A 108,818-nucleotide genomic window follows, 5' to 3' on the forward strand; every position below is an offset into this window, starting at 1 on the left:
TTCCCTGAAGATGAGTGATGCTGAGGATCTTTTAATGTGTACTTCTTCTTTGAAAAAATGTCTATTCAGGTCTCTCCCCATTTTTTAATCAGGTTATTTGATTTTTTTTTTTTTTTGGTGTGAAGTTGTACAAGTTCTTTATGTATTTTGGGTATTACCCCCTATCAGATATATGATTTGCAAATATATTCTCCCACTAACTAGGCTACCTTTTTGTTTTGCTGATGGTTTCCTTCACTGTGAAAAAGCTTTTTATTTTGGTGTGGTCCCAATAGTCTGTTTTTGCTTTGTTTCCCTTGCCTGAAAAGACATATCTAGAAAAGTATTGCTAAGGTTGATGTCCAAGAAATTACCGCCTATGTTTTTTTAGGAGTCTTGTCGTTTCAGTTCTCATATTTAGGTCTTTAATCCATTTTTGAGTTTATTTTTGTGTATCATGTAAGAAAGTGACCCAGTTTAAAAAAAGAAAGAAAGAAAGAAAGAAAAAAAGTGGCCTGGTTATATCCTTTTTGTATGCTGCTGTCCAGTTTTCCCAACACCATTTATTGAAAAGACTGTCTTTTCCTTGTTGTACATTCTTGTCTCCTTTATTGTAGAACAATTGGCCATATAGACATAGGTTTACTTTTAGGATCTCAATTCTGTTTTATTGATCTATGAGTCTATTTTAAAATTTTTTTTAACGTTTATTTATTTTTGAGACAGAGAGAGACAGAGCATGAACAGGGGAGGGTCAGAGAGAGAGGGAGACACAGAATCTGAAGCAGGCTCCAGGCTCTGAGCTGTCAGCACAGAGCCCGATGCGAGGCTCGAACCCACGGACCTGAGATCATGACCTGAGCCGAAGTCGGATGTTTAACCAACTGAGCCACCCAGGCGCCCCTATGAGTCTATTTTATACCAGTGCCATAATGTTTTGACTCCTATAGCTTTGTAGTGTATCTTGAAATCTGGGATTGTGATAACTTCTCATTTTGTTCTTCTTTCTCAAGCTTTCTTTTCTTTTCTTTCTTTTTTTTTTTTTTGTAACGTTTATTTATTTTTGAGACAGAGAGAGACAGAACATGAACGGGGGAGGTTCAGAGAGAGGGAGACACAGAATCCGAAACAGGCTCCAGGCTCTGAGCTGTCAGCACAGAGCCCATCACGGGGCTCGAACTCAGGGACTGCGAGATCATGACCTGTGCTGAAGTTGGCAGCTTAACCGACTGAGCCACCCAGGCACCCCTCTCAAGCTTTCTTAGGCTATGTTTCAATGAACATGTAGGCAATGAAATTTAAAATACAGCACCACTTACAACTGCTCAACAAGAGAGAAATACTGTGAAATAAATCTCTCAAAACAGGTACAGACCTTATCTTCTATATAAGATTTGTTTTGGCATTCTTGAAATATCAATATTACAGTAATGGAGAACATTTTAGTGGTTGCCAGTTGCGAGGGGCGTGAGGGTCAGTGGGGAGGTGTGTGTAGCTTAAAAAGGGCAACAGGAGGAATCCTTGTGATGATAGAACTATTCTGTGCTTTCCCTATATCAGTGTTAATAACCCAGTTGTGATATTGTACTTGGATTGAGTACAATCACTCCAAAATGTGACTGAGGCCTTTCTCATTTAACACACCCTCTGAAGCTTCTGCACTTAAGAAAGGCATTCTCCTTCATCATTACCAGATTGGAATGACCTGAACTATGCAGCCTCCCTCAGCTGATGTGACACAGTCCAAGTTTTGCAAGATGTTACCATTGGGTTAAACAGATAAAGTGTATATGAGATATTGCTGCATTATGTTTTGCAACTACATATTAATCCACAATTGTCTCAAAATAAAAATATTTTTAATACAAATTTTAAAAAATACATACGCATGTAAACACCATGTCTCCACCTTTTTATTCCACTATCATGTTTAGGGTCTTGAGAATGCCTCGGGATACAGCAACAAGCTGTTTCAGAAACTAATATCACTGCACTTCACAGAAATGGAATAGGAGTCTTGATCTTGGCTGCAAATTTATTCTCACACTTTTTACAGGATGTTTTGATGGATTGCATTTGGGGTAAGAGAGAAAGAGAGGAGTTCATGTTTGTAGCCTGAGCAACTGGTTCAACAGTAGTACTGTTTACTGAAGACTTGGGGGAAGCAAATAGACAAACATCTGATGTGATGTCAGGTGTTGATATGTGCTAAAGAGAAACTAAAGCAGAGTCCTAGTCTGGGTTGTGGCACAGTGGGATTGAGGAGGTGGTTTTAGATAAGAAACCCACCAAGGTAAAGAGATATTAATAAGTGCCCCATGCAAAAGAGGTTTCCATGGGGGAAAATTGGAAAAGAGTTAAATAAAATTACAATTACTGCAGGATTCTCAGAGCCATGACTAGTCTAATGACACAGTGAATCTGAGTGGGGGTACAGAACCAGTAAAGGCCATGCTCCTGTGGTTGTATGTCCCTTCTGGGAATAGGAAGACCAGTGTAGATTGAAGAATGTGGTTGTTGGGAGGTTGGAAAACTGAAGGGAGTCCATTTTTAGAAAGGCTGTCTCTTTGCTGTTTCTATGTGAGGTTCTATTTACTCGTGTTCTATATTTTACCTTGCATCTGAATAAACCAAAGAAGCTATGTTCCTACTCCAAGGGGAAAGCAAGAAAACTAACATTCTTTGAGTTTCATCCTAGCCCCCAAGCACCTGATAACATCTAAGAACTGTATCCCAAATATGTTCCGGGACATTAGCTTTCAGCAAACCTCAGCTGACAACGCCATCAGCACCCCTACCTTCGCTGATTTATAAAGTAACACCTGTTGTTCACCTGTCTATTTGCCCTTGATTGGAACCTACTCTAGATTCCTGAAAGAACACGTACCCTGGACTCCTTTCCAATATAAACCCCAAGTGACAGAGAGACTTATTCTCCTTTCCTTTCTGAGTCTTCCAGACACTCCGCCAGCTATACTCTATCACTTATGCTGTTCAGTAAACTCTGCTTTCACTTCTTCCTGGCTTAAGTTTGATTTATATCCTAAGCGAAAACAAAGACCCTCTTTGCTAGTCCTGTGTGACCCACTCTGTGTCCTCAGACCAGTCCTGCCTGCATCAGTTATTCTAAGCTCTCTGCACCAGAGACATGGGACTCTGCTCTGAGAACCCCTGTGGCACCTCAAGCCATTCATCACCTCTTGGAGTTTTCCATCTTGCATATATGTGGCACCATCTGCCAGCTGAAACCCTGAGAGTGATAAAGGAAATTTTCAAATTTTAATGTTTGTGGGCCCTGCTCCTGGGCTCCCAGGGAAGCTCTACTTTTAACAAGATTAGAATGACTTCACCAAACTTCAAAGCATGGGCTCTATTTCTTCCCTGAGCACACATTGTCCATCTGCTTCATTAGCCAATAACCTAAAAGAAACATTTCAAACTAATAAGAGTAAAAATCTTTGTAAGTTCTGTTCCATACCTCAGAAGCGTACAACTTGCATATACTAAAAGCATAAAATAAAGTTTGTACTTTTCTAAAATGTCCTTCATCATGATGATTTGTAATTCTTGATGTAACAAAAACATACATAACCCTGTATTAAACATTACTTCTCTGGAGCACTTTCTTCTTTGTTAAGATTGTGGATCCTCTACAGGAGTGCTGACGCATGGGGGCATATGTACCCCAATGTTTATAGCAGTGCTTTCAACAATAGCCAAATTATGGAAAGAGCCTAAATGTCCATCAACTGATGAATGGATAAAGTAGATGTGGTTTATATATTTAATGGAATACTACTTGGCAATGAGAAAGAATGAAATCATGTCATTTGCAGCAACTGGAAGAAAGAATCATGCCATTTGCAGTGGATGAAACTGGAAGAGATTATATTGAGTGAAATAAATCAGTCAGAGAAGGAGAGTTATCATATGTTTTCACTCATTTGTGGATCTTGAGAAACTGAATAGAAGACCATGGGAGAAGGGAAGGGGAAAAAAATAGTTACAAACAGAGAAGGAGGGAGGCAAACCACAAGAGACTCTTAAATACAAAGAACAAACTAAGGGTGGATGGGAGGGGGGAGAGGAAAAATGGGTGATGGGCATTGCAGAGGGCACTTGTTGGGATGAGCACTGGGTGTTGTATGTAAGCCAATTTGACAATAAATTATATTCATAAAAAAGATTATGTATCTTTGGCACCTAGCATCACTTGGGCTGGAATAAAACTCTCTTTCTTTCTTTCTTTCTCTCTTTTTTCTGTAGAAATTCTAAAAGGTTTATTCATTTTGCATCAGCAAGAGTACCCCTTGCTGTGAACTTGAAAAGGGCTGTGAAAGCAGAGGCCCAGAGGCCTACCCTGGAGGATGAAGCTTCAGGGTCCATCTGTGAACCCACCAAATACTTTCATTTCATTTCTTTCTCCCCTTTCCAAAATGTGATTGAGGCCTTTCTCATTTAACACACCCTCTGAAGCTCCTGCACTTAAGAAAGGCCTTCTCCTTCATCATTACCAGATTGGAATGACCTGAACTATGCAGCCTCCCTCACCTTATGTGACACAGTCCAAGTGTGTGTTCCTTCCCTAACCACACCTTCCCTCAGCTTCTGTTTAACTTTCAATTTGGAAATGTTAGAACATATGCAAAGTAAAGTATAATGAACCCCAATGTATTTATCCATCACTAGCTTCAAAAAATTACCAACTCCTGGGCATCTCCTGTCATCTAAATTCCCATCTATTTTCCCTCAACCCTCCATGTAATTTGAAGCAAATTTCAGACATTATTTTACTTATAAATATTTTAGTGCATATCTCTAAAAGATGATGCTGTTGCAGGATTATTTACCTCAAAACCCGGGGTTCATTGTCTCTCCACTCTCAACAATGAAGAGATGGACACAGAATAAAATGAGCAGCAGGCAAAAGTTTATTAGAGTATAAGATGGGATCAGAAAGAAAGAATAGTATGAAAGCTCTCTTTACAGAGACGGGACATTTGAAAGTGAATGTCAGAAACTATAGGCAAGGGTCCTTGTTTTTAAGGTTCTCGCTGCCCCTCCCCCCAATCCCTTCCTCCTCATTCCTTCTCAAGTCTAACCTTATTGGCTGGATAGCTCTAGGTGCTGGGTTGTCCATTCCTGATTGGCTCCATTCCATTGTGTGAGGAGTCACACTAGTCATACTGTCCCTCATGTAACATAAGTTTTATGGTTTACTTATTTCAGTTAAATATTTTGATTGTCAAATTTTTGAGGGGACCTGAAGAGGAGTAGGTGGTGTCTGTTACATTGTTAAGAGGACCTTAACGCCTGAGGGAGTCTGCTCGAGGTCAGATGTTCCCAGAAGAAATGTTTTAAAGTATGTTTTTTTCCCCACCAGGGACCTTCAAGTCTTAGCCTCTCCCTTTCTGCCTATCTTTTCCTATCATAATACTCTTTTAGAGTATCCTCTTTTAGAGATATAATGTGATAGTAATCATAACTGTTATCATCCCTTGAAAAATTAATAATACCTACTTTTTTTAAGCTTACTTATTTTTTTTTGAGAGAGAGAGCAAGTGGGGGAGGGGTAGAAAGAGAAGAGAAAGAACCAGATGCAGGTCTCCAACCCATGAAATGTGAGATCATGACCTGAGCTGAAAACCAAGAGTCAGTCGCTTAACCTATTTAGCCACCCAGTTGTCCCTATAATACCTACTTTGTATCATCAAATATCCAGTTATTAGGAACCCATGGGGGAGGGGAAGGAAGAAAGAAAAAAAAGAGGTTAGAGTGGGAGAGAGCCAAAGCATAAGAGACTCTTAAAAACTGAGAACAAACTGAGGGCTGATGGGGGGTGGGAGGGAGGGGAGGGTGGCTGATGGGTATTAAGGAGGGCACTAGTTGGGATGAGCACTGGGTGTTGTATGGAAACCAATTTGACAACAAATTTCATATATTTTTAAAAAACTCCAGGTGGCTAGGGAAGATGGCAGCGTAGGAAGACACTGGGCTCACCGTGTCCTGCTGGTCACTAAGATTCCACCTACACCTGCCTGAATAACCCAGAAAGCCGCCAGAAGACTAGCAGAACTGAGTCTCCAGAGCCAAGTGCAGATGAGAGGCCCACGGAAGAGAGTAAGAAGGGCGGAGAGGCGGTACGCGCTCCACGGACTGGCCGGAGGGATTCGGGTCGGAGGGGCAGCCCGCCGGCCAAGCAGAGCCCCCGAGTCTGGCTTGCAAAAGCAGAGGGGCCGGACAGAGTGTGTTCCTACAACAAGAGGCACTTGACATCTGGAAGGTTATAAGCTAACAGCTCTGCTCAGAGAACGGGAGGGCTGGAGGACAACGGAAGGGAGAGGTGCTGAGCCCCGGGACAACAGAGCTCAGTTTTGCGGGAACAAAGGCCCACGCCAGCGCCATCTCTCTGGCCCATCCCCCAGCCAAAATCCCAAAGGGAGCCAGTTCCTGCCAGGGAACTTGCTTGCTCTGCGCAAACACCCAACGCTGTGCTTCTGTGGAGCCACCCTTCTGGCAGCGGGTCTGACTCCCTCCTGCTGCCACAGGGCCCCTCCTGAAGTGGATCATGGAAGGAGAAGCAAGCTAAGCCTGCCGCTCCTGCCCCCGTGCACCTTGCCTACCCATCCCAGCTAATATGCCAGATCCCCAGCACCACAAGCCTGGCAGTGTGCAAGTAGCCCAGACAGGCCACACCACCCCACAGTGAATCCTGCCCCTAGGAGAGGGGAAGAGAAGGCACACACCAGTCTGACTGTGGCCCCAGCGGTGGGCAGGAGGCAGACATCAGGTCGGACTGGGGCCCCGCCCACCAACTCCAGTTATACACCACAGCACAGGGGAAGTGCCCTGCAAGTCTGCACCACTCCAGGGACTATCCAAAATGACCAAATGGAAGAATTCCCCTCAAAAAAATCTCCAGGAAATAACAACAGCCGACAAACTGATCAAAAAGGATTTAAATAATATAACAGAAAGTGAATTTAGAATAATAGTCATACAATTAATCGCTGGGCTTGAAAACAGTATAGAGGACAGCAGAGAATCTATTGCTACAGAGATCAAGGGACTAAGGAATAGTCAGGAGGAGCTGAAAAACGCTTTAAACGAGATGCAAAATAAAATGGAAATGACCATGGCTCAGATTGAAGAGACAGAGGAGAGAATAGGTGAACTAGAAGATAAAATTATGGAAAAAGAGGAAGCTGAGAAAAAGAGAGATAAAAAAACCCAGGAGTATGAGGGAAAAATTAGAGAACTAAGTGATGCACTAAAAAGAAATAATATACGCATAATTGGTATTCCAGAGGAGGAAGAGAGAGGAAAGGTGGTGAAGGGGTACTTGAAGAAATTATAGCTGAGAACTTCCCTGAACTGGGGAAGGAAAAAGGCATTGAAATCCAAGAGGCACAGAGAACTTCCTTCAGACGTAACTTGAATCGATCTTCTGCACGACATATCATAGTAAAACTGACAAAATACGAGGATAAAAAGAAAATTCTGAAAGCAGCGAGGGACAAACATGCCCTAACATATAAAGGGAGACCTATAAGACTCGTGACTGATCTCTCTTCTGAAACTTGGCAGGCCAGAACGGATTGGCAGGATATCTTCAATGTGATGAACAGAAAAAATAGGCAGCCAAGAATCCTTTATCCAGCAAGTCTGTCATTTAGAATAGAAGGAGAGATAAAGGTCTTCCCAAACAAAAAAAAACCTGAAGGAATTTGTCACCACTAAACCAGTCCTACAAGAGATCCCAAGGGGGATCCTGTGAGACAAAGTACCAGAGACATCGCTACAAGCATAAAACATACAAACATCACAATGACTCTAAACCCATATCTTTCTATAATAACACTGAATGTAAATGGACTAAATGCGCCAACGAAAAGACATAGGGTATCAGAATGGATAAAAAAAACAAGACCCGTCTATTTGCTGTCTACAAGAGACTCATTTTAGACCTGAGGACACCTTCAGATTGAGAGTGAGGGGATGGAGAACTATCTATCATGCTACTGGAAGTCACAAGAGAGCCGGGGTAGCTAGCCATACTTATATCAGACAAACTAGACTTTAAATTAAAGGCTGTAACAAGAGATGAAGAAGGGCATTATATAATAATTACAGAGTCTATCCATCAGGAAGAGCTAACAATTATAAATGTCTATGCCCCGAATACGGAGACCCCCAAATATATAAAACAATTACTTACAAACACAAGAAACCTTATTGATAAGAATGTGGTAATTGCAGGGGACTTTAACACTCCACTTACAACAATGGATAGATCTTCTAGACACACGGTCAATAAAGAAACAAGGGCCCTGAATGAGACATTGGATCAGATGGACTAGACAGATATATTTAGAACTCTGCATCCCAAAGCAACAGAATATACTTTCTTCTCGAGTGCACATGGAACATTCTCCAAGATAGATCACATACTGGGTCACAAAACAGCCCTACATAAGTATACACGAATTGAAATCATACCATGCATACTTTCAGACCACAATGCTAGGAAGCTTGAAATCAACCACAGGAAAAAGTCTGGAAAACCTCCAAAAGCATGGAGGTTAAAGAACACCTTACTAAAGAATGAGTGGGTCAACCAGGCAATTAGAGAAGAAATTAAAAAATATATGGAAACAAATGAAAATGAAAATACAACAATCCAAACGCTTTGGGACGCAGCGAAGGCAGTCCTGAGAGGAAAATACATTGCAATCCAGGCCTATCTCTAGAAACAAGAAAAATCCCAAATACAGAATCTAACAGCACACCTAAAGGAAATAGAAGCAGAACAGCAAAGGCAGCCTAAACCCAGCAGAAGAAGAGAAATAAAAAAATCAGAGCAGAAATAAACAACATAGAATCTAAAAAACTGTAGAGCAGATCAACGAAACCAAGACCTGGTTTTTTGAAAAAAATAAACAAAATTGACAAACCTCTAGCCAGGCTTCCCCCCAAAAAAAGAGAGATGACTCAAATAGATAAAATCATGAATGAAAATGGAATTATTACAACCAATCCCTCAGAGATACAAACAATTATCAGGGAATACTATGGAAAATTATATGCCAACAAATTGGACAACCTGGAAGAAATGGACAAATTCCTAAACACCCACACTCTTCCAAAACTCAAACAGGAGGAAATAGAAAGCTTAAACAGACCCATAACCAGAGAAGAAATTGAATCAGTCATCAAAAATCTCCCAAAAAATAGGAGTCCAGGACCAGATGGCTTCCCAGGGGAGTTCTACCAGACGTTTAAAGCAGAGATAATACCTATCCTTCTCAAGCTATTCCAAGAAATAGAAAGGGAAGGAAAACTTCCAGACTCATTCTATGAAGCCAGTATTACTTTGATTCCTAAACCAGACAGAGACCCAGTAAAAAAAGAGAACTACCAGCCAATATCCCTGATGAATATGGATGCAACAATTCTCAATAAGATACTATCAAATCGAACTGAACAGCATATAAAAAGAATTATTCACCATGATCAAGTGGGATTCATCCCTGGGATGCAGGGCTGGTTCAACATTCACAAATCAATCAACATGATACATCACATTAATAAAAGAAAAGATAAGAACCATATGGTCCTGTCAATCAATGCAGAAAAGGCCTTGGACAAAATCCAGCACCCTTTCTTAATAAAAACCCTTGAGAAAGTCGGGACAGAAGGAACATACTTAAACATCATAAAAGCCATTTATGAAAAGCCCACAGCTAACATCATCCTCAATGGAGAAAAACTGAGAGCTTTTTCCCTGAGATCAGGAACACGACAGGGATGCCCACTCTCACCGCTGTTGTTTAACATAGTGCTGGAAGTTCTAGCATCAGCAATCAGACAACAAAAGGAAATCAAAGGCATCAAAATTGGAAAAGATGAAGTCAAGCTTTCACTTTTTGCAGGTGACATGATATTATACATGGAAAATCCGATAGACTCCACCAAAAGTCTGCTGGAACTGATACATGAATTTAGCAAAGTTGCAGGATACTAAATCAATGTACAGAAATCAGTTGCATTCTTATACACTAACAATGATGCAACAGAAAGACAAATAAAGAAACTGATCCCATTCACAATTGCACCAAGAAGCATAAAATACCTAAGAATAAATCTAACCAAAGATGTAAAAGATCTGCATGCTGAAAACTATAGAAAGCTTATGAAGGAAATTGAAGAGGATATGAAGAAATGGAAAAATATTCAGTGCTCATGGATTGGAAGAATAAATATTGTCAAAATGTCAATACTACCCAAAGCTATCTACACATTCAATGCAATCCCAATCAAAATTGCACCAGCATTCTTCTCGAAACTAGAACAAGCAATCCTAAAATTCATATGGAACCACAAAAGGCCCCGAACAGCCAAAGGAATTTTGAAGAAGAAGCCCAAAGCAGGAGGCATCACAATCCCAGACTTTAGCCTCTCCTACAAAGCTGTAGCCAGAATGGTATTGGCTCAAAAACAGACACATCGACCAATGGAATAGAATAGAAACCCCAGAACTAGACTCACAAACGTATGGCCAACTCATCTTTGACAAAGCAGGAAAGAACATCCAATGGAAAAAAGACAACCTCTTTAACAAATGGTGCTGGGAGAACTGGACAGCAACATGCAGAAAGTTGAAACTAGACCACTTTCTCACACCATTCACAAAAATAAACTCAAAATGGATAAAGGACCTGAATGTGAGACAGGAAACCATCAAAACCTTAGAGGAGAAAGCAGGAAAAGACCTCTCTGACCTCAGCCATAGCAATCTCTTACTCGACACATCCCCAAAGGCAAGGGAATTAAAAGCAAAAGTGAATTACTGGGACCTTATGAAGATTAAAAGCTTCTGCACAGCAAAGGAAACAACCAACAAAACTAAAAGGCAACCAACGGAATGGGAAAAGATATTTGCAAACGACATATCAGACAAAGGGCTAGTATCCAAAATCTATAAAGAGCTCACCAAACTCCACACCCGAAAAGCAAATAACCCAGTGAAGAAATGGGCAGAAAACATGAATAGACACTTCTCTAAAGAAGACATCCGGATGGCCAACAGGCACATGAAAAGATGCTCAATGGCGCTCCTCATCAGGGAAATACAAATCAAAACCACACTCAGATACCACCTCACGCCAATTGTGGCCAAAATGAACAAATCAGGAGACTATAGATGCTGGAGAGGATGTGGAGAAACGGGAACCCTCTTGCACTGTTGGTGGGAATGCAAACAGAAAAAACAGTATGGAGGTTCCTCAGAAAATTAAAAATAGACCTACGCTGTGACCCATCAATAGCTCTGCTAGGAATTTACCCAAGGGATACAGGAGTACTGATGCATAGGGGCACTTGTACCCCAATGTATATAGCAGCACTCTCAACAATAGCCAAATTGTGGAAAGAGCCTAAATGTCCATCAACTGATGAATGGATAAAGAAATTGTGGTTTATATACACAATGGAGTACTACATGGCAATGAGAAAGAACGAAATATGGCCCTTTGTAGCAATGTGGATGGAAATGGAGAGTGTGATGCTAAGTGAAATAAGCCGTACAGAGAAAGACAGATACCATATGTTTCCACTCTTATGTGGATCCTGAGAAACTTAACAGAAACCCATGGGGGAGGGGAAGGAAAAAAAAAAGAGGTTAGAGTGGGAGAGAGCCAAAGCAGAAGACACTCTTAAAAACTGAGAACAAACAGGGTTGATGGGGGGTGGGAGGGAGGGGAGAGTGGGTGATGGGTATTGAGGAGGGCACGTTTTGGGATGAGCACTGGGTGTTGTATGGAAACCTATTTGACAATAAATTTCATATATTGAAAAATAAATAAATAAATAAATAAATAAATAAATAAATAAATACAAATCCAGTTATTATTCTCATTTCCCCCAACTGTCTTACACAGACAACATATAGATATATTTGGTCTATGTGTTTAATCAGCAGGCAAATAAATTCCAAATATTATAATTAGTTGATATATCTCTGGAGTATCTTTTAATCTGTTCATTCTCTTTCCTTTTATTTTTTCCTTGCAATTTTTTGTGAAAGAAAATGACATTTTTTTGGTAGTCTCCTAGTCTGTATGTTACTGGCTGAATCTCTGTCTGTTTTTTAACGTTTTATTATTTATTTTTGAGAGAGAGTGAGTGTGAGCAGGGGAGGTGCAGAAAAGAGGGAGACAGAGGATCCAAAGAGGTTTCCGTGCTGACAGCACAGACTGGCTGAATCTCTTTTAACATGCTTCTCTGTTTCCATATTTCTTGAAAATTGGTAACTGGGACTAGTGGGTTGACAAGATTCAGGGTTTTTCTGTTTGGTTAGTCGTTTTTTTGTTGGTTTGGTGTTTTTTTTTTGTTTGTTTGTTTTGTTTTTACTTTGCCTACATCCATCCGTTTATTAGCAGGGCAATGACATCCTGTTAGCTAGGATACAATGGGGGGTTACTCAGATCAGAGGGCTGTAAGATATCTGCAGAGGGGATGAGGGGGAAGATACAGAAACAGGTAAAGAATGTCTCTGTTTTGCAGAACAAATAGCTGCTACCAAGGTTGGCCAGGTTTTCCAACCCATACATTTTTGGAGCTAGTTTCAGCCAGATTGGAGCTGAGAAGCTGCATAGAAGGCCCCTTTAACTCATTATAATACTAAAGTCTCCTCCTATGGGTAGGATTTTCTGCTATTTTTTGAACATACAATATATGCACTAGCATGTTGACATGCTAGCATGCACAGTTGAACCACAGTGGCTAAGCAACAAAATACTTATTAATTTCCTAATGAATCAAACACTCTGCCCCTGCACTCTCGCACGTTGGATAAAAGCTTCAGTGTTTTGAGAACTATCTCCCTGTCTCCTTACTTACTGCAAGTAATAAAAAAGTTTCTGCCCCAAACTTGGGCTGGTCTATTGGCTGATGCACCCTAAGCAGCAGATCCTTTGTGTTCAATGGCAAACCTAACCCCATCCTTACCCCACTGATTATCAGTTAAGTATTATAAAGGAAACTTCTCGTTAAGTATTTGAGTATACTCATATACAGAACATATGTTGATTTTCTCTGCCTTTATTTACCAGCTTTCAAAACAATGACGTGGGTCCCTAGCACCAAATGAAGTTTTGCGTATTTTTTAGTGCCCTTATCAATTGGTAGATTTAGTATTTCAGTCCATTGCACTTATAATTGTCACCGAAGCTCAAATCAGTTCCCCCAAAAAGAGTTGCTTCAGGTTGACCCTAATTCCTCTTGTTGGGCCAGGCGTGTGAGGCTCACTCTCTCCCAAATCAGTCATTTCTCCAGTTTGTGCGCAGAATGGCATTTGTATAGTCATTCTTAACTACAAACATTTTATTTCTCCATTCCTACTTAATACATTACCATTCCTAACAGTATTACAGCCGGCCTACGTTTTAGGTTTAACTCTAAGACATCCTAAACTAAGAGCTCCAACCAAGAACCTAATTTCTCTGTGTCAAAGGGCAGCAGGGCCGCCAGAACCAGTGAGATGCGGTCCGCCCGGCCTCCTAGAGCGGAATCGGAACTGCGCTGGAGGGCCTTGCGAGCGCTGCTCCTTAGCATCCCCTCTGCCTTGGTTCCGGGGGCGCAAAGCCAGGCCGAGGGACCACGGGTCGTCCGAGGCGCAGGCAAGGGCTACGTGGCTGCAGGGGGAAAAGGACGGGCACATGCCTGCGGGGGCGCCTACAAGTTCTGCAGGTTGCGGACCCACGCGCAGAACGCGAGGTGGCTGGCCCGCCTAACCCTAAGGGGGAGTAGAGAGAGGGGAAGTGGCGGGAGTTTGGCCGGAAGACTGACTGCCCTGTCCTCTCTGCGGCTCCCTGGCTGGGATCCGAGAAGTTGAACCTACAGTGTGAGCTCCGCGGCGTCCTTTTCGGAGAAGAAAACTTTCCATGGTGGCAGGGTGGAATTTTGCTTTATTTTACCCTTTGGAAAGTTGAAGGGTTGTTTAAATGGGGGAAGGAGGTAAAAAGAAGAGATTATTGAATTTTGCATTCTTCATGTGGCCATTTCAGCCTCTGAGGGGAACCAGAATGTGCCACCCTTAAATATGGCACTTTGGCATAAGGATTGTTTTGAACTGAAGTCACTTGAGAATCACCAGGTGGAGAAAGAGTTCTGTGCCCACATGCACCTAAGAGCAGGGCATAAATTTCCTCCCATGAAGGTGTGCCTCTGTATCAGGAAGAGTGCCTCTTACCAGAGGTGGAGTAGGAACCTCAGATAAGTGCATAAGCAAGCCTGGCCCTTATCTTCATCAGTTCCTCCTTATATTTCCTAGTTATATCCCTTGAAAGCGAAAACATCTTTCCTGTAAGAAAGTTACATAAGCTCCCGAATCTAACATTGCAATTGAACTTTTCCCTGTACTCCTCTGTGAAATTTGAATAAAATTATATGCCGTCTTCTCCTGTTAATTTGTCTTTTGTGAGTTAACTTCACATGCTACTAGTCGCTAAATAGACAACAGAGGAAAGGTTTTTCTCCTTGGCACCTTTGATGCATAGTTACCAATTCAAAGTGAGTCATAAAGTCCTTTTAAGCTCGCAAATCCATCCCTTTTAGAATGCTAGAGACCCCCCTACTATCTGCAAAGTCTGAGTAGTGTTACCATGGAAAACCTGGGTCTGTTCTCCCAACACTTTATATTTCTGTAGCTTTAATATTTCTATGTACATTTTATCTTTGCATCAATGGAGAATCAGGCTTACCCCACGTAGTAGAGTTCTCCAGAGGAACAGAAACAAGAGGAGAGAGAGACAGATAAGAAATTGGCTCATGCAGTTATGGAGGCCAGGAGGTCTCAAGATCTGCAGCACAAGTTAGCACCCTTGAGACCCAGAAAAAGCCACTGTTTCAGTTCCAATCCAAAGATAAAGGAAAAGGCTAATGTTCTAGTTTGAAGGCCACCAGGCAGGAAGAATTCTCTCTTATTTGCAGGAGGGTCAGCCGTTTTGTTCTGTTCAGGCCCTCAATTAATTAGATGAGTGCCAGCCAAATCAGGAAGGGTAATCTGCTTTACTCGGGCTACCAATTGAAATGTGACTCTCATCCAGAAACACCCTCACAGACATGTGAGTAATGTTTGACCAAATATCTGTGCACCCCATGGCCTAGTCAAGTTGCCACAAAACTAACCATCACGCCCCAATTTTCTGCTCTGCCATCACCAGCCAGTTGCCTTTAGATCCTCCTATGTGCTGCTTCATGGTAACAGCAAGACAGGAGGAGCTCTAGTCATCATATGGACCTTGAAGCAGGAAGAAGAGGGAACAGGCAATATCAACCAGCTCCTGTGCTGGTTTCCTTTTTTTTTTTTATTTTAAGAAAAATCTTTCCTGAATCCACAGCAGACTTCCCCCCAACCACCTCCATGGCCCACAATGCTCACCTTGACCTTTGGCTGCAAGAAGGTGGGGAGGTGGTGGGGGTTGGTTGGGAAATTAAATATCAAGAAAAGCAGAATAAGAATCCTTGCGCTTGGGGCGCCTGGGTGGCGCAGTCGGTTAAGCATCCGACTTCAGCCAGGTCACGATCTCGCGGTCTGTGAGTTCGAGCCCCACGTCAGGCTCTGGGCTGATGGCTCAGAGCCTGGAGCCTGTTTCCGATTCTGTGTCTCCCTCCCTCTCTGCCCCTCCCCCATTCATGCTCTGTCTCTCTCTGTCCCAAAAATAAATAAACGTTGAAAAAAAAAAAAAAGAATCCTTGTGCTTGGCTATCTTACATGAATCATAATTGATCTGAGCTAATAATCTGGGGGCTCTTTTAGCCAAGAAGGGAGATGGAATGCCTAAGGGATACAACAGTATCAGGCATAGTTCACAAAATCCCCATCTAGCCCTGCCTCTCTCAGACTGCACCCTTTGCATCTTTGGGGTTTGGGATGGTTACAAACTCAATCACATTTGTGTACACAATTTATTGGCTTATCTTTTAAAACTTGATTCTCTTTATTATGCCTGAACTTTAATACTTACATTCCCAGATGACAGACTTTCTTCTCCCATTTCTGTGTCTCTTGGGGTTGGGGGGAGGATGCATTGCCATGGACTCTTTGCATGGTTGAATCGAAACTTCTCAAGGTGGGGGATGGTGGTCCTGGCACTGACATCAGTCTTGGTGGCTATGTGGATATGCCCAGATCCTGGGGGGAAACCACTCATTTCAAGAGGAGGTCCCCTCCCTGTTGCAATCAGAGGACTCACCTTACCCTCCTACACTGGTTCTGGCCAATGTCCTGGATGTGCTCACAGATGATGCCTGTGCCACCCCCGGCCCTCTACCAGCCCATCTTCTGACCTAGTGTTCAATGCAGTGCCCTTAGACTGGACCAAGGGCCATTTCTGTGGGACGCAGATGAGACGTTGCTGTTTTCATGATTCACATGTTTTATGATTCCCCACGCCTGAAGAATGAAGTCCCAGGACCTGAAGTTTAGGATTTCTAACCAAAGACGGGATCCAATTGCAATTTTTCCTGCCGCCTCCCCACAGTCTGATCTATCACTAAGTCCTGTATGTGGAACTCTTCCTTCAAAACACAGGCACATGCACAACACACACACATATACACACACACCTGGTTTATGTCATCCTGGGCATGATTACTGCCTGCCCTGCTCTAGTTGCTACTCCCACAAGGATAGATGGCATTAACTTTCTCTCTTCGGGATGCTTTCCTATCCACCTCCCCCCTTTTCCCATGCTACCACTTTGCTTTTGCACTGAATACTGTGTCTAAAGCAATCACTTATATGTCTAAATCTTAGAATACTAAGAATTCATGGTCTGGGTTAGTTGTAGGACTGCTGCAATAATTAATGCTACTTTGACATGAGAATGGTAGGCAGGACAATGCCCATAACAGAACCTTTTCTAAATCATAATTTATATGGTAAAATAAAGTATTGCAAATCAGTAGAGGATATAAACAATGAGTAAGTAGTAATTGGGCAATCAGCTCTTTGAAGGGGAGGGAAATTCATGTTCTAAAATGAATTCTAGGAAAACTGTTGTGGTTTTGAAATATGTTCATAACTTATTTTATATTCGTCCTTTCAAGATATGGAACTTAATTCCCCTCTCCTTGTGTGTGGGCTGGACTTAGTGATTTGCTTCTAACAAATAGCATAGGGCAGCTTCGGAGACTAGGGCATAAAAAGCACCATGGCTTCTTCCTGGCTCTCTCTCTGATCACTTTCTGCCATGCCAGGGGGACACTCAAACAGGGCTGTGGAGAGAGACCCGTGGTGAGGAACTGAGGTCACTTGCAAACAGCCATGTGGGGAGCCATCTTGGAAACATCCTTCAACCCCAGGCACACCTTCAAACTGATGCAGCCTAGCCAACATCTTGACCGCAGTCTCATAAGACACCTAAAGTCAGAGCCACTCAGTTAAGATGTTTTCAAATTCTGGGGCACCTGGGTGGTTCAGTCAGTTGAGGATCCAACTTTTGATTTCAGTTCAGGTCATGATCCCAGTGTGGTGGGATACAGCCCTGCATCACAGGCTCTGCCCTGAACATGGAGCCCTCTTGGGATTTTCTCTCTCTCCCTCTGCCCTTCACCCAAGCATGCATGTGCTTGCTCACTCCTCTATCTCTCAAAAAAAGATGTTTTCAAATTCTGACCCAAAGAAACTGTGAGATAATAAATGCTTGTTGTTTTAAGCCACTAAGTTTTGAGAAGTAGTATGTTAAACAGCAACAGATAACTAATACAAAGATTAAACAGTAAAATATAAAGAAAATAAATTAAAAGACAACATAAGTGGGTCTTGGAGGGGAAAGGACTCTCTAAAGTTTAATGAAAGATTCCTGAGCTACCTGAATATAAATGTCACCAGTCCATGTAATAGATGAGGCCTCACTGGCCACCCCATTTGGTGATGACAGCTTGTGGTGCAAGAGTACAGTGTGGCCATAGGGCCTCTCTCTTTCCCACTTTTTGGGATTACCTGTGGCAAGATTATTAGTGTTCACCAAATACCCACAAGCTCCTCCACTTCCCAGCCACCTTTGCAGTTAGAATGGAGCTTTGTGACTTGGTTCTGGCCAAAGAGACATGGGCCTCAGTGATATAAGGCACTTCTAGGCCTGCCCCTTAAAAATATCCCATAGTTTCTTCAAGTTTTCTATTCCCCTATACTGACAATAGTGAAGTCCACATATTCTAGATGTTATGGCTGGAGGATGGAGGAGGACAGTCTGGTCTGCATAGAACTTTACATGAGCAACAAATAAACATTCTTGTGTTCAGTCACTGAGATGGAGGGTTTATGTGTTACTGCCACCTAGTCTAGCCCATCCTGACTAAATCATTGCCTCTTTGTAGTTCCTGTCTCTGGGTCATTGAGGTATTCCATATATTTCCCAGGAGCAGTCCAGGTTGTGTGCATTTCTACACTTCTGTCCCCTTCAGCTTAGTTACAGTGCTTTGTATAGACAGATTATCACCAGAGTTTTAGGGACTGTGATGCCCACCATACAGGTACAAAAATGGACCTGAGCCTTTCCCACAATTTTCTATGGCCCAGCCAAGACCAAGCTATCACATTTCACAAGACTTCAGTATTGAGAGAACAACCTACCACTGGTTACAGACCCTGGGCCCCTACTGGGTACCTCCAGCTAGCTCCTGGCCTGCTCCCCAAGTGCTTCTCTGGGCTACAAAAGAGCCAGATCCAGGGAGAGGAAGAAGTCAACCTATGACCCAGCATAAAGCCTCACTTCCAAAGTCCTCGGGTCCTGCCTCTTCCCCAGCGAATGAAGGGAGATGATCCACTCCCTTCAGGTCCCAAAGTCTGCAGGAGTATGACCACAGTAACAATGCTAGTTAATACTGATATAGTGTTTAGTGTATGGCAGGCCTTAGGGTATGTTCTAAGTGCTTTACATATAATAATTTAATTTTCACAACAACCCTATAAAGTAGGTACTCTTACTACCTATTTTCCTCATGAGAAAGCTGAGAAGTTAAGTACCAGTGCAGATTTACATAGCTACCTAGTTCCATAAGAAACCCAGAGCCCAATACTGATTGGAAGAGAAGCACCTTAGAGCAGGATGTCATTTTCCAAGAGCTCACCCTCCAAATTAGAAAAACGAAGCACAGTTCCTCTGGTTTTCAACTTCCCCAAGGTCTCATATAACTAAGTTAGTCCATGTGCACAACATGGAGTTGAATTCTGTCTCTTTTTAAAAAACATTTCCTTCCTCCTACCAAGTTGGCATAGGCCTGGGTGGCATCTCAGTGACCTCTTACTTGGTCTTGGTGCCCTCCAGTCTGTGAGTGACAATGGGAGAAGAATGGCATCTCCAAGAGGAGACCAGGAAGTTGGGCTTGGACCAGAAAGTGCCAAAGACATTCTCAGGACAGAGCATTTCAAAGATGTTAAAGATCCCAGCTTCAAGACTGCCCAGTTGTGTGTCCTTGGGCAATCACTTACCTTCTCTGTTTCCTTACCTGTAGAACAGTGTTATATATACAGTGCCTGCCATATATATAGTTGTTAAGAAGCAGTATATTGTTGTAGGTTGCAATCACTTATGAACTCTGGACAGCAAAAACAGGATCAAAACAAATTTATTATGGCCGGGCCAGACAGGAAAATACAACAGGTCCCGAAAGTCTGGCCCCGAACAAGCTTTGGGAATGTCTTATATAGGCTGTATTGACCACTCGGGTTGCAAAGGGTGGCAATTTGAAAGGGCAGGCACCAATCGCACAATCCTGAAGAATTGTAAAATATAACTTGTTGACTCTAGCTAGTTGAAAGCTGAATCATGTTGCTTACAATATTAGTCTTTTATCTAGTTTGAACAGAATGCGGGGCCCGAGAATGGGGAAGGGTGTTTACGCCAAGCAGGTTTACAGAAACTCAAACAAGCAGTTAAGAGTGAGTTTTATCTCTCGGTAACTCAGCAAATGTGGTTTTAAGCAGAACTAATATTTAGGGAACAGGAGCAGCACTTCTATGAGAGCCCAAAACAAACACTGGTTCAGCATCTCATACTCTGGGGTCCTTCTAAGCTTACATAGGTCATAGTTTACTCTTGGGCTACAGGAGGCTAGCTATGTTTGCCCTTTACAATATCAATATATGCAGACTACTTAGAACAGAACCTGCCACAAAATAAGCACCATAAAAGTGCTCACTATTGTTAATTATCATTATAGATAATATTATCATTGTAGTTTCAGTCAGGACTTCTGGAACAAAGACACACCCCCTTTTGCACAGGACTCAAAAATGAGAATGGTAGTTGGGCTACTATTACTTCTAGATCTTTTTCAGGGACTGTGAGTAATCCCTAAGAACCTCTGATAATTCAGGTATCTCCAGGTTCATTCCTATCTCTCTGGCAGCTCAGCAGTGTACCTGCACACACACATTTTGTGCATCCATTTAAATCTTCCATATGTGAAAGGAACTCACTGACATTAAAACATTAGCATTATTTATGGCAAGTTCAAAAGGTGAATTTCTTTGATACAGAATATGTTCCTATGGTAAGCAAAATTTCCACAAAAGATTTTAAGATGACACTAGATCTAAGGAGGGGAGGTGGTCTCTGGATATCACTGAAAGGATAAGCAAATTCAACCACCAAATATGATTTTTTGTTTTGCCTGCAAATTTAGGAACAAACAAACCTCCTAAAACCTAATTCTGAGGAGGCAAGTGTGTAAAGAGCTCTGTATTTATGGTTGTGGGCTTCACACTCTCAAAAAATGAATAAACATTAAAAAAAAAAAGACTCAGACACTTAACTGAGCCATCCAGACACCCCTACAATAATTTATTTTATAACTTCCTTACTTTGGCCTTCAGGTTTTTGTTTTTCAATCTTTTACTTTTAAAAATGGTGCAGTGAATGACATTTTCATACAGCATTTCATGGGTGTGTAATTTCTAGAGTAGAACTGATGCAGCAAAGTACCACACTGCCAAGTACCTCTTTGGAGGTTGAGAGGGTCTGCACTCCCAACAGCAGGGCAAAGTGAGGGCTTTCCCCCCTGTTCTTATGCTCACAATCTGTTATCAAAGTTTTTGATACTTGCTATTATGATAAGACAAAAATGGTATATCTGTGTTTTTAGGGTTTGCATTTTTTTTTAATTTTTTTTTCAACGTTTTTATTTTTATTTTTGGGACAGAGAGAGACAGAGCATGAACGGGGGAGGGGCAGAGAGAGAGGGAGACACAGAATCGGAAACAGGCTCCAGGCTCTGAGCCATCAGCCCAGAGCCTGACACGGGGGTTGAACTCATGGACCGTGAGATCGTGACCTGGCTGAAGTCGGACGCTTAACCGACTGCGCCACCCAGGCGCCCCTAGGGTTTGCATTTTTAAAATATTTTTTTAATGTTTATTTTTGAGAGATAAAGAGAGACAGAACTTGAGTGGGGGAGAGGCAGAGAGAGAGAGAGACACACGTAATCTGAAGCAGGCTCCAGGCTCTGAGAAGTCAGCACAGAGCCTGACAAGGGGCTGAAACCCACGAACTGCAAGATCATAACCTGAGCTGAAATCAGACGCTTAACCAACTGGGCCACCCAAGTAACCCTCGTGTATAGCACTTTTAATATATCATGCCACTCCCTTCTAGCTTGCCAAGTTCCTGTTGAAAAATCTCCTGTAGGTTTATGGGTTTTCTGTTGGTAGTTGCTGATTTTTTTGTCCTGTGGCTTTTTAATTTTTTTCCTTATCACCATATTTTGCAAATTTAATTACAAATATTTTGGTGTGGGTCTGTTTTTGTTCATTCTGATGGGAGTTCTCTGTGCCTTCTGGATCTGGATATCTGGATCTATTTCCTTCCCTGGATTAAGGAAGTTTTCAGCTATCATTTGTTCAAATAAATTTCCTGCCCCCCTTTCTCTCTCTTCTTCATCTGGGGCTCTTATAATATGTATATTATTAGGTTTGATGCAGTCACTGAGTTCCCTAGGTCTATTCTTGTTTTTGCACAATTCCTTTTTCTCTCTTTCATTCAGCTTCATAACTTTCCACTATCCTGTCTTCTTAGTCATTAATTTGTTTCTCTGCTTCTTAGCCTGTTGTTCATTCCATCAAGCATGTTTTCATTTATTATGCCCTTTATCTCTATGTTATTCCTATCTCTGTATTAAAGGGTCCCACTCACGTCTTCCACTTTTTCCTCAAGTCCAGTGAGTTTTCTTATGATCATTGCTTTAAATTCTCTATCAGGCATGTTACTTATATCTCTTTCACTCAGATCTCTGGCCATGCCCTTGTCCTGTTCTTTAATTTAGGATAAATTGCTCTTTCTCCTCATTTATGTGTCTGTTTATGTAGATTAAGAAAGTCAGCTATGTTTTCTGCTCTTGAAAGTAGTGACTTTATGAAGAGGTCCTGGAGTGCCTGCCCTGTAGTATAGTGTCTTCTGTTCACCAGAACCTGGCACTTCAAGTGAATATCCTATGTGTAATGCTTATTGCCCTACTGGGTCTCAGTCACTTTTCCTTCAGTGCAGTTGTTCTTTGCTGACAGTCTTCCTGTTGTGGGATATGCTTAGTCTCTATAGTGTTAGTAGGACCCAGGCAGACCAGCTCTGAGGGGGTGTGTCTGCTGTGGAATTTGGGAGTGGGGCAGAAATGTAAGCAAAATTTGAATTGGGCCACTAGTCCTATGACAGATCCCTGGAAGTGCTGCAGTGGCTGGAGGCTAAGTGCCAGGGCAGCCATGTGCACAAGGCTGGGTATGGCGCATATCAATGGTCAGGCATGGCGTGGGACAGTGGCTGGAGAGGCTCAGCTGGGCGTAGCATGGAGGCTGGGCAGGATGTGCTGTGGCATCTGTGCACCAGGTGACTGGGTGGGATGCTGGCATGGCTTTAATAAAATTTACCCCAAGCCCAGGGCCGAGGCTAGCAGGCTTGGAGTGGGCTAGTCTTTAGGAGAACTTGTGGGCTTGGCACACTGCTGGAAAGTTAGGTAGCAAGTGTTTGTGCAGCCCTGTCTCCCACAGGTGACTCTGTGTTTATGTTTGGGCTGGGGAAGAAAAATGACACCTGCCAGCTCCCCTGTTTTTGGAGAAATCTCCTAACACACTCTGAAAGCAGTGTGAACATATCTGTCTCCCATTTGCGCCTGGTGTTGCGATAACTGTTGTTTTCATGTTGCCTCTCCACACAGGCTGCTGTCTCTTTAAGGGTGGCAACCCAGCTATCACTCACCCTCCCAGCCTGCCCAGTGTTGAGAGAGCTGACTTAAAGTTCCAGGCCCCAAGTCCCACTGTTTTCACAAACTCAAGCAATTCTGCCTCTCTGTGTTTGTTTTTTGTTTTTTTTATTTAAATTTTAGTTTACAGTGCAGTATTGGTTTCAAGAGAATTCAGTGATTCATGACTTTACATACAACACCCAGTGCTAATCACAAGTGCCCTCCTTAATACCAATCACCCGTGTAGCCCATCCCCCACACACCTCCCCCATCAACTCTCAGTTCACTGTCGTTAAGAGCCTCTTGTTTGTTTCCCTCTCTTCTCTTTCCCCCCCTTCTCCTATGTTCATCTGTTGTTTATTAAATTCCACATATGAGTAAAATCATATGGTATTTGTCTTTCTCTGCTGACTTATTTCACTTAGCATAATACACTCTAGTGTGCCCCATGTGAGCTCCTGCTGTGAGGGTCCATTTCTCTGCCTTTTCCATGCACATAGCTCCCTCACTAAGGGCAGCCTCCCTCTACTTTTCTGAATTTCCTAACCTTTCAGCTGCAGTTTCTTCTCCATATTTGGTTGTGGAGTATGTTCTTCCAGTCTTCAGATTGCTCTCTGGTTTATTGACTTGGATGTGGATGGTACCTGGTTATAAGCATGGGGTGGGGTGAGCTCAGGGTCCTCCTAGTCCACCATCTTTCCACGCTCCTCCAATTTACCCTTTTTGATATAAAAAACAAATATTTTTTCCATTAGTCATTCTTTTTTTTTTTTTTACCTATGGTTTTGCCATACAAAAAATATTTTATTTCTATGTATATGAATTACTCTTTATTTTTATGATTTCTAGATTTTGTGTTATGGTAGAAAAGAATACAAAACAAAACCTTCTCCACTCCAATATGATCAAAGAAATCTCCTGTGTATGGGTGTGTAGTGTGGCCTTGTTTTGTTTTGTTTTTCCTAATACTTTTATGGAGGTGGGGAAGAAGCAGTATTTTTTCTATTACTTTTATGGATTGTTAGTGAGAGCACATTTTACATCTTGGATACATCTGGCGTTTACTCTGGTATAAAGACTTGTGTTTTAAATCCAACCTTATTTTTCCTTAATGCTTCATAGTTGTCCTTATACCACCTTTTTCCCACTGATTTGAAATGCTACCTTTATCAGATACTAAACACTTATTTAGGTTTATTTTTAGGCTTTGTGTCCTAGAATTACACCAGTTTGTTAATATGCTGTAATAGTACCCCACCGCCCCCCTCCTCGTAGTCACTTGTATTTTTTTTCCTAGGCATTTCCTAGCTAGAAACAATCAATCTTCATTTTTCCACATGAACTTTAAAATCAATTGTGTGTTGCTTAAGAAGATTTTGTTACTATTGTTTATTGGGATCATAGTTAAATATTGATCTAGAGAGAACTGACATCATTCTGATACCGAATCTTTCCACTCATGCAAATAGTGCATCCAAGAATCTTTCCATAAGTTTAGTTCATTGTTTGCTTTTTTTCATTTTCCAGCTGCATTAGGAAATAATGATAGTGATGGGTTACATCCTTGTCTGATTCTTTATTCTTCTTGCCAACTATTCCAAGACTTGCATACAACACCCAGTGCTCATTACAACTGTCCTCCTTAATACCAATCACCCATGTACCCCACCCCCCATCCACCTCCCCCATCAACTCTCATTTTGTTTTCTGTAGTTAAGAGCCTATTGTTGTTTCCCTCTCAAAAAGCTTTTGCACACTATTTTTAGAGCACTGAATCGTATTTTTTAAAGAGACTCAGTTGGAAAGAACCTCTTTCCAACAGAAAGATTGGTTAACAACAGAAGAGTTAAGGAGATCATAGTTCAGTGGAATATCACAAAGAGTTGTTACATGGAAAATTGTATGGTATAATATTTGTAAAAACACTATATAAAAATTGCATCTATAGTGCTATTACAACCATTTGAAAAAGATCTGCAAATTGGCAATAGAAAAGGAAGTTAGACATTAATAGTGGTTGTCACTAGGTAGCAGGATTAAAAGTAGTTAGTTTTCCTAATTTTTCTTTCTTTTCCAAATTATAGTGAGCTCGGTACATATGTTAAAATGGGAGGAGAACTTTTATTTTAATAATTTGTGACCCAATTCAATGACTAAAAATGGAGTTGGAAGTAAGCCCCTGTGGGCATAGCTTAACATTAATCTGTACTTGAACTACTTCAAAGGAGACAGATGAGCTGGAAAGCAAGAGCAACCTCAGGAGGTCATAGCTGTACCTATTGGGTTCTTAGAGCCGCGTTGTCAAATAGAACGTAATGTGAGTCTTGTGACTTCCAATTTTTTGGTATACACATTTAAAATAAAAAGAAACAGGTGGAATTCATTTTAATTATATATTTGTTTTACTTAACCCAAATAAAACCAAAATATTATTTCAGCATCTAATTAACATTAAAAATATCATTTTACATTCTCTTTTTCTACTAAATCTTAGATATCAGATGTGGATTTTATATTTACAGCACATCTTAATTTAGATTAGCCACATTTCATGTGCTTAATAGTCATATATAAATGATGGCTTCCACATTGATCAGTGCAGATCTACACACTCTGCTCTGATTTGTAGATATCCATAAAACACAGGTACTGGAAAAGGGTAGTGTGTGTGTGTAGACACAAGGCCAAACAAAAGGTGTCTAAAGTGTGACAAAGCTCATGGAGGAAAAACCGTTAGTTAAAGTAAAAATCACCTTAATTAAGATGATTTATGTGGCTTCCCAATGATCCCCCCCACCCCCCACCTCCACCCCCCACTACCTTTCATTGGGCAAAACCTCCCAACCTGGACATAAACATTAGGCACCTTGCTGCCTAAAGAGAAAAATCCAGTCTTCCCTGCCATGGGTGGCAGGTTAACTAACACCAACAACCTTTAATCTGGTTATGTGAATTCTTCTGGCGGCACTGCCTGCATCAACTTCTACAGCAATGCTGTCCAATACAGAGGACATTAGCTACGTGTGGCTATTGAAGTTAAATGTGATTAAAAATTCAGATCTTCAACGGCACTAGTCACATTTCAAATGCTCTGTATGTTGGCCAGGCTATACCGATTGGGGTAGATGTAGGGGAATCGACTCTCAATTCTTAACTCCAGCAAGTGCTTTTCCCTAAACCTGTGCTGCGTTCAGAAGGGCCTGGGGCCCTGCTCCTTCCTATGGTCTCCCTTCTTCTCTAACAGAACACACCTCGCACTGGCCCAGACTCACCCTGAGTTGCGCCTTCTTGCATGGAGCCAAAGCAGATCAAGAACCCATTGCTACAAGGAAGCACCTTCTATTCCCTCCATTTACCTTGCACCTACATCTATAAAGAATAAAAACTGGACACAGAATTGATGCTGAATACCGGCTCACTACAGCGATAAGTGAAATTCACCCAAGTACTTTGCATAACTTGAACTGTTTTCAAAAATCGATCTTATTAAAAGTTTGCTTCCAAAACATTTTATCTTTAGTCTAAGAACTGATCATTGAAATTTAGCAATACATATAATTTTGCTAATAATCCAGAAAACAATTAACACTTGAGTGAGAAAAATACGTAAACTTCTGATTCCGTTACGAAGATGGATGCTAGAGAAAACAATACAATTTAAAGCATTTAACTTTTTTACATTAGGCTAACAGTGAGACTGAAAATATTTCAGGTGAGAATAAAAATCTCATGAGGGACATAAAATATAGGTTCAAGGAAAAATCTGAAATGATGTAAATTTTCCGTTAAAAGCGAATGATATTAAATTGTGGGTTCAGAGTCCATTGTATTCGTCTAAAATAAGAGGTTTTTTTTTTTAAATGTCAGCACAGTGTGCCAAAAATTTTTCTTTGCAATTACGTAAACCTAAGATGAAAAATATGCAGATGTTACTTAAAAAAAAAAAAAGGGATCTCTTTCAAAAGTCCTTCCAGGCCGGGGTTCCAGCCCGGTCCTGGGGCGCTTCCGACGCGCCCAGCGTTCCCATAGCCCAGGCGCTTCGCAGGACGCTCTTCCGGGCCGCCGCGTCTGCCCCGGCCTACCTCTCGGAGTGGGCGGTCGGAGCCCACCGACTCGACGCTCAGCTCCGCCTCCTCCCGGGGGCGGCCCCGCGCCTCACTCGGTAAAGTGTTCCGTGTTCAGGTAGAGTCGTTAGGTGTTTATTCTACCTAGCCCCTCATTTGCCTTACTGTCATCCCTACCCTGGAATATTAAGTCCACAAAACCTGGAAGCGTCTCCTCCTGTCTCCCGGCTGCGGCCCCAAACCGGCTACAAAGCAGTACAGAAACTAGCTTCGCCCCGCGCCCACGCCCTCCGAACGCACCACGGGTCACGTGCCCGAACGGAGAAATATCATCGAGTCCGTCCTCCAGCCTCCCAGAGAGGACTCGGAAGTGCCTTAGAGCCAGCGCGGGCCCTTCCGGCCGGGCCGTCCGCGCTTTTGTCCCGCCGGCGGCCGGGCTCCCGCGGAGCAGCCACACAGCTAGTACGTGAGTTCGCGGCTGCCGGCGCTTCCGCCCCGGGCCCTCGCCTGCCACGCCCTTCCCTTAGTGGCCAAGTCTTGGCTGCCCCTTGGGTCTTGGGCGGGATATGGAGGGAAGCGTTCCCCCTTCCTATACACACCTCAGGAGGCACGTTCCGGGGGGAGTGGAGCGGAGGGAAGACCTCAGGCCAGCCGAGGGGTGTGGGGAGTGCCCCTGGAACAGGCTGGTCTCTCTCTGGGCCCCAACTCCGGCCGTCCGAGCGGCCAGGGCCGGGTTGGGGTTGCCCAGCGTCCGGAGAAAGACTGGGGCCTGGCTCTTGTCTTTCTGTACTATTCGCTGCTTTCTCGGGCCGGAGGGGAGTCCTGGACATGAGCCCGTTAAAATAATTCCCCTGGTGTGACTCCCCCTTGCAGTTAAGTTTGGCCCTAGGACGTGAGAGTGATTATGAGCGTTAGAGGGACCCCTAGGGGTGATCTGCTTCAGTACTCCCCGCTCCCCCCCCCCCCCCCCCCCCCCGTTTCTTTCCTTGGTTGGGAAGTTGAGCGGTTGCAGCCACAGGTGCAGATCCAGCCCCGGGGAGGAGCTTCCAGACACTTGCTCTGGGGAAGCTCACCCGTGTACCGACTGGGGTACGACCAGAGGAGGCGGCTTGCCGTGGACTCTGAAAGTTGAGGAGTTGACTAGGTAGGGGGAATATGGAAGAGGCTTCTAGACTCAGAGACGACCGGGATGTGAAAGATGAACGGGAAGTGCCAGGGCTGGGTGTGCTGCTCTAAAAACGTTTAGACCAGGTGGCCACTAGGTTGTTTTCTATTTGAAAGCCCTAGGGTTTTGTTTTGTTAATAATTTTCTAAATATGTTTACTAATATATTTAATACTCCTATGGTTTAGATGTTTAATATAAGCAGTTATCAGTGACAAGGTTTGCTCCCGCTCAGTCATCTTCTCATGCCCAAACCCCTAGACAGTTACATTTGTTAGAGTGTAACCATCCAGTTTGTTTATGCAAATACTGGGCAAATGTGAATGTAGTTAGTTCCCCTTTTTTCCCAGAGGTGATAGGGTCTGCTCCAAAGTTCTGTCCCCTTGCTTTTTTCCTTCTACTGTATTTTAGGCATCATCAGAATACAAAGAGCTTTGAAAACAACAACAAAACAGCACTGTGGTAACAGATTGACTATTGTTTGAGTGTTTTTAATATTCCATATTTCTTTAGATCTGTTTGGAGCCATTTGGGTTGTTTTCAATTTTTTGTTACTTCATCAATGATGCGCTCAATGAGGTTCTACTAGGACATACTTTAGCAAGGGTTTTTAAAGAAGGGATCAGTCAAAATAATTTTTGTGTTACATTAACTCAGCCAGTTACTGGTAAATTGTTAAACATGCCAAATCATTATTATAACAGTTCGTGTAGAGTGCTTAAAGAACAAATAAGACCAAGTAGGTTTTCTCTCCTGATATTGTGTTTATGATGCTTATTAGCTTTATGCTAGCCTAATAATCTAATTCTGTTAATGACTCCCTTCCAGCCAGTCTCTGCCCATTTAGCTTCAGAAAATCTCTCAGTCTCCCTTTCAGAATCTCCTCTGCTTACCTTTTTCCTCAGGATGACTAGAAATCTCTTCACCACTACCAGGTATGAGAATGTTCTATTTCATTTTTTACTTTAAGGAAAAATCACCTCTCATCATTATTTCTACTTTTAAGCAATAGAACCAACTCATGTTAACCATTTACAATGCTGATATTCATAAACTAAATGCAATAATAACTAAAGCACACATATTCTCTCTATTCATCTGTATTCCTTGATTCCATCTTTCATGTGTCTCATTCTCCAATTTCCTAGGTATTCTTTCTTCTGAATTGGTAAGAATTTTGTGCTCACATGTCTTGTTTTTTTGGTCATTTCCAAGCCAAATATATAAAAAGAACTTAAGGTACAGAATCCTGATGTGACACTTGATGGCAAATAGACTTGTGGAATGTTTGGTATTCTGGAAATCTAGAGTAGCTGCTGATGCATTGCTCATTACAGCCTGTTAATAGGCAGGACTTTTTGGCCAGAGTAAGCCACGATTCTTTTGTGAGTTGTCCAGTATCTTTAAGAAGGGGCGTCTGACTCTTTTGTGCAGGGACAGCAAGAATTAAGGGCAGGTTCTTATTATGTGCAGAGGCTTTTTTGGGCATTGATAGAACATGAATGACAAGTACCAAGGAGTTCAGAGGTGGTAGGATGTGTAATTTGGACGGAGCAGATGGCATTCTAAAGCTAGCACTTTTGACCGATGTTACCAGACTGTTGGGTCATGCTTCCTGCTGACAACTAGAGAGGAGTTAGAGAGGAATTTAAATTCCATTTAGTTAACGTACAGTGTAATATTAGTTTCAGGTATACAGTTTAGTGATTCAGCACTTCCATACATCACCCTGTGCTCATCATGACAGGTGCACTCTTTAAGCCCCGTCATCCCTCCATTGCCCCCATCCCTCATCCCTCTCCCTTCTGGTAACCACCAGTTTGTTTTCTTTAATTAAGAGTCTGTTTCTTGAACTTTTCTTTTCTTTCATCTCCCCCTCTCTCTCTTTCTCTCTCTCTTGCTCCTTTGCCCATTTATTTTGTTTCTTAAATTCCACAGAGGAATGAAATCATATGCTATTTATCTTTCTCTGACTGACTTATTTCACTTAGTGTAATACTCTCTAGCTCCATCCATGTCATTGCAAATGGCAAGATTTCATTCTTTTTTATGGCTGAGTAGTATTCCGTTTTATATGTATACCACATTTTCTTTATCCATTCATCAGTGGACAGACACTTGGGCTGTTTCCATAATTTGGCTATTGTAGATAATGCTGCTGTAAACATGGGGGTGTATGTATCCCTTTGAATTAGTATTTTTGTATTCTTTGGGTAAATACCTAGTACTGCAATTGCTGGATCATAGGGCAGTTCTATTTGTAACTTTTTGAGGAACCTCAATACTATTTTCCATAGTGGCTGCACTAGTTTGCATTCCCACCAACAGTACAAAAGTGATCCCCTTACTCTGCATCCTCCCCAACACCTGTTGTTTCCTGAGTTGTTAATTTTAGCCATTCTGGATGATGAGTGATATTGAGCATCCTTTCATGTGTCTGTTGGCCATCTGTGTGTCTTTGGGAAAATGTCTATGCCTGTCTTCTGCACATTTTTTAATTTGATTGTTCATGTTTTGGATGTTAAGTTTCTGTATATGTTTTGGATACTAACTCTTTATCCATACATAGGTAATTTGCAAATACTTTCTTCCATTCTGTAGGTTGCCATTTAGTTTTGTTGATTGTTTCCTTTGCTGTGCAGAAGCTTTTTATCTTGATGAATTCCCAATAGTTTATTTTTGCTTTTGTTTTTCTTGCCTCAGGAGACATATCTGAAAATAAGTTGCTATGGCCAATGTCAAAGAAGTTACTACTTGTGTTCTTCCTTAGGATTTTTATGGTTTCCAGTCTCACATTTAGGCCTTTCAAATCCATTTGAATTTATTTTTGTGTATGGTGTAAGAAAGTGGTCTACTTTCACACGTTGCTGTCCAGTTTTCTAACACCATTTTTCGAAAAGATTGTCTTTTCCCCCTTTGGATATTCTTTCCTGCTTTGGCAAAGATTAATTGACCATATAATTGTGCGTTCATTTCTGGGTTTTGTATTCTGTTCTGCTGATCTGTGTGTCTGTTTTTGTGCCAGCACCATAACTGTTCTGTTCCCTGGAGCTTTTTAATATTCCTTGAAGTCCAGAATTGTGCTGCCTCCAGCTTTGCTTTTCTTTTTCAAAGTTATTTTGGCTATTCAGGGTCTTTTGTAGTTCCATACAAATTTCGGGTTTGTTTGTTCTAGCTCTGTGTAAAATGCTATATTTTGATAGGGCACATGAGTCTTCTTGATTGGCTTTAGTAACCTCCTCCCAGACTTCAGGACTCGGTTCTCTCTAATTCATTTACCCACTGAAACTAGTATGAGTGATCTTTTTTCTTTTAATTTTTTATTATGAAAAAATTTAAACATACAGAAAAGTAAAATAGTACAATGAATTTCATACACCCATAGATCAGCTTCAATAATTATTTTAATTCTGCTACATTTGTTTCACCTTTCCCTTTGTATTTTTCCTGTATTAAAGTTTTTTAAAGGAAACTTCAGACATAATGCCATTACATTCTAACATACTTTCAGTCTACAAACAAAAATGACACTTCTAACAGCCACAGTGCCATTATCATACCATCCTAAATTCTGATTCCTTGATATTATCCAACAAAGGTTGGCAAACTGCTCGGTGCTGCATTCTTGTAGGTGATGTGTCGTCAGGATGTCACTTCGGGAAGCACATAATGTCAATCTGCCTCCATTGGTGATATTAATTTACCACAGTTGGCCAAGACATTGTCTAATTTCTCTACTGTATAATTACTATTTTTCCCTTTCAGTCTGGGGTGAATATTTTAAGATTGTGCATATGTACTGCACCTTCTCAAAATTTCCCCTAGATTTAGAATCCAGTGATAATTCTGCCCTGATCCAGTCTTTGCTCTGATAGTTGCAGAATACTAATTTATTTTCAACTCTACTGTTTTCTTCACGTATACTAACTGGCCCTGGCATTCTCCTGTAAGTAAGCAGCTTCTCTTTCTCTCCTGTTTATGTATGGACTCATGAAATCCCATTTTCAATGGTGTGAAGTTCATTACTGTACATAATTATTATGGAGCCTAAAATGTGTGGCCAGGCTGGCTTGTGGTCTTATGACATGTCCTGTCATTTTTAAGCATCTCCTTACTTGTTGGCATAACAAGATGCCCCAGCTCACCTTGTGTGTATCCTGCCCTAGCCTAGAATCTGCCATTTCTCTGAGGAGCTGTAGTTCCTTTTAGTAGGTAATGATCGTAGAGACTAAGAACAGGGTGCTGGATGTGCTTATTACCACTAAGATATTTTTTGCTTCTTGGCTTTTCAGCAGAGAGCTAGGGAATATGTGTGCATACCTGTGAATACACAGACATGTGCACACACACATATATATGTTTAGAAATCATGAATTCACACTGATCTCTGATTCATCCCTACAGGTTCTTTCTTGTCTTCCCCTATTCCATATTTTTAGGTCTCCTCTTCCTCCAGGAGAGCCTTGGCTTGCAACTAAATCAACATATTTACTCAATCCCCCACCACATCTAAAATTGTTTCAAAATTACTTTGCCAACAGGGCACCTTGGGTGGCTCAGTCAGTTAAGCTTCTGACTTCAGTGCAGATCATGTTTGTGAGTTCGAGCCCTTCATTGGGCTCTCTGCTGTCAGCACAGAGCATGCTTTGGATCCTCTGTCCCCCTTTCTCTCTGCCCCTCCCCTGCTTGTGCTCTCTCTCAAAAATAAACATTAAAAAATTATAATAATTTTAAAAAATTACTTTGCCCATATCTTGGCAGAAAACAAACCTGCTTAAAAAGTGTTCAGTTGTTGACAATAAATTTCATATATTAAAAAAAAAAAAAAGTGTTCAGTTGTTTTCAGTGCTTCCCCACCACTCCCTCCTTCCCAAGACTGAAAAGTAGATAGTCACATATTATGTAATAATTGTGTGCCTAAGTTACATGGGTTAGTTGTTTGTTTCTTTTTGTTCCCTTCCTCAGGTTACAGTTTGTTTTTGTTCCCTTCCTGTGGTTACAGTATTCATGTCAAACACAAATGAGTTCATTTGTTTCCGTTTGCTTTCTGGTTTAGCTGCTTTTCCTTTTTGTAATTCTCACTGATTTAATTTTATTCTTTGAATATGCAGCGTATTATCATGCTTCCATAAGTAAAAACTGTGCAAAAAGCTGTTCTTAGAGTGTCTGTCTTCCCTATCATTTTGCACTGTCCTCCCCACTCCTCCATTTACAGGTAATGGGGCTTTACTGATTTCTGGCTTCTCATTACTATGAAGATAAGCAGATATATGCTCATTTTCTTATTTTTCTTCCTTATATATAAAATGTAGCATGTATGCTTTTTTTCCTCTTTACATCCTGAAAATTGCTCCCTCTCAATCAATTTATAGAGATGTTCCTAATTTTTTTTAGTACTCCATTGCGATTATGTGCCATAGTTTATTTAATAGATCTTCTATGCTTGGACGTTTAGGTAGTTTTCCAAATTCTGTAGTTACAAATAATGCTACCATGAATAGCTTTGTGCACATATGCTTTTTTGTATTGTTGGAAGTGGATCTTCGGTATAAATTCCTAAATGGGATTTCTGGATTGAAGTGTAAATGCACACAGTTGTGTTAGATATTGGCAAATGCCCCTCAACGGGGCTGATGCCAATTTGCATTCCCATTAACATATGAGAGTGCCTGTTTCCCCAGCAGCCTCACCAACAGAGTGTATTGTCAAGCTTTTAATACAACAGATGAGAAATGGTATCTTAGTGTAGTTCTCATTTGCATTTCTCTTATGAGTGACATTGAAAACATGTTTGCAGGACATTTTAATATTTCTTTTTGTGAATTGTTCATTCTTGCAAATTTTTCTTTTGAACATTTTTCTGTAGGAATTTTAGTCTATATTTTTCAACTTTTGAAAATTTTTTGTATGAGAGATATTAGCCCCTCTATATGATGCACATGGTAAATATTTTCTTTCATTTTTGCCATTTCTCAGTTTTGCTTATAGCATTTTTGACATGTAATTTGTATTTATACAAATTTATCAATCTTCTCTTATTGCATATGAGTCATAGTTTGAAAACTTTTTCTGTAATCAGATTATAGAAACATTCACTCATGTTTCCTTCTAGTACTTGTATGGCATCACATTTTTATAATTAGAGATCTGCTGCACTTGGAGTTTATTCTTGAGTATGGTGTAAAGAATGAATCTGATTTTATCTTTTTCCAATGGTTTTATAGTTGTTCCAACACGATTCTAAATACCATCTTTGCCTCAATAATTTGATCTGACATCTTTATCATATGCTTGATTTCTGTGTGTAATTAGGACTATTTTTGGACTTTCTATTCTATTCCATTTGGCCATACACCAGTACCATGCTGCTTTATTTATAGAGGCTTTTTGGTATATTTTAATACCTAATATGGCTAGTCCCCCCTTATAGCCCTTCCTTTTTTGTTTTTCTCTATCAAGTTTTGTGTATTTATTTATTTTTTTAACTTTAAGTAGGCTCCGTGCCCAATGTGGGGCTTGAACTCATGACCCCAAGACCAAGAATTGCATGCTCTACCAGCCAGGTGCCCCTTTTATGTTTATTTTAGAGGATTTGGCTTTATGGCTATAGGAACTTGAACATCTTTCTTTCCTGAGGGCTGAAGATGAATAGAGGTGGATGGGCCAAGGCCAAAGGGAATGATGGAGCATGGTCCCTGATAAAAGATGTGCTGCAGCTGATGATTATGGGATTCCACTGCCTGTCCTCACATTTCAGCAACATGAACTACTCTGCCCAAAGTAGTAGAGACAAGTAGAGTACTTTCAAGAGGAACAAAGAAGCCCTGCTTGAGCCCTAAAATCTGTTCTAGGAAGGAATTTACCTTTCCTGAGTCCTGTGCTTTATACCCAGGTTCCAACTCCAATCAAATAACCCGACCTCAGTAAGTAGTAATAATTATGCATATAGTACTCACCAAGTAGTTGGCATTGTTCACAACACTTTATATATGTTATCTCACTTAATATTCATGTCAGCCCCATTGCCCTCATTTTACAGATGAGGAAACTGGCACAAAGAGGGTAAATCACTTTCTTGAGATCATGCGGTTAAGTATTTGAATCCAGGTAGTAGTATTTCCTTTGCTTGGTGGTTTGCATTTTAGCTTCTAATCTTTGATATGCTCTGACTGCTGTTAGTCTGTTCATAAAGTAAAAATGATGCATCTTTGCCTGGCAGGCTGGATGGAGCATGCTCTTCCATGTAGAATTCCTCCCTGACTACCCACTTTCCAGGGTCAGGTTTTCCTTGGAGGGAAAGTCCAACAGGCCAAACCAACTCCACAAAGCTGTAGTTTGCTTTCTTTCTCATGTCTCTCATGACTATCTTCATGTTTTCATTACCGTCTCCCCAGTACCTCCACCTAGGTGCTAATTTCTTCTCTTTTTTTTAGCTTTATCTGTTTAGTTCTGCTGATTATGTCTTCTTACCTTTTGTCTTATTAATCTTTCTGTTTCCTCTTATTCAGAGATTTGTTCTACCCTCTGTTTTTTCATGACTAGGTGATGATCGTCTGTGGTCCTGTGCATCATTTCAACCCATTTCATTTGCCCTCCTACTAAACTGTCATGCAAGAATAGAAAAACTCTTTGTTCCATTGAAAATCCAAGGCTCTAACATTTTAACATCAGCTCCACAGGGGTAGAAATCTTGGCATGTCCCTTTTTGTTCCCTGCAGTTAAAAATGGTACCTGTCACACAGCATGCAGTCAGTAAATATTTGTCAAGTGAATGAGTGAATTTGGATGTAATTTTTCCAGTGTCTTCTAAACAAAGTGAACAGGTATCATTTTCGTTTTCTTGATTTAGTGTCACATTTGAAGACGAGGGGCACTGAGAATGAGGAATCAACTGAAAAGTATGGAAATGATGGAAATGCAGAATCTGTGTGGCCAAAAGTGGAAAGTTTTCACAAGGATCATATACAGGAATCTAAGGTTGGTGAAACTTGTGATTGGGATAGCAAGGTAGAAAGTCGATTGGAAAATCCGGAGGGAAAAAGGAGGATGGAAGACAAAAGTGGCACCAGGGAAAAGATTGGCAAAGCCAAGAACACAGCAAATATAAAGATGGAACAGGAAGATGAGGCATCTGAGAAAAGCTTGTATCCAAGCTCAAAACATATTACACACCAGACTGTCCCTATAGAACAGATAAGCAGTGAACAAGACAAATGTGTGGAGAACCTTAATGGAAACTCTCATCCTGGTCTACAGCAGAAAACCAGTGCTGCTAAGAAATCACACAGATGTGAGGAGTGTGGGAAATCGTTCAAATACAATTCACGCCTTGTTCAACATAAAATTATGCATACTGGGGAAAAACGCTATGAGTGTGATGACTGTGGAGGGGCTTTCCGGAGTAGCTCAAGCCTTCGAGTCCACAAACGGATCCATACTGGGGAGAAACCGTACAAGTGTGAGGAATGTGGGAAAGCCTACATGTCATACTCCAGCCTTATAAACCATAAAAGCACCCACTCTGGGGAGAAGAACTGTAAATGTGATGAGTGTGGGAAATCCTTCAATTATAGCTCTGTGTTGGACCAGCATAAGAGGATCCACACAGGGGAGAAGCCCTACGAATGTGGTGAGTGTGGGAAGGCTTTCAGGAACAGCTCTGGTCTCAGAGTCCACAAAAGGATCCACACAGGGGAGAAGCCCTACGAATGTGACATCTGTGGGAAAACTTTCAGTAATAGCTCCGGCCTTAGGGTCCACAAAAGGATACACACAGGCGAGAAACCTTATGAATGCGATGAGTGTGGGAAGGCCTTCATTACTTGCAGAACACTTCTAAACCATAAAAGCATCCACTTTGGAGATAAACCTTATAAATGTGATGAGTGTGAGAAATCATTTAATTATAGCTCTCTCCTCATTCAGCATAAAGTCATCCACACTGGAGAGAAACCTTATGAATGTGATGAATGCGGGAAGGCCTTCAGGAACAGCTCAGGCCTTATAGTGCACAAAAGGATCCACACGGGAGAGAAACCTTACAAGTGTGAGGTCTGTGGCAAAGCGTTCAGCTATAGCTCAGGCCTCGCAGTTCATAAAAGCATTCACCCTGGGAAGAAAGCTCATGAATGTAAGGATTGTGGAAAATCCTTCAGCTATAACTCACTTCTCCTTCAGCATAAAACCATCCACACTGGAGAGAGACCTTATGTTTGTGACTTGTGTGGGAAAACATTTAGGAACAATTCAGGCCTCAAAGTCCATAGGAGGCTCCATACTGGGGAAAAACCATATAAGTGTGATGTTTGTGGGAAAGCCTATATCTCACGCTCTAGCCTTAAAAACCACAAAGGAATCCATCTTGGGGAGAAGCCCTATAAATGTAGTTATTGTGAGAAGTCTTTCAATTACAGCTCTGCCCTTGAACAACATAAAAGGATTCATACAAGGGAAAAACCTTTTGGATGTGATGAGTGTGGAAAAGCCTTCAGAAATAATTCAGGCCTTAAAGTACATAAACGGATCCACACTGGGGAGAGACCTTACAAATGTGAAGAATGTGGGAAAGCCTACATCTCACTCTCAAGCCTTATAAATCATAAAAGTGTACACCCTGGGGAAAAGCCCTATAAGTGTGATGAGTGTGAAAAAGCTTTCATCACATACCGAACCCTTATAAACCACAAAAAAATCCATCTTGGGGAGAAGCCCTACAAATGTGATGTATGTGAGAAATCTTTTAATTACACTTCACTCCTTTCTCAACACAAAAGGGTCCACACTAGAGAGAAACCTTATGAGTGTGACAGGTGTGAGAAGGTCTTCAGAAACAACTCAAGCCTTAAAGTGCATAAAAGAATCCACACGGGGGAGAAGCCCTATGAATGTGACGTGTGTGGAAAAGCCTACATCTCACACTCAAGCCTTATTAACCATAAAAGTACCCACCCTGGCAAGACTCCCTACACATGTGATGAATGTGGAAAAGCTTTTTTCTCAAGCAGAACTCTATTAAGCCATAAAAGAGTCCATCTTGGGGAGAAACCCTTCAAATGTGTTGACTGTGGGAAGTCTTTCAATTACAGTTCACTCCTTTCTCAACACAAGAGGATTCACACAGGGGAAAAACCTTATATATGCGATAGGTGTGGAAAGGCATTCAGGAACAGCTCAGGCCTGACAGTGCATAAAAGGATTCATACGGGCGAGAAACCCTATGAATGTGATGAGTGTGGGAAGGCATACATCTCACACTCAAGTCTTATTAACCATAAAAGTGTCCACCGTGGGCAGCAGCCCTATAATTGTGAATGTGGGAAATCCTTCAATTACAGATCAGTTCTTGACCAACACAAAAGGATCCACACTGGAAAGAAGCCATACCGATGTAATGAGTGTGGGAAGGCTTTTAATATCAGATCAAATCTCACCAAGCATAAAAGAACCCATACTGGAGAGGAATCTTTAAATGTGATAAATGTGGGAAGTCACAGTGACACATCACAGAAGAGAACTCATGAGGGAGGGAATGCTCTGGAAGGGACCAAGATGAGCATATCTGTAGGAGGCAGAGCTTACCAAGTCTCAACTCAAATGGAAGAAAAACCTTATGAATGTATGAATATCATATGAATATGAGGTATTTGTTCATGGCTTATAATTTACATAGTATAAATGAAACTGAGTACTCTTCATTATGATCTTCAGTCATAGCCAGCAAGGAAGCCTGCAATGTCAAGGTAGTTGAGCCTTTATGGAACACAAAATAGTTGATACTGGGGATAAAACCTATCAAAGTGACAGAGTATTTGAAAAGCCTTCAAAGTAAGCAGACATTTCTGGACATAAAGCACATGGATAAGGAAAGGACTTCACTTAGAAGTCATATAGTCACCATCAGAAAGTTCATATTTGGTTAAATTGTGTGAATAGAAATGGGGGAAATTCAGCTATAGCTTTGAATCCCAATTATACATTGGTCAGTGGAAAAAATACAAGAATGGCCTCCAACAGGCAAATTCAGGGAGAGATAGGCTTCAGGGAATATATATTTAAGAGGAGTGATCGTGAAGTATAAGCTTGATATAACTGAATAATTTATGAGGGGTGATGACATTTTGAAACAAAATTGGGTTTTGTTGTAGGAAGAGTGGAAAATGTAGACGTGAATCTAACAGGAAATAGAGTCATTAAAAATGCAAGCTGATTGGATTATACTGTTGTAATGTTGTGATACATCAGTTGAATGGACAAAACTTTTTAAAAATTTCAAATGAGCCCCCTCAATGAATGATGAAGTGTGAGGAGTGAAAACCTCACACATTGTGCTACAAATGAAAGGTTCTACCATAGAGAGAAATTCAGCACATTACATAACTAATGGAACAGGTCTTCATGAATTTGCACCTGCACAAAAATCATTGACTCAGGGATTCCTATGAGTAGGAATGCTGAGAAGGTCATTGTATTGTAAGAGCTAAAAAGCTGAGTAGCTGTTGATAATAGAGGGATCAGAGGAAATTCATGCTTAATAATCCTGTTAAATGTTTGATTGTTTTGGAATGTGTTATTGTAAAGATTTCATGCACTACATGTGTGTCTTGTCTGTTGTAAAATGTTATGAATACTATGTTCAGGGCTCACTCTTTCTTGGCCATGAAGAGCCAGATGGTTGTGGTGAGGTAAGATGGAACTCCAATAAAGAAATTCCTCAAAAGTAAACAGACTGTGACTGACTTCAGATGGAGCAGTATGGCAGAGAAAGCCATTTGTCATATCTTTGTGGGGTAAGTTAGACCAGATCCAATGCAGGGAGGGCAGCAGGAGACTTATACCACGGGTCTAGTAGCTCAGGTTTCACAAGAAATTAGGTGGTGTCTTCACCAGGAGAAGTGCAAAATGGATTGATCCTCATACTGGGGCTGGATCATAGCTCCTAAGAATGGGCAGGCTGTGGGACTGATCTGTCACCACACAGAAATAGTTATCTTGGGGAAAGATAGAAATTAACAAAATATTTATTAACCAGGTAACTCAAAGGGTAAAAGGAGAGTCTTTTGAAAGTTAAGTACGCTGTTGAAGAATACTCCAGGTGGGGCCTGTCTATAGAGGCTGAATTCTAGTCCTGTCTCTCTGGCCCCAGAATCCACTCTCTTTACAAAAGCACAATCTCTAGCTAGTTTCCTGGCTTTCTAGGATTTGTCTCTAGCCCTGCTCTACCTTCACATATTTTTCCATGCTTCACTCTAAGAGTACAGTTCTTTCATTTTGTCTCCAGGCCTCCACCAGTAAGTTTTGATGGAAGGAGGGGGGATGGGTCTAGGAAAAGGAAGGAAAGACCATTTCCGCCACTCAACTCCACTTTGGAATGTCACAACCACACATGTTCTCAGTCCTTCTCTACATGGAACACTGGCAATTTATCCAGCAAATGCTCATTGAATATCTGCCAGTTATAATCCCGTCCTAGGAACTAGGCAGCAGCAGTAAATAAAGGTAAGGGAAAAAGTCCACAAGCAAAAATCACACTAATGGATGCTGAACTAAACTGCATTGCTCAGAGGAAGGTGACCACCACCAATGGGCAAGAAGGAGGTGGTGGTGATATTTGGGTGGGACAACTGAATTGGGTTTATAAAGAGGGAGGAACGGGATGGGGTGCCTGGATGGCTCAGTTGGGTAAGCATTTGATTCTTGATTTTGGCTCAGGTCATGATCTCATGGTTCGTAAGTTTGAGCCTCACGTGGGGCTCTGCACTAATAGTGTGGAGCCTGCTTGGAATTCTCTGTCTCCCTCTTTCTCTGCCCCTCCCCCCCAAAAAAAATATTTACCAAAAAGAGGGAGGAGTGATTAAAATCATCAGAAAAGCTCACACATCCTCCAAAGTGGCTGGTGGCTCCAGGGTTGGTACATAGTGGGAGGAAAGGGAGGCCATAGAATATCAATTCCAAGGAGTCACCAGGTATCCATCTTTCACTCCCCTGAGGCCACCAGTGGCTTGAGCCCCTGCCCCCCACAGACACCGACCTATTTGAGCTCCACTTGGACCTAACGTACCACCTACTATTGGGAGAGAAGTGCAATAAGGGGGAGGATGGTTACCATTCAGATGGGGATTCTGAGTGCCCCAGCCCACTAAGCACTGGGATACGCTCCTACTGAGGCCTGCACTGACTGACCCACAGGAAATGGGCTTCAGGGCCTCCTGGCCTAGGCCTTCATTCCATCTACGGCCAGATAACATGCTGCTCAAGCTCATCTCAGATGAGGAAGGGTCTTTTGAGTTTCCAGTTGTCGCAGGTGGACTTTGTGTTGCAACTGTGCCAGTTCAGTCTCACTTCAGGACTTGAGTTCATTCAGGGAACACCATCCCCCACCTCTTTCCAAAGAAAATACCTGATGTGCAAGAAGGAAATTAAACTTGCCAACATAGAGGTATATCAAAAGACTCATTTTTAAGTCAATGTCTAATTCAAAGGGCTAAAGATAGAATTGAAATGTTGGACAATAGTAGGTAAAGCTGGAAGATATGCCTAAAAGTGGCCTAAAGTGCTTATATTATTTCTGAGGAGGTCAAGATTCTTTTTAACTCTGGATTTTTTTTTTAATTTTTTTTTCAACGTTTATTTATTTTTGGGACAGAGAGAGACAGAGCATGAACGGGGGAGGGGCAGAGAGAGAGGGAGACACAGAATCGGAAACAGGCTCCAGGCTCTGAGTCCTCAGCCCAGAGCCTGACGCGGGGCTCGAACTCACGGACCGCGAGATCGTGACCTGGCTGAAGTCAGACGCTTAACCGACTACGCCACCCAGGCGCCCCTTAACTCTGGATTTTAAGTTAACTGTGTGGTAAAATGTCATGGGCAAACACTAGAAGGATAGAAATAAAGTTTATAAATCTAAAGATCTGGACTGGAAAACCTCAAAGTCTGTAAGAGAAAAACTAACACTGAAAAGGCAGGGTAGTACCTTCTGGCAAAGGTAGGCTACGTTGTCTGGGTCAATTTCATACCAAAAACAGTGAAAAAGTGCATTTTTAAAAGTTTACTTAGAGTGTACATGCAGGTGTAAGTGGGGGAGGTGTAGAGAGAGAATCACAAGGTGGCTTTGCACCCAGTGTGGCAACCCACATGGGGCTCAGTCTCGCTAACCATGAGATCATGACCTGAGCTGAAATCAAGACAGTCACTTGACTGGCTGAGCCACCCAGGTGCCCCCCAAAAGTGCATTTTTAAAAATGTAGGTGGCATGCTCTCCCCTTCCCCTGAAGAAAGCATTGAGGATGAAAAGTGTAGTTTCAACAGATGGTGATTTAAAAATGAGATCTTGTCATCAGTGAAGGGAACACCAAAGCAACTTATGTCCTAAACTGTTTGCAAACGCAGCACAGCTGGATCCCGCTTACCTGGTCACATGGAGTGAGTGAGACAAGGTCAGGCCCAGACCTACCCGTGGTGGTGAATCTTAGAACTTTCCGAAGGTAACTTGGGTTCCCAATGTGCTACATCCTCAAGATAAACCCATCTCTCAGTCCCAGGAGACTATAGAGAAAGTGGCCTTGTAACTGAGCAGAGCGATAGCAAAGAAAGGGAAAGAATATATCCCTAACACCTTGTGGTCAATGACCAGCCCTTTTGCCAGCAAAAGCAAACACAAGGCATCTTTGGAAGAGGAATTGCTCAATCTAGACCTCAGGGAAACTTTTAAAGATAATTTTTTGGGAGCAATTAATAAGCAAGCAGGGATAATCGGGTGTCCTAGACTCTGGGTCTGGAGTTCTCTCTTGTCCAGCAAGAAAACAGACACAAGATTAAAATGTGAGAGGGGCTAATGTCCAGGAGGAGACAAGAGCTTGGAGTAAGGGGCCTTGCTCTGTTTTTATTAGGATCAGAAGGCTTACAAGCATAATGGACGTGCACAAAGAGACAATGAAACCGTGAACATTAGCTCATGGGTGTGAGGGAAAGGGGGGTTTGAAGATATATGGTGTTAGGGGTTTGGGTCAATACAAAACAAAATCCTGGTGCTGGGCAGAAGGTTGTTTACCAGAGGCAAGAGACCACATCTGTTTATCTTAGCTGGTTCTGAAGACTAGACAGCCTGTTACCTCAGGGTCAACAAGGCACCTTTCTTTTGCTAATTAGCTCTGCTCCAAGCAACCTCACCCTGCTGTGGTTTATAGCCCTGTTTACTTGTTTACCTATTTTGGTCCTTAACTGTGAAAGCAGCTTTTTGCTATTGTACTAAATTGGGGGCTTGTACTAAATTTCCACCCTGAATACCTAATCTCCTTTTGCTAATCTTGGATGCTTTCATCCTGAGGTTTCCTATTCCTATACCTTTGTTCTATACTGGGGGTGCTTTGCCTTGTTTACCTAATCTTGTTTACCTAATCTTGGATGCTTTCATCCTGTGGCTTCCTATTTCTTTATGCCTTATTAACCCATCGGTGCAAGCTCAGGGAATTCCTAAGCTTTTCCCCCACAATCAGGAACAAGGAAAAAAAGGCAACATGACAAAACCAGCAAAAAGATCCACATAGACTTCACATATTATCAAGTATATATGTGGAAAAAAAAACTTTAAAATATTTAAAGATGCCTTTGGCTACAGATTGTGACAAAGTTAAAAATAGAATTAGTGAACTGAAAGATAAAGGTGAAGAAATTATCCAAAATCCAGCATGGGGTTAGAAAAAATATGTAAAAACACGGAGAAGGGAAGGTTTCATTGGGAAGTTTTATATATATTTAATAGTAGTCTCAGAAGGCAAGGACAGAAGGGACAAAGAAAGGGACTGAAGCTGAGAATCTTCCAGAGCTGATGAAAAATACAAGTCTACAGATTTAAAAGCCCAAAGAATGCATTTACAGAAGTCATACCTACATACATCATAGTGTAACTGCAGGAAAAGAAAAAACATTTTTTTTTTCAGCTAAAGAAAAAATATTCCCTTTAAACGACAGACTTCCCAGAAACAATGGAAGACAGAGTGGAATGAAAACATGAGTATAAAGACAGAAAATAGCTGTCAGCCCAGGCTTTTATACCCACTGAAAATATCTTTTAAGAGCGAGGACAAAATAAACACATTTCAGGGCTCCTGGGTGGCTCGGTCAGTTAAGTGTCCTACTTCAGCTCAGGTCATGATCGCACAGCTTGTGAATTCGAGCCCCACATCAGGCTCTGTGCTGACAGCTCAGAGCCTGGAGTCTGCTTCCTGTGTCTTCTCTCTGCATGCCCCCTCCTCCGCTCGTGCTCTGTCTCTCAAAAATAAATTTAAATGTTTTTTTAAAAAGAGTGAGGACAAAATAAACACATTTTAAGACAAAACTCGTTTCATTTTCCCCTGCTGACCATCACTAAAGGCAATTCTAAAGAACGCATTTTAATACAGAAAGAAAGTGATCCCAGATGAAGTTCTGAGATGCAAAAAGAAATGAAGAGCAAAGAGAGTAATAAGAGATATGTAGGCAAATGTAAATAAACATTTTATACAAAAACAATAAAGATTTACAGTTGTTAAGATAGACTTACAACACCAGACAACAATAATATCTGTGAAGGGAGAGTAAAAAGAATTTATTGTATGAGGTAAGGTTTTGGTTAATTTCATACATATTGTAAAATCTAGGGGAATCATAAAATAGAATGTATATTTTTATACTAGTAAAGCAAAAATGAAATTTTAAAAATTAAAAGGAAAGTAAAAAAATGGGTAGAAGGGAAAAAAGTAGATCTTAAGCCAAAATGTTAATATTTCCATTTAATTTAAATAACAAAGATTTTCAGACAATGTCTTGGTCTGTTCAGGCCACTGTAACAAAATGCTACAGACTGGGTAGCTTATCAACAACAGAAACGTATTTCTCACTGTTCTAGAAGCTGGAAGTCCAAGATCAGAGTGGTTGGAGATCAGCATGGTTGGGTGAGGACTCTTTTGCAAATTTCAGATTTCTAATTGTACCCTCACATTGTGGAAAGGTCTGGGAAGTTCATTGGAAAGTGGCGGGGGAGTGTCTAGTATAATAGAACTAATGCATCAGGGCACCACTCTCATGACTTAATAACTTCACAAACACCCAACTTCCTAACACTCAGACACTGAGCATTAGGATTCCAAATGTGAATCTTGGGGGAATGCAAACATTCACCCTATAGTAGACAGGACAAAAACATAAAACCCCATGCTATGCTGCATACAAGAGACTCACCTTAAATATGAGGACATAACAACATTTGAAAGTAAAAGAATGGGAGGAAGTTATTTGAAATAGTAACCAATAGAAACTGCTGTAGCTCTGCTAATATTAGATGAAATACATACTTTAAGGCACAAAATATTCCTGAAGATAAAGGGAATCATTACATTAAGACAAAAGGTGGGGTGCCTGGGTGGCTCAGTCGGTTGAGCGTTCGACTTTGGCTTAGGTCATGGTCTCATGATTTGTGAGCTTGAGCCCCGTGTCAGGCTCTGTGCTGACAGCTCAGAACCTGGAGCCTGCTTCAGATTCTATGTCTCTCTGCCCCTCCCCTGCTCGCACTCTGTCTCTGTCTGTTTTCAAAAATGAATAAATGTTAAAAAAAATTTTTTTTTTAAAAGACAAAAGTCCAGGTAAGAGAAAATGCTGGGAAGACATACAGTTGTAAGTTAGCATCTACCTAATACCATAGCTCAAGAGTTAGCAAATATATGCAGAACTGAAAGGAGAAATATAAAATCCATAATCACGATGAGAGATTTTTGATACCTCTCAGTAATTAATAGGACAAGAATGCTAAACATTAGTAAAGTTACAGATTTTAACACTATGATTTAACAAGCAATCTAATGGATATATACATGGAACACTGCACCGATGTATTAAGGATACATATTTTTTTCCAAGCACACATTAAACTTTCAAAAATTGATCTACATGAGCTACATATAAATTTTATCTCAGTGAAGCTGGGGGAAAAAAAACTGACCATATGCTGGACCATAAAGTAAACCTCAACAAATTTTAAAGAACTGAAAACATACAGAATTTGTTCCCTTGAGTATAAATTAGAAATTAATAATAAAAAGATACTTAGGACGTCCCCATTATATTCAGAAATTTATAAATAATTTTTAATGTTTTATTTGTTTTTGAGAGAGAGAGTATGAGCAGGGGAGGGACAGAGACAGAGGGGGGCAGAGGATCCAAGCAGGCACTGCACTGAGAGCAGTGAGCCCAATATGGGGGTTGAACTCAACGAGATGTGAGGTCATGACCTGAGCTGAAGTCAAATGCTCAACTGACTGAGCCAACCAGGTGCCCCTATAAATACTTTTGTTAATCATGGTTCCAAGGAAGAAAATACTTTGAACTGAATACTGCATATCAAGACCAGTGAGATGTTGCTTAAGCAGGGCTTAGAGAAACACTTATAGCCTAAAAAGATATTTAAGAAAATCAGAAAACCTAGTAATTAATCACATAAGCACCATCTCAAACAGAACAATAAGAATAAATCCCAAAAGTGTTAAAATAGGAAAGTAATAAAAGGTAGACATTTATGAAAGAGAAGAACAAATATACAATATATAGAGGATCAACAAAATCAAATGTGTGTGTGTATTTCGGAAAAGACTAACAATAAAACTGACAAACTTCTGGTGAGACTGATTAAGGAAAAAAGAAAAATAACCAAAGTCAGGAATAAAAAGGGGGGAATAAGGAGAACTACAAAATTTTTCTTCTCTGAATCTGCACTAACCTGACTCCCTGATACTGAGAGAATAACCCACTCCCTCTAAATTCCTTGAGTCAACAATTATGAGAACAGAATGTTAACATAAGACGAGCCAAGTCACAAAGAAACACAACTCACTTCTGAAAGATTGTGACACCTACATGACCAAAGCCCACCAAAACTGCTGTGGACATTTGCTTTTGTTTATTTCCCCTATAAAACCCCTCTCATTCCCGTGTTTGGAGAAACAGTTCCTGTAAGAACTTTCCCTGTTGCAACCATTTGAATAAAGCACCCATTTCCTTTGTAGCTTGAAGTCTCAGAGAATTACTTTTTTTTTTACTTTTTTTTTTCTTAATGTTTATTTTTAGGAGAGAGAGGGAAAGCAGGGGAGGGGCAGAGACAGAGGGAGACACAGAATAAAGCAGGCTCCAGGCTCTAAGCTGTCAGCACAGAGCCTGATGCAGGCCTGAACTCAGGAGCCTTCATTTGAGCTGTGAGATCATGACCTGGGCCAAAGCCAGCCACCTAACTGACTGAACCACCCAGGCGCCCCATGAAGTCTCAGAATTTCTAAAGTTTGATGTTATAAATGCTACCAGTATTAAAACAGTAAGATATTACAATTTCATTACAATAAGTTATAAATATTAATGTGAAATGAAAAAATTGCAAAAAAAAAAAAATGTAACTTACCAAAACTTACTAAAGGTCTCACAACTTATACATGTGGGAAGTTTGGGAAAGACTATGGAGTGAGTTCAGTCTTCAGGGAACTCGAAGGAGGAGAAGCAAGAAGATAGAGGAGAGAGAAGCTGGGGGGAAGCAGGAAGGGGAAACCTTAATTAACAGTGAGTATGGAAAAGCCTTCCATAGACATGTACTCTCTGTTTCTATTAGTGAATTTGAAAGTGAAAGCTTGAAAAATAATTTCATCTGTATTTATGTATAGAGACTCTAGGGGTGAAATGGTACTGAGTACCACAGTCATGCAATGCAAGGGAACTTTTCGTTCATGGGATTCAAAAAGGAGAGAGGGTCAACTGAGGACTAGTTAGATGAGGACAGACAGTGGGGACCTGAAGTCTGCATCAGGACTTTGAGAAATTGGGTACAATTGCTTCCAGGGGATTACTTGGGCTGTGAGGTTTCTCATGCTTTTTCTCCAGCCTCAGCTGAGTGCTTCAGGATGGAGACATGGAGAAGGAAATCACAAATTTTAACTCAATTCTTCTTTCTACTGAGTGTTCCCATTTAGCCCTGGGAGTTCTTCTCAGGTTGTGGATAGTATCAGTTATGCTCAGGAAGGAGTTTGTGTGAATCCCTTGTAGAGAGACTACAAAGTGTAGTGACCAAAACATGATCTTTCAACCATGAAGCCCAGATGCAAATAAGGATTCTTTCACTTACTCCCAGATGACTTTAGGCAAGTAATTAAGTCTTCTGTTTTATGTTATGTGTCCTCAGCTATCTCTTATTGGAATAATAATAGCAGCAACCTCCTAGATTGTAATGAGGCTTGGAGAAGTTAGTGTTATTAGAGCCCTCAGAAGTGTGCCTGGAATGAGAAGCTTTAGCATAAAGGTGTGTGAAGAAAGTCTCGCCATGTGGTGGCCCCTGGTCCCAGGACTCCAGCAACAGGATGCTCAGGTAGTGGAAGGCAGCCCATCTGAAAGCCAAGAAAATCTCCCTAGGACCAGCCCACACACAGATGCAACCTAAGATGAGATTCCAGGAAAATGATTGGATTTGGTTAGTCAGCAGTATCTTGCTTCTAAGCAAGCAATCCATTGTTTCTAAGCAAGCATGCTTTGCTTTTTCAAGCTGGAAAAGGGGTCAGCAGAAGAAGCCTCCAGCTCTACTCCAGTGACTAAGAGTGTTGGGTAGGACAAAGGCTGCTTCACACTTGCTTCTCCAGCTTAGGCAGCCTGCCCACTCATCTATATGCATTTTGCTCCCCCCCACCTCCCTGTGTTTTCCTAGAAATAGATGGACTAGAGATTAATGCAGAAAGGGTTGGTGGGAGCCAAGCCTCTACCATCGTAACCATGGATGTTTGGGGGTGAGTGTCCCTTAAGATCTCAAAGGCTAAGAGGAGGTCCTGGAGTTGACAGGGCAAAGCCCTGGAGGAGAGCAGGAGAAATTCCTCTGGTCTTGGATGCAAACCTTAGGGCCAGTATTCCAGTGAATGCAACAATTATAATTTATTTCTTTTCCTGTCTATAATTTTCCCATCTGTAAAATGAGGGGAAAGACCCAACTCATAAGGTTGCTTTAAGGATTCATGAAAAAGCATTTTGCATTTTGCAAATCTCTATAGAAACATTATTGTTAAATTTACTAATGATCTGTTTTTTAAATTCTGTCTTTTTTTTTTTTAAGTTAAAGGAAGGAGATAACAAAAACAAGAGCAAAAATTAATGAAACTGAGAACAACACAATAGAAAGGATCAAAAGTCAAGGTTAGTATTTTGGAAAGAATGCTAAAATTGACAAATCTCTGATGTAATAAAGAAGAAAGAACAGAAAGCACAAAGTCACAACAGATGCCATAGATTATTTAGAAACGTACTTTAAAAACTTTAAATGTACAAGGACTTCCTAGTTATAGTTTATGATTGCATTATGGTCAGAAAACAGACTGTATGATTGTTGTCCTTTGAAATTTGTTGAGATTTGCTTATGGCCCAGCACATGTTGGATCTCAGTGAGGTTTCCACTGGCACTCGAAAAGAATGTGTTCTGGAGATGCTGGGTGCACTGATCTAGATAAAGCCATTTGATCAAGTTTGTAATGTATTGTTCAGATCTTCTCAGCTCTTAATGGATTTTTATCTGCTTGTTCTATCAATTAATGACATAATTGTTGAGTTATCCATTTCTACTTATAGTTCTATGAATTTTACTTTATATATTTGAGGCCATGTTACCAGATGCATGCAAATATGGAATTGTCGGGGCACCTAGGTGGTTCAGTTGGTTAACTGTCTGACTTCAGCTCAGGTCCTGATCTCACAGTTTGTGGATTCAAGCCCCAGGTCCGTCTCTGCACTGACAGCTCAGAGCCTGGAGCCTGCTTCAGAGTCTAGGTCTCCCTCTCTGTCTAGGTCTCTTTCTCTCAAAAATAAAAATAAAACATTAAAACAATTTAAAAATATATAGAATTGTCATATCTTCCTGGTGAATTGAAATTTTATGAAGTAAGCCTCTATCTGTAGTAATGCCTTTTGCTTAAAGATCGGGTTAGAATTCTGTTAGGATTCTACTACAATTAGCCTATTATTCAGGCTTTCCTTCTATTGGTTTGGAAGTTATACACTTTTTCTCTTCTTTTAATGGCCAAGGAATTAGAAGATCCATTCTTGATTTACAAAAACCTAATTCTAATTGGAATTTTATCTTCATACTAGACAATGAAAGGATCTTAGAATACTGTAACCTCATTTATGTCTCATTTTATATGCTATTGTTTTTGTGAATTTAATTATGTATATATAAAGTATACAGATACGTGTCAAAATACATTATTATTGTTCTCTATACCAAATAGTTATTGAGATTTATCCACATATTTACTATTTTTTTCTCTGCCTCTTCAACTTCCCATGTGGGGTTATTTTCCTTCTGTCTCAAAAAATATACCGTATGACATTCTATCCTGTTAATGGTAACTAACACCTTCCAATTTTTGTTTGCCTAAACATAGCTTTATTTCGCTTTCATTCTTAAAAGATATTTTTTTCTAGGAATATAATTCTAAGTTGAGTGTCATATCCTTTTGTCACATTGGAGGCATCAAGCCACCAATTTCTGACTGCCACACTGGCTGGTAAGCAGTCAGCTGCTCATCCTCCTGTTTAATGCATTAAGTTTTTTTTCTGTGTCTTTGATTTATTCCAGTTTTACTATGTTATGTTTGGATGTGGATTTTTCCCCTAGTAATGCTGCTTCAGATTCTTTGCGCTTTTAAATTTGTGGATTTGTATCTTCAGTTTTGGTAAATTCTCAGCTGTTTGTGTGCCCAAATGTTATCTCTAATCCCTTCGCTTTCTGTTTCCTTCTGTGACTCCAATAAAGGCATGTTAGACCTTATCACCATATCTCCTATGTCTATTAACCTGCCATTTCCATCCCTCTGTCCCCGACTCCCTGCCCAGGCTTCATTCTGGATATAACTTATATTTTAGTTCACTAAGTCTCTCGTTAGCTGTGTAATTTGCCATTAAATAGATAGTCTGTTTTTCAGTTTGAGACTTTCCATTTGTTTTCTTTTTTATAGTATGCCAAGTTCTCAAATTTGTCTTTACTTTCCTTGAACATTATTTTATTTATTAATTTTTAAATATTTATTTATCTTTGAGAGAGGGAGGGAGAGGGAGGGATAGAGAGAGAGAGAGGGAGGGAGAGAGAAAGAGTGTGTGAGGGAGGGGCAGAGAGAGAAGGAGACAGAGGATCCAAAGGAGGTACTGCACTGACAGCAGTGAACCCAATGTGGGGTTCAAATCCATGAATCATGAGATCATGACCCAAGCTGAAGACAGATGCTTAGCTGACTGGGCCATCTAGGCACCCCTCCTTGAACATTATTTTAAAAGCTGTATCTGATGACATTTGGCAGTGGCTTTCTCTGATGCTGATCTCTGAGTGTGTCACAGATTCCCTGCGTTGGATTCCCTCTGTCCAAATACTTAGAGTGGTTTCTGTTTTCCTACTTGGAGCCTGACTGATACACTGCTGTCTGCCAGTCTCTCAACCCTGGGCCTTACAACTTCCTACACAATTGTTTTTCACAGCCTACAGCTCTCCTTTATATTGTATTAACTTTCAGCAAAAGGGAACTTGGTTCAGGAGCCGGGATTCTAAAGTAAATACAAATTGGAAAAAAAGAATCCCTTCTCCAAGACTCCTAGCCTTAGTAAATAATTTTTTTTTTGTTTTTTTAATGTTTATTTATTTTTGAGAGAGAGAGAAAGACAGACAGAGCACAAGCAGAGGAGGGGCAGAGAGAGAGGGAGACATGGACTCTGAAGCAGGCTCCAGGCTCCGAGCTGTCAGCACAGAGCCCAATGCGGGGCTCGAATTCACAAACTGTGAGATCATAACCTGAGCCTAAGTTGGACACTTAACTGACTGAGCAACCCAGGCACCCCAGTAAATAATTTTTTGATAACATATTTTTGGGGTGCACACTGCCATCCTCCCAATTTTATTTTAGTTGGCCTGTTAGCAAGCAAGTTCATCTTCTCCTTCCACAAAACAATATCTGAGATACAGATGTTAGCTATTTACTAATAGTTAAGTCATCTTGAAACCATTCCAATTACATATTTAAAATTTTTCATTCTGAAGTCACTTATGCCAAAAAAAGTTATTTCTTAGACCTTGTCCTCTGAAGATACAATTTAAACAAAACAAGCAAGACACTGCAATGAGCACAATTCTTGGAGCTCATAGGTCCCAGCTTCTTTTTCAGGAGGATTTTTTCCTCTAAAAATAAAGATAAAATCATGTTACAATAGAAATACTATAATAGCAATACTACAACTAACATTTTCTTCTTCCTATGATCTTATCGCCTCCTCCCCATAAAAAAAAAAAAAGTTTTTTAGCCACTTTTATGGGAAGAGTTACATCCCTTCCCAGTTCTTCTGTCACTACCCCCCCCCCCCCCCACATCTAGAACTTTAGATGTTAGCTTGTTTCTCTTGTCTGGATATGTTGACCAGTGAGGGCCTTCCTCATCCACCAGCTCCTTAGCTGTCTCTGAGGTTAACTGGTTTGTCATGGCCTATGCACTCTCTAAGACTCTCTATGACTAACTGTGCCTCAGTGCCTAATCAGTCAGGAGCAAGGGATGGTGGACAAACACCATACTAACACTTCTGCATAGAACACAGACTTGATGACTCAATGGGCCCATGCCACTTGCTGTAGGGCCTCCGCCTGGGGATCGCAGCTCACCTCTCCCACCTTCCTGACACTCTTTATTTTAGCCAGTTCCAAACTGCAGTATTTCAGGTGGGCTGCAGACTTGTGGAAAGGTGCCATAAACACACACCCATTATAGGGTTAGAATAAGTTCCTCATTTAGTTATCCAGCTTCAAAATTTTGTCAGAAGCAAGACAGCATCAAAAAGAAAAAAAGAAGCAAGATGGCATCTGGGCAGAGAAGAAGCACATCACAGTGATGCTCACCTTAGTACCCAGGGGCCCTAATGGGGTAAAATCTGATCATATCTGGAACATTTTTTTCTTGTCAGGACACAACCATTTTAAACTCAAGGTATAACAACATGTAACATCCTCATTTCAAACATCTGCAAAGTCCCTTTTGCCATGTAAGGCAATATATTCACAGGTTCTGAGGATTAGGTCATCTTCAGAGTCCAGTACTCTGCCTACCATAGTGAAGACCAGTAGCTGTCTACCAAACTCTGTTTTCCCTTCTATGGACACACAGCTAGACGACATTTTCTGTTCTTTTTGGCAGATGGGTGAGGCCACATGACTAAGGTCTTTCCAAAGGAATGCAAGCAGTATTGTGTGTTCCTTCCATACCAGGCTTGCAAGAACCTCCTATGCATGCTCCTCCTGTTCTTTCTTCATTCTCAGGACTTTAGAGGATGTGTGGAGCCTGGATAATCACTGACCTGAAAACCCATTCTGGACTGTTAACTTCAATTAAATTTAAACTATTAAATTATGGAAACTACATCATAGAGCCATTGCATTTTGGGTCTACTTGTTATAGTAGTTGATCTGGTTTATTAGTCAAGCCTAACTAATACACCAACAAATGAGAATATTTCTTCATAGTCCCTTGACACTCAATGTCCATATTGAATAAGACTTAACTATACTTTCCTAAGAAGACTGAGATCATCTGAAATAGACAACCACAGTTTTTATCTCTCCCATTCAAGCATTTATTGAACAACAGGTACAGGGCAGGCACACTACTAATACCTGTGATGCCTGCTTCTTTTGTCTCTGTGGGCATACTTTCCTTTCTTTCTTGTTGCTTTTTCTAAACCGGGTCTCCTTCTTCAATTGTACTGCCCTCACCACCTTTCTCCTCTCCAATGGCATCTTAGCTTCTGCTTTCAAACATGCTGGCCTTGACCCCCAGTGTTGAGGTAGCCTTGCCTTCACTCTGCTGTGCCATCAAACAAACTACTTCTCTCTTCCTTTGCTTCTTTTCACTGTGAGACTTCATGAGAGTAGATAAACAACTGAGGCCTCACTTTGGGAGAAGTCCAGAGGTGGGAGGGAGCAGGGACTGACCTGGTCTGGGGGCTCAGGGAAAGACAAAAATGAAAAGGCAGTGTTGTAACTGAGGGCTGAGAGCTGAGGGCTGAGGCTGAGTAGGCATTACCCAGCAAAGGAGGAAGAAGAAAGTTACAAGCAGACACACTGCTAGAAAGAAGCTGAACTTAAAAGGCACCAGCAAATACAAGTGGTGAGTGGGGTGGGTCAAGGTCGTGTGTGAAAGAGAAGGAAAGTGCTCTGGGGACAAGGTAAGGATTGGAGGTGGGGTATGGAGAAGAGTTGAGGAGTGAGGTGTACTAGGGAGGGGGCTAGAGCTCCAAAGACAGCCTGAGTGGTCGCCTCCGTAAAGCTCCTGGGGGTGCCAGGCCCCGCCCTCGGGGCCACGCCCAGCGGTCCCAGCTCAAACCCGCAACACAGCCAAAGCTATTGTCGCTGTCAGAAGTGTGACCTGGAGCCTGCTCCCTGCTCAGCCGCTCTAGGAAGCTCGGGGACCCAGGTTGTGACTACAGGCCCATTCTAATTTGTAAAAACGTGAGGACAACCAAAATACAAAAGCCGTGAGGACAACCAAGAAGATGGGTAATGGCAACCAAGGCTCCTCTTATCCCAGCTTATGACGGGAAAGATTTCCACCCCAGCGGGGGTGCTTTGGAGAAGGCAGGGATGTGTGGCGCTGTGAGCAGGGAAGCCCTGAATCTTATTCACTCTCCCTATTCTAAGGGCCATGCTGTTCTGGACCCGACCCCACAAAGATCCCCTGTATGGACGAGGCGTGGGCTGTCAGCGCTGCAGAAGAGCTTTGGCACTAACCACTCCGTCCAAGCCCTGCATTAAGAGACTGGAACAAACACTAGCATAGTTTCTAACAGTTCAAGGCCATGTGCTTGGGATGTCCACTCCAGCCCCCTGAAGTTCTTGCGTGGGAAAGCTTAAAGCTGCCAGAAGAATTTAGTTTCTTCCAGCCAACACTTGCAGATAAGGTCCCTGTCTCCCAGTCTCTGTAGGAGGGTAGGAGCCTTGCTTCCATAAACACCAGTTAGCAAATCCAGATGGCCTAATCCTGCTTGTGTATATCTCCATTTCCCTGATTCTGAGCACCACCCCCACCACATGCCCCCCAGTGACTGCACTCAAAGCAAGATGGGATTTTCAATCTTGGGATTCTTATTTTCTCCTGAGATTGAGAACTGTTTAGTGCTGAGTGTGGAAGAGGGATCAGGTGGGAAAGCAAATGAGCCTCCTGTGTGAGGAGGTGCAGCCTGGCTCTTTATAGTTCCCCACCTCCCTTGCCTCAGGGTCTGCTTGTCAGAATGGTGGCGGCCAGGGAGTGGAAGAACAGCTCCAAGCTGTAACAAGGTCCTCTGGCTAAAGTTATTTCACTGATGTGAGCTTCTCTTTCTACCGTGGCACACTAATCTGTAAACTGGTCTTCAAACTTTTTTGTGGGTAGAAATCCATTTTTCAGATAGAAATTTAGATAGTACTCCCAAATAGATGGAAGTAGAGGTTTTCTAGTAGAGTGGGGAATTGGGGGTTTGCCCACTGGGTCTAACAGATTCTTCTGAGAGAGTTGAATCACCTCCAAAGAACCAGGTACAGCAAAGACTACTAAGTACTCCAAGGCACCCAGTGTCTCCTTGTTCCATTTAGTAATCAGACCCCACCCAGCAGAGTTTTGTCAGGGCATATGTCCAGCTTCCCTTCAAGTTTCTGGCCAATGGGATGTGAGCAGAAGTAAAAGGGCAGCTGTCAGGTGATTCCCTAAAAAGGAAGCTCTTAGTCCTCTGCTTACTTTGCCTCTTCCACCTGGCTGGGAACGGGGACAGCTGGAGTGACATCATGAACCCACAGGTAGATATCATGCAATGGTGATGTAAAGCCACCATCTCAGCCTCATTCATTACCCAGTATGACCTTGTGGAGCAGAGCAACTATTGCCCTGGACCACCCACCGACCCACCACTGTACTATCATCTGAAAGAGAAACAGAGGCCAGTCTTGTAAAGCCAGTGTGTTTGGGTCTTTTTTGAAAGTGGCTCAGCCAGTTGCTTAACCAGGAGACCAAGGAGCTCAAAGGAGCTGTTTGATAACTTCTACATTACCTACTCGAAGCTCAACTTATGGAAGACCATTTCACTTTTGACACATGTTCCCATGTGGCTTTGGCCCACTTTGAAAACTTCCTCAACTCCACCCCAATATGGAAATCTGTATGTTTGTTGAATGAGAGGATCAGAAGAGTTGGTTCATCCAATCAGTCATAAATGTAAATGCTAATTTCTAAAATGGTGTAAGAACACAAAGGAAATTAGAAGCAAATCTGATTTCTATTTCCTTTTCTCCTTAAATCATTTCCTGCCAACTCCTACCTTTTATTTATTTTTACAATTCTTCCTGACTCCTCTTTCCCCTTGGATTTTCTCTGACATGCCTAAATAAGTTGTTCAAACATGTGACATTACATGGGTTGTCAGTGATGGGTCATGGAAAAGTAGGACACAGCTGACTGTTGGCGACTTGAGTACCAGGAGATGGTGAAACCACATGAGAGCTATACACTGTGTTACACTGTGGCAAGGAGCTTCCTGTTGAGATACTGCTAAACCTCACAGGGAAAATGAAAAAGGTCAAGGGTCACCTACAAATAAAAAAGCAACTGTAAGAAGAAATGTAAAGTGTTTAGTAGACTTTTTGTTCAAACTGAAATCTTAATAATTGCCCTCATTTATGAGTCAGCAATAGGTCTAGGTGTCTCACATACATGATATCTAATCTTTACAGATTTATTCAAGGTAAACATTCTTATTCACATTTTATAAATGAAACTGGAATTCAGAGTAAAATTAGGTATTTGAACCCAGCTTTGACCCTTACCCCCATATCACCCTGCCTTCCACTTTTGACAAGAAATATAAAGTATTAAAAACTGGCCTTGGAGCATGTAATTAGTTTTATGCATTAATTTAGCTGACCATGGTGCCTAGATATGTGGTCAAACATCATTCTGGATGTTTCTTTGAGGGTGTTTTCAGAGGAAAGGTTAACATTTAAATTGATGGACTAAAGCAGATTGCCCTCCCTAATGTGGGTGGGCCTCATCCAATCAATTGAAGGCATGCATAGACCAGGCAGATTGACCTCCCCTGAGCCAAGAGGAATTCTGCCAGCATTGGACATTCAGACTCGAACTGTAGCAACAGTGCTGTTCCCTGGGTCTCTAGCCTACAGGCCTACCCTGCAGATCTTGGACATGCCAGCCTCTATAATTGCATAAGCCACTTCCTTAAAATAAATCATTCTCTCTCATATATATATATATATATATATATATATATATATATATATAATATATATATCATATATATATGTATCATATATATAATATATATCATATATATCTTTCTATCTATATCTATATCATCTGTATATTTATCTATATATCTGTCTATATCTATCTGTGTCTCTTAAGAACCCCATCTAATGGGGTGACTGGCTGACTCAGTCAGTTAAGTGTCTAACTTTCGCTCAGGTCATGATCTCACAGTTCTGACATTTTGAGCCCCATATGGGGTTTTCCGCTTTCAGCATGGAGTGCACTTTGGATTCTCTGTCTCCTCTCTCTGCTCTTCCTCTGCTCACATGCATGCTCTCTTTCTGTCAAAAATTAATAAACATTTTTTAATTAAAAAAAAACCCATCTAATACAGAGGGAGAGAGGATTATAAAATAGAGGGAAGAAAACAGTGTTCCCAGAGATGAATGGTGGTATATTACAAACCAAAATAACCAGAGAGAAAGTGAAGTCAATTCACTGTTATAGGCTATTCTGAACTGCTTTCTTGCAGCTTCAGTGGTTTCTCTGGGAACGGCATAGCCACGTATACCAAGGGGTAAGGGAGTCAATCTAAAGATGCTGAGGCCACATTAGTGCCCTCTCCCAGCTTGTAATGATGCATCTGTGGCAGAATTTCTCTTCCTGGACTTATAGGAGGACTACTTTTCCCAGTCTCCTTTACAGTTAGGGGTGATGATGTGACTGAGCTCTAGTCAATGAAATGTGGGTGGTGTGATGTAAGCTACTTCCTGGCTGGGCCCACAAAAATTTCTGTAATCCTCCAACTCTCTTGTCTACTGTTCCAGCAATCTGGGAAGTCCATATTCAAAATGAGTTGACTAGAAGATAGAGGAGGGCCACCAGCACCATATTAAATTTTGTATGAGCAAGAAATACCCTTTTAAAAAATGTTTGTTTATTTTTGAGACAGAGAGAGAGCATGAGGAGGGGAGGGGCAAAGGGAGAGGGACACAGAAGCAGGCTGAGCTGTCAGCACAGAGTCTGACACAGGGCTCAAACCCTCGAACTGTGATATTATGACATGAGCCAAAGTCAGATAAGTAACTGACTGAGCCACCTAGGTGCCCCAAGAAAAAGCCTTTTAAGCACAATTAACTCACTGAGATTTGGGGTTTATTGGTTCCCTCCTCTTAAGCTATTTGGTGCTGACAAAGGCAGCATCCATTAGTCTCCGTATTAGTTAGAAAAAGAGAGGCTGCTATAACTAAGAGAGTCAATGATACAATGTTTTTAAAATATACCATGGGCGCCTGGGTGACTTGGTTAAGCATCCGACTTTGGCTCAGGTCAGAGCTGACAGCTCCAAGCCTGGAACCCTTTCGGACTCTGTGTCTGCCTCTCTCTCTCTGCCCCTCCCCCACTCATGCTCTGTCTTTCTCTCAAAAATAAATAAACATTAAAAATTTTTTAAATAGACTAACCAAATGATCTGTTTACACAAGCTGTGCCAGCGTGATTATTCTCACAGGTGTCTCAGTTTGATGATAACTTACATGGACACCCTACTTAAAGAACAAAGAACTTTATATCTCTTTCACTTCACAGTCCAAAGTGAGCACTCCTGCCTGGCAGCTCTGCCCTGAGTTCCTTTTATTTAACTGTGCTCTGCAGACTTCAGGACACTGTTGTCATCTGAATGGGTGAAGTGCGGCTGCTGCCATGCAGAGATTGTCATCAGTGACTTTTTGATTTTTGAATCTTTTGATTCCCATGGTTAAAGAAAGACCAAAGTGGAGCGCACAGTTTGAATATACCTCTAGTCCAACACTCTGAGTCACGTAATCAAAACATAAAACTGTCCTGATTTTTCCAAAATGCTGACTCTGACCTTAAACAAAACTTAAGCCTTCTTCATGTCAGTATAACCTATAGCTTCCTAGTCAACTACATATGAGTACGTTTATGCTGTGCTTCTACCCTAAAAAGAATATCAGTTTCTAGTAACCAATCACAGTAGAAAACAAATGTGTTTCCTCATGCTCTATAAATTGAGCTGTAACTCTGAGAGCCAGCTATACCCACTTTTGGTTTGAAGTCTCCCTGTTTGCAAATAGTTTGTTTCTGGCTCAATAAAATATTCATACCAAGTAAGTCTCTCTGGATTTTCTTTTGATACCATTCTAGACTGTAAGCACAAAGAGACCAAAGTCCTAGTCTTTTTTTTTTTTTTCTAACTTCTTATTTTGAGATCATTAGATTCACAAGCAGTTGTTAATAATACAGAGATCCATGAGATTCTGGGGTGACTCAGCTGGTTAAGACTGGTTCTTGACTTCGGCTCAGGTCATGATCTCATGGTTCCTGGGTTCAAGCCCCATATTGGGCTCTGCACTGGCAGTGTGGAGCCTTCTTGGGATTCTCTCTCCCTCTCTCTCTCTGCCCCTCCCCCCCTCCCTCTCTCTCTCAAAATAAACAAACATAAAATAAAAGAATACAGAGATCCTTTACCTAGTTTCTTTGCAAAACTGTAATATAATATCACAACTAGTATGTCAATATTGGTGCAAGCCAAAGATCTTGTACAGATTTCCTCAGTTTTACTCGTACTCATGTATGTGTGTTATTTAGTTCTATGCAATTTTATCACAGGTGAAGGTTTTGTGTGAACATCACCACAGTCAAGATGCAGACTGCTCACTAATACTTCCTCTCAGGCCTAGAGCAATGCCTGTCACAAAGAAGACACTCAGTAGATACTCACTGAGTGAATGAATAGATGCTGTACTAGCCAGGGTGCTCAGAAGCCATAACAGCAATGCAAAAATCCACCAATGTAAATGACATACATATAACAGTCCAGAGCTAGGATTGGAGGGACAGCTGTGCCGTCTACCTCTGGACCAGGTGATTGCTGCAGCCCCACCATGTGCTCAGCTGATGGGCAGGGAAAAGTTAGGGTGTGTCCAGTCCTTACAAGTACAAGGCCTGGAAGTTGCACACATTGCTTTCCCTCACATCCCTTTGGCCAGAATTTAGTTGCAAGGACACACCAAGTTATAAGGGAGGCTGAGATTGATTGTACTATCTGCTTGCCATTGATCTTCCCCTCCCAGCGCTTGGCAAGGTTCCTCATGGTATAGAGTACTTCCATACCCTAATGATGCCCAGGGGAATGTGGGCAGAAGTAACAGTGTGTCAGTTCTGAGCCAAGGCCATAAGTGGCCTCTTGTGTTTCTCCTCACCCCACTAGCATGGCTGTCGCCCTGCATGAGAAGAGCCTGCCCCAGGAAGCTATTGGTTCAGAGGATGAGACAAGTGAAGCCAATCCTAAATCTGTCCATGGACTGATGGAGAGCTGTCTCTGCTGAACTGCAAGAAAAATAAATGGCTTTTTTGGGGGGAGGCCACTGAGATTTTGGGGGTGCTTGTTATGCAGCATAAATGCAGCATAAACTTAATGCAGTGGCCATGAATTCAGCCTTAACTGAGGAGTTCTACTGTTAAAGGGAAGAACACACGTTAGTATTGCGAGAATTCTGTGCATATGAGAGGGGTTCCTCCCTGGACAGGGCAAAGACAACTCAATCCTGTGAGGAACTCCTTTAGAAGTCCAGGGCATTGCCTAGCCAGTTTAGTTAGCATGAATATAATGTAATGGGAAGCACTATCCTGGGACTGTATTGTGGATGGAAGCCCTAGAGACAGGCTGACCTGGGGCCAACTGGAATGGTGAGAACAGACTGGGAACTCCTTGGTCTGGAGGCATCTTGGAAATGGAGGGTCGGTTCTGTGTGGGAGAATGATGATAAAGGAAAATTGTGTCTTAACAAATAAAACTGTCACATTAACCAAAACTTTGGGAAGAATTTTCTCTGTGAGTCAAGAGGTGGTGCTAATAATAGAAGCCTGAAATAAATGTTTTGCCATACTTAATAGCTAATCAGTGTTTGTTGCCAATATAACTGTAGAAAAAGCTGCCATTCTAATCTGCATTATATACAAGATTTGGAATGCATGGAAAGAGTACTGATACATATACCAGATCATTCAAACTTTACCTCTAAAGGATCATTTCTCCACCGTGCCTTGGCATCTCAGCATTCACAGTTTGAGTGATAAATGAAGCTTTTTAAAGAAAGCAGCTCTCTGTACTACTTGCTGATTAATCTGCCAGGAATTTGGGTGTGCAGAATTGGCATCAAATTTCTTCTACCCGGGAAACTGCTGGAAATATTCAAGAGTTAAAAAGCTTTCAAAAGCACAGCAATTTAGGTGTAAATATCCATTTTGAGGTAGATGAATTAGTCCCTGATAAAGTAGTGACTGCTTACTCGAACTGAGGAAAATAAAACATTTCTTCAAATGAGGCGCCTGGGTAGCTCGGTTGGTTAAGCATTTTGACTCTTGATTTTGGCTCAGGTCATGAGATCCAGCCCTCTGTTGGGCTCCGTGCTGACAGCGTAGAGCCTACTTAGGATTCTCTCTCTCCTTCTCTCTCTGCCTTTCCCTGGTTTGTGTTCTCTCTCAGAATAAATAAACTTAAAAAAAATTCTTCAAATACAAATATATCCTAAATTTTACTTAGGTTGTTTTTGTCTGTTTGTTGTTTTTGGTTTTTGTACTTATCTTACTACTTTTTATTATGAAAATTTAAAAACACCTAAAAATATTGAAAGGCTAGAACCACAAATGCTTTTCATCTAGATTCAACTGTTGTTAATGTCTTACCATATTTGCTTTTTGTCCTTCTCTCCCCCCTCCCCATATACCAAAACACACCAGTTTTGAAAATAAGTTATTAATATGACATCATGATCTCTAAATACTTAAGCATGAATCTCCTAAAAACAAGGGTAATCTCTTATATAACCACAATGCCACTATCACACCTAAGAAAATTAATAATCATTCTATTATCATAACTAATATCAAAGCCATATTTAAATTTTCCCAATTGTCTCCTAAAGATTTCTATGCAATTCCCCCATGATCTAATCAAGATTCGTGGATTCCATCTGGAGGTTAATCTGGAAACTCTCCCCACCTTAACTTCTGTTTGGTTTTGACTTATGATGTTGACTTTTCAAGAGTCCAGGCCAGGTAACTTATACAAAGTCACACATTCCTGGGGCACCTGGATGGCTCAGTCAGTTAAGTGTCTGATTCTTGATCTTGGCTCAGGTCGTGATCTTGTGGTTCTTGGGATCAAGCCCCCTGTAGGGCTCTGTCCTGACAGCACGGACCTCTCCCACTTGCCCCCCCCCCAACTCCCTCACGTCTCAAAATAAATAAACATTAAAAAAAATAAAGTCACACATTCTTCATTTGTCTGATTGTTTCCAGATGGGGTTCTTTAACTTTTACTTTTAAGACTGTATTGTCCTTAAAATAGAAGTTAGGTCTGAAGGCTTGATCAGGTTTAGGTTAATTTTTTTTTTTTTTTTTTTTTTTTTGGGAATACTTCAGAGGAATCTCATGAGGATGGTCGTACATTGGGTTTTCCCACTACTGGTGATGCTAAGAATGATGACTTACTTGGCTGAGAAAGTGACTGCCTAACCTCCATGGAAAAGTATCTGCCTGGAAACAGAGACAGAGGCAAAGTTCACAGGCTAATGCTTTATGAGAGGTACAATCCTATGAATGCAAAAAAAAAAAAAAAAAAAAAAAGGCGGGGGCAGAAAGGGAGGGAAAATGAATACAATGTAGTTTGTTGCCAAGCTGGCCATGATTTCATAAGCAGCCTTACTTGGTTGTGTGGGACATCTTTGGAGGTGCCCTGTGGCACCACTGCATCTGGGTGGAGTCCTTCTCTGGCACAAAGCCCACAGTGTACTAATACCCCTGTACTTCTGGAATGTGTTGCCAATGCCTCCAGGCAGCCACTGGGAAAGCCAGGGCTTCCGTGGGTTCCACTGTGTTGGACTTGGATATAGGAGCTTCTATACACCTGGCAGGTGTAATGACAATCTTGCCAAAGGCAAAGATGTCCGTCATTGTAGGAGGTGAGCTGACAAGATGGAGGCTGAAGCTTTACAACCATCATTGGGACCTCTTTACCCAGGAGGGCAAGTGGGTCCTGAAAGGCAGGCAGGGCCAAATGCATTTGTGGGGATGGGCACACATTGTATCCAACACCAAAGGAACATCTTTTTCTTTGAAATTAGTAATGATATGTGGAGTGGTACTTTGCCCCTATAGGAATATCCTATTGCCCAACTACTTTTTTTTAAAGTTATTTTTTGTAATTGATTTTTTTTTTTTTTTTTTTTTTTTTGAGAGAGAGACAGAGAGAGAGACAGTGCAAGTGAGCAAGAGGCAGGGGTGGGGCAGAATCCCATGAGAAGCAGAGAGAGGGAGAGAGAGGGACAGAGAGAGAGAGAGAGAGAGAGAGAGAGAGAGAGAGAGAGAGAAGCAGGGCTCACCTGGGCTCGTGTTTTACCCAGCAGAGCTCATGCTCACCCGATGTGGGACTCAAAGTCATGAACTGTGAGCTCATGACCTGAGCTGAAGTCAGATGCTTAACAACTGAGCCACCCAGGCGCTCCTAACTACTTTTTATGTGATGGTTTTAGTACTCATTGATTATTCTTGCCTGAACCAATTATTACATCAGAAGTTGCAAGATATGGGGCCTAGCTGTGCCCACTGCTACTATACTATGGTGCCATTGCCTCTGGGCTCTTCAGGAACACAACTAGGAGTGTGTGTGTGTGTGTATGTGTGTGTGTATATATATGTGTGTGTGTGTTCATATTGTTATTGGCATTATTAAATAGCATTTTTCTTAAAATGCTTTTTATATTTTATCTTTTCTCTTTCATATTGAAAATTCTTGGTTCCCAATAATATTAATGTATTTATAGTCAGAGTGGTGTGTTCAAATTACCCAAAATAACTTTCTTGTTCATTGTTGGTTCAGTAACTAATTTTATATAGAATTAGGTCATTAGTTTCTTTTAAGGTCCAGGCTTAAGGCATTTCCCTTTTGATGTACTTTTGTTTCAGAGTATATAAAATACATGCTTCAAAAATCAACACTGTATCAACACATTTAGTCACAGAAGCCTCACTCCCATGCATTATCCTCTCCACTCTGTTTCATTTTCATTAATTTCTGGTTTCTCCTTTCTGGTATTTCTTTTTGCCAAAATCAGCAAATACATAGATATAGTTGATCCTTGAACAACACGAGGGTTAGGGGCACTGACCCCCCGTGTAGTTGAAAATCCATACACAACTTTTGACTCCTCCAAAACTTAACTATTAATACCTTACTATAATACGCATTATATACTATATTCCTATAAAAAAGTAAGCTAGAGAAAAGGTTATTAAGAAAATCATAAGGAAAATAGATTTACTATACTGTACTGTATTTATAGAAAACAAATCCATGTATAAGTGGGCCCATGCAGTTCAAACTGTGTTATTCAAGAGTCAAATATATATTTTAATTGCCCCTTCTTTCTTACACAAAATGAATACTATATATTCTTGTTCTTTGTCTAGATTTTTTTCTTAATAACATATATCCAAGGAATTGTCCATACTGGTTCACAGATAACTTAAATGCTGAAATTCATTTACCGTGATATATATATATATGTGTGTATATATATATATATATATATATATATATATATATATATATCAAGTGTATTAGTCAGGGTAGGCCAGGCAATGTTGCAGTAACAAAGAAACCCTAAATCTTTACAAATAAAGGTTGGTTTCTTGCTTACATAAAGTCCTATGTGGTTTAGGGCACTATCCTGTGTTTAATACATGACTTGGGACATAGGTCCTCTATGGTAGCCAGGCTGGGTAGCCAGGGCTGGAAATAGCCCAAGCCAGAGCCCAGTCACATAGCCCCAAACCAATACAAGGAAGGTTGAAAATATGTCTCACGTTCATGAAGACGAAACAGAAATGGTGAATTATATAGTATTCTCTGCCACACCAGACTTTACATTCATTCTCTCATATAAATCCCATAACAGCTCTACAAGTTAGGTACTTTTATTATGTCCATCTTACAGCTAAAGACATTGAAGCTTCAAGCCTTTATATGCCTTTCAAAATTACAGTCAGGATCAGTTTCAGATCCAGGTGTTATTTGGTATTGTCCACTAAAAAAGCACAGCAAATCCATCTCATCTATCGATAAATGAAAAATTTGGAGGGACAGTGGAGATCAGAGCAATTGGTGTAGGACAATAAATATTTAGGCTTTGGATTTATAAGCTTTTTTTTTTTTTTTTTTTTTTTTTTTTTTTTTTTTTTTTTTTTTTTTACAAAAGAGTGCAAAATAAAAAGTAAATTCCTGGAACAATACAGACTAAAACTCACAAGACACAATGTTTCAGTAACATTGGATGATAAAACAGTTTTATTTATAATTTCTGAATCAAGAGCTAATTGTTACAGGAATTTTTTAAAGTTCAAAGTGAGACTGTAAACATTTTTTCTTCTTCTTCCTAAGTAAAAACATAATATGTTCACCGCATGAGAGAAATAATGACTCTTTCAAAACCATTTGGGATTGCTCTGAGGAATTACACCAGGTAATCTCCAAGGATTTTTTTTAATGTTTATTTATTTTTGAGAGAGGGAGTGTGAGCAGGGGAGAGGCAGAGAGAGGGAGACAGAGAATCTGAAGCAGGCTCTGCATTGTCAGTGCAAAAAGCTTTATGTGAGGCTCGATCCCACAAACCATGAAATTATGACTTGAGTAGAACTCCTATGCTGGGCCAACTGAGCCACCCAGGTGACCCATCATATCCAAGGATTTTAAAGTTCAAAAACCTTCCTTTTAGAGGAGGAAATGAAATAAATTTTAAAGGGCATTTGGACAGTGCCTTTAGGCCCATATTATTTATTGCATTTATATAATATATTTATATTATTATGTTTATTGCCCAAGATTGGGTACAATACTGGATTCCAGTGTGTGTTTTTAGCAAGTGACTGCAGCAAAATGAAAGAACTCCACTTTCTTTTTTTTTTTTTAACGTTTATTTATTTTTGGGACAGAGAGAGACAGAGCATGAACGGGGGAGGGGCAGAGAGAGAGGGAGACACAGAATCGGAAACAGGCTCCAGGCTCTGAGCCATCAGCCCAGAGCCTGACGCGGGGCTCGAACTCACGGACCGCGAGATCGTGACCTGGCTGAAGTCGGACACTTAACCGACTGCGCCACCCAGGCGCCCCGAAAGAACTCCACTTTAAATGAAGCACTAGTGATCCATATATGCAAGAGACTGCAGATTCCATGAAAAGGTAAGGTAGTTCCAGAAGGTGACTTTTCCAGAACAGGACAAAGCTCACCCTCACCTGTGAGTGTGAAGCAAACTCATCCTGGCTGTTGATCCAACACAGTTGGATCCAACACAGTTTTCATAATACGATCCTGCAAGTAACAACATCTTCGTTAGCAGTGGTTTTCAAACATTTTGGACCCTGACTATAGTAAGAAATATTGTTAGCCATGTATACACACATTCACTCACGGATGCAAAGTTTCATGAGACATAATATAGGCAAAACACTCTGATCCTCTCCCCTTAACCTACTCTTCTCTATACCCTATCTTTCCCCAAATGCTGGCATGCCTGCATTCACAATCTATAAGACTGGCTGTGTGAAGTCCCTATGCTATTATTGCCTGTTGCTTTGGCTGGTCAATCAAATTGGCCTGTGTAGAATATTTATTTTCTCTTTTTGTCCCATAGCTCCCAGAAGGAAGAGGGCCTCAGTGCTTGGATAGGGTACTATCACCTCAGAATCAGTAACCAAACCCTGGAGCTTGGAGGACTCAGTGCTATTTATAGAAGTTGCCCCTACTGCTTTAATTCCATCTTCAAAACTGTTCAGGTTCACTTAGCATGTTGACATGTCACTAGGATTGCCAGATTTAGCCAAGCAAAGCAAACAAACCAAGATGCCCAGTTACATTTGAATTTCAGATAAACAATGAATATTCTTAGTGTATGTTCCATGCAATAACAGTAAGTCCTTGTTCATCTGAAGTTCAAATGCAACTGGGTGTTTTGTATTGTATCTGACAATCCAGCTGGCTGCACACCCTGTTTCCCTTTACCTTGAATGTCCTAAATCTTAAGAATAGATCTAGGCTGGACTGCATGTGGGCCCTGCTCTTGGGAGGGGGCACATTTTGGCTCAGTCTCCTTCTGCTCTCCTCTGTTTTAACTGTTGGATACTCACCCTATAGCCCCCTGCAGGGTTCTCTCATCTGGTGGGCACCCGCTTAGACATGGCACTGGGGAGACAATGTGGCACAAATGCTGCTCCTGCTGTGTCCACTTGACGTTCAGGTCCCCCTGGAACCTTGGCATCCAAGTCTCAGGGATACAGGCTGTTCCACTGCCACCTCTAGCTCAGAGACAAAGGACAGTCGCCATCCCTGTCCAGTTTTTCAACAGAATCCCAGTCTCTATTTCCTGTAGCCATTCCAATCTCTATAAGTGATCTTTTCCACAAAGGAAGGCCTATAGGGAGGACAGAGAATTGCTTCCCACTCCACTCCTCCCCAGCCTACATCTTTAGCCTCTTCCCTGCTTCCAATCCTGTATATCTCAAAGAAAAGTCTTGCCTTTCCATGAAAGCACACTATCTGTCCACACAGGCCAAGCCTCTTCATCCCCTCAGAATTAAGACCTTTGGACTTGGTTTTTCTTCTCATTTACCCCTCTCCCCAGGAAAATTGGTCATTATTTGAAATTGCTCACAAATGGATGGTTTAGGGAAGTGCTAGGATCTTCTCCGCCTCCTGCTATTCAGGTTGTTCTGGCTGTTCCCATAACATTTGGTTAATGGCAAGAATAAATTTCACCTCTTGGTCAAAGCTTGGGCTATGAGTTTTGAGCTTGGGAGCCTTACAGGGCCTCTCTCCATGGCTTGTGTTGTGTTGTAAGGCTGTTGCTGTGTTTCTTCATTGGGCTGTAACCAGCCTGAGGTCAGGGGCTCCACATTTGTGGAATCAGTACATAAAGTGGAGTCGGCTGCAGGTGGACAGAGAGAGTTGAAAAGTATGGGCCATGATCCTTGCTGTCCCTTCCTTTTGCTTTCATTACACCTTTTCAATAAACACATCTTCCTCCCTCTGATTGCCAAGATGCTTCAAGACATGCTGCCCATGCCACAATTTCTTCTGGGGTCTTCCTTCCTTTTGTTAACACTTTCTTATCCAGATCTTTCTGCCAGGGCCGTCTGGGTCTTCTCAAGTGGGTTTAAAAAACTAAATACAACAAAACTAATCATTGTTAATGTCTAAATGGTTGACCCTGAGATAAATTTGAAATCCCATATTAAAAAAATAAAACCTCACAGATATTTATTAAGTTCTGCTATGTGTGCCTTAACACATAAGGTTAAGACACAAGTTCCTGTATTCAAGAACCATACTGGAAGTCAAGATCTGAATACATAAAAAAGCCATTTAGGGATGACCCTAAGAGACTAGTAGATAATAAAATGCATTTGAAGTGACTTGTAAAGGTCACATAATGACACTGTGTTTCATCATTTGTGGAATCACAGAAACTTTGATCAGATTATCCCTAAAGTTTCCTTACTTGTTCCAAATAAATTACCAACTAGATTATTTAAATTTTATATAATAAAATAACAAGATATTGTATTCACTAAGTGCCAGGCACTATTGCTGACAGCTGCTCCAGTCTTTACAAGAATACCATGAGGTGGCCATTATTCGTTTCCCACTTGGCAGGTATGGAAATTTAGGCATTGAGGTTAAGAATTTGCACACAGCACAGAGCTCTGTGGTAGACCTGGCATATGAACCCAAGGCAACAGGCTCTTGAGTGTACATGACACAGCTGTGCCATAGTGTCTCTCCGCAGGCCTAAACTCATGCTTTCCAGTACTTACTTTTCAGGTTGCACTTCCTCACATTTTTAATAGGGAAACACTGCACTGTTCTTGGAATGCCCATACTATTCTCCATTACTCAACAAACTTAGCCCTCTAGGTTGAAACTTGCACAATTTGTAACCTAGTTTCTAACATTTTCTTGGCTGTGTATCTTTTTAGGGCTTTGGTTTACTGAAATCTGTAAATTTCACTCAGATTTTAGCTCAGAAGTCCTGCCTCATTTACCATGTCATGTTTATCAGGTTAAATCTTCTACATTTTGTACCTCTCTTCTAACCTTTCTTAAGTTTGATACCACACCTTCCCAGGTGGCATTTTCATATAGTGCTTCACTAAAACTTGGGTTTCCTCTCTGGCTGCTCATGACTAGCCTATAGCCACACACTCCCCTGGAGTCTCTCCAGATACTGCTGGGGGTTGGGTGGAACTGAAGAATATGGAAAGGAGTAAGACAGTTATACCATAATGAATTCCAATACAAGGTAAAGAAGAATCAGTACTGACAACTACTGAGGTTTCAAAGAGGATGTGGCATTTGAGCTGATGATAACGGACTTCTGAAGATTTTGGGGGAGGAAGAGAAGGAAGAAGTACAGCCCAGGCTGAGGGAGAGGAGATGAATCTGGAGTCTCCATGTACCTCAGACCTAAGATCCCTGGTCTGTTCCCTGGAATGAAATGCCTGTGATATTCCAGGTATTGTCAAAGCCCAGAAAAAAGTAAATTAATTTTTTTTCTTGGAATATTCTTCTCACTCTAAATTGTAGATGAGTATATCTGATCCATTTCAGATATCACACCCAATTCTCTGCTGAAATTCCATTGTTTTTTGCCCACTCAAGAAGGCATGTTAGAATGCAAGCATGCAAGCTTGCTATTATTTCCACAGACATGACCTCAAATGGGTCTGATTATTTTAGGAGGGTCAATCACCTAAAAAAGTCAGCCCTTTAATAGCTACTAGGAATGAATCAGTGTGTGACACAACACAGAGGTAACTGCCATGCAGCAGTGAGAAAACTGGGAGGTGGCAGGCACAGGAAAGGATTAACTCCCAGAAGCCTGTGGCTTCCCCCCACCTCCCTAAACAGTTTCCAGACAATTCCTACTGAGCGTTTGTTGGGATGTTGGGTTGCCTTTAACTTACATTCTTCCATTATTCTGAAGTAGCCTATTGCGGGGCCAGGGGACATATAAGAAAGCAAACATATCTAGCAAAAGATCAGAGATGGCCTTTTGAAAGATTTATGTATGTCCTTTTCTTTTTATGACTAATAAATATTATTACTAAAAGTTATTTAAAATGTTTCCAATAATAATAAATGGTTATTCTAATTTAAAACCCATTTCAGGGGTGCCTGGATGGCTCAGTTGGTTAAGCGTCTGACTCTTGATTTTGACTCAGGTTAGGTTGTGGGAGCCAGCCCCACATCAGACTCTGAGCACTGAGCTGCTTAAGGTTCTCTCTCTCCCTCTGCCCCCTCCCCCATTTGCATGCTGTCTCTCAAAAAATAAATAAAAATAGAAAAAAAAATAATAAAACCCATTTCAAAAAAGATAAAGGAATTATAAGGTTATAATTATAGCATAGTTTGAGGTTAATAGTTGTAATTGTTTTCTTCCAAGTACTTTCAACTGCTCCTATATGAGGAGAAGCTTTAAAGGATTTGGTTGGGGTATGTGAAAGCTGGTCACTGCAGTCAGGGCCTTTAGAATCCAGGCACCCTGACACCAAAACCAGTTTAGATTATAAGGAGTAGGAATGTTCCTGTTTGAGCTTGGTTCTGCTTGAAGTAAGGCATTTATGACCCCAAACCAGGAACTACTCCTCCTTCCCTTTAAGACCTTGCTGGTGACCCACTTACCCCCTTTAAATGACCTTAAAAAGCAACTATTCCTGATTAATTTTACATCCCTGTAAACACTCTTTACTTCAGTACTTCTGAAATGTCTTCAGTTTTTTCCTGTAAATTTCTTTGTTCTTTCTTGAGAGTAAGTCTCCTCTTTCCCCATGACTGATCTATCCTGAAGGCAAAAGGGGAAGGCACTTCTATTTTGGACTGTGTTCCCTTGACTTCTCCCTTCTACATCTCTTCTTCCTTCCCAGCTACCCCTACAACCTGTGGAGCTCAGTACAGGAAAACCTCACCCTCCTGGCATCAGGATCCAAGGTTTTTTATACTCAACAGGTAGCCTAACAATTCTCACTAATGGAGCTGGTCTAAGGAAATATTGACCTGAGCAAATGCTCATGGTTTAAATGCAAATTCACAGATTTAAAAACAAACCAAGTGGGACGCCTGGGTGGCTTAGTCGGTTAAGCGTTGGACTTCGGCTCAGGTCATGATCTCATGGTTTGTGAGTTTGAGCCCCGCATAAGGCTCTGTTCTGACAGCTCAGAGCCTGGAGCCTGCTTTGGATTCTGTGTCTCCTTCTCTCCCCCACTTGTGCTCCTCCCCCACTTGTGCTCTGTCTCTCAAAAATAAGTAAATGTAAAAAAAAATTTTTTTTAAACAAAGCAAGTAGTCAGAACTTGTTAAAGAAAGGTACTCAAAAGCAGACCAGCTTTCACTATGGCATAATCACACTTTGAGAGCCCTGAGAAAGGGACAGGCCAGGTGAGAAACAGGAGTAGCTTTGTAAGGGAGGAGGGGGATAAGGTAGGTGCTCAGGGCTTTCTCTGTTCTCAGATAGAGAGGGCATTAAGTGATCTCCCATGAAAACTCAATGTGATCCAGCATCCTAGCACTTTCTGATTGCTATCTGTAAACTTTTAAACCCCATAGATATTTACATTGCTCTTTGCAGCAATGTAAATGAGCAATGAGTTCCCACAGCCTTGGTTTCATTTGATCCTCATGAATACTTTGCCAGGGGTAAAGGATAGATTTCATTATCTGCACCTTGGAAAAGGAAACCAAATCTTCCACCGCAGAAATCAGAGAAGCCAGGATCTGAGCTGGCAGGTAAATGTTAACTGAATTAAACAAACACAGAAATATATGAGTGTTTTAAGGTAAACAGGTCTCTGTCCTTAAGATCATAATCCAGTTGGGGAGAAATGCTCAAAATTAAAATAATTAAAATAATAATACAATGTAATATGGAAAAATCAGATACAAGATGATGAGTGCATCCTTCTTTGTGAAATGAAGAAAGTGCTATGGTTTTAAGTGTACTTAAGTAACATTCATCCCATGACTGAACTAAAATCCCCAGAGTCTGCCACTTGCCATCCAACCTTCATCTCAAGTCTCTGCTTAATATTCTAGGTTTTACTAGGATTCCTTAGTGTCTTAAAAAGTCCAGCTTTACACTTAGCTATGGTGATGTCTGAGCTTGTCACATCCTCTTCAGTCCTGTATTTGTAGTGCAACTCTGGCCCTCCTGACTCCCCCCCCCCCGCCCCCGCCTTTTTTTAGGCCACAAGGAACACGAAAAAGGGGGTGGGGAATATCCATCTTCAGTGTTCCAGAAAAGTCCACCTTCACCTCCTGGAATTAATGAAGGGAGTAGAGTTTAGAGAATGGCATGGTAACTAACGAATCAGACATTAAAGAGGATGTTTTAGGAAAGAATACCAACCAGGCCAAAGAGAAAGTGAGAGAGAAGACAAAGATAGAACATGCCCATGGTAAGGATTATCTCTACCAGACACAGAAGAATCATGGTATGATAATTACGTGTGTATCAATAGGGATAACAAATAGGGATGACAGATCATTTAAAATTGAGATTTCCAAAAATCTAGGAAGGCATTGGGTATCACTGCTCTCCAGAACACACAAATTATCCCCCAACGCCTCCTCCTTCACCTGGGGATTCTGTGGCCTTCTGTGTGGAGATTGTGGTCCTGTCCCATTATTCACTCCTTATACCACATTGGCAAAAACAGATACAAAGTCTCTAGTTTACTCCTAAGTATTAATTTATTCTGAACGCAGAGCATAGGCAGCAAGACCAGACCTCTGGCCTAACTGCTGTTGACTTCTACAATATCAAATGAGCACAAAGATAGATTTAAAAGGCAAGTAACAAACTGGGAAAATATTTGCAGCACAAGTAACAATATTTTATTTTATATTATATGAGAGTTCTAGCAAAGGAGTGACACAAAGATGAGTCCCCATGGGCAAAAGATACAAGTAGACAATTCACAAAAGTGATGTATACAAGCAGGTTCCACTTTACTAGTAATGAGAACATAATTTAAAAGCAATACAAAACCACTCTTCTATCAGGTTGGTAAAGATGACAAAGAATGAAAAGACAGTGTTGGCAGGTGTAGAGAAAAGGACCCTCCTGCCCACTGGTGTCAAAGCAGTGCCACCCTTCTGTGGCATCAAAAACCTTCAAAAATGAGTGTACCTTTTGACAACAGTTTCAGTATTTTATACTAAGAAAATAATTAGGGATGTGCACAGAGATTTAGCTACAAGTAATTTTACAAAAGTGAAAATTTGGAAACAACCCAAATGTACAAAAAACAGGGATTGTAATTATGGTACATTTGTATAATAGAATACCAAGCAGTCATTAAAAATGCCATAGAAGTATATTTTTTGACATGGAAAAATGTTAAGCAATTAAATATTAAATATTAAGCAATTAAAGCTAATTATGATTCTAACTATGTATATATATATATATATGGAACAAATATATATATATATAGGCTTGATTACTTCTGGATTTTTTTTTCCATTTTGCTTATTTATGGTTTACTGCTTTTCCGTAATGCATGTCCATTTCTTTTATAACAATTTTAATGTTTATTTATTTTTGAGCTGTCAGCACAGAACCTGATGCTGACCCACGGACAGCTAGATCATGACCTGAGCTGAAGTCAGATGCTTAACCAACTGAGTCACCCAGGCACCGTTCTTTTAAAATAATTTTTAAAAAACAGGTAATTATGTGAGGTAAAAGGATAGAAAAGGCATTAATAAATTCTGAATTCACTGGGATTAAACTGTAACTGAACATTAATAAATAAACAAATCATAAAGTGTCAGCATTTACCTTGAATTAACTAGACTTAGGTTTTTTGCCATCAGAGGTAATAAGGCCTAGAATTAAAAGTGACTTGAGTTATAGAAAATACAGTTATAATTCAGGCATAACCAGTCTTTGAACTGTAAAATCTGTACCTATTACATGTTTATATGTGTCTATAGAAAATATTTGGGGGTGCCTGGGTGGCTCAGTCGGTTAAGCATCTGACCTCAGCGCACGTCATGATCTTGCGGTTCATGAGTTTGAGACCCGTGTAGGGCTCTGTGCTGACAGCTCAGAGCCTGAAGCCTTCTCTGGATTCTGTGTCTCCCTCTCTCTCTACCCTTCCCCCGCTCTTACTCACTCTCTCTTTCTCAAAAATAAATAAAACATTAAGAAAAATATTTGTAAGGATATCCACTAAATTTAAAAGTAGTCCTCTTAGCAGGGTGTGATTAGTGGAGGAAGGGAGATAATTAACTTTTTCTTGACACTACTCTATACTGTTTGACTGTTATAACAAGCATGCAAAAATCTGAGTACCTTTAAAAAGCAAAAATGGTTCTAATTATAAATATCTAGAAATGTGGACAGTATCTATGGTATGGAAAAAATTAATAATGCAAAATAATGTATACTATGCCCATAACTATGTCATGCATCTACAGGTGAGAAAGGCTGGGATGGGAAAACTCTATCATGGAAATAGTTGTTCAAGTTCATTTATGTATTCACTTATTCCACAAATGTTTGTTGAGTACCTACTAACAGCTAGGCACTTGGGATACAGCAAGGAATCAAACAGCCAAATATGGCTCCCCTCATGGAACTTATATTCTAGCAGGTGTGGACAGGCAAGAAGTAGTAAACATAATCAATATGTTAGTTGATAAGTGAGTGCTATGGAAAAACTTGAGCAGAGTAAGAGAAACTGGCACTGCTGTGAGTGAGGAGGAGGGTTAAATGGGTTGGTCAGAGAAGGCCTCACTGAGGTGACATTGGAGAAAAAGTTTGAAAAAGGTAAGGAAGTGAATTAAGCAAATATCTGAAATATCTAGAAGAGCTTTATAAGCAAAGGGGACAGCCAGTGCAAAGAACCTGAAATGGGTTCAAGGAAAAGCAATGAAGGCAGTGGGCCTGAGTCAGAGTAAGCAAGCAAAGGGAGAGCAGGTCAGAGGTAATCAGCAGTTAGTTGGTGTTTGGCTCTGTAGGCCAAGGATTCAGGCTTTTTATTCCAAGTGAACTGGGGAGACACTGTATGGTTTTGAGTGGAGAAATGCCAGGATCCCTTTGGCTGTTGTATGGAGATTAGATTACTGGGGGTCAGGGAGTATGGCAGAGAGACCTGGTTCATCAGGTGAGGGATGGAGGTTGCTGTGGAGATGATGAGGTGTTGGACACTAGGTATAGTTTGAATGTACAGCCAACAAAATCTGATTGGGTAGAGGATGTGACAGAGGTATGAGGATGGCTCTTGAGCTTTGGGCCTGAGTAAATGAAGTGCAGTTGCCATTAATTCATATGAGAAAGACAGCTGGATGGAGTAGGTTTGAAATTGGGGAAAGAACTTATTTGTGGACCTATTACGTTTGCATGTAGTAGCAATATAAATTTTGTTTTCAGAACATTTCTAAGTTACTCAGTCGGTTAAGCGTCTGGCCCTTGGTCTCCACTCAGGTCATGATATCACAGTTCATGGGATCCAGCCCCACATCAGAGTCTCTACTGACAGCATGGAGCCTGCTTGGGATTCTCTCTCTCCCTCTCTCTCTCTCTGCCCCACCCCTGCTTGCTCTCTACCTCTCAAAATAAAGAAAATTTAAAACATTGTTAAAAAAAGAGAATGTTTCTAATAGTATGATGACATCTTTCCCAATAAATCATTTCAAGACTCCTGACCCAGCAATTATTACATTCCCAGTACTGAAAATATGCAAATTTATTACAGCTGGGAATCTGCAGAAATCACAGGAATAGAAGCTAAGCCAGAAGACTGGAGCCTAGGTTCCAGTTTTCAAAAAGGGGGAAAAACCCGAGGCTGCAAATCTATCCACAGTCCTGGCAATATTCTAGAATATGTCACTAAACGGATGGCATATGAACTCCAAAAATTAGCTAAAGCTCCTCTTGGATTCAGCTTAGAGTCAAACAAGTCAGACTTTTCTTTCATGTGTCTTCTTTCCTTCTCATAAAGAACCCTTCACTTCTGATACTTCTGACACCAAATGAGTGGGTTTCCCCCTCCCCACCCCCACCAAGCAATCTTCTGTGATACTAGCTGGCTACATCAGATCCCACAGGTTAAAGGATCAGTCCCATGAGACTGACCACACTGTAGATACTAATCACAAGTGGCAGGTCCCCAAGTTTCCCACAACTTCTGTCTTAGCTACAAATCGGAGGTTCCCAGGATCTCTTCCCCTTGGATTCAATTACTTGCTAGAGCAGCTTACAAAACTCAGGAAAACACTTATTTACATTCACCAATATAATGAAGGATGCAGATGAACATCCAGATGAAGAGATATATGGGGTGGGGTGTGGGAGGGTGCCAATTACAGGAGCTTCTGTCCAGTGGAGTTGGGGTGCATCAGTCTCCCAGTACATGGATGTGTTTACCAACCTGGAAGCTCTTGGAATCTGACTATTGGGAGTTCTATGGAAGTTTCATCACTTACGCGTGATCAATCATGAACCCCATTTTCAGCCCTTTTTCCATCTCCACAAAATCATGTCTTGTCTCTCTAGTAACCAACCCTCATCTAGGAGCTGTCTAGGAGCCCATCCAGAGTGGCTTCTTTTGAACAAAGGACTTTCCCATCACCCAGGAAATTTCAAGTTTCACAAGCCCTGTGTCAGGACCACGGTCAGTGGGCCAAATATTAGAACAAAAGATGCTTCTAGTGCTCTTACCACTTAGGAAATTCCAAGGGTTTTAGGAACTTTGAGCCAGGAATGAAATAAAGACCAAATATATATATATATTCCTTCTTATAAAACATAGCATCTCATAAGATATGCCAGAAGACTGAAGCTTATGTTAGTGTTTTCAAAAATGAGGGGGAAACAGGCTGCCAATTCGTTCATAGTCCTGGCAAGATTCTAGAACATGTCATTAAGGGGATGACATATGAACTCCAAAAATTACTCTTGGATTTAAGTTGAACTCAAGAGCAAGTCAGGTCAATATATTTAGAAAAGAAGCTACCAGGGCAATTTTGGAACTTGGCAGTCCATCGCAGGAGTGGAAATGTTTCTTCGGGGAGAGGTCTCCGGTGGAACGTGATAGCGGCAGTACTGGGTAGTGTTACAGCCTGGGAGTCCAGTCTCTACCACATCCTAAGTCGTGCAACCTCAGGCTGACCTGTCTGCTGTGCAAGGGGTGGTAAACCATGTAAAGTGCTTCGCACACTGTGCGTGGAGGGTGTAGTGAAGGCGCGGGGCACTCATTTTAGAGTATTCTTACCCTTTTCTTTCCCTTGACGCAATGAAAGATCCTACCTAGGCGAGAGAAGTAGCGAGGATAAGTAAGCGATGAACAAAATAAAACTTCTTTGGTACTGCCACAGAGCTGTCAGCACTGGAACGGTTAATACTGGCTTCAGTGCTTCCTCAATTGTTTCTCACCGGGAGGACGGACGACCGGAGAGGGGCGCTGCGTTGGCCTTTGCCAGCACATAGGTCAAGCAGGCTGTGGCTAGGCGACCTCAGGAGGGCACCAGGGCCAAGCTGCCCCACCCCCTTCCTGCCCAAGTCCTACCCCGCCAGGCCCACCGGCTTCTACTCTCGCGACAGGCCGAGGCGTCGTGACGCATGCGCTCTTCTTACCACAAAGCTCGAAGTGACGTGCGCCCCATCCCTTCGCCGGACTCTCTGCCCCGCCCCTTCTTGTAGGGCAGCTACTTTGGCCCCCATCTCTGTTCTCTTCCGGACTCGGTCCTGCTCACACCTCGTCTCCAGTCCTATTCACAGTGACTGCAGAACAGCTTCAAACCCTGCAGACCAACATCCCGCGCTCCCGTGGTGGCGGTGGTGATAGGCGGGAGCAAGAGGGGGGTGTGGTGGAAGAACAAGGCGGGATGTGGGGAGGTGGCAGTTGCCTCTCGCTCACTTCCGGAGGACGGGCGGAAGTGGCTGCGGCGGATGGTGGGAGGGGGGGGAAAGGAGCGCGAGGGGAGGGCCTGGCCGCCGGGGGTCGAGGGGGTGGGGCCTGGGCCAGCTTTCGGGACCTAACCTGGGGCCTGGACTCTGCTCTCGGGAGGGCCGAGGCTTCCTGCTAAGACCGGGCGGGAGGGATCCAGGTAACAACTTAGCGCAGAATGGGCGAGGGTCGTCCGGGCGGCAGAGAGGTGGGTGTCAGAGTCTAGAGAGGGTCGCTGTGTCACTCCCTTCCTCATTGAATGCGGAGCACTGGGTTCCGAGGAGGAGGGTGGGAGGAGTTAAATTTTGGGGGCGGGGGGGTTCATGTGAACGCCACGCCCCTACAGGAAGGAAGGGTGTGTGTGTGTGTGTGTGTGTGTGTTTAGTAATAAATTTAGAAGGGAGGGGGCGACCGGTGTGTGTGTGTGTGTGTGTGTGTGTGTGTGTGTGTGTGTGTGTGAGTGTGAGTGAGCGCGCATGTGTGTGTGTTTAGAATAAACTTAGAAGAGAGGGGGCGACGCGGGTGGGCTTCCGGACTGCAAAATTAGAACACTGTGCAGCTATTGCTGGCAGGACTCAGGCCTCTGTTCCAGCAGAGTGCTTTCAGTGGCCTCGGGAAGGAGTTTGACTGAGATTGGGAATTCCATCCCTGGCACAGTTTTGGATGCAGAGGGGAGGCGAGGGTGAAGGGAAAAGAGCAAAGAATGCATGGGGAAGGTGCCAGCATCTAGGTCTGGAATGGATTTAGTTCATTCAGGGAGAGCTGGACGATGAAAACACTGAACACTCTAAGAAGCTTGGGAGATGTAGGAGATTAGTGTATGGTAATAACAAGACAAGAAGGAGATGGGAGGAGGATGTTCTTTTCTATATTTCTTAGAAGACCATCTACATGCATTGTTAGTGCTTTTGGTATTTTGATGATAGAGCAGAGTAAAAGAATAGTTAAGAAGTCTTAGGAATCCATTTGGGCATATAATAGATTAGAGAGTGTCACAATGTTTAAATATTCCACAGGTTAACACTGAAATCAGCCTTCTGGCCATGCTGGTTCTATGGCCTGTTTCTTCTCATGAACCCCAGCAGAAGACAGAAAGGCCAGTCCTCACAGTGGATGACTTCCCTTCCCTGAGCAAGAGATGGGATAGAACCTGGGATCTGCCCAACACCAGACTCTGAGCTTAATAAGCCAGCTGAATGAAGGAATGTAACAGACCCCTGGGAGGGACACTGAACCCTGCATTGGGGGGGGAGGGGCCTGGACATACCCCTTCCCCCCCCAGACTCCTCCCCCTCAGAGTCCACTCAGCCATGGACTTTGGACCTGGATAACAGGAGAGAAGCTGCACTTCGGTGTATCTGATTTGGGATTTGAAGTTTTTGAAATGGAGTACTGGAAGGGGGTTTGATGATCTCCAGGGGAGCAGCTGAGAGAAGAGAAGAAAGGTAAGGTTCTTGTCTCACTTCCCACTTGGTGTCTTACTGCTTTTGTGCAGAAAATGTTGAGTGGGGCAAGTCTGGGGATGCTGCCATTTATGAAGTGCCTGATGAGAACCCTTACTCTGATGGGTACAGAGGAAGCTTCACCTCTCTTTCACTCTCTTAGAGAGGCTGTTCCCAGCCTCTCTTTACCCAGGCAGAAGGAGTATCTTGTAAGGGGTTGTAGGCAATGGCAATTGTGAAGTTAGGCCCAGGAGAACATGAAAATAATTTCAGCTTCTGAAGAGAGGCTTGGTTAGATTATCTATAAGAGTCTTTTGAATACTGAGCCAACACATTTAGGGCTAAATAAGACTAGAACGGATTACCCAGGCAGAAGCAGGCTGCTGTGTTTTGGGGAACTAATTGAATAGAATTACCTTTGAGGGGGAGGGTAGAAAATGGTCTAGATAACTTCCTAAGTTGTCTTTCTTCCTTCTCCCCCTATAAGGTGTTTAGACCATGAAATCTCATGCAGATAACAGGGACAGAACACAGGTTTGAGATCAGTTGGATTTTTGTTCTAGCTCTTGCTTTCTTAGTGTGCAACCCTAGATATGTTGGTTTAAGCTCTGCCAGTGTTCTGTTCACCTGCAAGATGGAGATAAGTAACTTTACAGGTCCCTCACAGGTTGTTACAGGGAGCAAACGAAATGATAAATTTTGGAAAGTATCCAGGGCCATGTACTTATGAAATAGTACCATTGACATTGCTTGATAATGCTTGCATAATTGTTATATACAAAAAAGCCTCTGAATTAGGAATTCTGCTCTTTTATTGAATTAGTGTACTGGTAAAAGCCTTGGATGTCCTCAATTAAAAGCCTACCCTGAATTTGTCTCATCCTGTTGCTCTTAAACAATACCTGAATCATCAAGTGGCAAAGGTGATTGAGGGATTCTGGCCCTCAGGGTTCTCCACACTTAGGACAAGTGTGCCTCTTTGAGGTAGCAGATTAAAGAGGGATGGAGGAAAGATAAGTCTAAGGGCCAAGTGTGTATTTAGGAGACTGAGCTCCATTTCTTGGAGTAAGTACTGGCCTTTTCTTCCTTTGCCATATCCTGGTATTCTGTCTTGCTCTTTTTTTTTTTAAAGAAGGTGTTGTTTCCCACTTTATTATTTTCTTTAAAGTTTATTTATTGTGTGTGTGAGAGAGAGAGCATCAGCAGGGGAGGGACAGAGAGAGAGGGAGAAAGAGAATCCCAAGCAGGCTCTACACTGTCAGCATGGAACCCTGATGTAGGGTTCAATCCCATGAACTGTGAGATCATGACCTGAGTGGTGAACAAGAGTGGCCACTTAACTGATTGAGCCACTCAGGTGCCCCTCTCCTGTTCGTTTAGATGACAGTTTTTTCAGACGGTTATCTCTTAGCCCTTTATATTTTTGCAGGCTCCGTTCCCACTTAAAGCAAACCTGTTCATAACTACCTTCTTACCTCCTTCCCTTTCCTATCTTGAACTCCAGTTTTTCTATGCCAGATACCTGCTTTTCACAGCGACAACAAACAGAAAGGAGATGTGTTGGGAATTTTGATAGATAGTGGGGTATAATGGCCTGGTTGTGGGGGAGGAAGCTTGGCTTCTAGCATCTCTTTGCCTCTTACTGGCTGTGTAACCACCTGAACCTCACATTCATTGGGGGCTAGAGGCAATAACTAGGTTCATTTGCAAGCTGAAAATCCTGTATTTATGAGTTAGTTTCTTTTTTCCTGTCCTTTCTTTCTTGCCTGCCTTCCCCCAGTAGTGAGCTGTTCCTTCTCTGGGGCAGCCCCTTTCAGGCCGAGCTTCTACTTTAGAAGGTCTGGATTTCAGGGTGGCATGTCACCTCCTTCAACTTGGCCCAGCAAATTCCTGATGCCAGTCTTTGCAAGGGGTATGTGGCCCCAGGATGCGTCTGCAGCCCTCTTCTTACCTGAAAGGCCTGTGCTTCGAAACACTTAAAGTACCACAGAGTTGTGCTGTGTTTGTAGTGATGTTATGTGAAATGTCCAGGCTATTGTGTCAGTTTTCCATCACCACATTGTTGTGGGGAAGAGAGAGCAGGGATTATTCCCCCAGTTTGGTATGTAAGGGGAAGCTGCAGAAGTCCTGAGCACAAAGGGTTTGCCTAAGTGTGGAGAGGCAGACCCTGTAATCCCCTGCCCAGTTCTGTGCTGCTTTTACAGCATCTGACCTGTCAAGGGCCATCTGGATTCTGCTGTAAACCTTCAGGGAGGGGAATTCAGTGCCCTTTCAGACAGCCTCTCTGATAAGACATATTTCCTCCCTAGACTGAGCCAGAATTCCTCTCCCGTCATTTCCACTGAAAGCACTAGTCCTGTGCTCTGCCTGATCCTGTCATGAGACAGCCATTGGCCTTCTCATAGGGTTACCAGGATGCTCAGGCCACTTAGCCAGGACCTTAAGACTTAATGATAGACTTAACTAAAAGTTGTGTGTGTGTCTTAACTGAATTTATTTATACCATTCTGTCTTCCAAAAGGAATTGCATAGAGCTAACCAAAAGTTCCATTTCACAGACATTGCTGACTGGTCATTGATCTTGATGAGCTGTGTTTCTAGGTCTCCATGGGGAGTGGGAATGTTGTGAGAAGGGGAGAGGGAAAAACAGACACAACACTGATTTAAAACTTTGATTTTACTTCTTGTGATGGTTTCCAGCAAAGATCTGTCTTAAGTTCAGAGCATGAATTCTTTCCAAATTGTAAAAAGTTTCAGGATATTTTAGGTATAGTTTCTGGGAGGGAAGTTGGAATAATTTTCACTTCCTTCTCTTTATCTCTCCAGTCCTCTTTTGGAGGTAGTAGGGGTGGGCAGGATACAGTATTTTCCCTTCTAATTTTCTCTTATCTTGTGACCAGATCTTCAGATTTCTTCCATTTTCAGATATTCGGATCCCAGTTTCATTCCCAGAATCCAGGCACCTATCTCCTTATTTCTGCCCTTTATCTCGTCCATAGTACCTCCTCATGAAATTTCCATCAAAAGCCTGGGCCTTTTTTCCCAGGTCAACTTGGCACTTACCACCCTGGCTTCTTGCCTCTCATACCAAATGTTTTCTCTTGTTTCCATCCAAGAATTCAGCCCATCCCAATTCACTAACCAGGCTCTTTCTGCTTGGGACAGTTCTTTTGCAGTTGGGGAATTTCTACCCTAAGATCTTCTTGTGAGCCTTGGAATTTCAACAAAGGACAGTAGTCATTGGGTGTGAGTTATGGTGCACAAACAGTCCCCCATTCTTTTCCCCATTGAACTGCCTTACATAGAGAAGGATTATTGTTAGAGGTGGGAATGTGACATCTCGTGGGCTGGTTGGTCTGCCCTACCTTTCAGCATCCTACTGTGTCCTTTGTCCTGGAGGGTGATTTTAGCTCCTGATATCTTGGATCTGCAAACCAGTGTTTCCCAACTTTCTACAGTTTTAGGAATTATCCTTTTCCTTCTTACTTTGACATGGAGTGTGAGTGTGTAGGCCTTCCATATCCCCCAACTCCCTTCATGAGGAAAACAAAGAGAGGGCAGAAGTGCAGAGACCATGGCTGCTGGCTGGCACATGAGCGTGGGCTTGCATTTCCTACCATGGTCCATGAAATCAGCTCAGCTGGAAACCTTAGACACACACACACACACACACACACACACACACACACACACACGTGTGCGCGCGCGTGTATATGCACGCATGTCCAGCCTCTGAGGTGTCAGCTCTTTTCTCACTTTGCTCCTTCAGGCTAGTCTCCAATTGCTTCTACCAGGACTTCCCTCCTGCCCCACTGTGCACTTGTGTTGTTGGACACACAGCCATCTCAGAGCAAGGGAGCATGATAGGAAGGAATGAGTGCCAGCTATGGAGGCAGGGATGCCTGGGTTTAAAACATGGCCATGCTCCTCACTAGGTCTTGCAACTGTCAGCTGGTTGTCACTTACCCTTGATATTCACACTCCTGATCTGAAGAATAGAATGATTAATGTATACTCTTCAGAGCTTCTAGGAGGGTCCTTCATGAGGAGGCCTCTGTGCAGTTGGTTTATTTCCTCAGCCCCAGGCATGGGGTGCCTTTTGGGCATGCCCTGCCTTTTTGTTTCTCTAGAACCCTGGTAATTCCTGGTTTCATGTAGAAACAAGTTAGCAAAATCAGTCAGTAACTACACACTGCTAAGTTTCTGCCTGCTATGTGCTCTGGAACACAGGAGGGAAGTGGTTGGGGGGAGGGCCTGTTGCCTGCAGAGTGTGTCCTGGTCACATGGTAGGGCTGGCCCTGGACTCAGTCCTTTTCAGAAAAGTCATGTGCTTGAGTAGCCAGTAGTTCTAAGTTCTCCACCCTCACTTCCCAGGGTCAGATACAGACATCAAGGCTCTTCCAGGGTGCTCCCTCACCCCCTTTCACAGGGCTACCACAAAATCCTGTGATTAAGTCCTTTACTCCTTAGGTCTGATGGTTCTTACCCCAGGGACAAGTCTGTCTCTGCTCTTGTACTTAGAACTAACAGCTCTCATTCCCCACCTCGAAAGGAAAAAAACAACAAAATGGAAGTATTTAGAAAAGAAAAAAAGAAAAGAAACAACAGCTGGCCCTCTTCTGCTTTTGGCAGCAGGTGTTTCCTCTCTGGCTTCCTTTTTGGCACCCTGGTTTTTGTTCTCATAGCCCTCCACCCTGTGACCTATTGCCCCCAACTCCTCCTTCCCGGAAGCTAGCGTTGAGCAGGTTGCTGAGAGCTGGCCCCAGACGCTTGGCCTTGGATTTGGTGAATGCACCCTCCCGGCTGCCTGGCCTTATCTCAGCCAGGGATTTCCCCTTCAATTCCATGAGGCTCCAAGCTCTGGGGCTGCGAAGGGGAAGACTCCAGATGTCTCCACTGGAGGGGTCCGAAGGTGTGAGTGGGGACCCGTGGGATTGCGATTGGGAGAAGGGAAGGTCCCTGTGGTAACAGATGCCAACACAGCGCCTCCTGAAGTTCAGAACCTCCGAAAACTTGGGATGCTCAGCCATCAAGTTCTGAGGAAATCCAGGGTGATTGCTAAGAGTCGGGCGGAGGGAGGAGGCGGGCCCGGGAAAAAGGGGCCCCTGGCGAGTGAGGGCAGCCGGTCCCGCCCCTCGGCCCTCCCCGTTCCGCCCTTACCGGGGAAGGGCCACGTTGCTCGCCCGGCGGGCGGGTCCGGTTCGTGTAGGAAGGGCCGGCCCGGAGGAAGGCGCCGGCGCCGGCACCCGCGCGAGCGCCTGGAACGCGCCGGGGCACCGGGATTGTTCCCCGCGCCCCGGGGCGGTCCAGGTTCAGGGCCGGGAAGTTGGGAGGACCTGGTGAGTAGGGGCCTGAAACGTCGGCGTCTGTCCGCTCTGAGGCTTGTCCCAGGGAGGGCATGGAGGTCCAACTGAAGGAGGCCCCGCGGGAGTGGAGAGGGCGCTCCAGGAGTTCAGGTCCCGGCTTGAGAAGCTGCTCCTCTCCGAGCACTTCGTGTCCCCCGACAGCCCTGGTGCCCGGGAGCCTCAGAGAGGACTTGGCCCGGCCCGCCCCGGGTTTCGGTCGCGCACCCCTCTCTAGCCGGGAAGTCGAACTCCGCGTTCCGCTCTCGGAATCCGGGCCTCCAGCTGTTGGAGGGAGGGCGGGCAGGCTCCACCGGGAGGGAAGCGGTTGTGAAACTCGGCCTTAGGGCGTACGTGGGTGCACGGCCAGAGGGGGTGGGATTGCTGCAGAGGGTTTGGGGAGCGGCAATGGGAGGTGGCCTTTCCCCAATCCCCACCCAGCGTCCCTTCCACTAGGGTTCTTTCTCTTCAGCCTCCAGGAAGAATTGACACAATGTGAAAATACGTAAACTGGAAAGAAAACTTTTTCCTCCTGTTAGCTCACGTGTGTGGAGTTGGGGCCTCCTGAGACGTGCAGGCCTTCCCCCCTCCCCCCCCCGAATCTTATAAACTGTGGAGCAGAGGGGCTGTGTGGCCAGCTGATCTGTGTTTGTACTGAACAGTGAGCCCCAGGGTGAGGCTCCACCTTGGTTAACCCTTGATCCTGTGGCCTGTTTAATTACTCTTTGCTTTAGGTCGTCCCCGAATGAGAGATGCAGCTTTATTTTCTGTCGTTTGTAATAGTTTTCAGACCACGGAGCCTTTTCTCTTAGATGCTTACATCCCGAGTCTGCCTCTCATTGTGAATCACCCCTGTCTGACCCCATTATTGGAGACCATTGCGCTCTCCTGGATTCCTGCTTCTGTGTCCTTCTCTCAGAGTTAGTATTGTAGTTATGTTTAACCTCAATGGCCTATGTGACAGGTTAAACTAATTTCCTGTTTGGGACATTGAGGAGATTGTTGCTGTCCTTTTCATCATTAGAAACCAGGGAACGTGGAGAAGAGCCAAATCAACTCTATCCCTGTTCAAATTATGGGAACCAAGGAACAAGTGGGTCAAGTGACCTGCCCAAGGTTACCTGGTTTCCCAGGCCATCATGCTTTTTGCTACACCAACATCATACTTCTTTTAGCGTTTTCTTTTTCAGGATGAATAACCCGCATCCCTTCCTCCTAGGTCTTATTCTGTAAGTTCTTGAATTACTTAATGTATCTTCTCTGACTTCTTTTCATTTCTTGTGAAATTATGGAGCCTTATACATGATGCAGGAGTCTAGCAGAGGGCTCATAATGAAATTCAGTTTGGTCTCCATTATCTGTGGTGTATTCTATCCTTTGGGTTTTTTAGGCAGTGCTTTTTAACATACTAAGCAAGATAAAGATAGAAGGGAAAGCCTGTCAACATTCCTTCAACTTGCATACTTTTTTTAATCTAAGTATGACTTCTCCATTATTGCTCACAAAGAGAAGTTGACTGTCTGGTGTTCTGCTGTTTAAGAAATATTTTTGCCAGAGATGGAGGACTAGCTACAGAGGTAATACCATGGAATCAGAGTGTTAGGAATCTCACAGTTTCTAGGCAGTCCTTCAGAGGAAGAAATTGAGACCCATAGGGATTGGTGGGATCTGCTTATAGCCTCCTGAGGGTTTTGGCTGAGGGTTTTATACACCCAAAATGCTCACTCATCTTGCACCACAGTGCAGATGTCTTTGTACCTGGTAGTGTGGATCAGCTGTGTCACTTGGTTAAAGAGTGTAAAAATTCTAGCAAATCAAAACTAATTTTGATTTCTGTGCCTTGCAGGCAAATGTCATTAATAACAGAACCTCAGGAACTTGGGTCAGGGTTAAAAGGACTATTGTTCTATTTTAGAAAAGGAAGGTGTGGCAGATTGTTTTGTCCCAAAATAGTCACCCCATCAATATCCCATTCCACTTGTTGTTACAATTGGACTTTGTTCTCACCCACCAGTGGTGGGATCTGTGGTTTTTTCCCTTTGAGTATGGGGAGGCAGTCATGATTCCTCTGACCTATGACTAGGCAGAAGTGATCCAAGGCTGGATCATGAAAAGGATATAGTCTCACCTGGTTTACTCTCTTTCTTGGAACACTCATCTTTGGAACCCAGCCATCGAGTTCAGAGGAAACCCAGGCCATGTGAAGAGGCCGCGTGGATGTGTTGCAGCCAGCACTTCAGTTAACCATGCTAACATCAACCTGCAGACATGTGACAGAATAAGCCTTTAAGCCAGGCCCCAGCTTTTTGAATCTTCCAGCTGAGGTCCCAGACATCATGGAGTAGAGACAGGTCATCTCCTCTGTGCTTCACTGTCCAAATTCCTGACCTGTTGGAACTATGAGAGAGAATAAATGATTGCTATTGATTTAAGCCATTAAATGTTTTTATTCAACAATAGCTTCTAATAAGAAAAGGAATATGAGTTGAGGCAGGCCTCAACTTGGACTTGGGGCGTGAGCACAGAGGACAGGAAGAACACTTGGCTGTGCTTATCAAAGCTTCTTAGATTCTCTTTTACTCATTATTTCAGATACTTTTTGTATCACATCAAAATATTAAGGCTTAAAACAACAGAATCATTTTATTCCTATCTTAGCTATGTGGTTCTTGGTCATGGTCTTTTATGCAGTTGAAGTCAGATGTGGCCAGGGCTGGGATCAAACCTTTCAGATGCTTGCTGTCTACTAGAACCTTAGTTTGGGTTGTGAGCTGGAATACCTATAGGTGTCCTGTCCATGTGGCTTGGGCTTCCTCTAACCATTGTGGCTGCATTCAAACAGCAGGCATCTCAGGAGCAACAGGTGGAAACTATTGCCTTTCATGGACTAGTTTTGCAAATCATGTATGGTTACTTCCTCCATAGTCACAGATCAAAGAGAGGGAACATAGACCCCATCTCCCCCACCTCTAGTGGGAGGAATGGCATTACATCTTTGTAAGAAAAGCATGTGGGATGGGGTATGTGGTGATCATCTTTGGAAAATGTAATCCTTCAGTCTTGTGCTGCTGGTTTGGTCTTCTTTCTCGCTGATCTAGCTAATAATGCAAGCAGTCCCCCATCTAGCCACTTGAACTTCATACATGTGCCAAGAGTTGTAATAGGCATAGAGGTCACAGAGACTTTTTCCTAAGGAGTAAGGTGAGAGGCATGTAAGCACAACCACAGATTTTGTTACAGTGTGGAGGGGAGAAACAGGAGGTGTGGGGAGAGTGTGGTGTGAGTGTAGTCGTGGGAAGGCCTGGCTGGCTCTGCCTGGGATGTTATGGATGTGTTGAGTGCTTGCACTGGGGCCATAGGTAATGTCTCAAGATGAAGAACAGCTGGAGCAAAGACTGTTCATACAAGTGTATTCTTTGGGGGAAGTAAGTAGCTTGCTGAAGCCAGAGTGTGGGGTTCATAGGGTTAGGGATTGGAGGTGAGGTTGAAAAAACGATGTTTGAGTTAATTTTCTGTGAAGGCCTTGTGTGTCATAATGAATTTGAGTTTTATTCTGTGGGCAGTGGTAGCTTCTGATGGTTTTTAAGGCAGGTTAGTGTTGTGACGAGGTGTGCACTTTAAGAAGGATGCTCTGTTGCTTTTGGGAAGGTTGCTTAGAGGGACGTGAGATTAGCGATAGGTAAACTATCTCAGAAACTGTATCAAGAGTTCAGGCTTAAAACAGTATTTCATAAGGAAAGAGGGTTCAATTTAAAGGTTTGTGGGCTTGAAATGGAACTATGGCAGTGAATGAGTAGCTGTCTCTTACATTTTCATAATTCTAAAATGCTTGGTCTGGATATGTTTCAGAATTCAGGATTTTTTTGGATTTTAAAAAGATGATCTAGTACGTTTATGATCTAGTATAAAATGTGGAACAGCACACCATAATCCAACATTTTGGTTTCTGTGGCAAAATGTATAAATAGTCTCACTAAATGAGATAAATAAAAGCTATAAATAGTCTTACATCAGATCACATCAGATTTCACCAAAGGTTTTACTGCCAAATGAGTGTAGAAAACTCAATTTTTTGGTGCTTTTTGGGCTTGGGAATGGCAGTTAAGGAATTGTGGGTGAGTGACATCCACACAGAAGTCACTTTTTAGGTCATCGGCAAATCTCTTGATGGTCCAAGATCCTAGCACAGCTGCTTGGCTGCAGTGGGGGAGCTGGTCCCATCCTGAATAGCTTGTAGCTGAGGGAACTTTATAGATCTTGAGCAAGAGATTGCACTGATGTCAGTGTTTGTGAAGGGGAGATAGACTTCATATTGTCTGATACCTTCCCTGGCAGAGACATGAGTCAGAGTACACCAAGTGAAGGAGAGAGGGAAGATCAGACCAGTCATACAGGTACGTGCAAAGGCCCTGAGGCGCTTATGTGTTTGTAGCCCAGAAGGATGTAGTACAGTGGAGCAAAGAGAGCCAGCCAGCTAGAGAGGGAACAGAGGAATAAGTGGTTAGCATTTATATCACAACTGGGCACTGTTCTAAATACTTGATGCAGATTATCTCACCCAATCCTTACGGCAACCCAGTGATTGATTTCTATCTTATTATTATTATTATTTCCATATTAGAGGTGAGAAGATTGAGTTTTAGAGATGTGAAAAAACATGGGGTGGTACCACACATTGCCCTGAGCTGTTTGGCTTGCCCTTGTTACTCCTGATGGTAGGACTGAGAGCAGCACTTTCTGGATGAGTGTGTGGGCTTGCTGGCTACAGGCTGGGCTGGCCCTTGGTGCTTTATCACCCCTCAGTCACAGCCAGCTGCTGGGGAGTGCATGTGCTTGTGTATGCACACACCATTCATTAACTTCCATATAGAGCAGAGGATCCTGTCCTGGAGAGTATGTGGAGAAGCAGTAGGAAACTGCTCTGGGACTCTGGGTAGGTTTGTGTAGAGAAGCAGTGGAGCCTGGGAATAGGGGTATTGTGTTCTCTTATGGAAAGAGGAACAAGTTCTGTTTTACAATTTAGAAAAAATGGTCATAGTCTGGCGAACTAAGTCCTGAGGGCTAAGGTAGAGGCCTGGACTGGACTGGAACAGTGGTTTCCTGTGGGCTATCCAGCCACTCTTAATGTTTACAGATTTGCTAAGAATCCAGTCCTCTGAGGGACTGAGAAAATTGCTTTGATCTGCATGGCTTAGAAGGATAGGTGAGCAGAGGCCTCTGGAAGTGGATGTGGGCCACCTAATTCCCAATGTCTGGAGAAGAGTGAAGGCTTTTACTTGTCATCTGCAGGGTTGTGAGGATGGTGTCCCTTGGGGTTTTGCCACCAGTCTGAGAGCTTGCTGGTCTGAGGTGGCTCATGGATAAGTCAGAGATGGTTCTGCTCCTCCAGCCTTGAGGTAACATTTCAGATGACAGAATTCAGTCTCTTTTCTTTCCTCCATCCCTTTATCTAAAGACTTTTCCTGCCCAGTCAGTTAGGCGGCAGGAGAAATACCTCCCTATTTGGGGGATAGGGAATCCTGGCCGTAAGATTGGAGGGAAAGTTCCAACATGGACCACATTGTGGCAGCAAGGAAGAAACTGGAAATCTGTTGTCTCTTCTTCTAGGAAACCTTGATTTGTATATGAGCACTGACAACATGGGAATTTAATGATACAGTAAAACGGAAATGGACCTGAGTTTTCTGAGGAGACTGGTGCTATGGAGTTGTGGGGTAGATGGTTTCTCAGAGGACAACATGTGGTGGTGGTGCTGGCAGGGACTGGGGTAGTCCCCCCAGAAGGGAGACAGAATCTAGGTTCCTTTAGAGACCCTTCAGGATCAATACTTTGGTCCTTTAACACTGGATCTGCCTGCTCAAGAGCCCAGAAGTACAGAGATGAGATCTGGAATCCGAGATTTTGGTGGCTGTGAGGCAAAGGGTAACTAGCAGAGAAGCCCAGATTTTTTGGTGGCTGTGAGGCAAGGGGTAGCTGGCAGAGCAGCAGGGCACAAGAGGGAACATACCTGAAGCTTTAGGATGTGAAGGGTATAGACCAGAAGTGGGAAGGCCAGGGGCAGAGTTGTGTGGATTGTTATGGCAGCTACCTGGGAATTGGAGGGTGTGGTAGATTCTTCCAAATAGTGGGTTCTGATAGAGAGAGAGAGTTGGTAGGACCATGCCTTTTTCTTGTAAGATGTGTGTCCCAGTCCCTTCCCAGAGCCTGGCAGACAGCAGGTGTGTGATGCATGTCATTGAATGATTAGGGAGTTCAGGACAAAGGGATTGTTTTAGTTGCCACTACTGATGTGCCTAACTTGGGCTATATTGGACAAAGCTAGTCAGAACTTTGGGCCATGTCCCCATATCGATTTTAAGAAACTTTATTTGGAAATAAATTCAAACTTACAAAAAAGGTGCAATAATTAAAATGGTATAAGGGCACTTTTAATCCCTTTACTCAGATTCACCTATTAGCATTTTGATGCATTTGATCTCTCTCTCTCTCTCTGTCTCTCTCTCTCTCTCCATGATATTTGTGTTCTGAACCATTTGAGAAGTTGCTTTTTTGGCTCTCCTAATTACTTCAGTCTAATTTACCTAAGAATTGGGATATTATTTTCCATAACCACAGTATGGCTCTCAGTTGATCAACACTGATACTTTAATTGTCTATATTCCAATTTTGTCATTTAACCCAATATTGCCTTTTTCTTTTTTAATTTTTTTTTTCAACGTTTATTTATTTTTTTTGGGACAGAGAGAGAGCATGAACGGGGGAGGGGCAGAGAGAGAGGGAGACACAGAATCGGAAACAGGTTCCAGGCTCTGAGCCATCAGCCCAGAGTCTGACGCGGGGCTCGAACTCCCGGACCGCGAGATCGTGACCTGGCTGAAGTCGGACGCTTAACCGACTGCGCCACCCAGGCGCCCCTGCCTTTTTTTTTTTAAAGAGAAAGTTTTATTGAGGTATAATTGACATAGAATAAATTGCATCCATACCCGCAAAGTTTCCTCTTGTTCCTTTGTGATCCCTCAGCTCACTGTCCTCATTGTCTCCATGCCTAGGCAACCATCGATCGGCTTTTTGCTACTAGAGATTATTTTATATTTTCTGGAGATTTATATAAGTGGAATCAGTATATGTGCTCTTTTTTGGCCATTCACATATCACAGTTATTTTGAGATTAATCCATGTGTTGTGTGTATCAGTAGTTTATTCCTTTTTATTACTATATATTATTCCATTTTGCAGGTAAACCACAATTTGTTTATCCATATTCTTCTGTTGATGTGTCTTTGGGTTTCTCCCAGTTTTTGGCGATTATGAATAAAGCTGCATAAACATTCCAGATAATTTTTGTATGGACATATGTTTTTATTTCTCTTGACTATATATCTAAGAGTGGACTTGGTGGTATGGTTATCTTCTGTTTAGCATTTTAACAAACTGCCAGAATGTTCTGAAAGGACATTAGTTCCATACCTCATACTATATACAAAAATTAACTCAAAATGAACCTAAATGTAAAACCTAAAACTATAAAACCTAAAAAAGAAAACAAGGAAAGATATTTGTGATTTGGGCAAAGATTTCTTAGATACAATGCCAATGGCATGATCCATAAAAGATAAAAACCCCTGATAACTGATTATCATTAAAATTAAGAACTTGTGTCTTTCAGTTAACAGTCTTAATAAAAGGACAAGGGTTTGAATTTTTGTGTCTGATAGGTGAGAAATTCTTAATATAGTTTAATTTGCATTTTTCTGTTATAAGTGAGCTTGAATATCTTTTCATATGTGTAAGGACCATTTCAGTATCTTTTTGTGAGTTGCCCTTGTCTAAAGACAGAGTTTTGGCTTTTTACCTCCTCAGTGTAAAAGTTCTTTGTCTCTTAGGGTATTGGCTTTTTGTTTGTATATTTGTATATTTGTGTGTATATTGCAAATATTCTTCCCCAGTTTGTCTTTTGACTTGGCTAATGGTGTTTTTATCATGCAAAAATGTTTTATTTATTACTGCATCTAGATTTTGAATCATACTTAGAAAGCCTTTCTCCCTACCCAGGTTATAGAGGAATTGACCCGTATTTTCTTCTAGCACTTGTATAGTTATATTTTTTATATTTAGATCTCTAATCCACTTGGAAGTTATTCTTTTGCACAGATGTAATTTTATTTTTCCAAATAGCTATATAGTTGTTATAACACTCTTAATAAGATATTTTTTTGCCCTAGTAATTTTAAATATCACCTGTATCATATATTAGGTTTCTACATGTTTTGGGGTCTATTTCTGTAATTTAAATTGTATTCCTTTGGATAACCTATTAACCTACTAGTATCACATAGTTTTATTTATTTATTTATTTTTAAATATATGAAATTTATTGTCAAATTGGTTTCCATACAACACCCAGTGCTGATCCCAAAAGATGTCCTCTTCAATACCCCATCACCCACCCTCCCCTTCCTCCCACCCCCCATCAGCCCTCAGTTGTTTTTTTTTTTTAACGTTTATTTATTTTTGAGACAGAGAGAGACAGAGCATGAATGGGGGAGGGTCAGAGAGAGGGAGACACAGAATCCGAAACAGGCTCCAGGCTCTGAGCTGGCAGCACAGAGCCCGACGCAGGGCTCGAACTCACAGACTGTGAGATCATGACCTGAGCCCAAGTCGGCCGCTTAACCGACTGAGCCACCCAGGCGCCCCTGTTCTCAGTTTTTAAGAGTCTCTTATGCTTTGGCTCTCTCCCACTCTAACCTCTCTCTCTTTTTTTTTTTTTTTTTTCCTTCCCCTCCCCCATGGGTTCCTGTTAAGTTTCTCAGGATCCACATAAGAGTGAAAACATATGGTATCTCTCTTTCTCTGTATGGCTTATTTCACTGAGCATCACACTGTCCAGTTCCGTCCACGTTGCTACAAAGGGCCATATTTCATTCTTTCTCATTGCCACATAGTACTCCATTGTGTATATAAACCACAGTTTCTTTATCTATCAGTTGATGAACATTTAGGCTCTTTCCATAATTTGGCTATTGTTGAGAGTGCTGCTATAAACATTGGGGTACAAGTGCCCCTATGCATCAGTACTCCTGTATCCCTCGGGTAAATTCCTAGCAGTGCTACTGCTGGGTCATAGGGTAGGTCTATTTTTAATTTTTTGAGGAACCTCCACACTGTTTTCCAGAGCGGCTACACCAGTTTGCATTCCCACCAACAGTGCAAGAGGGTTCCCGTTTCTCCACATCCTTGCCAGCATCTATAGTCTCCTGATTTGTTCATTTTGGCCACTCTGACTGGCGTGAGGTGATAGCTGAGTGTGGTTTTGATTTGTATTTCCCTGATGAGGAGCGACGTTGAGCATCTTTTCATGTGCCTGTTGGCTTTCCGAATGTCTTCTTTAGAGAAGTGTCTATTCATGTTTTCTGCCCATTTCTTCACTGGGTTATTTGCTTTTCGGGTGTGGAGTTTGGTGAGCTCTTTATAGATTTTGGATACTAGCCCTTTGTCCGATATGTCGTTTGCAAATATCTTTTCCCATTCCGTTGGTTGCCTTTTAGTTTTGTTGATTGTTTCCTTTGTTGTGCAGAAGGTTTTTATCTTCATGAGGTCCCAACAGTTCATTTTTGCTTTTAATTTTCTTGCCTTTGGGGATGGTACGGCTGAGGTCAGAGAGGTCTTTTCCTGTTTTCTCCTCTAGGGTTTTGATGGTTTCCTGTCTCACATTCAGGTCATTTATCCATTTTGAGTTTATTTTTCACATAGTTTTAATTATAGAAGCTGTGTAATATGTAGTATTTTAATGGCTGGTAGGGCTAGTCCCTCTTTCACGCCTCATTTTCATAAGTTTTCTAGATCTTGTATGTGTTTTTTTTTACATGAACTTTAGTGTCATTTTGTCTAGCTCCCAGAAAATTGATTTTTATTCAGATTTTGATGATGTTGAGGTGTCATAACTAAGAAGAAGGGATTTTAAGTCCTCTTGTGTCTTTCAGGACCTATCATCTTGTTCATGTAGGTTTTGAATATTTCTTAAGTTTATTCTTAATTTATCATTTTCATGGCTAGGGTAAATAAGATTTTCTCATCCATTGTTTCTTCTAACGAGTTACTTTTTGTTTATCTGAAGCCTATTTTTGCATGTTAATGTTTATATCCTGCTACTTTGCTCAGTTCTTCAGTTGTTTGGGGTGGTTTTATCATTAATTCTGTACAGTTTTCCAGGCATATTCTTACAGTATCAATAAATAGAGATAGTCATGTTTCTTTTTCCACTTCTGCTTTTTTCTTCTGTAGCCCATTCACATTGGCTGATCCCTCTAGCAGAATGTTAGTCATATACATGGTGGGCAGCTTAGTTTGCCCCTGACCTTTGTAGAAATGTCTCTAGTGCTTCCTTTTTAGGTAGGGTGTTGATTTTAACCCAGAGGTGTGATATTAGAGTTTTTAAATCAATAATCTTTGAGCAGTTTGATTTGAGGAATGAGAGTCAGATGGTCTCCCCCCCCACCCCTGCCCCTAAACTCTGGATGGAAGATGGAAATGAAATCTGTCAGGTATGGAAGGGAAAGTGGGGTTCCCTTGCTTCCTCCTTTACAACATCACTTTCTACTTTCCCTTCAAACCACATTGCTTTTCTGAGGACACATGGACTCCTTTTGGAGTGAGGAGAGTATGTTGTCCTGCCCCATTCATCCCAGATTAGGAGATGGGCTGTTCTTTTCTAAGAGAGCTCTGGAGTCCACCTCCTGGGCTCCCTCCTCTCCCATCCTGCATTCCTCCCCCTAGGACAGCCCCATGCTTTTGTGATGAAGATTGGTTTTCTCTGTCTTCTCAGGTGCATGGCTGCTTCCTAATCCTGAGGTCCAGAGAAAGCATCCCTAGAGCTGTGGAAGTGAACTAGGCAAGCCAAGGGCAGCCTTGAGCCCCACCCTTGCCTGCCACCCCCTCGGGGGCCAGGATGCTGAAGAAGCAGTCTGCAGGGCTTGTGCTGTGGGGCGCCATCCTCTTTGTGGCCTGGAATGCCCTGCTGCTGCTTTTCTTCTGGACACGCCCAGCGCCTGGCAGGCTGCCCTCTGACAGTTCTCTGGATGATGATCCCGCCAGCCTCACCCGCGAGGTGATCCGCCTGGCCGAGGACGCGCAGGTGGAATTGGAAAGGCAGAGGGGGCTGCTGCAGCAGATCAGGGAGCATCATGCTCGGTGGAGCCAGAGGTGGAGGGTGCCCACTGCTGCCCCACCCGTCCCACCGCGTGTGCCTGTGTCCTCACCACCAGCTGTGATCCCCATCTTGGTCATTGCCTGTGACCGCAGCACTGTCCGGCGCTGCCTGGACAAGCTGCTGCACTACCGGCCCTCGGCTGAGCACTTCCCCATAATCGTCAGCCAGGACTGCGGGCACGAGGAGACAGCCCAGGTCATCGCCTCCTATGGCAGTGCTGTCACGCATATCCGGCAGCCGGACCTGAGCAACATTGCGGTGCCCCCAGACCACCGCAAGTTCCAGGGCTACTATAAGATTGCACGGCACTACCGCTGGGCACTGGGCCAGGTCTTCCATAGGTTCAAGTTCTCAGCAGCTGTGGTGGTGGAGGATGACCTGGAGGTGGCGCCAGACTTCTTCGAGTACTTCCAGGCCACCTACCCGCTGCTGAAGGCCGACCCCTCCCTTTGGTGTGTGTCTGCCTGGAATGACAATGGCAAGGAGCAGATGGTGGACTCCAGCAAGCCAGAGCTGCTCTACCGCACAGACTTCTTTCCTGGCCTGGGCTGGCTGCTGTTGGCTGAGCTCTGGGCTGAGCTGGAGCCCAAGTGGCCCAGGGCCTTCTGGGATGATTGGATGCGCAGGCCTGAGCAGCGGCAGGGCCGGGCCTGTGTGCGACCTGAAATCTCCAGAACGATGACCTTTGGCCGCAAGGGTGTAAGCCACGGGCAGTTCTTTGACCAGCACCTCAAGTTCATCAAGCTGAACCAGCACTTCGTGCCCTTCACCCAGCTGGATCTCTCATATCTGCGGCAGGAGACCTATGACCGAGATTTCCTTGCCCGTGTCTATGGGGCTCCCCTGCTGCAGGTGGAGAAAGTGAGGACCAGTGAGCAGAACGAGCTGGGGGAGGTGCGGGTGCAGTACACAGGCAGGGACAGCTTCAAGGCCTTTGCCAAAGCCCTGGGCGTCATGGATGACCTCAAGTCTGGTGTTCCCAGGGCCGGCTACCGGGGCATTGTCAGCTTCCTATTCCGGGGCCGCCGTGTCCACCTGGCTCCCCCACAGACCTGGGATGGCTATGATCCTAGCTGGAATTAGCGGTGCCTGTCTGTTCCTCCTGGGCTCCTTCCTTGCCATATCATGGGATGAGATGGGACCGTGTCCTTGGGCTGCATCGCCCTCTCTGTGTGTCTCTCTTGGGTACATTTATCTTTTTTTTTCTTTTTTTCTTCTTTTTTCGAGTGGCATTCAGAAGCACAGAGGATAAGGTGAGGGTTATTCTCCCATTCTCAAGGGGGGGGGTTACATCAGGGGAAACTTCCTGGGATCTGTTGAGCAGTATTAAGCAAGAAACCACTGTGTGGTAGGGGAGAGACTTGGGCATGTTGGAGCCATAGACTTCCATGTTCCAGGTTTTCTCCTAGAGCATCTGCGGAGAGGTGAGCAACTTTAGTTCTCTTGACCAGCTCTCTTTCCCCTGTCCCGGCTCTTCCAGCCAGGGTGTGAGCTCACCTCCTATACCTGCTCCCCACCCCTACCTTCCCCCAATTTGAGGGGTTGCTGGGTTATTTGAAAAGGGGACTTATCTGTGGCCAAAATGAAACTAACCAAAGGGGTTTCATCATCAGAGTCTGGGTGGAGCTGTTAGGCTTTCAGGGTTTACTGCCACCTACTCTTATTTCTCTTCTACTCTTCTCCTTATCCCTGACCTCCTTTCTGCTCTTCTTTCCTTGCAGCTTAACAATTTGTGATTCTAAGATGAGAAGTTGAAGGGGGAAAGCAAGACGTCTCCTCAGTTTGTCTGCAGAAGTTGGGGGAAAGGTGGTAGGGGGAAAGCCTTGGTGTGCTGGGACATACCTCCCTCATCCTGCCTCAAAGAAACAGACTCTGTTCCTGGATCCTGACCTTTCTAAAAATTGATCCCTTCCCTTTTGCTCTAGGAGGTTTCATGCTGGCTTTGTGGAAGAGAGATTAGCTCCTTGTGTCCCTTTTCCCCTGGGGTTTGGTGCACAGGCTCCTCCCTAAAGGTTGTGGTTTCCGGTGGCCTTCCCAGGGTGAGGTAGAACAGCCAAGACAGGATGGCTCCTGCCTCCCTCCGCTGTCTCCGGGGCATATCCTTATCTGCTCAGATTAGGATGAGGATGGCAAGTTGGAGAGCAATGTGTGTGTTTTTGCTTCTGGCCTGACCTCGGTTCATGGAAGAAAGTTGAAGCTACAGAATTATTTTCAAAAATAAAGGCTAAATTGTCCGAAAAACTCTGTGTATGTGTTTGTGTCCTAGCACAGGAGGAGGGGGTGGAGAGGTGATGGCTAGAGGAAGGAGGAAAAGGAAGGGAAAAAGGAAGGAGGAAAAAGAAGGGAGAATAGGGACTGAGGGAAAGGGCTGGTTGGGCAAGAGGAAATGGATCAGCTAAAGGAAGGAAAGCAGATGACCGGAAGATGACAGCTGGGAGGGTTGGGTGTGAAAGAAAGGCCAGGCATGGAGGTGGAGAGGGTCTGAGGCTACAGTTCCCTTGCTGCTAATCTCTGGAGTTGGGCTGTGAACCTTTGGTGGGCTTGAGCTTGCTGTCAGCCTGAAAGCCTGGCCTGAGAACCCTGGCAGTCCCTGACAGAGTGGGTGCTGTGTGCTGGGTGCCCCCCGGTGGTCATGCATTTCCTGGGCATCCTCCTGGCCCTGGCCCTGAGCTCTGGATGCAGAGCTGATACCAGGTAAGCTCTGGCAGTGGCACTCAGAGTCCTGACCATGATCCCAGTGAGAATGCCTTTTACTGCCACCTACAACATAAATGTAACTGATAAACATTTCCTAAAACTTATGTGTAATACATTGAGAGTTTCTGTTCTTCACTATTTTTACTTTTTTTAATGATTCATTAGTGGATTTAAAACCCTGAGTAGGTGACTTTGCTGACAGATACCATTCTGGAGTTTTACACATGTGAGCTGTGGGGTGAATGGGGTCACCTGGGCACAAAGGAAGCAACTCTGGCCTCCTTTTTCCTGGGCTTAGGAATGTGGAGTGTGCTATGGGAACCAGGGTCAGACATTCATTTTAAACTTTCAGATGTTTGTAGAACTAGTTTTGTCTTCCCATGTGCTCCTAGATGGATTACTTAACTCTGTTTTGGGAGGGAGATGCTCATTATCTGTGATTTGCAGATAGGAAAAGAGGACCAGTGCAGCACCGGATCCTGCCTGACACAACACATTGGCTGCCAAGCTCCATGTTCTTAGCACTAAATGTATTACACAGTTATTCACCAGGTGGCTTGTTCTGAGCACTCTGTGATTAATATCAACTCATTTAATCCTCAAAGCAATTGTGGGTGGTAAGAACTGCTCCTGTTTTAGAGGTGACGAAATGGGCACATAGAGATTCCCTTGCCCCAAATCACCCACCTGGTCAGGATGGAGTGGTGGGTTTGACTGGGGCCTGTGCTGTTAACTATCACCTAATACTAGACTGTTCCTTTTATATCCTTTACTGCCTTCCTCCAAGAATGTCTTCTCAGGTTCCTTTGTACTCTGGCCTCCTCCCTCAGGCCCCAGAGTGGTGGATGGTACTGGACGTCCTGGCAAGCAGCACACAATCTGCCTGGGCTGGTAGCATGAGCAGTGGCAGCCCTCTGGGAGAGATTGCAGAGGAGATGCCAGTCTTAAAGATACAGACTGATTTCTCAGGTTTCTCCTGAAGCAAGGAGAACTTTCAGGGATCCCTGGTACTGTTCCTCTTCTGGTCATCTTCAGGTGTGGTTCATATGTGCAGGGCTGCTATCCATTAAGAACCATGATTCTGGAGCACCTGGGTGGCTCAGCTTGTTAAGCGTCTGAGTTCGGCTTAGGTCATGATCTCACAGTTCATGAGTTTGAGCCTCACATCCGGCTCTGCACTGACCTCGAAAAGTCTGCTTGGGATTCTCTCTCTCTCTCCCTCTTTCTGCTCCTCCCCTACTCCTACTTTCTCTTTCTCAAAATAAATAAATACACTTAAAAAAAAAAAGAACCATGATCTTCCTGGGGATGTTACCAAATACAAAAGTACCATGTATTAAATGTTTCAGGATTAACCTTGAGTTCAGAGATTTAAAGGTAATTCCAAAAAGTTCACCTAGCTCACTGCAGCTCCCCTGCCAGGTAGGCCCTCCCTGAAACAGCCAGTGACCTACTGGTATGGACAATGCAGGCTGTGCAGGTAGAGGGTCTGCCCGAGTGGCATCTGGGGTCTCAGCTGCCTACAGAAGGCCTTACAGGGATGCGGTGTGCATGTGGGCCCAGCTGCTGCTTGGGCCAGGCCACCACTGGCCTTAGCCTTGGCACTTCTGCCTCTGCCTGTGACCCATAGTCCTTCCTCCATTTCATGCCATCCTCCTGCTCCTGGTACCAAGAACCGCTGTTTCTGCCTTCTCTCCATGAGTCTCCCCTCCATCAGTCTCTTGGACTTTGCTCTTGTTAAATAACAGATATTCAAGAAAATTATAAAGATCTAATTGGCCTTATTGAATGATTCATGATCAGGCAGCATCCTGTCTAGCAAGTAGAAAGTTCTTAAAGGGCTATAGAAAGGGAAGGTTTTTAAAGGCAGGACAAGGAAGTCATAAACCAAAAAAAAAAAAAAATTGAGGGGGCAAAGTCACCTCACTTTGGGGAACAAAAGGATCTTATTATTTAGATTACCTCATCAGTGCTGATCAGGAAATTCCATACTGGTTAAGATTACATTCATGGGGAAGATTGAAACTGCAGTTAGGTTTGGTATTAAGCCCTCTTTGGTGTCACAACTGACTCCATTTGGGATCTATTGTTTACTTTTAACAGCCTTCTCTCTTTTCTGGGTCATCCTGGGTCATCCTGGGTCATCTGGGTCATCACTTGTGGGGTGAGTCACCTTCAGTGTGGACAAATGGATGGTCTCTGACCATGCTCTCCCTGAGCTTTCAATTGACCCACGCAGGTGTGTTCAGAATCCTGCCAGAGCTGAGGGGCAAAGGCTAGAGGTGGTACATGGGGACCAGGGCACAGTAGAGGACTTAGGAGAGGGAGCAGGGTCTGAGGCTGGGGCCCTGGCTGGGTTGGAAGGGTCTGTATTTAATGTCAGATACAATGCCCTTTTAAAATGAAAGGTATAGGGGTGCCTGGGTGGCGCAGTTGGTTAAGCGTCCGACTTCAGCCAGGTCACGATCTCGCGGTCTGTGAGTTCGAGCCCTGCGTCAGGCTCTGGGCTGATGGCTCAGAGCCTGGAGCCTGTTTCCGATTCTGTGTCTCCCTCTCTCTCTGCCCCTCCCCCGTTCATGCTCTGTCTCTCTCTGTCCCAAAAATAAATAAACGTTGAAAAAAAAAAGTAAAAAAAAATAATAAAATGAAAGGTATAGTTTACTTTTTTTTTAATTACAAAAACAATACATGTTCATTTCAGAAAAATCAGAAAGCAGATAATAAAAACATTCACACTTCCACATTCCCCCTCACCTCTGTTTATACATTATACATACCAGGTTTCTTTCTTGCATAAGTAAGTGAATAAATAAATAAATAAATAAAACATTTATTGATCAATAAAACCCATAGAAATACAGAAATATTGATTTAGCTTTATATGAGTTAAGTTTACATATATACCCTATATATTATATCATAGCCATGTCAAATATTTACCTTCACCATAATTTTAATAATTTCCCCTTTTTCTTAATTATCTTTATAAATGATGGATTTCAGGGTTCCTGGCAAGATTTCTGTAGAGACCAGTGGTTTGCCTCCAATGGGGCCCTTGAACCTCCATCTGTCCTCCTATCTACCCTCTGTCCAACCTGGGCAAGTCACAAAGAATTTATACTTGGAGCAGAGGCGAGGAGAGGAGTGCCACATCTTTTGTTTTGGGGCAGGAAGATGTGGCTTGGTGGTTTGGTCCTATCATGTGAAGGATGTAAGCTGGACCCAGCTCTGGCTCACTGCCTGTACGTTGGACTCTGGATCAGCCATCTGTCCTGCCAGAGCCTCTTCCTGTGAGGACAGTAGTGCCTCCCTTTGGGTTGATTGTGAAGATTAATATGTGTGAAAGCAACAGTTCAAGTCCTAGAGAAATCTCCATCTCTGGTGCTCTCTTTTACCCAGTTTCATCTTTGATCCTACCTTATGTTCCCCTTTGTATGCATCTGGAGGAAGCAGAGTGATACAGGCATAGCTGTTGAGACAAAGGGCCCTCGGTGGTCCTGAGGCTGTTACTCCCTTCCACTGTCCCTTCAGCTCATTTGAAATCTGGCTCTTTATTCTAAAATGATAAGACAGTATATTGAACTTGATTTAGCTACTTACAGCAGAAAAGTCTAACCACAGTACCTTATGTAAGTGAGAGCTAGGTGGTGTAAGGCTGCAAGGTAGTTTCCGTGTCTTCTGTCTCTCTCACTCCTTAGCATGATGCTTCCCTCCTAGGTGTTACTCTGACTGCAGGAGCTCTGGCCATCATGCTTACATTTTAGGCAGGAAGAAAGAGAAAAGAAGAAGAGCAAAAGGTGGATTCTTGTTGCAGTGTTCCTGGAAGTCAGCAACAGCCTGATTACAGCTCTCTGGCCAGAACTGGATCACACAGACATACCAGTCTGCTGGAAAAAGTAACTATTCAGCAGAATCAAATTATAATTCCTCTAAGGATAAAGGCAGTGACTCTGTGGGAAATTTCAGGGCTTCTGGCACACCCTAGGCCTGGAAGAATGAACTTGTGACAGCGACAGAGAGGATTTCAGAGGGCAGGATGATGGGGAGGTTTTGAGGAGTGCATTAGGAGCCTTGACCCAGAGAGGAGCAGAGTTTAAGACTCCTAGGGCTCTAATCCTAGTGGATTCTGTGAGAAGCATGGCCAATGTGCTTAAGGGGACTAGGCTTTCCCAGGGTCACACATGACATCTGAAATTCTTAAAGGCCACTTCACCCCAGAAATGCTTAATGACAAAGGAGCAGATACTTTCTTTAGTGTTTTGAGAGTGTATACCTCACATCCTTCCTGGACCTTTTGCCTGCTGGTTGCACTGTTGTGGGAGACCCTCCAGGAAAAGGGGCCTGGTACCTTCTGACTGATCCCCATTCTCTGTTATTATTCCTATCGCTCTTTCTTTCTAAGGGAAGGAGAAGGGATTTACATTCTTGTGACCATTGCCTAAGCCATGTACTCAAGGATCTGTGTGTCTCCAGAGATGCACTGTACACCTGTATTAAAAGTAGAGGACCTTTATCTGATAGGGTATTAGTCTGGCAGTTGGAAAAAGACCCAACATGATCATGGCCTAAATAAGATGGTCTATTTCTTACCTGCTCAAAAATCCAAGTGGTGTTTCTGGGCTACTACAGCATGTCCGCACCCACCAGAGACTGTCTTTCATTTGTCATCCTACTATCTTCAACACGTGAATCCCAGCTCCCAAAGATGGTGCTCTGGCTCCAGTCAGGAAGGAGGAAAAGAGAAGAAGACAAGCCTCCTTTTTTTTTTTTTTTTTTTAGAATGAAACCCAGAATCTGTGTATAAGACCTTCCCTCATCTCCCACTCACAAGAACTTGCTCTTGTTCCCCAAATTTCAGGAGAGACTAAGGAAACAGAGTGGCAGCCATATGTTCAGCTAAAACTTATTTATTCATTTATTTATTTATTTATTTATTTATTTAGAGTGCAAGTAGGAGAGGAGTGAGGGGGAGAGAGAGAGAGAGAGAGAGAGAGAGAGAATCCCAAGCAAGCTCCGTGCTGTCAACACAGAGCCCAATACAGGGCATGATCCCATGAACTATGAGATCATGATCTGAGCCGAAACCAAGAATCAGACGCTTATCTGACTGAGCCACCCAGGCACCCCTAAAACTTCTCTTACCATGTAAGATGGGTCAGCCTTCTCTGGGCACAAGCAATACAGCAAAACCTGTCAAACACCCCTTCTTGAAGATAGTGTTTGCTTATTTTTCAAAGTATCTATTTAGAAAAAAAGAGAAGCCCCTCAGCTCCAAATGGAGTAGGTGAGTGGTGATCAGGCCTCACTCAAGCCCTCAATGCCTTCCCAGAGGAAAATACTAGGAGCAACACACTTTTGGATCAGTCAGCTGGGCCCCCATAAAGCCATGCAGCAGGAGTGAGGTCAGATCATGAAAAGGGACGCAGCTTCTACCTGGTTTGCTGCACTGCTCAAGCTTGGAGCCACAAGCTATGTAGACCTGCCATGTAAGAAATCTAATGGACGCTGAAACTGCCTTGCCAGAGAGGCACAGCCATGTGAGTGAGCTATCTTACATACCCAGCTGGGAGCCTTTAGGTGTCTGCAGCTCTGGCCAGCATCTGAGTGTAACTACATGGGACACCCAAATTGACAACTACCCTGTCAACCCTTCCTGAATTGATGACCCACAAATATCAAAAATCAAATGGTTGTTTTATGATGCTAAGTTTTGGGGTAATTTGTCAAGTGACAATATTACCCAGTATGCTTAGGTACTATGTTCTGTCATTGAAATGTTAGAGGATTTTATGTAATCAGAAGGGAATGTTTAAACAAATGCTTTGAGAATAAGATTTTTAAAGCGTTTATTCATCAATACTAGGAGTGAGAGTATCATTATCTAAGAGACTGGTTCTACTATTTAGATAGAAGTGATCTTTGAATTAATCGATGTGAATCTTTTTTTCTCCCAAAACTTTTCTCAATTTTATATTCAAGATATTCCCCAAAGTTTTATTATGAAAATTCTCAAACCCAGAGAAGTTGAAAGACAAAGTACCAAGAAGTCTCATATAGATGATAGGACAATTAATATTTGTCATATGACAAATACATATAATTTTCTGTACCAGTTGACAGAAAGTTGATGAATGAATTTTATTTTCAAATAACCTTTTTTTCCTGTTCACATAAGTAATATATACTCATAGTATAGGTCTTGTAAAATATAGAAAAATAAATAGAAAATAATACACTCCTCCAAAATAAACTCTTCTAGATATGAAAAGAAAAGAAAAGAAAAGAAAAGAAAAGAAAAGAAAAGAAAAGAAAAGAAAAGAAAAAGGAAAGAAAACGAAGTTTACCCGTAACTCAACTAACTTGATTCTTGGTTTGTTGAGCAAGTTTCTTCTCTGAATTTGGTCTTTCTTGGGCAGGGGTGCCCTCTACTGACAGCTGGGTGAATTGTCAGGTATTGGGATTTTGATTTACATAGTCTCTTCTGGGTTTGAGTTGTTGACTCCTCAGACTCCTTACTTGTGGATGAATGAAGAAAGTTGAGTTTCTGAAACTGCAGAACAGAGTCCCATGGCCCCATACCTGGGGGTTCTATCAAGATTTGGGAGAGGCCTCACCTCGAAAACCTAGTCTGACTTGCCTGTTTTGACTATATTACTCCCTTGAATTGAGGCCCAAAATGATGGACACAGGCTCCAGCCCAGTCCATGGCAGTTCTCCACTCCAGGATGACAGATATGTGTGGTTCCAAACACCTGTCTTCCCAGACCAAACTAATGATTTTCTTAGATTCTTTTTCTTAGATTCTTTTTCTGTTTCTTCTTTGGTTCATCCTTTTTATCCCTTTTTCTCTAATCATGGCTTTTTAAAAAATGTTTATTTTTGAGAGAGAGAGAGAAAGAGAGAACAAGTGGGGGAAGGGCAGAGAGAGGGGGAGACACAGAATCCCAAGCAGGCTTCAGGCTCTGAGCTGTCAGCGCAGAGACCCACATGGGGCTCAAACTCACAAACTGTGAGATCATAATCTGCGCAGAAGTCACATGCTTAACTGACTGAGCCATCCAGGTGCCCCCAGTCAGGTCTTGTTTATACTTTGCACCTCCTGGGCCCTCTGGAATAAATTCATTCCGCTTTTTTGTTCTTTTATCTACCAACTTATGTCTCATTGAATATTAGCATATTCAAGTATTCACATTTATATAACAAGGTCTCTATAAGATTTATAAAAAGAATATCACTTCTCTCCATCTCTTTCCCAACTCAGTATTTAGCCTGTTTCTTTTCAAGTTCCAAATAGCCATCACACTGAGCTCATATTTAATTACCTTGTTGTCTGCCTCCATCCCATGTGAGACAGGAACTGAAGTGATTTTACAGGTAAATGAATAAAGTAAATTTCAAGGTTTACTGTCATACTCTTTCTAGCAGGGGAAATTTAAGGGATAGTTTGGCTTTGATAGGAGTGTGGTGAGTGGAGTGAAAGAGGGAAGGAGGCATTTGAAGATCACAAAAACTGGAAGCATCAATCTAGAATTCAGCTCAGGGCTCAAGTCCAATGAAGAGATAGGACTACAACTACATTGCTCTCAGATTTTTTGGCCCAAAGTCTTCTCATTGCCTCATTTTTTCTACTTCAGACAGCTCCTTCCCAAATGTCTCCAGAACCTCTTGCTATGGAATGTGTAACAGTACTGAGCTCTCTGCTCTTTTGGTCATCCAGAGAACCAAGATGTGATGTCTAGAAGAGATGTCTCTCACAGTGCTCTCCATTTAAGCTAACCAGGACCTGCTGTCATCTTCCCTCTGCTAAATAACTTCCCTCTTAAGTATCTGACCTCTGCCACTGCCCACAATGTCATACCAGTTTTCAATGGGTCCCAAACAACTTCCCTGACCCAGTCCACACAGAGTTTTTTGAATTCCAAATATGTGGAAATAAAAATGAGCCCGGTCTAGACAGGTCTCAGATCCCTCATTAAAATTAAATGTAGTCATCTGAATATGCCTTTAAGAAGTGAAAAAAACAAGTCACAAGCTACAAAATAACCATTGTAATATATATTACTGACAGGGATTAAAACAAAGCATAAAGAACTTTTACAGATTCAGAAGTATTCAAACATATTTTCCAGTCGAAAAAGGGCAAAAGACATGACACATGTAATTCTGAAAAGAGGAAAAGTTTTTAGCCTGTAAATATATGAAGTTATCCCTAATTACTTTATTAATCAGGGAAAACCAAAACCACTTTAAGGTAATTTTTATAGACATTTCGTTGATAAAAATTGGTATTTGGTGTGGGGACAGGACAGTACAGAATTTCGGGACAGGGTACAATACACATATGTAAATTGTTAGAAATATGTAGTTCTTGTGTCAGTGTTCATTATATTATAGATAGATAAACTAATTCACACACAAATAAAACATGATGTAGTACTCTATTATTAAAGATGAAGAGGAGAATGCATGTAAAAGGTGAACCATGAACCAGCAGGTTACTCTTGGATTTCCTGCAGGAGCAGGTAAATAGAAGGAAGTACCATTTAGAGTTATGGGGAAAATTTGAGAAATGAATTGTGTGGGGATAATGAATTAACCTTTGTACATTTAAAAAAAATTTTTTAAGTAATCTCTACACCCAACATGGGACTTGAGCCCACAACACTGAGATCCAGAGTCTCATGCTCCAGCAACTGAACCAACCAGGTTCCCCACCTTTGAACAATTTTTATTTTGAGTTGCCTATGTGAACATCCAGCGAGTAAGTCTAATCTATGGGTAAAGATATCAGAGGAGAGGTCTAGGATGGAAAAATAAATTTGTTGGTCAAAACCATGAAAAGTGAGTTGTGTTTGCAACATTTAGAACTCAGACATGGATAAGGCCATGTAAGCTTTTTCATACACTGATTGGCCATTTGGATATGCTCTTTTGGAAAGTGTTCAAATCTTTGCCCTGTTTTAAAAAATGGGGTGTTTGTATTTTGATTTGTAAATGTTTAAACAAAAATATCCTGGAGGTGCCTGGGTGGCTCAGTCGGTTAAGTGTCCAACTCCAGCTCAGGTCATGATCTCGCGGTTTGTGGGTTCGAGCCCCACATCGGGCTCTGTGCTGATAGTTTGGAGCCTGGAGCCTGCTACGGATTCTGTGTCTCCCCCTTTCTGTCTCTGCCCCTCCCCTGCTCATGCTCTGTCTCTCTCTGTCTCTCAATAATAAATAAACGGTAAAAAAAATTTTTTAAACATATTCTGGATATAACATCTTTGTTGTTTATACCTACTGCACATATATATTCTTAGTCTGTGGCTTCCCTTCTCAGTGGTGATTTTGATAAACAGAAGTTCTTAAT

The 108,818-nt window shown here is 42.4% G+C and overlaps 2 protein-coding genes and 2 long non-coding RNA genes across 16 annotated transcripts; 2 read left to right on the top strand and 2 right to left on the bottom strand.

Moving 5' to 3' along the window:
* The first annotated feature begins 27,635 nt into the window (after positions 1 to 27,635).
* ZFP62 (ZFP62 zinc finger protein) lies at positions 27,636 to 40,166 on the top strand. 5 transcript variants are annotated; one of them, XM_040454364.1, is made up of 4 exons: positions 27,718 to 27,743; positions 29,274 to 29,380; positions 35,082 to 35,368; positions 36,295 to 40,166. In XM_040454364.1, coding segments are annotated over exons 3-4 (2,784 nt in total). In that variant the 5' UTR covers positions 27,718 to 27,743; positions 29,274 to 29,380; positions 35,082 to 35,367; the 3' UTR covers positions 39,078 to 40,166. The 5 variants fall into 5 exon arrangements, with proteins under 5 accessions (XP_040310295.1, XP_040310298.1, XP_040310296.1 ...); XM_040454362.1 differs by lacking the exon at positions 27,718 to 27,743 and having other exon boundaries at positions 28,494 to 29,380; XM_040454363.1 differs by lacking the exon at positions 27,718 to 27,743 and having other exon boundaries at positions 28,494 to 29,380; positions 35,090 to 35,368.
* Positions 40,167 to 52,534: 12,368 nt separating this feature from the next.
* Positions 52,535 to 54,986, bottom strand: LOC121016648 (uncharacterized). The gene is made up of 2 exons (XR_005784395.1): positions 54,133 to 54,986; positions 52,535 to 52,653 (listed from the first exon to the last, which is right to left on the bottom strand). It is a non-coding gene; the product is annotated as an uncharacterized LOC121016648 (long non-coding RNA).
* A 5,200-nt stretch (positions 54,987 to 60,186) lies between these two features.
* On the bottom strand, positions 60,187 to 68,791 carry LOC121016649 (uncharacterized). The gene is made up of 3 exons (XR_005784396.1): positions 67,956 to 68,791; positions 67,065 to 67,140; positions 60,187 to 61,954 (listed from the first exon to the last, which is right to left on the bottom strand). It is a non-coding gene; the product is annotated as an uncharacterized LOC121016649 (long non-coding RNA).
* A 9,709-nt stretch (positions 68,792 to 78,500) lies between these two features.
* MGAT1 (alpha-1,3-mannosyl-glycoprotein 2-beta-N-acetylglucosaminyltransferase) lies at positions 78,501 to 99,013 on the top strand. Of its 9 annotated transcripts, none has more exons than XR_005784397.1 (4): positions 78,828 to 78,939; positions 79,796 to 80,224; positions 96,389 to 98,025; positions 98,494 to 99,013. XR_005784397.1 is itself a non-coding variant. In XM_040454372.1 (4 exons), the coding sequence occupies exon 4, from the start codon at positions 96,512 to 96,514 to the stop codon at positions 97,853 to 97,855; it is 1,344 nt and encodes a 447-aa protein (XP_040310306.1). In that variant the 5' UTR covers positions 78,828 to 78,939; positions 79,796 to 80,224; positions 90,853 to 90,959; positions 96,389 to 96,511; the 3' UTR covers positions 97,856 to 99,013. The 9 variants fall into 9 exon arrangements, 8 of the variants coding, with proteins under 8 accessions (XP_040310303.1, XP_040310304.1, XP_040310306.1 ...); XM_040454372.1 differs by adding an exon at positions 90,853 to 90,959 and having other exon boundaries at positions 96,389 to 99,013; XM_040454369.1 differs by lacking the exon at positions 78,828 to 78,939 and adding an exon at positions 78,501 to 78,670 and having other exon boundaries at positions 96,389 to 99,013.
* Positions 99,014 to 108,818: the final 9,805 nt, after the last annotated feature.

Source organism: Herpailurus yagouaroundi, unplaced genomic scaffold, assembly GCF_014898765.1.
Source record: "Herpailurus yagouaroundi ecotype Mexico unplaced genomic scaffold, PumYag 212, whole genome shotgun sequence".
Lineage (NCBI taxonomy): Eukaryota > Metazoa > Chordata > Mammalia > Carnivora > Felidae > Herpailurus > Herpailurus yagouaroundi.

Coding starts and splice junctions, on each gene's coding strand:
- MGAT1 (XM_040454369.1), top strand. CDS start 96,512: ATGCTGAAGAAGCAGTCTGCAGGGCTTGTGCTGTGGGGCGCCATCCTC.